Here is a 144,179-nt window from a genome sequence, read left to right on the forward strand (position 1 = left end):
ACTTCCGAAATGTTATTCAAGCAACCTTTTCTACTCATTATGTCGTAAGGTGAATGGTCCTAAAGGGGCAGATGACACCACTTAACTCACAATTCCATTAACCGAAGATTAAGCACTTCATTATAGAAAATGTAAGGACTTTCTTTCGTTAATCCCGATTTTATTTACCGTAGAATGTACCAACAATAACTGGTTCCAACCGGATATTGTGGAACCGGCCACATTAACAGATAACAATCTAATTTTGAATGCAGATTTGCGGGATTGCATTCTATTGACGGACGACTACTGGTTTTTGCTTGTTCTTCCATATTCAAGTGTCTAGCTCTAATGGCATGGAAATAAAGTTGAATTTGGAATGGAAATCATTTCGACGACTGTAATACAAAAGTTTGTAATACTACCCAGCTTTTGGTGTAACAAATGTATCTGTATCATTGTGAAGGTCTGTATGTTCTCTGCAATAAGGTTGATAATCCCATGTTTGGGCAGTAAAATAAATGAGTAAAAGTCCTCGTTCATTGGGAGGATTATCGATGTCCGATTTTCGTTAAAGATTCCCATAGGTTTTGTTTGTATCGGCAGCTTTGATGGTATACATGGTGTTGCGTATTGTTACGGAAATGTACAGCTGGTTCACTTTTGTTTGATTGTGTGTGAATATTCAGATTTACAAATTGTTGAAAACGGTTTTTTTTAAAAGCTGAGCAGTGTAAGTACCAGTTATAAGGCGTTTTTCTCAATGATAACTTTATGTTGGTATTTATTTCTAGATTAGGGCCACATCCAGCAGTATTTATTATTGTATGAAAAAATAAGACTGAAGAAAAATATATCAATTGTTAATATGTAAAATTGATATTTGATAAAACTGATCTTCTGAAAACCATAGATATTAAAATAAACCATTAAAGAAATATTGATCAGCAGGAACCACTTAACAGAATAAAAAACACTTGCATTTGGAACCATTTATTTGTGAAGGAAAGACTTCAAATCGAATCCTAACAAAACGACATCTTAATATAGCTAGTATTGACAAACTTAAAACTCAATATAAATACAATATAACAGATTAAACCACAGAAAAAAATCCTGAAAAAAAACGGAAATTATCACCTCACATTCTACACAAAATTCTACTTTATCTCAACTGCAGAAAACACAAATTCATTTGTTTTGTTATTGGTAACTGATCTACTTAAGCTGATATTGAAAATATTGAAAGTCAACTTTATTGCGTTAGCTATAAGGTTCAATTTTGTTGATGATCAGATCTCCAAGGAAGGCTTAAGGGCAGTAACGAGAAAGTCATTGTACATGATTAGTATAACGCTGCGAACGGAAGTGGGTGAGTAGATACACATAATATTATAAATAGATATTTAGTATACTTGTATACAATAGTGGTAGGAATGTCGGATGTCAGGTTTCGTAGCTTTGAAGTAGCATCAGTGGTTCCGACTGTTCGTGGTGCGGTTCCGGTGTAAATTGAAAGGATTGGGTTGGGAGCTATTTCTTGGAAGCGTTGTGAACATATCCTTATGGCTTCTGGGCGCCTGGTACTTGATCCTTTTAAACTAAATACTAATATTATAAAATGCGAAAGTAACTATTTCTGTCTGTCGAGCTTTTTACGTTAAAACTGAACAGATAGTCTAGTTTGAGCCTGAGAAAAGTCGTCAGCTACTTTTTGTCCAGGAGCGGGAAGTAGTTCTTTGAGGAAGCGGGTGAAGCCGTATTGAACAGCTGTACCTGTTAAAATAAATATGTAGGTATTTCATCAGAGTCCTTGATTGGGTAAAAATCGAGTTTCGGCTGATATGAAATTTGCCTTCTGAAAATTATACCCAATATTTTATTATAATAATCGCTAATTTAGTCCCAATTTTATATTAAGAAAGCTCTCTTTTGTAAACTGTAATAAAAATAGATCCATATTTTGAACTTTTACCCCTTCACATGCGGATTAAAAAAATCTATAAGCTTAAAAAACCATAACACAATTCGCAGAACTAGACTCACGTTGCAGCGATCTTAACTAACAAGTTAACAATAACTGAAACTTCAGCTGAACCCAGTCACGGCCGGCCACTGACTATCGTCCGGTCAAATGATCGTAACCCACGGGTTAGCGAGTTCAATCACTGTGAGTTGGGTAGTTATGTAAATAAATAGTCCATGTGATATTGGCTATTGTTTTGTTGGTTTAGTATTTAAGGGTATTAATAGTTGATTGAAGTAGAGGAGCTCGTGGCTAAGTTATAGCCGTACGGGTCGATAGGTCAAAGGTTGAGCAACGTTTGGTGTGACCGGTCTATGGATGGTTGACCAAATAGTAATAAAGAAGGAGGAAGTGTTTTGTTAGACATGTCCTTGCCGTACGCCTTTGGCTCTCGTTAGGAACGGATAATCAGCAAGAAAGTCTGATAACCACCCTTATGATGGGTTATCAAGTTACTGAGTTGAGGAGATAATGTATGAATGTATGAATGGCAGTCACTCGTAAGAATGGTAGCTTGCCTCAAAATTAAACTTTTTTAGGACTTAACAACATCGTCGAAGAGATTTTGACAATGAAATTAATTGATAACAAGATATGAGTACCTACCCACTTGACTTTTTGAAAATTAGATAGGTAGGTATCTATCGTCACCAAAAGGGGCCATGGAAACAAATATCCCATTTATTATATTAATCCTTCTTGACTACAGTCAGCAACTCTATTTTTCTTCCATTACTCAATCCAGCTACTATATATTTGCTTAAATCTCAAAGAATAATCGAAAGCCATTTAATAAATAAACAAAATTACATTTAAAATTCGAACAATGCGGATCATTCTCTGGCTGTCATCGGTTCGATTCGGGTGTCTCCGTCTCAGCTGCGCGCGCGCATTCTCACGCGCTGTCGTGTATGTGACCTGTCGAAGGATAGCTGTACTTGCGAATTGCGATGCGATTGTTACGTGTTAGGGTTGCCAAAGAAAAAAGAGTAGGTACCTATATTTTTATTGTAAATTAGCTGTCTCTAACGGTAGTAACGTATTAAGTATTTTACAACACTCTTAAACAAAGTGGGTACCTCTTTGTTTAAGAGTGGTCTCTTGACTAGGCAAATTTAAAATCCTCAATGCAAAACATGACTATTTTTTAGTTTTTTTTTTTTATATTTTTTAACCGATTCAATACTAAAAATATTAGAACGAATCGTTAAATCGTGTAAAATGAAATATTCAATAAAGAGTCAAGTTTATTAATACCACAATGGTACCTAATAATCAGGTTTCACAATAGTAAAACACATCTCAATTAATTTCTTATTTATATTTAAATTCGTTTTAATATTAAAAGTGAATGTTTCTCATTCGTAAGATAATAAATAGTTGACACAATGATTTATGCCGTCCGCAGTCTGAAGTGACAAACCAGTTTTTGTTAATTTTTATTAATAAACATAAAATTATTGATGATATCTATGAAATTAGATTATTTTCTACCACAATGACGTTATTATAAGTAAAGCAAACTAAATCTGAAGTTTAGGTTATTAGTATTTTGTTGCAATAAATTAAAATTATTGCGTACAATGGAATAAATAGATTGTCAGCTTAATCTTCAAATCAATATGGCTGTAAACCATTGTATATTTTTAGATTAAGACCACAAATATAATTTTGATATCAAAAACTAATTTAAATAAAAATACGAGGAAGCATTCAAAAGTTAAATTATCATTTTGTAAGAACATACTCTTTATACATAGTTTTAAATCTAAAAATAATATCTATCTAAATATTTAAGGTCAAAATATTAGAACTTCTTGGAGAGCGAGTTGCAGTGACAACCCTATTTCTCAACACAGGAAGTATAGGGGTGTGAGCAAGTATGACCTCAAGTTACCCATAACGCACCCTTACGACTTTTTTGTCTCCAATTGTCAATATCTGGAGCATTACACGGTGAAATCGAATCGATTCGATAAAAAAAAACGCAATAAATATCATTCGATTGTATTTAAAAAGGGTTTTAAATTTAATATAACTCCAATTGGGGGAACACAATGACAAGAACTGCGAATTCTTTGCGATTGTGCGATTTTTTTGTCTGGACTTGTATTGTCGCAGTCTTACGTACAATCGCATCTGTCCTCAATTCCTTATTTGTCCCTTTGTATTTGGGAAAAAAATCTAAGAATTGGTGAAGATAATTTTTAGTGATTTTCACCCCTTTTTGTAAGGCGTGTATAGAAAATACGTAATCATCCTTGATTCATGGATGTACAGAAACATTTATCTGTCGTTTTTTAGTGAATTCTCAAGAGCTTTTTTATTTTTGCAACTATTCCCCCATACATACTTAGATACTTAGATAGCCAATCAGAAACCAAGGCAGATCACAAACGATGTTTATTAACGTATTAATAAAACTCATAAAGATCTAAGGATTACTATCATTATTAACTCATAGCCTACGTCTAAAGATAACTACCTACCGTACAGTTACGCAAATAAAATGCAAAATACCGGAAAAATATCCCATCGTAAAATAACCATCACTCGATTACAAGCTTCCAATATAAAATGAAACATTCGACCAACATTAAAGTCGTTACCTCATTAAACTCCGTTGAATCCTCCGTTATATAAACGCTGATCTTCTGTTAATCTTTAGTTATGTTTACTCGTTAACTACTTACTTAAGATTATGCGGTCAAGCTTGTAGCGGTATCATCTGGCGTCTACTCTTATTTAACGAAAGTAAGATAAGAAACAATTGACAAAAGTAGCTTCGATAGTGAGTCTATTCTTATTAATTTTCAGATAATTTTAAAAAGTTTCCAGAATTTTAAAGTCATGTATTTTTCTTCCACCTGAAACGTTCTACTTATGGCTGGTTTCTGAACACCCTTATCATTGGTTTATCTGGTGGAAAATACATGGATAAACAGCCGCTAAGGATGCCCAGAAACGGGTCTCTAGTTGTGGCAGAAACTGGCGGAAACTCGAAGGAGTCGTCGTTTTTCGTTGGATTAGAGTAGACCCCAGATCGAAACGAAAGTGTTAAGACAGTTTAAGGAATAAATATGTGATCTGTAGTTTAATTTGCTATTGGTAATTTGTGTCGTAGTTTAGTTTCTGTGGAACCTAGTTTGGTTATGTGGATGAGAATTTCAATTTGATTAAAATAGAACGCGAACTCAAGTTGAATTCTAAGATGCAACAATGTAAAAATATAGATGACAACCGGGCTATATAGCAAGAATCATTGTATAATTGATTGTAACATTACCATTCTTCTGTAATGATTATACTGAAGATGAAAGGTGTACTAAGTAGAATATCTAGTCCAAGTTATTGTATACTTGCGACCCGCTCTGGCTTCGCACGGGATAACAGTATTTCCCCACTATTTAATGTATGTTATTATACATATAAACCTTCCCCTTAAATCACTCTATCTATTAAAAAAACTCGCATGAAAATCGGTTGCGTAGTTTTGAATATTTAAGAGTACAAAGGGACATAGAGACAGAAAAATCGACTCTGTTGTATGTAGTGACGTTTAAATCTTTATTGAATTTTATATTTTTCTTTTAAACTTTTCATTTATCAAAAGATGTTGACTATGAATGAATTTTGTGTCAGGTCGTTAACAGGTGAAACCGCGGGAAAACAGCTAGTGTTAGTAACATTAAATTGAGGATACGACTTTAATTAAAACAGATTCATAGTAAATGCAAAGAATTCCATTCTCTCGGTCCCATATATCACACAAAGCTATTAAAACGATAGCCATATTAACTTTTCAATGAATATTAAAAACTTTGCTACCTATTTAACCCAATTTAAAACTGATAGATATAGTTTTATTAATATAAATTAGACTTAACACAATTTTTGTATAGAAATCAGTTAATTCTGTTGTTTTAAAATCGTGTTCATTTGAATAACTTAATTAATATTAAGATTTGAATGTCGTTGATATTTTTGTAGAAAGTTTTATGATAAATGGATGTTAATTAGTTTGTATTTTATGATTGCACTCCTTGGTAGATTTTGAATCAGATTTTTACTGTCTTGTGATGAAATCGTTCTCTTAATGAAATAGAAATTGTGCCTATTTTTAGATTGTCAGATTTATCAGCACAATATGTATTAACTAATTTAATAATCTTACCTTTCTATACCTTATATAGGTAACTAGCTCCCGCCAGCGGCTTCGACCGCGTGGAGTTCGGTTATATCGCGTTTCCAAGAGAATTCTTTAAAAGCCCGGAATAAAAACTATCCTATGTTCTATCAACTCTATCTCTGTACCAAATTTTATTAAAATCGGTTCAGTGATTTAGACGTGAAAGCGTCACAGACAGACAGAGTTACTTTCGCATTTATAATATTAGTAGGGATTTGTAGGCAGAATAACATCTATATCTATACATATAGTAAATCTGTAGAAAAGTAATTTTTGTACATTGAAGAAATTGACAAAAAAAATAGACAGCATGTTAAAGGATAACTAACAGAACCCATTTCCATCATTTTTGTCATTTTTCTCTGTTTGTCTGTTTATCTGTTTGTTTGTTCGGGATTCACGTAAAATCTACGAATTAAATGCAGACAATGCTTATATACAAAAATTCTACGTAACTTGGGGTATTACTTAGTTTTTGTTTCATCGAAATCGATTCACTTTATCAAAAGATATGATTAATTTTGTGAATTCAAGATGTAAAATATTACGACACGCAATCTATTTGTCAAAACTGTACATTTGAATGTTGTACTTATATTAGTTGATCGGCCTATTATTAATCTTTACACAGAAAATCACACCTTTATAAGTAACTTCGGAAGAAAAAAAAAAAATGCAATTTTGTTTAGCCAAGGTTAAAGTAGCTCCATCTGTGGTAAATAAAATACATCAAATTTGTCAAAGGAGCGAGGTGGTAAATGACAATATTACCATACATTCTTTATAGAGGATTATTATTTCAACAGATGGAGTTGTGTATTTTCCGTAATTCACCATATTTTAACACGTAGTGTAATTTTTCGATAGACATTTCAATAGTGTTTGTCAGTTTGCCGTGCCACATCAAAATCCAACTATAATTATTACCTTGATGAAAAGAAAATTAATAGTTCTCAGCCAAATTTAAAACGGTGCCATCTAAATTATTTTTTGAACATTATGTCAAAAATGACGACTTTAGTGGAACAATTAATTATCATTTAAAGTTACAGATGGAGTTCATATCAGGATTTTTTCATAAACATAGTTTAGCTTATCTTCCACTAATGTGGTGGCCTTAAAACAAATTACTTTGAGTGAGTAGTATTAAGTAGACCTTAATTATTTTTTCTGATGCAAAATATGTAAACTTAATCCTAGAAGAAATGAGGATCTATCTCTCGCAAGCGCTGCTAAGCGTGAGGAAGGTAATGTAGGATTCTGTAGCTTTAAAAACAAGCCCAGATACAAAGTGCAGATAAGAAATGGGAGCTCTCTCTATTTAATACCATCCACACGTAAAATGCTTTATGCGTCTGAAAACGTACAAATTACGCGCCGCATACCAGAGACATGCTTACTTTCAACTTCTGATCGCAAATACACTGTTCACGATTACGAACAGTCTCAGTAAGACCCGAGCCAAGTCTAAAAACCCTAAAAAACACCTTTTATATAAAACTACGTTTGATGTCATTTAATCACAAAGACAGAATTGTTCTCTGTTGCAAATCCTATCCACCTATATCCTATCCTAATCCAGAATGCATTGCAGGTGTGCATTGCACAAAAACCAATGGTATCCTATTCGAGAAGTCAAAAGAGTTGACCTGCCAACGTCAGCTTCTGCGCTAAGCAAGTGTTCTTAATAGTACCATCAGAATTACATTCATCGTTGAATGAGGTGAATAAATTTTCAGAAACCACAATAACAGTAGGAGCCAAAGCATATTATCGCTTCATAGAGCTCTGATTGGCCCCAGGTGACCAAGTCAGGTCTGATTTGACGTTCATCAGATCTTTGAAAGTGTTTCGGTGGATTCTTACTGTCGTCCTGTTTACGTGTGACACAAAATATGGTATAAACGTCCTACGCAAGAGCGAAATTTTCCCGGTGTGCGGTAGTGACGCACAGTATACAACACTTATGTTTCTTTTGATTTGCTGGCTCCACCAAGAAATTACAAATTGCGAGCGTACATTCTGAAAATCTTGGCAAAACTGCAGGTTTCAAGTACGAACACATGAAGTGGACTCTCACAGATACGTACATTTTGCCTATTCGTGAACTAATGCAAACATTTCGGTGGAGTCCCGGCTTAGGCCTCCCCCACATTAGGCGTGCGCGATCCTCGGGCGTGTGAGTAGCGCGGGCGCCGCGCGTGCGTCGCGAGCGCGTTGCGTGAGCGTCGCGTTTTGCTGCCCTGCGGCATTTGCAGCGCGCTCGCGGCGCGCACGCGCCGCTCTCCTTGACGTTTAACTGCTAAGGCGTTTAGCGGGCGGCGGGGATAGCAGGCGAAGGGGTAAGAACGCAACTCGAGCGCCGCGTGCTCGCCGCGAGCGCGTCGCTTGCACTCTTCACACATGCCGCAGGGCAGCAAAACGCGACGTTCACGCAGCGCGCTCGCTACGCCCGCGCTACTCACACGCCCGAGGATCGCGCACGCCTAATGTGGGGTCAGCCTTACCATGAGTAAGTGAAACTATCCTACCCTATGCGCCTGCTGATGATGGTGACTCATTTTATCATCCATCCAGCTATTCCCCAACTATGCTGGTGTTGGCTTCCAGTCACCGAATCTGTTTGAGTACCAATATTTTGCTTGGAGCGACTACCTATCTACAATCCAGTCAACTACACAAGACGATATCCATATTATGGTAAGACTGACAGACTTTCTGGCTTCTGATTAGTCGCAGCAGCTGCAGAAATGTACAAATGACAGCTTTGTCAGACTCAAAGCATGTAGACATAGATTATAGCTGTTTCCTGTGAAAATTACTTACGCACCATACGTAATAATTTTCCAAATTGGCTGAACAACGACACAAACTTTACTTCTTTTGTTTAGATAAATGGTCACATCCACAACACAACCTTGATCAATGAATCTATGCGACTGCGAAGTGGTAATCCTAATTATACTGTCACGTGAAAGAATGCACCTACGGGATAAGTAGTATTTTGACGATTCTATATTTCCCACACAGACGAAGTTGCGGGCAACAGCTAGTTCAATAATAAAATGTTCGACAGAGAGTGAAAAGCTTATACTAATCCTCATTTCTGGATCATTCCTCAACGCGATTCAATAGAAACCGAAAGCTGGAATTTAAAAAATAAATTAGAAAACAAAAGCGAACGTGTCTACGAAGATTATAGGCCTAACTTATCAAACTTAAACAAATAATAAATAATCGAAATTATCACTTTCACTGTTTAACAAGTAAAAGTAATGTGACGTACCGTTGTATTAATCTCAGCTTAAGACTAACTTAACTGTTAAACTTAAGTTATACACATTTTATGTCATCGCGTCCTCAATTCCGTTGTTTGTTAGTTTATTCTGCTTTCTTTCGAATTGAATTGTTGGTTTTAAAATAGTTTTGTAATGTGTTCATTATTTTATATGGTTTAGGTGCCACGTGATCGCATTGAAAAGCTGTCGTAGGTAGGTATTAGTCTTAATTTTTTTTAATGTACAGTTGAAGCAGCATGTTAATTTATTTATCTGCTTTTTATTAAGGTTTCAGACATCATCTGTGATACTTTTTTCTTGTGGAGTTAAATTGTAACATTCAAAATTACAAAAAAAAAATATGATTATTTACCTATACTACGTCAATAAAAAACAAGTTTTGGTGATGCAGATGAACCGATCACACCGACACAATGGCTAGGTTAACCAAAGGCTAAGATTTAATCAGTGGTTTAGTACTAAAGATTTTTACTAGTATATTTTCAATACCTTTGTTTAGTACTATAGACCCCTTAGCTAAAATAACCACACTCAATGCAAAACATACGAAAGTCCTCGTAACAATAAATCAACAAAAACTAATAGGAAGTGTTCCTGCATAATTCTGCAATAAACGTCAAATTTGTGACTAGTCGCTGACAACTTTATTACTCTATGGGACATATTCCCCTCTTTATCTAACCCTATATTAACGAGAAGGATAGAGACAAAGTCGCAGAAAAGGATTAAGTACTATAACTTTATGTGCAGCATGTTAGGGTTAAGTGGGCGTAACTTAATGACAGTTTTAATAAATCGTGTGGAAGATATAGTTCTGTGATATTTTTCAATGTGAACTATTTTGTTAAGTACAATTAGGATAAAATATTGTAATGTATTATTGTATTCAGTTGTAAATCCTGTCGATAGTTCGATTAATGATCTATTTTAAAGTATCGTTAATCACGGATTAGTTAAATTGTTATGTTCTACATTTTACCATATGTTACACTAAAAATATATTAGTTATTATTTCTAAGCAAGAGTTTTTTAAAACCTTTTAATCGTTCTTAGTATTTACATTCAACAAGCACAACTAAATATTGAAATCTCTTGAATTCAATTAATTTCATGGAAAGCCTACAATACATCTAAATAACTTTAGTATACCTACATAAATATATATTTTCTATAAAATATTCGGCCTGTGAGCATACTTATCGCATACTTATCTCCACTGTAACTACCAAGGCACAAAAATAACAAAAAGGACTATCAATACATATTACGGTGACCCACCACATGTAAATCAGAGTGGAAAAGGCTCATTTTTTCTAGTTAGAAATCAGAACCAACGAGTGTCTGATAAGATAATTAGAATACCAAAATTAGAAATCCAAATAAGGATTAGGAGAAGTTTTAAGTATAAAGTAATTGCATACTACGTGATGTAGTAGTAGCAATAACTTTAAAGAAATTGCCTTAACTCGGAACTCACGTCCTGTAACTTTTTGAACGTGTGGAAAAGTGTCAGTAACAGTATATTTGGAATAGCAATTAGTTCCTAAAAAAACGCTACGAAACAGTTCCGAGCATCGTTTTCCTTAACACGTAAAAATTCAGACGATAACCGAACGACTTCAAACTACACCTAATTCTAACCTCGCAGTGACCTAGCAAAAAGTCCCCTAACAATTAACCTAGGCGAACCGGATAAAACCGGACACTAGACGTCCCCTAACCTCCAAAGCTGCCGTTAAGCTCTCCAACCACATTTCCCATAAAATAAGATTTAAAACACGGCCCATAAATAATGTTTACCTACCTCACTATTCATTGTTGCACTGTCCTGCAATTTAATTTGGTACGGTTACCGCCCTTTTGTCACAAAGGTGTAACAACCCTAGGTCTGATTTCTTTGGTTATATTGTCGCGTGATTTTATAGGTTCTGGTGATTATTGTGTGTTATAATTTAGAATTAGTTAACATATTTTATTAGTTAATGATTTTTGAGGATGTTGTTGTAAAAGGAGGCGTATGAATAAGTATCGTTTATTTTCCGAATACCACTTCCTAGCGGATACAATAAGTATGATCTGGAGTATACTGCTTGAGATTCTAGAATCTCATATTCGACTAGTCGTGGGAATTAACGCCCTACAGACAATTGGTAGAGAGGCACATGGAGTTTTCGCGTGTATTCTTTAGTGCGTTAGCATTTTGATATTCTAGAATCTCAAGAGAAAGGTTATTTGTCATGCAATCCCTCATTATGAGTACAATTTCTTTCCTCCACGTGTACTCAAATGATAAAAAGGATTATAGAGTTTCATCCTCCACGTGATAGTACTTATACTAAAATACGCAGACAGAAAAAGATACCCGATAAAAACTCTATGAGCGTTAATTTCTAAGACCAGTGGAATTAAGCCGATAGCTCCATTCTTTGAACAAGGGATACCTATTTCATATATGGCTTTTATATACTATTTTTGAAGCTAAGCCAATTTTTTTGCGTACGGCTAAGGATTTATGTTGAGTTGCTTGCTGAAGTACTGTTGCAAAACAATTAAGATTTGGGCACTTTCCATAAACGAGTGAATAGGCTACAGCAGGTGACATTGTAACCAAATGCTTGGCTATTTACGCATAAAAAGTAAAGAAGAAAAGGGATGTACCACAGTTTCGGGACCCAAAGGCGGCAGAAACCACAGCCTACAAACATCCAGCAACCTTTTTAAAAAATATGCGACATAATATTATCTATATATGACATAAAAAAATGTAAAGTCACCGCTTTGAGTTTCCCACGTCACGCTGGCTCGTTCGGGAGCAAGGTAAGGTTATAAAAATGCCTCCGACGATCCTTGTGCATTAATAAAACCTTTAATAAAATGGAGTTCGATCACTTTGCCATGCGCGGGCGCTGGTGGCCGCAGTATATGGTGGATGGGAAGATAAAATGAGAAAATTAATTTTGTTCACTACGAATCCCCATTAAGGGACCTGGAGAGTGAGACATTTTGCGCGATGACTTGTTGTGTGTAAATACATATTATTTTCTGATATAAATCTGTATGGACTCCGCACGTTACATTTCGTCGTAATTAAATAACAACATTAAGATTTTCGGTGAAGATCAAGAGTTACATACACATAGACATTTCTTTCCCTATTGTTCAGAAGACTTCTTCCACTAACAAAACCCCTTTGAATGATCTCAAAACCCCACATATACCGTGCTTCATACTCAATATGTTCAGAAATATCATTCCTCACACATTCAAAAAAGAAAAAAAGCCAGCATTAAAAATATATTCATCTGAGATAACACTTTATAATGACGTGGGTCAGCTCTGGCGGTTAGAACAAACAAAATTGTACTCGCGCCATGTTTTTTTCACCTTTTCATTCAAATGAAAGGAATGATGTATCGTTGTTTCGCTTACTCGTTTGGTAAAGGTGCGTGTGTGACAGAGATGGAAGAGGGATTGGATGTCAGGTAGGTGCCGTAACGTCTGGCACGGCAGACAGAACGGCACCAGCGTTCGGATTTTGAATTCTGGAATATTTTTTTGGGTTATCTATGTATGATATTATTAATTGGATTGTTAGTGTTTGGGGTGACATGTGCTTTGGAAATATGCTTTAAAAGTTTTCTAAAACAAATGATTCTGCTTCTTATTTAGTTTGAAGGACATCACAATATTTTTCCTTGTGTTCTTGACGGAAGAGAATAGGTACAACTTTCAGAGAACAACTGTATTTTTAACAGTTTCAAATCGCTTATTTGCCTTAATGTGCACTTCAAATGTAAACCACTGCATACTACCTATTAATTGCATCATCCAACCGTGACTGCAACTGTCATACCTTCAAATGTCCAAACAGTGACATCCTAATGTAATTAAAGCGTGATCAAATCAAATTACAAATTAAATGGCGGCCGTGACGTCACACGCCATATGCCACTGTTTGCTTGTGATACGATCATACAAACGTCTATATTCGTACCGACAATGTTATTATCCAATACTCAATGCTCTTAAGGATATATTAAAAATATACGACATTAATATGTTTTATATAAAAGGAAATGTGGGAAAGGATTACTAGGCTTTGAGGGCAATGAAGGGTTTATATTTAGATTTGTATGTCGTGATATTGACGATAAAGGAGTGATATACCAATAACGCATGTTTTATATCTGTAACATCTTTCTGAGGTTCACCTTATACATAGGCACATGTATAGTTGGTGAAAGGGTATTATTTATAGTGTGCTTATTTTCGCCAGAAGGATAGGCAGAGTAGGAATACTAAAATTATGAGGGTGAAAGTATTTTGGGGAGTTTATTTTTCTTGAGATTTAACTGCAAGGAACGGGAGGTATTTTGAAGGTTATCCAACCTTCTTAGTCAATCCGATAATAGCCGAATACCTAATCGTTTTACTATTCATCTTGAAACTGATTTTGGATCCAGACCAATTTATTAGCCGACAAAAAGTTTGCAATGTGCGGAGTCTAAAACCATCCTTAAACCTCTATGTTTTCCATCTCTAAATATGTAGATCCTTTTTACTTCCAAGATTCAACGATCAAACTGGCACAACAGACGAACAACGTCGCTCATAACTGGCTCTATTCAGCAAATCAAAGCTGTATGAGTGGCGTTTAAAGCCAAGTGGCTTTCCATACAAGCTTTGATCTGTATGGAAAATCTATGGGGTATTTGGAACTCCCCTCCGTCCATAAGAGCTCTTCTGGATTGGTGTCCAGTGCCTTTGGAATCGCTGGACCGATTGTAAAGGTGTAAACTTCAAAGGCTAGTTGTTTTTCTGTGGGCAATTAAGGTTGGGTTCGGTCGTTTATGTTATGTTTGATACGATTGAGTTGAAATTCGGATTGATTTGAGTTAATTTTGTAACCACAGCGTTAGTTTATATCTTGATCAATAAAAATAAGAGAATTTGTGAGTACCTGTACATATGTTCACAGAGTAAAAGCCTTGACACAATTAGTTGGCCTAACAATAACTCTGTATAGTGATTCCTAGTCAATATTAATATCGAGTCTTACTATGAAAGCATCTAATTTATTTACCCATCCAATCTGAAAGTAGTTTCGAGACCAACACGGAACATAACATTCCGACACGAGAAACTTCTCTATAATAACAATTTAGATGCTTACGAAGGTCACAAAGTCATCCATGTACACAATTTTCTGTAACATTCACATGATGCTTCCTAATGTCCTTCACCATTGAGCTCGACCCTCAATTCCGTAAGTCCATAACAATCGGTTACTAAATGCACAATGGCACCCACGTTCCTTGTTATAACCTGTCGAACAAGTAACATTGGATTTTTTCCAAACCTGCTTGTACCCTGTCGCATGATCTACCTCGCTCTTTCTAAGTGAAGTGTTTAGTAAAGGACGGCAATCATAACTCGTTTCCTAATCTTTGCCGCGGGCAGTTTGGTTAGGATCTGCCACGGTCCGACGCCTGTCTCTAAGGGGGTGACCAGACATTGATAAATATGATAAGCACCCTTTTACGTATAACGTTGTTTTCCTAGTAAACTTGATTCCGTTGTTTGGAGGTATTATTAGAAGTCAAAGTTTGCTTAGTGATGGCAACAATGGATTTATTGTTATGCCAAAATGTGAGCTATTGTGTGCATCTTCAAGGACTGATTTATACCGGATAAAAATATGAAGGAAACGTTCCCACCAAGCCGTAACCGATGTACCGGACATAGCAACTGAACTAAAAAACTAAATTTCAGTAGCTTTAGACAATGATTGCCTTAAAACTTATAAGAAAGATAACTTAACACAGGTAATTGATTCCAATTCTTAACACTTCCAACACCTTACGTTTAAACACCGACACGAAAGCAAAAAAGCAGATTACAATATCGTTTTACATCAACAAAAAACTGAAGGTGCAACACATTGTGAGCAATGTACGGTAACATTACTTATGCGACGAGTGGGCGGTGCCGGATGTGTATGATAATATAGATATGAACCGGGGAGGGTTCACACCCCGCGATTGAATTTAATAACGATTTTGAGACAGTTTTTTTTTACGGTATCTGTTGCTGGTGGAATTTTTGTATTGTGCAACAGAATTCTTTAAAAACGGAACCTCAAGATCATACGATTCTAAGTGAAGAAATGAGGGTGCTTATAAAGAATTGTGAAATTATGAATAACCAGTAGCACATAGAACGGTATATTCAAGGAAGGATGATCCGTCCAATGCACTAAGCTCGTCCACTCGACTGAAATTTCCAAAAACACTCACAATACACATGGACGAAATAAATAGCTACAAAGGACCATTGTGGTACATAATATGACGAATATATTCTACGGTGATGATGAATGAACGGCGAGATGGCGGCCAGGCCAGACTCGCTGGAACCGACCATTCAGTAACAAATGACCAAAAAAACTAAACATTATTTATCCGTAGCGATTTTGTCGTGTGTATTAAAATACAAATGTAACAATGGGGAGCCATTGTTGGAAACAGCGGGTATGGTTCAAGATGGTTGGAGGTTCCGTATCTTATTATATTTTGGAGTTAAGAAACGGTTGTAGAACTAACTTCTAGATCATTCAATAATAAAAAAATAATTTAATAAAATTAATTATCATTCTCGAAATCTAGACGGTCTAGAAAATTTCTTAGACTTTCATAGTACCTAGTTAAACAGCTTCATGTCTTTACAATCAAGACTTTAAAGTTAAACTTATGAGCTCCATAGATATCTGAACAGTTAGAAATACCCACCTTCGTTTATTTACTACGCTTACTTTACTTTACTTTACGCTTACTACTACTTTACTTTATCAACGCTATCTATCTCACACAAAAATATGTAAGAAAATCAAAATGTATTAATAAGGCTACACTCTCCATACAGAACCCCAAAGATGTGAGGGAATTTGTATCCACCGCCGACACTGCCCACAATAGCCAGTTGGGCGGAGCGGGTAAAAAATCATCAATGAACGAACAACAATAAGTTCACAAGAATTCTGGATTTACACCATACATGGGTCTGCGTGAAATTCTCTCTTTCTCAGTACCCACTCTCTCATTACATTGAAGACAAAAATTGTAGGTGCAACAGTAGCAGTCGTTCTGAGTCCATTGTCAAATTCTCCATTGTGAGCCAAGATGAGACTCGAAATTGAAATTTAATGGAAATATCAAATGAAACTGACACAAGAGCGGGTTCTTTGGTCGATGTTTAGCCAATAATAGCGTTTGTTACTTGAAAATGTATTGTGTATTAAATTAAACTTTGTGTTGCCATAATGGCGTCCCGATATTAATGCGTTTGATATCATTTGAATTGCTATCGAAAATTATATTAGATTTTGTTGCTTTGTTAACTTTGGTTATAGAGATACAATTCAGAAGAAATGCGAGAAATGGAATGGATTCTATTTTCTTCGTGGTTTTGTGTAGAATTGTAAATATAATGTATAAGATGACAGTCGCTGCTAATGTATAGAGTAAAATAGGAAAAAAAATGTGTTCTGTTAAATTAGGAAAAAAATAATAAAGCAGATAGCAAAATTTTCATACAAAAAAACCAGAATCGACAGCAATGAAAACCAATGGGTTCATTATGATTGACCTATGATGGTCCCAATAAGACCAGCCTGAAATCCATGGAGCTATATCATGTTATCACAAAAATAGGTAATGTGGAATTTATGTTGATTTTTAAGATTATTTACATCAAGGAACATAAAAAAACGAGATACGCTAACTTTGTACAAGCCAACAGATATCCCCATAGTTACAGAGAGCTGACCTAGTGATTTAAAAAGGTTTTGAGTTTGATCACTTCTCATTGCACATAATTATAATAAAACGTTATTAATACATAAGTAATTTTTATTGACACTCCAAAAAAGAATAATGAAAGATTTACCAATTGAGAAATTCTTTAGTTTACATACAATAGGGTACTAATAAAGTTTCAGTAAAGAATATTAAATGGAATATAGAAGGATTTTAATTAATCAGCGACAACTGAACTGGTCATATCCGGATTCATCATACCACAGGCAAATCCGCCTTCACGTCGTTCCATTCTGAAGTAGCCTTTTTCTCCGTAACCGTCTCCCCAAGAATTTTTAACAATCCAATAATCGGATCCATTCTCTGAAAAGAACACGTTATCTAAATGATTAAAATGTACGGTAAGGTCTAATCCTTCTGCCTTCAGACCAACATATTTTTCCTTAAATCAAGTGTATTACACTTCTTCTTCTTCCGCAGTTACTCACCTAACAAGATCTAGTGTTTTTTAAGTAAAATCCACCTTACGGCCTATAACGTGGAATTGTAATAACGACTGCCACGAGGTAGCAATTGGGGACACCGGCTTTACGTGCCAACACCAACATCCAGACGGCTGCTTTGTGAAAGTTTATAAACTCCATATAGTGATTTCGTCCCGTCCCGAGAATCGTACCCGAGACCGCGACAACTCGACCAATAAGGCATTACGCAGAAAAGGTGGAGATAAATTTTAATTGCAATGCCACTTATTCATTCAGTGGCAAGTAATGAAAAAAAAGACATTCCATCAATCATACACTTATAAAGAGAAGTAATGATCGTTCGGACCTGATCCATATCCCACGAGCAGCACTCCGTGACTCAGTTGACCCACGTTACAATGCTCATCAGAAATTATACCACCGTGGTAATGTTGAACGCCCTCTCCATTGATGCCTAATTTTAGAAAAATATACATTTAATATGTTAGTAAACAATCACCAAACACTTTTATAATCTCTGGAGGAACTTTACAGCGGTTCTTAACATCTTTCTATGTCACATTAATCTACACTCATCTTGTATAAAAAACCGAGTAGGGCCACACTCAGTGTAGGTAAGGCTCCGTGGTTTTCCGATTATACCTCATGCCTATCCCGCCCCCATCAATTTTATTCAGAAAAAATCTTACTAGCGAAAAGTAGTCCAAAGTATAGCGATATCTCTCGGGAATTTGGGTCACTGTAAAAACTAGATGCTTCACGTATTCTGGGTTTTCTGAGCTTATTTTAGATTGCATGAACCGATTTTAATCATTCTTTTTTACTTGAAAGAAGATACATAAAGATATACCGATCACAATGGGTCCGTTGTGGTACAGCAATTGTTTCACCTTCTCTTGAGATGACAGATTGTAGACGTGACAGTTTGATAATTTGATCTTCACTTTTTCTTGTTCGAATTGGCAATCTCCTTGTTGTCCTATGTACGGATAGTCTTCAAATGGTTCGCTGCCTCCAACGTCCATTAGATACCTGTTAACATTAATATAATTCTTGCTTTCTAATTAAGACCTGAGTTAATGTAACGTTAACATTTCAGTGGGAAATCCTTAGCATGATAAGCATTTCATTATAACGCAAGGTGTTTCTTTCTATGATGAGGGATCTTTGCTAATAAAAATAATTCTGAGCTTATATGAGGTAACTTCTGGACGTGTTTATTAATTTTCTGTTCTTTACTAACAGAAATTCAAATTATTTTTGAATTTGAACTGCTATGTTAATAATTAATAATGAAAAAAAAACCGGTGAGAAAAAATACATAGAATTACCCGAAAACTTTACTCATTTTTCCACCTAAACAGCCATGATTTTCCTTACTGCAATCCACAACTTGTTGTACAGACAAGTCTATCAGTTCTTTGCGTTTGATTGCATGCATACTTTCGACGTTAGCTGAAAAACAAAAATTAAGAATAATGTTATTGTTTGTCTCTACAAACACAGTAATAATTTAAAAAATACTGTAACCATGTTGATACCTTTTCCTACGAAAAGAAGTCTATCGCGATGGACTTACCAATAGAACTGAAGGCATAACAACTTCCACAACCGCCTTGGTCCTTCACTGGTGTGACAGCGTTTTGGTCGCGCCAGTCGAACGACTCCGGCGCATCGTTATAGTCTATATCATTATCAGTAATTACGTCACAATTATGACCACTTCGGAGCTCAGGATTGAAGCAGGTATGCCTGGCATGAAAATCCTCCGATGTCAAATCTGAGAACTGTGTAATACCTGAAAAAAGGAAAAATTTACAAATGTAACCTCATGACGGCATAAACTTAAGCTATGTCCTGATTTTTATTCAGAGGAGGATGAATTTATAACTTCTCCTAAACTTTTTAGGTCCCATGACGTGATAAAATAATACGAACTATGTATTTAAAAATCTATTTAAGTGTGTCCCGAAAATCATGGATTGACAAATGATGAAGGGTAAAACCGTGAGGAAACATGGACGTTAAAGTTCTTCTTTCTTTTGTTTCAAGTTTAAAATCCTATTAACGCTTATTCCTTCTCTAACATGATGGTATAGGCGCCCAATGGGACAGTGCAAAATGGTCGATGATGAACAAGAGTATAAATAGTTACCAAAAACTGCATGGTTGCTTTCCGCATTCATTTTGTTATACTTATGCAAATTGTCTTTGAACACTTGGAATCTGTATTGTTTTTCTTCCTCGTTTGGATAAACCTTGCCGTGTGTCTCTATGAAGGTATCGAAGTGATGCTCAGCGTCTGCCAAGTTGTATGGTGGAGCTGTGCCAGCGGCTGCGAGGGCAAACCAGCTCACACATAGCAGTACTACCGTAGATGTCATGACCACTGCTACTATTGTTGTATACTTTGCAAAAATACTTTGATATACCTTGCATAGGACAGTGTTATTATATACTCGTACTTATCGAAGAAAGAATGCAAAACATTACTTTTGTAATTTTTGAAGATCCTAACCAATTTTATGGTTGCTGCTAATCTTTCGAATTCCTAGATTTAACAATTCATATCGGACATGATTGATTGCATGGAATGTTGCAGAATTTTAGGAATCCTTCAAGTGATATCGACCATTAGGTACTAAAAACCTGCTTAGCACGTGTCTGTTTCAGGCACGTAAGGTTTGTAACATTAACAAAACACGTTTGTTGTATGGAAGCCCCGTAAAATTGATTCTAGTTTTTAGTATATTATGTTGCCAAAATTTTACACTACTACTAACTTAGTTGGAGTTTTCATGACATAATTTTTTTGTTATTTGTATATTTTGCAAAAACTGCCAATGACATTTTGATTGTTGCTATAGATCAGTGGACCATTGGTGTAGTGAAATCACCTTGTGGGTATCCAAAAACTATCATGAAGGTGGACATTAACATTGGCGCTCGGAAAAGCTGAAGTGAGTGAAAGCGCTGCTAGGCTCTAAATTCAATAATTTCCTCTAAACATTCTTAGTTATAGGTGGTACGTAGGATATACATATACTTATATATAAAGAGGAAAGATTTGATTGTTCTTTTGTTGATTTGATTTTAGGAATAAAAAACCGGCCAAGTGCGAGTCGGACTCGCGCAAGGGGGTTTTTGACGATGCAGTACTTAGTCGGTGCCATTCTCTGTATTTAAAACTTTGTTTTTAATGGGCAACTGCAATCAAACTTATTTATATTTTTGACATTCATAAGTGCTTGTAAATTTTATGTAATAAATGATTTGACTTTAAGGCATCGTTCACACCAAACGTATTGTCCGCCGCTGACTGTGAGCGCGCGTTACGCAGTTTATTGCTTTTCCATATATATTGAAATTGTCGTTCACACCGAACCGACTATACGCTGTTACGTCGTCTGTTGTAGCTGACTCTCAGTAGCCGATTATTTTACTACGCGACTATGCACGGCGGACGCGGATTGGCTACGCGGACGCAGTTGCCGAATAGCGCCGCTCCGCCGCGTACGCACCGCCGCTCCGCCGCGTCCGCACCGCCGCGCAGTGATGCCAGATTGGGGGGATTCCCCCCAAATTTGGGGGTATTTTCTGCCCACGGGTGATTTTTTGGGGGGAACAATCCTTTGGGGGGATCAGCGGGAAACTACACAAGAAACTGTAAGAATTTTCACTGTACATGAAATATTTTTATTGAGCCTAAGTTACTATGGACGTCTGACATTGTTCTTTTCGCAATTGTTTAAACGTGATTGATTTGATTATAATAAATAAGTGTTGATTACAGTACAAGTTGTTTTCCTCTTACCTTAAAGTAATTGTCAATCTTTCTTCTGGCTGAATAGCACGTCGATAATTAGTGTCCCTTTTATATAAACTTATACGTATTAAAGATAGTAACTCATCGAATGTTTTTACTGTCATACGAAAATATTTCTTGAACTTATTTGGATAAAGTCTATATTCGAAATATAAAGTATGAAATTGACCAAGAAAACATCTCTTCAAATTTAAGGGATGTACCCACAATCTCTTCTTTTTATTATTTTCATCTTCCTCTAGAGCTTCGCAAATGGCAACTATCTGAATGCGCATCATTTAATTGAAATATCAGTAAACGTCCGATTTTTTTTAAAAATACACTAGTTTTATCGTATGGGAACCACGAGTGATCTCAGAGATCGTTTATAAAATACTACGAGCAACTTCAAATACTGAGCTCTTTTATGTGTAGAATAGTCGGCCGCTCAGCGTACGCATCTAGTGTGAACCTACATGAGCGTATTCTTTTGTTCACACATGTAGCGCATCGTACGCTATAGCCTATTGTCGGCTTGGTGAGTACACGTACTGCAGATTGAGTCGACGTTCACACTGAGGCCGACTGTGAGTATACTCACAGTCAGCGGCGGACAATACGTTTGGTGTGAACAATCCCTTATTTTGTTTTATGAAGTAATATGACAAATGCCTAATGAATATGCACCAACTGAGCAGGCGTAGTTAGATAGACCTAGATTTTGGATTGAGACATGGAACACATCCTATCGTCGCACCTAAGCCAGATCTGTCGTCCATTATTATTCCTTCAACGTATTGGAAAAGGGGGTCTGCTTGGATACCTGAATATTACAATATTTATGTTATAAACTTACAATACAAGGACGACTAATTATTTAAAACCTCTATTTTTCGGCATCATTGGATATAGTAGCTAAAGGCCGTTTTCACTCGCTGGTTGGCCGTTGGTTATTTCTGCCTGTCGGTGGTCATTCATTCCTATCTACTAGTTAGTTCCTACTTTTTATCAAAAATATGATCACAAAATATAACGATTTACCCAATTCTATAGTTAATAATTATACTTAATAAGTTTATAAATTAGTAATTACTTACTTCAGTTCTGTTAGCAATAGAATACCTATTGTATTGTTATCTTTAAATTAGGTATTGATATGTGTATTTATGTAAGTATTATCTTGAAACCCGAGTGGTTTTTCAATGCTTTCTTAACTGAATATTGTACACATTTGTTTATTAACGCTCAATACTTAAAGGAAAAAAAAGAAAAAGTTATATTTACATGCTGTATTCATCCTTCAGTCTTCTTATCTTATTTACTAGCTTCTGCCAGCGGTTTCACCCGCATCCCGTGGAAACTACTTCCCGTACCGGGATTAAAAGTAGCCTATAGCCTTCCTCGATAAATGGGCTATCTAACACTGAAATAAATTTTCAAATCGGACCAGTAGTTCCTGAGATTAGCGCGTTCAAACAAACAAACAAACAAACTCTTCAGCTTTATAATATTAGTATAGATTAGATAAAACCGGCCTATTTGAGTTATCAAAAATTCGAAAGAATGTCGAACACCACCTGACCCTTAACGTTCTTCAGTTATTTTACTTACTAGCTGGGGTAGCTCGCGCACTTATGTGTTTGTATAATCAAAAAAGCTCATAGTTTCATGGAGGCACTGAACAAGATTCTTTCATTTGTTAATATGACGTGCTCAAGTTCCCAAAATACTTTCTAGGTCTAGGGCTCTCCTACAATATCCATTGTCAGGTTACCATGCAAAATGTGCTGCGAGTTATAGGAATGTAGAGGTAGATTGTAATAAATAAAAAGAGATAAAAACAACAGTTACATAATAATTGAAAACATTTATTTCTCTAAACATGAGTGTACATGCTATTGTAATACAATCAGCATGCAAGATAATATTAGGTTTTAAACAGTCCAACCATGTTTAGCCTCAAACAGAAGCGAATTTTGAAATATATAAAGAATCCAAAAAATATTATAGGCAAGCTAGAATAAATTCACATAAGTAAATCATAAAATTCATCGCTTAGAAATTCAGCAACGTTGCAATATGCTTTACCCATAGAAGATAGATCTGATACAGTGATAAAAAATACAGAAAGATATAAAGAATACAATTTAGGCGACGATTGACGACGCCATGAACTCATTCTTCATCATGCTACAGGAAAGATGACCTTCGCCTCGTTGCATCCTGAAGTAGCCTCCTTCTCCATATCCTTCACCCCAAGAATTTTTGACAATCCAGTAATCCGATCCATTTTCTGTCAAAGTCAAAAAAAAGTCAAATCATTTATTTCATTTAGGCCTTTACAAGCACTTATGAACGTCAAAATTATAACTAAGTATAACTAAGATTCTAGTTGCCCATTCCAAAAGTAGCTTCTTATGGAGAAGAACGGGCAAGAAACTCCATGGTTACTCTTTTTAAAACGAAATAATGGCTTATTGTGAATTTGCTTTTTAGTGCATCAGAAGCTGTCAAACCTATTGCAAGATGGAGTCGCAATGTCTACTGCATACATATTACATTTTATATGTGGAGTGGAGAAGGAAAGAAAGATTACAAATAAACATGAAGTCAAAGATTAATTACAACTTATGAAGAAAAATCGAGCGTTGTTGTTGAAAATTCTGATTATCACTACATAGTCTAAAACAAAGTCGATTTTTCTGTCTCTATATAAGTAAGATATTCATACCTGATCCATATCCCACGAGCAGGACTCCATGGTCAATCGGCCCACGGTTGCATCTTTTATCAGAAATTATTCCCCCATCATAATGTTGAACGCCACCTCCTTGGATAGCTAAACACAGAAAAGCAAACAAGTAATAATGTAGTACCTAAGTGACCATCTTAGGGTTGGTGGATTCCGGTTTTTTTGTAGGAGAAAAATAGAAACTAAAAGCAGTAGTGCAACACAAACGTCCTACAAAAAGTAGTTCAGAAAATCTTTGTCAGAATGTCCTTCAAAAAATCGGCCCGATTATCTGTCATACAAAAAGTCTGACGTGGGTTGGAAGCCTTAACATTAGATGTATTAGATCGATCAAATATTAAGACATGGCTACCACAGTTGCTCCGTGTGTAGGTGACCATCGGTATCGTAACGGATTTTTTTCACCGGTTAAGGCAATACTATTAACAACCGTTTGGTTAATAAACTTTATTCAAGACAAGAAGATATAGTTACCAATGGAAATAGGTCCGGTGTGGTACAACAACTGTTTCACCTTCTCTTGAGACTTAAGTTGGTAACTGCGGCAATCTGATAACTTGACCTTCACTTTGCTTACGTCGAATTCGCAGTCTGCTTCGTATCCTACGTATGGGTAATCCCCCTCGAGTTCAGAACCACCTACGTCGATCAGGGACCTGATCAAATTCAAATACTTCTAAGTTTTATTGCTTCAAGTTTATTCAGATAACTTAAACGAACTTGATGTTACGCTGGGTTTTACAGACAGACAAGTGATCCTCTAAGGGTTTCTGGTTGTTTTTGAAATCGACAAAATGGTACTTGGAGAAAAACTTAAAATAATAATTACCGAAAAGCAACAGCCATTGCTCCACCCCCACATCCACTATTTTTATCATCGCAGTCCACAATTTGCTGTTCAGATAAGCTTAACAATTGTTTGTATTTGATTGCGTACTGACCCTCGATGTTACCTATAATTTAATTTAAAGTCAAGTTTAATAGGTTACCAAAATGTTTTTCACTATAACAGCCTTTTCGCATTATAATATATCATATACCCCAGTGGAAAAACCGGACGATATCATCCGTACGAACCAATTGGTGTCGCTAGGAACCAACGTGAAAAGGCTGCAATAATTTCAGCGGCTAAACCAGAAAATAAGTACCTACATACAGAAGCCAAGCTGCTTACAAAGTGCACTCGAAGCACGCACACATAGATACCGCTCACAGATACGTAATCATGTGATTGTCTCAAACAAATTATAGCTTCTATTTCTTTAGGACAAGTTCGTCAGGTAGGTACTAAATCATCATCCTCCGAGCCTTTTCCCAATCATGTTGGGGTCGGCTTCCAGTCTAACCGGATTCAGCTGATTACCAGTGCTTTACAAGAAGCGACTGCCTATCTGACCTCCTCAACCCAGTTGCCCGGGCAACCCGATACCCATTGGTTGGACTGGTGTCAGACTTACTGGCTTCTGACTACCCGTAACGACTGCCAAGGATGTTCAATGACAGCCGGGACCTACAGTTTAACGTGCCATCCGAAACATAGCCAATGGTGTCTAAGATATACTTAGAAAGTACATACAAACTTAGAAAAGTTGCATTGGTACTTGCCTGACCTGGGATCGAACCCTCGCCCTCATACTTGAGAGGTTGGTCCTTTACCCACTAGGCCACCACGACTCAGGTAGGTACTAAATGTGAGCGAAAATATTGGACTAAAGGATGAATTTCTGAATGACCTTACCAGTAGTACTAAAGGCATAACAACTTCCACAACCGCGTTGGTTCTTCGCTGGTGTGACAACGTTTTGGTCGCGCCAGTCGAACGACTCCGGCGCATCGTTATAGTCTATATCTTCATCAGTGATTATCTTGCATGGTTCATCGTCATATTGCTCTGACGATGCCAGACAACCGTGCCTAATATGAAATTCTTCATCGGTCAGATCCGCGAACTGTGTTATACCTGAAAACGAAATATACCTTCAACAAACATACTTTCCCATACTATAGGGGTAGTATTGCATTTTTTATTAAAAATGACACACAAATGGCTAAGAACGCCCGCTATACATAGCTTAAATCAATTTAATTTGATTTAGAATTGATTGAATAGGAGCTTATATCCTAGTCTATAGAAAAAAAGTACATACCGAAGACGGCGTGATCGCTTTCTGCATTCATTTTATTAATTTTATGCAAGTTTTGTTTGAACACTTGGAAACTGGCTTGTTTCTCGTGTTCGCTTGCATAGGTCTTGCCGTGTTTCTGTATGAAGTTCTCGAAGTGATGCTCAGCGTCTGCCAAGTTGTATGGTGGGGCTGTGCCAGCGGCTGCGAGGGCAAACCAGCTCACACATAGCAGTACTACTGAAGATGCCATGATTACTGCTACTGCTGTTGTATGCCTTTCACTAACATCAATGCTATTTATACATGGATGTAAAGTAATTAAATGAAGAATTTAAAGTGTTCAAAATTACCTTAAATATTTTTCGCATAATTTGTTTTATGGAAAAAATATCGCATCAAGAACATTGTATGTGCGTACTTACGTAAATAGTTTTAATTTTATGGTAGCTGAAGTATTTTGGTATGAAGTGCACAGTTTGCGATAAACTGGAAACTTTTAAACCAAATGCACATATTTCGTTGATAATGCTACTGTCGACACTTGTAATATGACGAACTCAAAGACGTCGGGCTACTCTTCGAACGGTTTATGAAACAAACAAACGATATAACAGTGACATCGAGGAATAGATGAGATTGAAAAACTTATATGAACGAGAATAGTGATCATGCTGTTTATTTATACTAATGTATACATACGAAACTAATGACTGACAGCCAGTTTCTTCATCAAAAGTAAAAGCCAAAGTAATGTCATAAAGTAAAAGTAACGGTCAAATCGAATAGTTTTGCTGTCACTTTAGCCTTGAAAGAACGATTTTGACCGTTACTTTCACTTTATGACATTACTTTGGTTTTTACTTGGGACCTACGTCCTACAGGTTATCTATACTATCTATACTAATATTATAAAGAGGAAAACTTTGTTTGTTTGTTTGTAATGAATAGGCTCAAAAACTACTGGACCGTTTTTAAAAATTCTTTCACCATTCGAAAGCTACATTATCCACGAGTAACATAGGCTATATTTTATCCCGGTACGGGCAGTAGTTACCACGGGACGCGGATAAAACCGCGGGAAAACGGCTAGTACAATATACAGTCGTGGTGGCCTAGTGGGTAGCTAACCTCTCGAGTATGAGGGTGTGGGTTCAATTCTAGGTCAGGCAAGTACCAATGCAACTTTTCAAGGTCTTGTATGTACTTTCTAAGTATATCTTGGGCACCAATGACTGCGTTTCTCATGGCACGTCAAACTGTAGGACCCGGCTGTCATTAAACGTCATTGGCAGTCGTTCCGGGTAGTCAGAAACGAATAAGTCTGACACCAGTGGTCACATAGGCAGTTGCTCCTTGTAAAACAACTGGTACTCAGTCGCGTCCGGGGAGACTCCCGGGGATGACCCCAACATAGTTAGGAAAAGGCTCGGGAGTTGATGAATTTGTTTGATATCCATACATATATCTAGTCTTCATTTATGTACATAGTATTTCAGATAGTGTAGACTTTACACGATAACTTATAAAGTATCCCTATGTGCTTCTTTACTGTCCTTTCTTAACATTATAAATGCGAAAGGCGAAAGTAACTCTGTTGCGCTTTAACGCCAAAACTAATGAATCAATTTATATGTGTCGGAAGGATAAACTAGAGCCTGAGGTGCTACCTTCAAGCTATTACATATTGGCAGGACGATGACACTTTCTCATTGCGTGAGCTGCAGGTTTAATCACCCAATAGGCTCAGATGTCATTCTCAAACCACCTGACAGCATCTGACGTAGAATAGGACAATAATGAAGATACAATTTTCCCACACTACAACAGATGAATATGGAGGAGAGGGTTTCCATCCTCGACGTAAACGGTGAGCAAAGTGATGACCATTAAAAGCTTTGTCGTAACTCTGGCATACCATAGATTGGCAAAAAAAAAGTTACTCGAAGTGGATCTTAAAGTAATTTGAAGTGTCTGTCTAGGAGCCCACATTATTGTTGTCAAATTAGTAGCCATCATAACTTCGACAATACAAGAGAAAATTTTAGAGAATAGCAAAGTGCAGATGATCAAGTTATGAAAGCAAACCAAAAATAAAAACATTTTTAAATTGCTCAAGTTATTTAATAAGATTATTACAGAAAAACATAAAATTGAATAAATCGTGGTATTTACGTCGTGTGTCGTACCTCATCACGCAACTATGGAAGAGGACAAATGTGCATTAAAGATACCGCAGGAGTCCAAGCCCTCCCCGCGTTCGAATCTAAAGTAGCCGTTTTCGGTGTGTATTCCCGTCCCCCATGAATTCTTGGCAATCCAGTATTTCATACCTTTTTCGTCTGTAACATGATAATTATTCATTATGACCAAAGTCTGGCCCATTTACGACAAAACGACTGAGTCGATTTGGACCAATATAGTCCTTTTATTTTGTATTTATTTAATACGTTGCGCAAATTTTGTATTACACAGTCTACCTCTGGGTGACGGAGAAGTAGCAGTGGTAGGTGCTTTTATCCTGAGGTTACTATATTAAAATATAGAATTTCCAAGAAGCATATAAGTACCTTCCATAATATTGAATTATATAAACTTGCCTGTTCCGTAACCCACTAATAATACGGCATGATTTACATCTCCACTATTGCAAAGGCTATCTGGAATCACTCCACCGTCATATTTTTGTAAGGCGTCGGACTTGACAGCTATAGTAATAAAAATATATGTTTATATAGTCTCTGCTAAGTTAAAACAGTTTTTTCATGTTGTACAGGAAAAATATCTGAAGAATTTACCAATAGATAGAGGCCCATTTGTGTAGAGTATTTCTTTCAATCTCTCTTGCGATGTAGTGGTATATTTGGTGCAGCCACTTAGCTTGACTTGGACCTTCTGAGCGTCGAACTGGCACTCTGTCTGCTGATTCATATAAGGATAGCTTGCTTCTGACTCAATGCCACCTTGTGCTATAACAGTACTAGGAACAAGAAAAGTGTAGTTAAGATTACAATATAAATTCCCATATTTCTGTCTGACAGAAATCTCCTTTCGTTGTTTCTGCTGTACTCGTATTATGGCTATTCCATTTCTAATGGTCTTGACAATCCATGTCGTTGGTGGCTGCGTGAAAGTCTATCGTCACTAGATTAGTAAAAATAAAAATGCCATAATTTTTCACACTAAAACAGTTATTGAGATATAGTAAATAGTAAAGTTAATTGTAAAACTAATAGGATCTTAATATTGTCAGTCAGTTGATAAAAAATTACCTAAAGGCTGATGTCGCGTATCCGCCGTTACAACCAATGGATCCGGTATCACAGTCAATAATTTGTTGTTCAGATAAATCCATGATTGTCTGATACTTAATTGCATATTGACTCTCGATGTTTCCTGTAACATATGAAACATGAATAACAGCAGTTAACCGTACAGCGTTTAGGTGGTTTAAAAATGGCACGCATTCTATGAAATCGACTCGAATTTGGACGCGCGTTCGAGTTTCTTTCCGCCTACGCCTGCGCACGCCATTCGTTAGTCTTTGTATCATTTTTATTGAAAAATTCCTTTCTCACCCGTAGCGCTAAAAGCATAACATGATCCGCAAGTATTTTGATTCTTAACCGGTGAGACGACGTTCTGGTCGCGCCAGTCAAAAGCCTCCGGAGCTTGGACCCTCGCCAGCTGACCATCACCAACCACATTGCACGAGTCGCCTACATCAGTAACGTTTACTGGCACACATCTTACGACGTCATCAAACTCTTCCAGAGTTAAATCCGTGAATTGTGTTATTCCTGCAATAAAATATGTAATTTTTTTGATAAAATTTTTATAATGGCGTCCACGGCCGATTTCGGCCACGGCGGCTGTTCTCATATAACGAGATCAGCCAGCTGCGCAGGACATATTATAGTGCACAAGCATTTTCGCAGACATAGGTGCACTCACTATTCCTTTTACTCTCATAGCCCGATGGGACGGCAATCCGACACGACCGGAGAGAAATCAGGCGCAGGACCGACATTAACGTGCTCCGATGCACGGGTAAATCAATCACCAACTTCCAGGCTCCGGGCTGCTTTGTGAAAGTTTTCTTAAGCCCACAAAGCGATTCGGCCCGACCCAGGAATCGAACCCGAGACCTCGTGCTCAGCAGCCGCGCTTGCGACAGCTAGACCAACGAGGCAAATTTTTATAGACCACCATGACAGCCCAAGTACAGCAAAAAAAAACCGGCCAAGTGCGAGTCGGACTCGTGCACGAAGGGTTCCGTAAATTACAGTTAAATCAACCTATCTCAAAAACTATAAGAGATACTTTGATCAAACCAAAAATCGTTGAAAGAGTTAATTAGCATGCATCACCTCTATTTTTTTTAGAATTTTATACCCCGTAGTTATAAAAATAGAGGGGGGGGGACATACTTTTTACGACTTTGAGAGCTGATATCTCAAAAACCGTTCACTTTAAGAAAAATGTTTTTTAGAAAACTTTATATCATTTTAAAAGACCTTTCCATTGATACCCCACACGGGTATGTACATCGAAAAAAAAAATTTCATCCCTCAGTTACATGTATGGGGGGCCCCACCCCCAATTCTTTTTTTTACTATTTAGTGTCATATTTTTGTAGCGGTTCATACAACACATATTCCCATCAAATTTCATCACTGTAGTACTTATAGTTTCCGAGTAAATCGGCTGTGACAGACGGACAGACGGACAGACGGACATGACGAAACTATAAGGGTTCCGTTTTTGCCATTTTGGCTACGGAACCCTAAAAAGAGGTCTTACCGAATTTAGCGTGCTCAGTCTCTTGATTCATTTTGTTGATCTCTTTCAAGTTTTCTTTAAATATTTCGAATCTTTTTGCCTTCTCCTCGTTACTGGAATATACCTTTTCATTTTCTTTTATGAATTTCTCAAAATGTTGTGCAGCATCTTCTAGATGGTAGTAAATAGAAGACTTGGAAGCTGCCAGTGTCACTAAACACGCGAGTAGTAAAAGTAACTTCGACATGATTGTTTGCTAGAACCTACGATTCTGGTCTAAGGAACAGGCTGTGGGCTTTTTATACTAAGCAAAAAAATGCTGTGCCTATGTGAAATGGCATAAATGCTGGGTATGTTGAGGATTTACATGACTGTAAATAATGTAACTTGTGGGTTATCGCTAATGTTATGAATGCGAAGGTGACTCTGAAGGTACATTATACCCTATTTAATTTGTCTGTTCGTTTGTGGTTGAATGAGAATAATTATATATTCTGGAGACAGTCTAGTAGGTATAGTGTGACCGGCAGTCGGATATGGGAATATCATGCAGAGGAATGAGGATCACGTTCTTAGCACAGTGTGGCAGCACCAAATCAGTTTTTTTTTTCATATGCTGCCCAAAAATACTACTGTTCTGTTAAAAAAATGCCATATAAAATTGACCCGTACCTGTAAGTTACTGATCTTCTCAATACAGTAACCCTGGCAGCTGAAATGAGACTGATTACCCGGAAATGGGATTTAACGTGCTTTCCGAAACATTTAAACTAGTAGAAGCAACGATGGTTAGTCTAAAATCGATAAATATATTTGCTTTTTTACTTACTAGTTAAAGTCGTGGTGGCCTAGTGGGTAAAGGACCAACCTCTCAAGTATGAGGGCGCGGGTTCGATCCCAGGTCAGGCAAGTACCAATGCTACTTTTCTAAGTTTGTATGTACTTTCTAAGTATATCTTAGACACCAATGACTGAGTTTCGGATGACACGTTAAACTGTAGGTCCCGGCTGTCATTGAACATCCTTGGCAGTCGTTACGGGTAGTCAGAAGCCAGTAAGTCAGACACCAGTCTAACCAAGGGGTATCGGGTTGCCCGGGTAAATGGGTTAAGGAGGTCAGATAGGCAGTCGCTTCTTGTAAAGCACTGGTACTCAGCTGAATCCGGTTAGACTGGAAGCCGACCCCAACATGATTGGGAAAAGGCTCGGAGGATGATGACTTACTAGTTAACCCTTTTAACAATTAAATCTAGATTTTCATAGTGAGTGAAATTTTAAAGATTAATACGAGTCCCTAATAATAAGAACTAAAAATTACTCTTTAAAATCAATTATTGGTTTAGGTTAAAGCACTACAGTGGTTTGAACTAATTTGGTAAAATTACCGCTATCCAAAAACTGTGAACTTAGGCGTCGTAATATTAAAGACATAAAACTAGATGACAATAAGTACCTATTAAAAATAATAAATGAGACAATGCGACCACATCGATTTTTAAACTGCATTCTTTGATAATAAAATTTAATGTTTTCAAATATTTCAATGCATGGGCTATTTGCAAATAAAACATGCTATGTATGATAAAGTAGTTGCGAGAATTGTTCACATTTCAGCAGTTTTTTTTATTTTTTCAAAACTTAAGGTTGAACTAAAAGATGCTGCTTCCTGATTTCGAAAATGTATTCAAAGGTTTTTTTTTTGTACTAAAAAAGTATTTGCAAAAAGGTTCTAGCAAGAAATATCTTGAAAATGTTTGCTAGTTGCATTTTATATTTTCGCTTCTAAACTTAGGAATCAACCACAAAGTCATAAAAAATCTGTATCCTTGAGAATACTATTAATATATTTTTTTTTAATCCATTAATTAAAATTCTTTTAGCTGTCATTGAACGTTTTTGACAGTGATTAAGTTTAGTCAGAAGCTAGTAGGTCTGAACCAGTCTTACCTAGGAGTATTGTCTTGCCTAGAGTTGAAGAGGTCAGATATGCAGAAGTTTCTTGTAAAACCCTGGTACTCAGCTGCATGTGGTTAGACTGGAAGCTGACTCCAACATATATAGTTGGGAAAAGGCTAGGCAGATGTAGATGTAATGAAAAATCTATAGAAAAGGTATATATTACTGCTCGTCTAAATATTAGAGGCGTTCAGACCGATTTATTGTTATCGATTACATGCGCAGGACATATTATAGTGCACAAGCGTTTGCGCAGACCTAGTTGCAATTCTCTATACAGACGACGTTACAACAGGTACCGGTTCAGCAGCTTAAATTATAAATGATGTTTATTTTGCCAATAGGTGGAAGTCAACACATAGAATCTTTAAAAGCAAGATAAAGTCAGTATTCCCAAACTGACTATATTGTGAAGAAACATTGACAAAAATCCAGGGTTTTAGGTTCTTCAAAAGTCTAAATAAATATGTCTATATAATCGATAGATAAAGATGATACAGCTATGCGAACAAACAGAAATACAGAAAGGATAGTACATAGATTTTTTTGTGCAAGATTGATAATTTACAAGGGACACGTGTAATCGTTTTAATCCTCTACATACTTAAAAGATAAAGATGTTAAACATGTTTTGTTTAACAACCTAAAACTACAATTGTGAAATCAGAATTGTAGGTTTGTACTAAGCGATCACCGACTACCCACTAGACTGTCTTCAGAAAATATAATTTTCTCAATCAATGACAAACATCATCATCATCTTCCGAATCTTTTCCCAACTATGTTGGGGTCGGCTTCCAGTCTAACCGGATGTAGTAGTACCAGTGTTTTAGAAGGAGCGACTACCCCATCCAACCTCCTCAACCCAGTTGTCCGGGCAACTCAATACCCCTTGGTTAAATCTGGTGGCAGACTTACTGGCTTTTGACAACCCGTAACGAGTGCCAAGGATGTTCAATGACAGCCGGGACTTACAGTTTAACGTGCCATCCGAAACATAGTCATTGGTGTCCAAGGTATGCTTAGAAAGTACATACAAGCTTGGAAAAGTTCTACTGGTACTTGCTTGACCTGGAATCGAATTCACACCCTCATACTGGAGAGGTTGGTTCTTTACCCACTAGGCCACCACGACTTTGTAATCATCAAAGACAAACGAACAGACACATAGAATGGATACATGTACCTACACAGTCACCTTCACATTCCCATTTGCGATAATCCACAAGTCACATTATTTATAATTATTTAAATCCTCAACATACCCAGCATTTATACCATTTCACATGGGCACTGCATTTTTCTGCTCAGTATAAAAAGCCTACAAACTGTTCCTAAGACCAGAATCGTAGGTTCTACTAAACAATCATGTCGAAATTACTTTTACTACTCGCGTGTTTAGTGACACTGGCAGCTTCCAAGTCTTCTATTTTCTTTAATATAGAAGATGCTACGGAACATTTCGAGAACTTTATAAAAGAACATGGCAAAGAATATTCAAGTGATGAGGAGAAGGCAAAAAGATTCGAAATATTTAAAGAAAACTTGCGCAGAGCTAACGAACTCAATCAACAGAGTGAGCACACTGAATTCGGTAAGACCCTTTTCTTTTTTGTTTATTTACAGTCTCTTGAGGTTCGAAAAACCCTTATATGTTTACACTGTATCCAAATTCTACCACGCATGTTACCTAGATCCTTAGTATATTTTCATCAGTCTATCTCTAGTAAATGCATTTTAAAAGCTGAAAAAATATCCTGTGCTCGATTCCGGTAAAATTTATTTAGTAAGTTTTGGTATTACAGACTAATCATAAACTTTTAATCTCACCATAGTCCAGGCCTTGTCACAATTTTGACAGTCATCTTGTTATACGCTATATCATGTAGGACGCGATTCTTTCCAGCCTTCATACTCTATCCACCCGTCTCTAATTTCTTTTTTTAGTAGTTCCATTTATCTTGGATCTGAATGAATAAATATGCTTTCAATAAAAAATAAATGTCCTGTAGATGGCAAATACTAACCAAGAATTAAATTTTGTTACAGGAATAACACAATTCTCGGATTTAACTCATGATGAATTTATTGATTCCCTAACTGGTTTGCGTTCAAACATGACTGTTGGGACAAACTTGTGCACGATGATCACCGATGAGGACGTGCCAAACGTCCCAATTCCTGAACCTTATTATAACTGGCAACGGTTTAACATCGTCTCAAGGGTTAAGAATCAGAGACAATGTGGATCTTGTTATTCTTTTAGTGCTACTGGTGAGGAAAGCAAAATTTTTGCTTTAGATTTACTCTTACAGCTTCTCAATCCTACTTATTCTTCTTATAATGTTTCCAATATTATTTGGTCTAAGCGCAATTTTCTGTACACTTCCATTCGTCTCTATCAGCCATTATACTCAAATTCCCCCTTAGCTTAAAAATGATTTTTTTCAGGAAATATCGAGAGTCAATACGCAAAGAAGTATGGGTCAATGGTGGAATTGTCTGAACAACAAATTGTTGACTGTGATATCGGGTCCCATGGTTGTAGTGGTGGATTAATGACATCAGCTTTTAGGTAATTATTTATTTAAATTAGATGCTTGCAACTATATTTATGTATTTAAATGTTGCGTACAGCGCCGTTTCATTGTGCGGTCGAGATTTTATTTCGATCATAAGCTCAAAGACTTACAGCCAGTTTCTTCATCAAAAGTGAAAGCCAAAGTAATGTCATTAAGTAAAAGTAACGGTCAAATTCGTTTTTTCAAGGCTAAAGTAACAGCAAAACTAATAATAGATAAAACGAATTTGACCGTTACTTTTACTTTGTGACATTACATTGGCTTTTACTTCGGCTTTTACTGTTGATGAAGAAATTGGCTGTTAGTATTAATTTTAAGGTATGTTACGTCGGAGGTTAATTGTCTTCTTTGTTGCCAGTTCCATTATCCAGATGGGTGGTATTGAAATGGAATCTAGCTATCCATATGTGGCAGTGCAACAACACTGCCTTTTCAAACCTCAACCGGCTGTTGTTAAGCTAACTGGTTGCTATCAGTTTAACCTTAAATCGCAACTGAAATTGCGGCAAGCACTCCTCTCATTTGGGCCTATATCTATTGGTAAGTTCTTCAGACTTTTACCTGAAGGCAGGTCTGTCACCGACGGAAATAGAACAAACTACACATCTTCATACTAAAATATGTACTTCCAAATCGATTTTGGCGTATTATCACCAAAGTCTTATAAGCAAATTTTATTTGCTAATTATTCATTTATTTATTCTTGAACATATTAATTACATTTTTAAATATTAAATATATATGTCGGAGGCGAACATCAGGATGGCACTATCGTCCGACATCAGCTAGGGTAATCAAGCAAAGAGATAACTCAAAGAAACTCAAAACTCAAACGTTTATTCAAATTCGTCAGAACAAAAGACATCCCCCAAAACGCCCGCCCTTCGCCACTTCCTATGTGTTTTGGCTGGGGAGAAGAAGTGGCGGAACAAACTCCCCAGCAACACATGTCTGTCTGTTAGGTTAGAAGAACCATTACAAAACAAAAATCATAAGACTTTACAATAAGTTTAGGTACTACAACGCTAGGCAATAACAGGTTAATTAGGTACACTACACGTAACGAAAGGCAGTAACGCGACAACTCCACGAAGACTCGACGAAGCTTCGACCAAGACTGAGCTCCGCGGACGCCACGCTGACCACCACGACTGCCAAGCGCGCCAAAATGTTGTTTCATCGGTAACGCCGCCAGAGGGCGCGCTTGCGTGACGTTTAGTGTCCGTGCTAATGACAGTCTCCGACATATAAATAAAAAAAAAATATGTAAAATTATTTATTTGCTAATTATTATTAATGCTCTGCCATTGAAACTAAGATTTGAGGTCCAATTGCTGGACAACCGGCTCCTTTCATACGACGAAGGATGCGTGCCTTAGTCGTATGCATATCATTATTCTATCAGGTGTATTTACTTTGGTTTGGTTCTTCATGGTTCCACCCGTTCGTCAGCCGTTATTGGACTTCCTTTTATGACATACGTATTCCTTCTTTTCATTTTAGGTGTCAAGTCTTCGAACTTCCATGTGTACAGAGGCGGTGTGTTGAAAGATAAATTGTGCAATGTTGGAAACATTAATCATGGCATCTTATTAGTGGGATATGGAGTCGGTAAGACGTTTTGCTCATTTTATTTTACATCTTCATAAAAAATGACTTGATGCAAATGCTGCTATAACCAACAAACAAACATAAGAAAAATCTAGTTAAATGTTGAAAATGAAAAACGAAGAACTCTCCATTCGGCTCAATTTTATTAGTATTGATAGGATTTTTAATTGTTGTCATGGTGGCCTGGTGGGTAAAGAACCAACCTCTTACATTTTTTCATGTAATTAATTTCATTGGACTTCTAGCTTCAGGTAATTGTAGCTATAATTTCGATCAGCTTCAGAAAAGGTAACAATGTCATCAACATAAAAAAACTCTGTTTCAGAAAATGGTGTGCCATACTGGCTGGCCAAGAATTCATGGGGCGAAACGTTTGGTGAACAAGGCTATATCAAGTTCGAGCGTGGAGATGACCGCGACTCTTGTGGAGTTATGAATGACTTAATGGCTTCAGCCATAGTCCAATAAATATCTATCTGTGAAGATTTATGCTCAAACGGCATATCGTTTCTTGCGTCACCATAGAATAAAATAATAATAATTTTCTCATGTAAGTTCCTAGTTCGACTTGCATTGTATAATTTTCTCGGAGTCAACCTACAGTGAAGACAAATATTGTTTACACTTCTTTTTGAAAAGAGTGTCTATTGAGTGTATTGCCAGTTCTTCTCCCTAAGACCCACTCCTTAGAATCGTGCTCCTAGCTATAGGTCTTTATGAAATACATACCTTGATTATATGTTACTTTATATGAAATAAAAATTGATTTGAGCAATAGAAGAAAGTCTTTTTTCTTTTTAATAAACATACTAGCTGTTTCTGGTGCCTGTGGCCGCATGTGGAAGAAAGTACCTACTTCCTTATATAATATAGGTAACTGACATAATGACACTCAAAAGTGTTTTCCAATTGGATATAAAAATATAATGAATGAATGAAAATGAAAAAGTGTTTATTCGAGAAGAAAATCATTACACACACATAATACTTCTGCCAAACTACACAGCAGTTTGTTGGCAGATGCAGCTCCCGTTTACAATATTCAAATTATAAATATAAAGTACTTTTTCATCCGAAAACTTACAATAAATAATAACCAAGAACGACACCACTAATTAGTTTAACCTACGCATTGCCATCAATGAGTTCTTGCCAATAACATTTAAAAAGAAACCTCGTCATTTTATTTTTTAAAGACATCTTTGAAGTACAGCTACTTTCTAAATCGGATGGCATATTATTAAAAATCATTGGAACCAGAAATTTTCTACATCTTCGCCCATAATACTTATTGCAGGTAGGTACTACAAATCTTGCAGCTGTTTTATTTCTTTGGGGTCTGTTGCATACCGTCTTCATTTTAAATTGATCACTACTATACTATTCTACAGCCAACAACAACACTACCCTCCTGTGAACTGGCAATATTTTACACTCTAAAAATAATTCCTCATAGTCACTGCTTTTACAACGTATTTTTGTGTGTTTATCAACTAATAGCTTCATGAACCTGTGTTCCCCACAAAATTAAATAATTAGATTCTTCGATAGTACGCTGGTGTGGTCATTTGGAACATAAAAGAAAAAGGCTTTCCAGTGGTGTAAATATGTAAAAATAACTTTTATTAATTTAGAAGAATATATAAACAGTGCTCACAGTGAAAAAATTGTATCCATTACATTCATTTGTTTGTTCTTGACAATTTGGAAAAAAATAAAAATAAAACATCATACATCCTGCCAATGAGTACCAATGAGGTTTTATATGTCATGAACAACCTGATTTGTAATAACTTTATTTTATCTAAATATGTTTTAAATGTATTTCCATAGCATGCCAATCCATAGGAAAACAATGAGTCCACCAACGCATAATTTTTTAGTACGACTTACAAACTATGTATGTTAGTATTGCTTACAAGAAAAAACAAATAGACCTTAAATTGTGAATCACTGCTGTACCAATCCCTGCGAGATGGCGACGCAATGATTCACGTATCAGCAGTCCAGCCGACTTGTAATCATTTTTAACCGACTTCCCAAAAAGGAGGAGGTTCTCAATTCGACGGGATCTTTGTAGGCATCCGTAGGGTAAAAATTTGACACTAAGGCGTATGTCTGATAACATTATGACATGATGAAGGTTTGGAGCTGACCTGATGATGGAGACCAGAGAAGGTCGAAAGTCGGTGGCGTATAAACTCAGGTACATCCATTAGACACTGACTTCTAGGCCGATGCACCTAAGAATAGCTTTTTTTGTTTTTGGGAGTCGGTTTTATTTTTTTGTAAAAAGTTTTAAGAAACGTCATTACAAATCCAATATGGTGGGCTTCCCAAGATGGCGGACGAGCTGTTTGAAATTTACCACCTACAATGGATATCAAATGAAAGGGTTTATTGAATGAGTTGCGAAAAAAGTAATCACGTGACCTAAATCCAACATGGCGGCCGCACCAAGGTGGCGCATTGGTTATTCGAAATGCAGCCTAATGATATACATAGGTGTAAAAAAAATATATAATACTTTTAAAAACTAAAAAAAAAAACACTTTTAGCAGGCAATAATTAAAAAAAATAAAATAATTCGGACATTTAGTTTGATGAAATACAATTTTACAACCATACATGGTGCGTTTTGTCCAAAGTGATATGTTATTTCAAATTCAATTTATTTAACGTAGACTCATACACAAAAATCCATTTTCACAATCACATTTACAACATTCACAAACTATATCTACACACATACTACATAATTCAACATTATAACACAAAATATTTTTTTTTGTACACACGCATAATAAAGAACACAGGAAAGAAAGAATTTACAAAGGTAGTACTTATTTCTTAAGTCATCATCCTCCGAGCCTTCTTCCCTACTATGTTGGGGTCGGCTTCCAGTCTAACCGGATGTAGCTGTGTACCGGTGTTTTAGAAGGAGCGACTACCCCATCTAACCTCCTCATCCCAGTTACCCGGGCAACTCAATACCCCTTGGTTAGACTGGTGTCAGACTTACTGGCTTTTGACTACCTGTAATGACTGCCAAGGATGTTCAATGACAGCCGGGACTTACAGTTTAACGACAACCATCCGAAACACAGTCATTGGTGTCCAAGGTACACTTAGAAAGTACATACAAACTTGGAAAAGTTCTATTGAACTCACGCCCTCATACTGGAGAGGTTGGTTCTTTACCCACTAGGGCACCACGACTTTTTAATCAATTAAAGACAAACTAACAGACATATAAAATGGATACATGTACCTACACAGTCACCTTCACATTCCCATTTGCGATAATCCACAAGTAACATTATTTATAATTATTTAAATCCTCAACATACCCAGCATTTATACCATTTCACATAGGCACTGCATTTTTCTGCTTAGTATAAAAAGCCCGCAGACTGTTCGTAAGACCAGAATAGTAGGTTCTACTAAACAATCATGTCGAAGTTACTATTAATACTCGCGTGTTTAGTGACACTGGCAGCTTCCAAGTCTTCTATTTTCTTTGATATAGAAGATGCTATGGAACATTTCGAAAACTTTATAAGAGAACATGGTAAAGAATATTCAAGTGATAAGGAGAAGGCAAAAAGATTCGAAATATTTATAGAAAACTTGCACAGAGCTAACGAACTCAATCAACAGAGTGAGCACACTGAATTTGGTAAGACAATTAACTTTTTTGGTTATTTACAGTTTCTTGAGGTTGGACAAACCTTTATATGTTTATACTGTATTCAAATACTACCACGCATGCTACCTAGATCCTTGGTATATTCTCTTAACTAACGTAACGTAACTGCCTCGTTGGTCTAGCTGTCGCAAGTGTCAGCAGCCGCTGAGCACGAGGTCTCGGGTTCGATTCCCGAGTCGGGCCGAAATCGCTTTGTGGGTTTTAGAAGACTTTCACAAAGCAGCCCGGAGCCTGGAAGCTGGTGATTGTTACACCCGTGCATCGGAGAGCACGTAAATGTCGGTCCTGCGCCTGATCTCTCTCCGGTCGTGTCGGATTGCCGTCCCATCGGGCTATGAGAGTGAAGGAATAGGGAGTGCACCTGTGTCTGCGCAAATGCTCGTGCACTATAATATGTCCTGCGCAGCTGGCTGATCTCCTTACATGAGAGCAGCCGCCGTAGCCGATAATCGGCTAGGAGGACATCATCATCATCATATTCTCTTAAGTGTCATGAATCTCTAATAACTGCATTTTAAAAGCTGAAAAAATATCCTGTGCTCGAATCCGGTAAAATTCATGTTGTAAGTTTGGTATTACAGACTAATCATAAACTTTTAATCTCACCATAGTCCAGGCCTTGTCACAATTTTGACAGGCATCTCGTTATAAGCTATATGTAGAACACGATTCTTTCCAGCCTTCATACACTATCCACCCGTCTCTAATTTCATCTAAAGGAGATGGCCAAATTTTCATAGTAAAAAAACCCAGAATCGACAGCAATGAAATGCTTACCAATAGGTTCATTATGATAGACCTTTGATGGTGCCAAAAACTCCAGCCTGAAATCCATGGGGTATAGGAGCTATATCATATTTTCACAAAAATAGGTCGTTGAATTTATATTGATTTTAAAGATCATTTACATCAAGGAACATAAAAAAAAATCTATGTACACTAAGATTATACTAGCCAACAGTAATATCCCCATAGTTACTGAGATTGCCTGGTGATTAAAAGGTCTTATATTTAACCACTCCAAACACGAAAGCACCGACCTTACTTACTTGGAGAGGTTTCGCAGTTATATGCAACCTTCACAACTGGCTATGAAACATCTTTTTAAAAATTGTCTTTGAAAATCGTGCCATGTGACATTGTCAAATGTAACAAATGACTTAACGATGCAAAACGGTCCAATCACGAGTCTGCATTCAACTTCTAATGAACATGAAACAGTAAAAGTAAACTTTTCTGTGAACTAAAATCATGATCGAAAAAACGTTATAAAAAGAGAACCCCATGGTTTTTAGATGATATGAAATACTTTTTGTAATCCTTACATTATACTGAATCCAATCGTACATATGAAGTTTCTGTCGACTCTGGGTGTTTTTTTGGCCATCTCCTTTTTTTAGTAGTTCCATTTATCTTGAATCTGAATAAATTGTTATTTTACATTCGAGTTATCGAGGTTAATATTTATTTACACAGATATTTACAATACATATTTACAATAAAAATCAAAAACTATCCTAGTAAAACAAACAACTAAAAAGCGTCAAAAAATTCGTCCCCATCGCTGTCAACTGGGAGCGTGCCCAAGAGGCTGGCAGCATTACCTCGTTGGATCGCCATGCTGATTCTTTGTCCGAGGTAATAGCCAGCCTTCTGGTCACGAGAAGCGTCAACCAGCCGCCTTGAGAGATCTTTAAATAGAATGTGGGCATTCGGACCCCACGACCCGAGGGTTTCAACCCCAAACGGTTCGAAAATATAGTTTCCGACAAGGCCACTATATTTCCGCCGCTTGAGGTTCTCCGCAGCCGCAGCGGCAGCAGCAGCACAGCACGCAGAACTTGGAAGGTGTGATGGCGCAAGAGTATCGACACAGGTTGCGTCCCATACTAAAAGCCTACCCATCTTCCAAGGGAATAACGACATGCCGTCTGGTCTCTTACCGTCGTCGCGTGCCAAACCGTTTGGTTCTAATACAGCTGGTACCCCGACGGCAACAAGATCCCGACGTATAATGTCATTGGTGTTTGCATGCCGGGCAATACGGCCCGCACTGCGGCTGCACGACAGGCCGTGGTGTCTGAGGCTGGTGACAGCCTCACCACAGTGGCAGCGATGAGGGGAGCAGCACGGTGCTCCTATACGTAAGCAAGTAGCGAGGCGGAAAGTTGTATCGTCAAACATGGTGCCAATATTTGACGACGGTAGTGCCTGAAGCCAAAGCCCCGACTCCCATCTACCCACAGCCAGTAGGCGCTCTCGCTCAGCAGGAGTAATTGCCGTTTCTATCAAACTATTCCGGGTTACTCTGCAGAGCGGCTCATCCCACTGTCTTTGGGAAGACGGGTTGCTGGGTAAATTTTCATTCGGGCAAGTAATTTTCCATGCATCCATAGCCTCGGCTAAATACGGTACCTCGAAATCAGCCAGTGTTGGAGTAAGAATATTCCTGGTTAATTTCTCAGTGCCGTGAACCGAGGATATGAATGCCGGTAAACTAATACTGGTAATTTTGCGGACGCCGAGACCTCCCATCCGGATGGGCAATGTGGCTTGTTGCCAGGCTCGGTCGTCCAGGGCCACATTGAGAATGGAGCTGAGGGTATGGCGGATAATTTTATCAATTGGGTCTAAAAGGTGGCTATGTTTAAAGAGATGAGAAGAACGGAGGTAATATGTAAATTTAGGACCAAAACAGCAGTGTCGAATAATTGTGATGGCCGAATGCATTGTAATTTTTTGTAGGCGTTCCGAAATATCGTTGAAATTATCAATTTTTTCCGAAATAAATGTAGAAAAAGATTGGTCTAGGATGGGAGCCCCAAGGAGGCGGAGAGACTGTTTATCTATAATTTTAATCTGTGGTGCTAATGATTGAAATTTGGATATTGTCATTTGTCTGTCAGTCGTGTCAGTAATAAATAATTCACATTTTGTACAATTTAGTTCTAAACCAATGGAATGAAATTTATGTTTTAAATGAATGAAATCCTGAAATACGGTCTCTACATCGCCTCCCAGGGTCCCATCATCTAGATACCAAACGTTGAATTTGGAATTTAGCTCTCGAATGATCGGGTGAATGGCTAGGCTAGTAATTTTCAATTACTGGCCCGAGGGGATCACCTTGTTGGCATCCGACTGCAGATTCCAATAGGTTGTCCTTAAACAGTAATTTTGATGGGTGCCTGTAACACTGATAGAGCAAACTATAAATTTTCGGTACTTCTTTTTGTGCTTCAGCCAACAGGGTGTCCCGGTTTACGGAATTAAAAGCATTTTTGATGTCAACCTTCAGGATGACCTCTCCTTTGCCACAATTTAGGTAGGCCGACAAAGCGTGTACGGCAGCCTCGCAGCCCCCTTTGGAACCGTATCCCAACTGTAGGGGCTGGAATTTGTCCGAACTAGACCTCGGGACTACAGAGTCCCGGATTTTTGGGAGGCGAACGTGGGGCCGAAGCCAACACGCTGAAGCTTTTTTGAGACAACTTTAATGAAATGGTGACACAAAACTGACGATTATCCCTGTATACACTACAGAAATGTACCCAAGGACAATCCCCGGTTCTGTGCTAGACTATTGCTATGGATGAAAACTATTGTGATGGGATGCTAATGAACTAGGTATGGGAAAACTACGGGAACTATGGCACCTGCCGATAACAATGTATTAAATACATGTAAAAATGGCAGGTGGAGACTCGCCACCTCACTTACTGGGCCCTCGGGAATCAGTCCCTAAATCGCAACAAGAGGGCAACAGGTACATGAGCGGCTGAAGGGTGAGGATACCTCGGCGGACTTTAAACGCAGATCACGCGCTCCTTGTGGGTCCAGCATCACCGGTCCACTTGCCACTTACCACGAGGCACCTACCCTCCGAGCAGAGCTACTAACCCTGCTCTAGCGACTCCACTCTGGTCGGCCAATAAAGGCAAGCCAGGAGGCGGTAGCCCAATCCCCCGTCATGCTTCACTCCGGCAGGCCGAAGATGGGGGACAGTATGCTCTCCCTGGAGCACTCGGAAATATAGCCCCGCGGGGTCGCTACTCCCCGTCATCCGCCTCAGATGCCCTGCGGGGCTTATTATTATTGCCTATAATGTCCCACTGCTGGGTAAAGGCCTCCCCATCTCGCTTCCACACTTCCACCAGTCTTGACAGTAGGCGTCTAATTCGTCACGCCATCTCTTTCGGGGCGTACCCCGCCTGCGGTGTCCATCCTGGGGTGCCTTTTAGGCATTAAATGGACGGATCGCATCCGGAATACCGTAATACGTTCCAGAACAGGAGTTGCTGATGTAGGCCGAAAGGCGTATCCGGAAAGATGGGTCACTATTATCACCCAGTGGACACCCCAGGATTATTATTATCTGAATAAATAAACAAATAAATATGATTTCAATAAAAAATAAAGGAATTTTGTTACAGGAATAACACAGTTCTCGGATTTGACTCATGATGAATTTATTGATTCGCTAACTGGTTTGCGTTCAAACATGACTGTTGGGACAAGCTTGTGCACGAAGATCACCGATGAGGACGTGCCAAACGTCTTAATTCCTGAACCTTTTGACTGGCGACTGTATAACATCGTCACAGGGTTAAAGAATCAGGCACAATGTGGATCTTGTTTTGCTTTTAGTGCTGCTGGTGAGGAAAGAAAAATCTTGCTTTAGATTTAGTCTTACAGCGTCTCAATCCTACTTATTCTTCTTATAATGTTTCCAATTTTATTTGGTCTAAGCGCAATTTGCTGTACGCTTCCATTCGTCTCTATCAGCCATTATACTTAAATTCCCCCTTAGCTTGAAAATGCTTTTTTTTTCAGGAAATATCGAGAGTCAATACGCAAAGAAGCATGGGTCAAAGGTGGCATTGTCTGAACAACAAATTCTTGACTGTGATAAAGGGTCCTATGGTTGTGAGGGTGGAATCGTGACATCAGCTTTTAGGTAATTATTTAACCAGGAGTCACGTGCCTGATCTGTTTAGTCTATGAATCTAAATAATTACAGATGATTATTTGAATGTTGCGTACAACGCCGTTTCGTTGTACTGTCCAGATTTGATTTCAATCAAAGCTCAAAGACTTAGTATTAATTTTAATGCATATTATGTGGGAGGTTAATCTTCTTCTTTGTTGCCAGTTCTATTATCCAGATGGGTGGTATTGAAATGGATTCCAGCTATCCGTATGAGGCGCGGCAACAATCCTGCCGTTTCAATCCTCAACGGCCTGTAGTTAAGCTTACTGGTTGCTATCAGTATAGCCTTAGATCGCAAAAGAAATTGCAGCAAGCACTCTACACATTTGGGCCTATATCTATTGGTAACTTCTTCAGATTATGTTTTTATTTTGATCTGAGGGAAGGTCTGTCACCGACGGGAACAGAAGCGATCCTAAGATACCTACTTACTAGTTTTCAAACTACATAATGTTCATCTATAATATAAAAATGAATCGCAAAATGTGTTGGTAAGCGCATAACTCAACAACGCCTGGACCAATTGCTAATTCTTTTTTTGTTGTGTTTGTTATTGTCAGGAGAAGTTCTTATGAAAAAAAATAAGTAAAGTAGAGAAGTCAGTTGACGGGAGTGAAGCCGCGGGCAAAAGCTAGTACTAAAATACATATGTTCTTTCTTATCGATTTTGATAATACTATCACCAAAGCAATGGCAGAGCATTATTAATTTAATAAAAGTCGCTAATGAGCGACTTTTATTAAATTAATAATGCTCTGCCATTGACACTATGATTTGAGGTTCAATTACTGGACTATCGGCTCCTTTCATACGATAAAGGCACGCACCCAGATCATTATTCCTTCAGGTGTACTTACTTTGGTTTGGTTCTTCATAGTTTCACCCATTCGTCAGCCGTTATTGGACTTCCCTTTAAGACATCAGATACGTATTCCTTTTTTTTATTTTAAGTATTTTTTTATTTATTTTAGGTGTTAAGTCTGAGAACTTCCATTGGTATAAAGGCGGTGTGATGAGAGATGAGTTGTGCGATGCTGGACAAATTAATCATGGTATCTTATTAGTGGGATACGGAGTAGGTAAGATGTTTTTCTCATTTTATTTTTTACATCTTCATAACAGATTCACTTGATTCACTTCCTCTAAGGCTCAATTTTATTAGTATTGATAGGATTTTTAATTGTTGTCATGGTGGCCTGGTGGGTGAAGAACCAGTCTCTTATATTTTTTCATGTAATTAATTTCATTGGACTTCTAGCTTCAGGTAATTCTCGCTATAATTTCGATCAGCTACAGAAAAGGTAACAATGTCATCAACATAAAAAAAACTCTGTTTCAGAAAATGGTGTGCCATACTGGCTGGCCAAGAATTCATGGGGCGAAACTTTTGGTGAACAAGGCTACATCAAGTTCGAGCGTGGAGATGGCCGCGACTCCTGTGGACTTATGAATGACTTAATGGCTTCAGCCATAGTCCAATAAATATCTATGTGCGAGAATTTATGCTCAATCCGCGTATCGTTTCTTGTGTCACCATAAAATGAAATAATAATAATTTCTTAATGTAACTTCCTAGTTCGACTTGCATTGTATAATTTTGTCGGAATCAACCTACAGTGAAGTCAAATATTGTATTCACTTCTTTTTGAAAAGAGTGTCTATTGAGTGTATTGCCAGTTCTTCTCCATAAGACCCACTCCTTGGAATCGTGCACATAGCTATAGATCTTTATAAAATACAAACCTTGATTATATGTTAGTTTATATGAAATAAAAATTGATTTGAGCAATAGAAGAATGTCTTTTTTTTGTTTTTAATAATCATACTAGCTGTTTCTGGTGCCTGTGGCCGCATGTGGAAGAAAGTACCTACTTCCTTATATAATATAGGTAACTGACATAATGACACTCAAAAGTGTTTTCCAATTGGATATAAAAATATAATGAATGAATGAAAATGAAAAAGTGTTTATTCGAGAAGAAAATCATTACACACACATAATACTTCTGCCAAACTGCACAGCAGTTTGTTGGCAGATGCAGCTCCCGTTTACAATATTCAAATTATAAATATAAAGTACTTTTTCATCCGAAAACTTACAATAAATAATAACCAAGAACGACACCACTAATTTAGTTTAACCTACGCATTGCCATCAATGAGTTCTTGCCAATAACATTTAAAAAGAAACCTCGTCATTTTATTTTTTAAAGACATCTTTGAAGTACAGCTACTTTCTAAATCGGATGGCATATTATTAAAAATCATTGGAACCAGAAATTTTCTACATCTTCGCCCATAATACTTATTGCAGGTAGGTACTACAAATCTTGCAGCTGTTTTATTTCTTTGGGGTCTGTTGCATACCGTCTTCATTTTAAATTGATCACTACTATACTATTCTACAGCCAACAACAACACTACCCTCCTGTGAACTGGCAATATTTTACACTCTAAAAATAATTCCTCATAGTCACTGCTTTTACAACGTATTTTTGTGTGTTTATCAACTAATAGCTTCATGAACCTGTGTTCCCCACAAAATTAAATAATTAGATTCTTCGATAGTACGCTGGTGTGGTCATTTGGAACATAAAAGAAAAAGGCTTTCCAGTGGTGTAAATATGTAAAAATAACTTTTATTAATTTAGAAGAATATATAAACAGTGCTCACAGTGAAAAAATTGTATCCATTACATTCATTTGTTTGTTCTTGACAATTTGGAAAAAATTAAAAATAAAACATCATACATCCTGCCAATGAGTACCAATGAGGTTTTATATGTCATGAACAACCTGATTTGTAATAACTTTATTTTATCTAAATATGTTTTAAATGTATTTCCATAGCATGCCAATCCATAGGAAAACAATGAGTCCACCAACGCATAATTTTTTAGTACGACTTACAAACTATGTATGTTAGTATTGCTTACAAGAAAAAACAAATAGACCTTAAATTGTGAATCACTGCTGTACCAATCCCTGCGAGATGGCGACGCAATGATTCACGTATCAGCAGTCCAGCCGACTTGTAATCATTTTTAACCGACTTCCCAAAAAGGAGGAGGTTCTCAATTCGACGGGATCTTTGTAGGCATCCGTAGGGTAAAAATTTGACACTAAGGCGTATGTCTGAAGACATTATGACATGATGAAGGTTTGGAGCTGACCTGATGATGGAGACCAGAGAAGGTCGAAAGTCGGTGGCGTATAAACTCAGGTACATCCATTAGACACTGACTTCTAGGCCGATGCACCTAAGAATAGCTTTTTTTGTTTTTGGGAGTCGGTTTTATTTTTTTGTAAAAAGTTTTAAGAAACGTCATTACAAATCCAATATGGTGGGCTTCCCAAGATGGCGGACGAGCTGTTTGAAATTTACCACCTACAATGGATATCAAATGAAAGGGTTTGTTGAATGAGTTGCGAAAAAAGTAATCACGTGACCTAAATCCAACATGGCGGCCGCACCAAGGTGGCGCATTGGTTATTCGAAATGCAGCCTAATGATATACATAGGTGTAAAAAAAATATATAATACTTTTAAAAACTAAAAAAAAAAACACTTTTAGCAGGCAATAATTAAAAAAAATAAAATAATTCGGACATTTAGTTTGATGAAATACAATTTTACAACCATACATGGTGCGTTTTGTCCAAAGTGATATGTTATTTCAAATTCAATTTATTTAACGTAGACTCATACACAAAAATCCATTTTCACAATCACATTTACAACATTCACAAACTATATCTACACACATACTACATAATTCAACATTATAACACAAAATATTTTTTTTTGTACACACGCATAATAAAGAACACAGGAAAGAAAGAATTTACAAAGGTAGTACTTATTTCTTAAGTCATCATCCTCCGAGCCTTCTTCCCTACTATGTTGGGGTCGGCTTCCAGTCTAACCGGATGTAGCTGTGTACCGGTGTTTTAGAAGGAGCGACTACACCATCTAACCTCCTCAACCCAGTTACCCGGGCAACTCAATACCCCTTGGTTAGACTGGTGTCAGACTTACTGGCTTTTGACTAAGTGTAATTACTGCCAAGGATGTTCAATGACAGCCGGGACTTACAGTTTAACGACAACCATCCGAAACACAGTCATTGGTGTCCAAGGTATACTTAGAAAGTACATACAAACTTGGAAAAGTTCTATTGAACTCACGCCCTCATACTGGAGAGGTTGGTTCTTCACCCACTAGGCCACAACGACTTTTAAATCAATTAAAGACAAACTAACAGACATATAAAATGGATACATGTACCTACACAGTCACCTTCACATTCACATTTGCGATAATTCACAAGTAACATTATTTACAGTTATTTAAATCCTCAACATACCCAGCATTTATACCATTTCACATGGGCATTTTTCTGCTTAATATAAAAAGCCCGCAGACTGTTCCTAAGACCAGAATCGTAGGTTCTACTAAGCAATCATGTCGAAGTTACTTTTACTACTCGCGTGTTTAGTGACACTGGCAGCTTCCAAGTCTTCTATTTACTTTGATATAGAAGATGCTGTTGAACATTTCGAGAACTTTATAAAAGAACATGGCAAAGAATATTCAAGTGATGAGGAAAAGGCAAAAAGATTCGAAATATTTAAAGAAAACTTGCACAGAGCTAACGAACTCAATCAACAGAGTGAGCACACTGAATTTGGTAAGACAATTTACTTTTTTAGTTATTTTACAGTTTCTTGAGGTTGAACAAACTCTTATATGTTTATACTGTATTCAAATACTACCACGCATGCTACCTAGATCCTTGGTATATTCTCTTAAGTGTCATGAATCTCTAATAACTGAATTTTAAAAGCTGCAAAAATATCCTGTGCTCGAATCCGGTAAAATTCATTTAGTAAGTTGTGGTATTACAGACTAATCATAAACTTTTAATCTCACCATAGTCCAGGCCTTGTCACAATTTTGACAGTCATCTCCTTATACGCTATATGTAGAACACGATTCTTTCCAGCCTTTCTTACTCTATCCACCCGTCTCTAATTTCATCTAAATTTTAGTAGTTCCATTTATCTTGAATCTGAATGAATAAATATGCTTTCAATAAAAAATAAATGCTCATGTAGATGACAAATACTAACCAAGAATTAAATTTTGTTACAGGAATAACACAATTCTCGGATTTAACTCATGATGAATTTATTGATTCGCTAACTGGTTTGCGTTCAAACATGACTGTTGGGACAAACTTGTGCACGATGATCACCGATGAGGACGTGCCAAACGTCCCAATTCCTGAACCTTATTATAACTGGCAACAGAATGACATCGTCTCAAGGGTTAAGAATCAGAGACAATGTGGATCTTGTTATTCTTTTAGTGCTACTGGTGAGGAAAGAAAATGTTTGCTTTAGATTTACTCTTACAGCTTCTCAATCCTACTTATTCTACTTATAATGTTTCCAATTTTATTTGGTCTAAGCGCAATTTGCTGTACGCTTCCATTCGTCTCTATCAGCCATTATACTCAAATTCCCCCTTAGCTTGAAAATGCTTTTTTTTCAGGAAATATCGAGAGTCAATACGCAATGAAGTATGGGTCAATGGTGGAATTGTCTGAACAACAAATTGTTGACTGTGATATCGGGTCCCATGGTTGTAGTGGTGGATTAATGACATCAGCTTTTAGGTAATTATTTATCTAAATTAGATGCTTGCAACTATATTTATGTATTTAAATGTTGCGTACAGCGCCGTTTCATTGTGCGGTCGAGATTTTATTTCGATCATAAGGCCAAAGACTTACAGCCAGTTTCTTCATCAAAAGTGAAAGCCAAAGTAATGTCATTAAGTAAAAGTAACGGTCAAATTCTTTTTTTCAAGGCTAAAGTAACAGCAAAACTAATAATAGATAAAACGAATTTGACCGCTACTTTTACTTTATGACATTACATTGGCTTTTACTTCGGCTTTTACTGTTGATGAAGAAATTGGCTGTTAGTATTAATTTTAAGGTATGTTACGTCGGAGGTTAATTGTCTTCTTTGTTGCCAGTTCCATTATCCAGATGGGTGGTATTGAAATGGAATCTAGCTATCCGTATGTGGCGGTGCAACAACTCTGCCTTTTCAAACCTCAACCGGCTGTTGTTAAGCTAACTGGTTGCTATCAGTTTAACCTTAAATCGCAATTGAAATTGCGGCAAGCACTCCTCTCATTTGGGCCTATATCTATTGGTAAGTTCTTCTGATTATGCTTCTATTTTTACCTGAAGGAAGGTCTGTCACCGACGGAAACAGAACAAACTACATATCTTCATACTAAAATATGTACTTCCAAATCGATTGATTTTGGCGTATTATCACCATATCTTACAAGCAAATTTTATTTGCTAATTATTATTAATGCTCTGCCATGGTTACTAAGATTTGAGGTCCAATTGCTGGAAAACCGGCTCCTTTCATACGACGAAGGCTGCGTACCTTAGTCGTATGCATATCATTATTCTATCAGGTGTATTTACTTTGGTTTGGTTCTTCATGGTTCCACCCGTTCGTCAGCCTTTATTGGACTTCCTTTTATGACATACGTATTCCTTTTTTTCATTTCAGGTGTCAAGTCTTCGAGCTTCCATGTGTATAGAGGCGGTGTGTTGAGAGATAAATTGTGCAATGTTGGAAATATTAATCATGGCATCTTATTAGTGGGATACGGAGTCGGTAAGATGTTTTGCTCATTTTATTTTACATCGTTATAAAAAATTCACTTGATGCAAATGCTGCTATAACCACAAACAAACATAAGAAAAAATCTTGTTAAATGTAGAAAATTAAAAACGAAGAACTCTCCATTCGGCTCAATTTTATTAGTATTGATAGGATTTTTAATTGTTGCCATGGTGGCCTGGTGGGTAAAGAACCAACCTCTTATATTTTTTCATGTATGTAATTAATTTCATTGGACTTCTAGCTTCAGGTAATTCTCGCTATAATTTCGATCAGCTTCAGAAAAGGTAAAAATGTCATCAACATAAAAAAAACTCTGTTTCAGAAAATGGTGTGCCATACTGGCTGGCCAAGAATTCATGGGGCGAAACATTTGGTGAACAAGGCTACATCAAGTTCGAGCGTGGAGATGGCCGCGACTCTTGCGGAGTTATGAATGACTTAATGGCTTCAGCCATAGTCCAATAAATATATATGTGTGAAGATAGCTCAAACCGCGTATCGTTTCTTGTGTCACCATAAAATGAAATAATAATAATTTCTTAATGTAACTTCCTAGTTCGACTTGCATTGTATAATTTTGTCGGAATCAACCTACAGTGAAGTCAAATATTTTATACACTTATTTTTGAAAAGAATGTCGTTTGAGTGTATTGCCAGTTCTTCTCCCTAATACCCACTCCTTGGAATCGTGCACCTAGCTATAGATCTTTATGAAATACAAACCTTGAATATATGTTACTTTATCTATAATATAAAAATGAATCGCAAAATGTGTTGGTAAGTGCATAACTCAACATCGCCTGTACTGATTTGGCTAATTCTTTTTTTGTTGTGTTTGTTATTGTCAGGAGAAGGTTCTTATGAAAAAAAAATAGGGTAAAGTAGAGAAGTCAGTTGACGGAAGCGAAGCCGCGGGCAAAAGCTAGTATGAAATAAAAATTGATTTGAGTAATAGAAGAATGTTTTTTTTTTCTTTTTAATAAACATACTAGCTGTTTCTGATGCCTCTGGCCGCATGTGGAAGAAACTACCTACTTCCTTATAAAATATAGATAACTGAAATAATGACACTAAAAAGTGTTTTCCAATTGGATATAATAATATAATTTGTTAGTACGACTTACAAACTATGTATTGCATTGCTTACAAAAAAAACAAATAGACCTTAAATTGTGAATCACTGCTGTACCAATCCCTGCGAGATGGCGACGCAAGGATTCACGTATCAGCAGTCCAGCCGACTTGTAATCGTTTTTAAACGACTTTTCAAAAAGGAGGAGGTTCTCAATTCGACGGGATCTTTGTAGGCATCCGTAGGGTAAAAATTAGGCGTAACACTATGACATGATGAAGGTTTGGAGCTGACCTGATGATGGAGACCAGAGAAGGTCGAAAGTCGGTGGCGTATAAACTCAGGTACATCCATTAGGATTGTACTGACTTCTAGGCCGATGCACCTAAGAATAGTCTTTTTTTGTTTTTTTGAGTCGGTTTTATTTTTTTTGTAAAAAGTTTTAAGAAACGTCATTACAAATCCAATATGGTGGGCTTCCCAAGATGGCGGACGAGCTGTTTGAAATTTACCTCCTACCATGGATATCAAATGGAAGGGTTTGTTGGATGAGTTGCGAAAAAAATAATCACTTGACCTAAATCCAACATGGCGGTCGCACCAAGGTGGCGCATTGGTTATTCGAAATGTAGACTAAAATAGACATAGGTGTAAAAAAAATAATATGATATAATACTTTTAAAAACTAAAAAAAAAACACTTTTAGCAGGCATTAATTAAAAAAAATATATATTTAATTCGGACATTTTTTATATATGTTTTATATTTTGTATATAGTATTTTATTTTTAGATTTGTATAAAGATAAGTAGTTTAAGTTTGTATATATAGTGTGTACATTACATAAAATAAATATGTATACATATAAGAAAAAAAAATCGGACATTTAGTTTGATGAAATACAACAATACATGGTGCGTTTTATCAAAATGATATGTTTTTTCAAATTCAATTTATTTAACGTAGACTCATACAAAAAAATCCATTTTCACAATCACATTTACAACATTCACAAATTACACATAGGTACTACATAATTCAACATTATAACACAAAATATATTTTTTTGTACACACGCATAGTAAAGAACACAGGAAAGAAAGAATTTACAAAAGTAGTACTTATTTCTTAAGTCATCATCCTCCGAGCATTTTTCCCAACTATGTTGGGGTCGGCTTTCAGTCTAACCGGATGTAGCTGTGTACCGGTGTTTTAGAAGGAGCGACTACCCCATCTAACCTCCTCAACCCAGTTACCCGGGCAACTCAATACCCCTTGGTTAGACTGGTGTCAGACTTACTGGCTTTTGACTACCTGTAATGACTGCCAAGGATGTTCAATGACAGCCGGGACTTACAGTTTAACGACAACCATCCGAAACACAGTCATTGGTGTCCAAGGTACACTTAGAAAGTACATACAAACTTGGAAAAGTTCTATTGAACTCACGCCCTCATACTGGAGAGGTTGGTTCTTTACCCACTAGGCTACAACGACTTTTTAATCAATTAAAGACAAACTAACAGACATATAAAATGGATACATGTACCTACACAGTCACCTTCACATTCCCATTTGCGATAATCCACAAGTAACATTATTTATAATTATTTAAATCCTCAACATACCCAGCATTTATACCATTTCACATAGGCACTGCATTTTTCTGCTTAGTATAAAAAGCCCGCAGACTGTTCGTAAGACCAGAATAGTAGGTTCTACTAAACAATCATGTCGAAGTTACTATTAATACTCGCGTGTTTAGTGACACTGGCAGCTTCCAAGTCTTCTATTTTCTTTGATATAGAAGATGCTATGGAACATTTCGAAAACTTTATAAGAGAACATGGTAAAGAATATTCAAGTGATAAGGAGAAGGCAAAAAGATTCGAAATATTTATAGAAAACTTGCACAGAGCTAACGAACTCAATCAACAGAGTGAGCACACTGAATTTGGTAAGACAATTAACTTTTTTGGTTATTTACAGTTTCTTGAGGTTGGACAAACCTTTATATGTTTATACTGTATTCAAATACTACCACGCATGCTACCTAGATCCTTGGTATATTCTCTTAACTAACGTAACGTAACTGCCTCGTTGGTCTAGCTGTCGCAAGTGTCAGCAGCCGCTGAGCACGAGGTCTCGGGTTCGATTCCCGAGTCGGGCCGAAATCGCTTTGTGGGTTTTAGAAGACTTTCACAAAGCAGCCCGGAGCCTGGAAGCTGGTGATTGTTACACCCGTGCATCGGAGAGCACGTAAATGTCGGTCCTGCGCCTGATCTCTCTCCGGTCGTGTCGGATTGCCGTCCCATCGGGCTATGAGAGTGAAGGAATAGGGAGTGCACCTGTGTCTGCGCAAATGCTCGTGCACTATAATATGTCCTGCGCAGCTGGCTGATCTCCTTACATGAGAGCAGCCGCCGTAGCCGATAATCGGCTAGGAGGACATCATCATCATCATATTCTCTTAAGTGTCATGAATCTCTAATAACTGCATTTTAAAAGCTGAAAAAATATCCTGTGCTCGAATCCGGTAAAATTCATGTTGTAAGTTTGGTATTACAGACTAATCATAAACTTTTAATCTCACCATAGTCCAGGCCTTGTCACAATTTTGACAGGCATCTCGTTATAAGCTATATGTAGAACACGATTCTTTCCAGCCTTCATACACTATCCACCCGTCTCTAATTTCATCTAAATTTTTTTAGTAGTTCCATTTATCTTGAATCTGAATAAATTGTTATTTTACATTCGAGTTATCGAGGTTAATATTTATTTACACAGATATTTACAATACATATTTACAATAAAAATCAAAAACTATCCTAGTAAAACAAACAACTAAAAAGCGTCAAAAAATTCGTCCCCATCGCTGTCAACTGGGAGCGTGCCCAAGAGGCTGGCAGCATTACCTCGTTGGATCGCCATGCTGATTCTTTGTCCGAGGTAATAGCCAGCCTTCTGGTCACGAGAAGCGTCAACCAGCCGCCTTGAGAGATCTTTAAATAGAATGTGGGCATTCGGACCCCACGACCCGAGGGTTTCAACCCCAAACGGTTCGAAAATATAGTTTCCGACAAGGCCACTATATTTCCGCCGCTTGAGGTTCTCCGCAGCCGCAGCGGCAGCAGCAGCACAGCACGCAGAACTTGGAAGGTGTGATGGCGCAAGAGTATCGACACAGGTTGCGTCCCATACTAAAAGCCTACCCATCTTCCAAGGGAATAACGACATGCCGTCTGGTCTCTTACCGTCGTCGCGTGCCAAACCGTTTGGTTCTAATACAGCTGGTACCCCGACGGCAACAAGAGCCCGACGTATAATGTCATTGATGTTTGCATGCCGGGCAATACGGCCCGCACTGCGGCTGCACGACAGGCCGTGGTGTCCGAGGCTGGTGACAGCCTCACCACAGTGGCAGCGATGAGGGGAGCAGCACGGTGCTCCTATACGTAAGCAAGTAGCGAGGCGGAAAGTTGTATCGTCAAACATGGTGCCAATATTTGACGACGGTAGTGCCTGAAGCCAAAGCCCCGACTCCCATCTACCCACAGCCAGTAGGCGCTCTCGCTCAGCAGGAGTAATTGCCGTTTCTATCAAACTATTCCGGGTTACTCTGCAGAGCGGCTCATCCCACTGTCTTTGGGAAGACGGGTTGCTGGGTAAATTTTCATTCGGGCAAGTAATTTTCCATGCATCCATAGCCTCGGCTAAATACGGCACCTCGAAATCAGCCAGTGTTGGAGTAAGAATATTCCTGGTTAATTTCTCAGTGCCGTGAACCGAGGATATGAATGCCGGTAAACTAATACTGGTAATTTTGCGGACGCCGAGACCTCCCATCCGGATGGGCAATGTGGCTTGTTGCCAGGCTCGGTCGTCCAGGGCCACATTGAGAATGGAGCTGAGGGTATGGCGGATAATTTTATCAATTGGGTCTAAAAGGTGGCTATGTTTAAAGAGATGAGAAGAACGGAGGTAATATGTAAATTTAGGACCAAAACAGCAGTGTCGAATAATTGTGATGGCCGAATGCATTGTAATTTTTTGTAGGCGTTCCGAAATATCGTTGAAATTATCAATTTTTTCCGAAATAAATGTAGAAAAAGATTGGTCTAGGATGGGAGCCCCAAGGAGGCGGAGAGACTGTTTATCTATAATTTTAATCTGTGGTGCTAATGATTGAAATTTGGATATTGTCATTTGTCTGTCAGTCGTGTCAGTAATAAATAATTCACATTTTGTACAATTTAGTTCTAAACCAATGGAATGAAATTTATGTTTTAAATGAATGAAATCCTGAAATACGGTCTCTACATCGCCTCCCAGGGTCCCATCATCTAGATACCAAACGTTGAATTTGGAATTTAGCTCTCGAATGATCGGGTGAATGGCTAGGCTAGTAATTTTCAATTACTGGCCCGAGGGGATCACCTTGTTGGCATCCGACTGCAGATTCCAATAGGTTGTCCTTAAACAGTAATTTTGATGGGTGCCTGTAACACTGATAGAGAAAACTATAAATTTTCGGTACTTCTTTTTGTGCTTCAGCCAACAGGGTGTCCCGGTTTACGGAATTAAAAGCATTTTTGATGTCAACCTTCAGGATGACCTCTCCTTTGCCACAATTTAGGTAGGCCGACAAAGCGTGTACGGCAGCCTCGCAGCCCCCTTTGGAACCGTATCCCAACTGTAGGGGCTGGAATTTGTCCGAACTAGACCTCGGGACTACAGAGTCCCGGATTTTTGGGAGGCGAACGTGGGGCCGAAGCCAACACGCTGAAGCTTTTTTGAGACAACTTTAATGAAATGGTGACACAAAACTGACGATTATCCCTGTATACACTACAGAAATGTACCCAAGGACAATCCCCGGTTCTGTGCTAGACTATTGCTATGGATGAAAACTATTGTGATGGGATGCTAATGAACTAGGTATGGGAAAACTACGGGAACTATGGCACCTGCCGATAACAATGTATTAAATACATGTAAAAATGGCAGGTGGAGACTCGCCACCTCACTTACTGGGCCCTCGGGAATCAGTCCCTAAATCGCAACAAGAGGGCAACAGGTACATGAGCGGCTGAAGGGTGAGGATACCTCGGCGGACTTTAAACGCAGATCACGCGCTCCTTGTGGGTCCAGCATCACCGGTCCACTTGCCACTTACCACGAGGCACCTACCCTCCGAGCAGAGCTACTAACCCTGCTCTAGCGACTCCACTCTGGTCGGCCAATAAAGGCAAGCCAGGAGGCGGTAGCCCAATCCCCCGTCATGCTTCACTCCGGCAGGCCGAAGATGGGGGACAGTATGCTCTCCCTGGAGCACTCGGAAATATAGCCCCGCGGGGTCGCTACTCCCCGTCATCCGCCTCAGATGCCCTGCGGGGCTTATTATTATTGCCTATAATGTCCCACTGCTGGGTAAAGGCCTCCCCATCTCGCTTCCACACTTCCACCAGTCTTGACAGTAGGCGTCTAATTCGTCACGCCATCTCTTTCGGGGCGTACCCCGCCTGCGGTGTCCATCCTGGGGTGCCTTTTAGGCATTAAATGGACGGATCGCATCCGGAATACCGTAATACGTTCCAGAACAGGAGTTGCTGATGTAGGCCGAAAGGCGTATCCGGAAAGATGGGTCACTATTATCACCCAGTGGACACCCCAGGATTATTATTATCTGAATAAATAAACAAATAAATATGATTTCAATAAAAAATAAAGGAATTTTGTTACAGGAATAACACAGTTCTCGGATTTGACTCATGATGAATTTATTGATTCGCTAACTGGTTTGCGTTCAAACATGACTGTTGGGACAAGCTTGTGCACGAAGATCACCGATGAGGACGTGCCAAACGTCTTAATTCCTGAACCTTTTGACTGGCGACTGTATAACATCGTCACAGGGTTAAAGAATCAGGCACAATGTGGATCTTGTTTTGCTTTTAGTGCTGCTGGTGAGGAAAGAAAAATCTTGCTTTAGATTTAGTCTTACAGCGTCTCAATCCTACTTATTCTTCTTATAATGTTTCCAATTTTATTTGGTCTAAGCGCAATTTGCTGTACGCTTCCATTCGTCTCTATCAGCCATTATACTTAAATTCCCCCTTAGCTTGAAAATGCTTTTTTTTCAGGAAATATCGAGAGTCAATACGCAAAGAAGCATGGGTCAAAGGTGGCATTGTCTGAACAACAAATTCTTGACTGTGATAAAGGGTCCTATGGTTGTGAGGGTGGAATCGTGACATCAGCTTTTAGGTAATTATTTAACCAGGAGTCACGTGCCTGATCTGTTTAGTCTATGAATCTAAATAATTACAGATGATTATTTGAATGTTGCGTACAACGCCGTTTCGTTGTACTGTCCAGATTTGATTTCAATCAAAGCTCAAAGACTTAGTATTAATTTTAATGCATATTATGTGGGAGGTTAATCTTCTTCTTTGTTGCCAGTTCTATTATCCAGATGGGTGGTATTGAAATGGATTCCAGCTATCCGTATGAGGCGCGGCAACAATCCTGCCGTTTCAATCCTCAACGGCCTGTAGTTAAGCTTACTGGTTGCTATCAGTATAGCCTTAGATCGCAAAAGAAATTGCAGCAAGCACTCTACACATTTGGGCCTATATCTATTGGTAACTTCTTCAGATTATGTTTTTATTTTGATCTGAGGGAAGGTCTGTCACCGACGGGAACAGAAGCGATCCTAAGATACCTACTTACTAGTTTTCAAACTACATAATGTTCATCTATAATATAAAAATGAATCGCAAAATGTGTTGGTAAGCGCATAACTCAACAACGCCTGGACCAATTGCTAATTCTTTTTTTGTTGTGTTTGTTATTGTCAGGAGAAGTTCTTATGAAAAAAAATAAGTAAAGTAGAGAAGTCAGTTGACGGGAGTGAAGCCGCGGGCAAAAGCTAGTACTAAAATACATATGTTCTTTCTTATCGATTTTGATAATACTATCACCAAAGCCATTAGCGACTTTTATTAAATTAATAATGCTCTGCCATTGACACTATGATTTGAGGTTCAATTACTGGACTATCGGCTCCTTTCATACGATAAAGGCACGCACCCAGATCATTATTCCTTCAGGTGTACTTACTTTGGTTTGGTTCTTCATAGTTTCACCCATTCGTCAGCCGTTATTGGACTTCCCTTTAAGACATCAGATACGTATTCCTTTTTTTTATTTTAAGTATTTTTTTATTTATTTTAGGTGTTAAGTCTGAGAACTTCCATTGGTATAAAGGCGGTGTGATGAGAGATGAGTTGTGCGATGCTGGACAAATTAATCATGGTATCTTATTAGTGGGATACGGAGTAGGTAAGATGTTTTTCTCATTTTATTTTTTACATCTTCATAACAGATTCACTTGATTCACTTCCTCTAAGGCTCAATTTTATTAGTATTGATAGGATTTTTAATTGTTGTCATGGTGGCCTGGTGGGTAAAGAACCAACCTCTTACATTTTTTCATGTAATTAATTTCATTGGACTTCTAGCTTCAGGTAATTGTAGCTATAATTTCGATCAGCTTCAGAAAAGGTAACAATGTCATCAACATAAAAAAACTCTGTTTCAGAAAATGGTGTGCCATACTGGCTGGCCAAGAATTCATGGGGCGAAACGTTTGGTGAACAAGGCTACATCAAGTTCGAGCGTGGAGATGACCGCGACTCTTGTGGAGTTATGAATGACTTAATGGCTTCAGCCATAGTCCAATAAATATCTATCTGTGAAGATTTATGCACGACGGCATATCGTTTCTTGCGTCACCATAGAATAAAATAATAATAATTTTCTCATGTAAGTTCCTAGTTCGACTTGCATTGTATAATTTTCTCGGAGTCAACCTACAGTGAAGACAAATATTGTTTACACTTCTTTTTGAAAAGAGTGTCTATTGAGTGTATTGCCAGTTCTTCTCCCTAAGACCCACTCCTTAGAATCGTGCTCCTAGCTATAGGTCTTTATGAAATACAAACCTTGATTATATGTTACTTTATATGAAATAAAAATTGATTTGAGCAATAGAAGAAAGTCTTTTTTCTTTTTAATAAACATACTAGCTGTTTCTGGTGCCTGTGGCCGCATGTGGAAGAAAGTACCTACTTCCTTATATAATATAGGTAACTGACATAATGACACTCAAAAGTGTTTTCCAATTTGATATAAAAATATAATGAATGAATGAAAATGAAAAAGTGTTTATTCGAGAAGAAAATCATTACACGCACATAATACTTCTGCCAAACTGCACAGCAGTTTGTTGGCAGATGCAGCTCCTGTTTACAATATTCAAATTATAAATATAAAGTACTTTTTCATCCGAAAACTTAAAATAAACAATAACCAAGAACGACACCACTAATTAGTTTAACCTACGCATTGCCATCAATGAGTTCTTGCCAATAACATTTAAAAAGAAACCTCGTCATTTTATTTTTTAAAGACATCTTTGAAGTACAGCTACTTTCTAAATCGGATGGCATATTATTAAAAATCATTGGAACCAGAAATTTTCTACATCTTCGCCCATAATACTTATTGCAGGTAGGTACTACAAATCTTGCAGCTGTTTTATTTCTTTGGGGTCTGTTGCATACCGTCTTCATTTTAAATTGATCACTACTATACTATTCTACAGCCAACAACAACACTACCCTCCTGTGAACTGGCAATATTTTACGCTCTAAAAATAATTCCTCATAGTCACTGCTTTTACAACGTTTTTTTGTGTGTTTATCAACTAATAGCTTCATGAACCTATGTTCCCCACAAAATTAAATAATTAGATTCTTCGATAGTACGCTGGTGTGGTCATTGGGAACATAAAAGAAAAAGGCTTTCCAGTGGTGTAAATATGTAAAAATAACTTTTATTAATTTAGAAGAATATATAAACAGTGCTCACAGGGAAAAAATTGTATCCATTACATTCATTTGTTTGTTCTTGACAATTTGGAAAAAATTAAAAATAAAACATCATACATCCTGCCAATGAGTACCAATGAGGTTTTATATGTCATGAACAACCTGATTTGTAATAACTTTATTTTATCTAAATATGTTTTAAATGTATTTCCATAGCATGCCAATCCATAGGAAAACAATGAGTCCACCAACGCATAATTTTTTAGTACGACTTACAAACTATGTATGTTAGTATTGCTTACAAGAAAAAACAAATAGACCTTAAATTGTGAATCACTGCTGTACCAATCCCTGCGAGATGGCGACGCAATGATTCACGTATCAGCAGTCCAGCCGACTTGTAATCATTTTTAACCGACTTCCCAAAAAGGAGGAGGTTCTCAATTCGACGGGATCTTTGTAGGCATCCGTAGGGTAAAAATTTGACACTAAGGCGTATGTCTGATAACATTATGACATGATGAAGGTTTGGAGCTGACCTGATGATGGAGACCAGAGAAGGTCGAAAGTCGGTGGCGTATAAACTCAGGTACATCCATTAGACACTGACTTCTAGGCCGATGCACCTAAGAATAGCTTTTTTTGTTTTTGGGAGTCGGTTTTATTTTTTTGTAAAAAGTTTTAAGAAACGTCATTATAAATCCAATATGGTGGGCTTCCCAAGATGGCGGACGAGCTGTTTGAAATTTACCACCTACAATGGATATCAAATGAAAGGGTTTGTTGAATGAGTTGCGAAAAAAGTAATCACGTGACCTAAATCCAACATGGCGGCCGCACCAAGGTGGCGCATTGGTTATTCGAAATGCAGCCTAATGATATACATAGGTGTAAAAAAAATATATAATACTTTTAAAAACTAAAAAAAAAAAACACTTTTAGCAGGCAATAATTAAAAAAAATTAAATAATTCGGACATTTAGTTTGATGAAATACAATTTTACAACCATACATGGTGCGTTTTGTCCAAAGTGATATGTTATTTCAAATTCAATTTATTTAATTGGAAACATGAACTCACTGCTGTTGACTCTTCTGTTTCATCAGCGTGCTATGCACTCAGGAGCCTTAGAGATTTTTTGGATCTTAAGCAGCTTAAGGCTATTTACTATGCACTAGTAGAATCTCGTTTGAGATACAGCATCATGCTTTGGGGAAACAGCTACAATTATAACAGCCAGAGAGCGTTTGTCTTGCAAAAACGTGCCATAAGGACTATTGTTAGGATCGCACAGACAGAGTCATGCAAAGAACACTTTAAAGTATTAAAAATACTAACAGTTCCAAGTTTATATATATTAACTACCTTAAGTCACTTTGCTAAGTATATTCATCAGTTTGAATCACAAGAGGAAAGAAAGATACGAGAAAGTACAAGAAGGAAAACCTTCAAGCACAAGATAGCTCCGAATTTTAATATAGCTAAGCATTGCTCCGGGTACCAAGCAGTGGAATTGTTTAATAGGCTACCAACTAATCTCAAACTATTAATTTATAGCCCTAATTCATTTAAGAAGGAATTAAAGGCATTTTTGTTAGAAAAATGTTTGTACTCTGTGTCAGATTTCTTACAATTATAACTGTGTCAGGGAATTAAATTGTAACATCATTTTAACTATTAGTTGTAAGTTGTATGTTCTACACAATGTAATGTTGTTCTGAATAAATGAAATGAAACGTAGACTCATACACAAAAATCCATTTTCACAATCACATTTACAACATTCACAAACTATATCTACACACATACTACATAATTCAACATTATAACACAAAATATTTTTTTTTGTACACACGCATAATAAAGAACACAGGAAAGAAAGAATTTACAAAGGTAGTACTTATTTCTTAAGTCATCATCCTCCGAGCCTTCTTCCCAACTATGTTGGGGTCGGCTTCCAGTCTAACCGGATGTAGCTGTGTACCGGTGTTTTAGAAGGAGCGACTACCCCATCTAACCTCCTCATCCCAGTTACCCGGGCAACTCAATACCCCTTGGTTAGACTGGTGTCAGACTTACTGGCTTTTGACTACCTGTAATGACTGCCAAGAATGTTCAATGACAGCCGAGACTTACAGTTTAACGACAACCATCCGAAACACAGTCATTGGTGTCCAAGGTATACTTAGAAAGTACATACAAACTTGGAAAAGTTCTATTGAACTCACGCCCCCATACTGGAGAGGTTGGTTCTTTACCCACTAGGCCACCACGACTCTGTAATCAATTAAAGACAAACTAACAGACATATAAAATGGATACATGTACCTACACAGTCACCTTCACATTCACATTTGCGATAATTCACAAGTAACATTATTTACAGTTATTTAAATCCTCAACATACCCAGCATTTATACCATTTCACATGGGCATTTTTCTGCTTAATATAAAAAGCCCGCAGACTGTTCCTAAGACCAGAATCGTAGGTTCTACTAAACAATCATGTCGAAGTTACTTTTACTACTCGCGTGTTTAGTGACACTGGCAGCTTCCAAGTCTTCTATTTACTTTGATATAGAAGACGCTGTGGAACATTTCGAAAACTTTATAAGAGAACATGGTAAAGAATATTCAAGTGATAAGGAGAAGGCAAAAAGATTCGAAATATTTGTAGAAAACTTGCACAGAGCTAACGAACTCAATCAACAGAGTGAGCACACTGAATTTGGTAGGACAATTTACTTTTTTGGTTATTTACAGTTTCTTGAGATTGGACAAACCCTTATATGTTTATACTGTATTCAAATACTACCACGCATGCTACCTAGATCCTTGGTATATTCTCTCTGGTATATAAGTGTCATGAATCTCTAATAACTGCATTTTAAAAGCTGAAAAAATATCCTGTGCTCGATTCCGGTAAAATCCATTTAGTAAGTTTTGGTATTACAGACTAATCATAAACTTTTAATCTCACCATAGTCCAGGCCTTGTCACAATTTTGACAGTCATCTCGTTATAAGCTATATGTAGAACACGATTCTTTCCAGCCTTTCATACTCTATCCACCCGTCTCTAATTTCATCAAAATTTTTTTAGTAGTTCCATTTATTTTGAATCTGAATGAATAAATATGCTTTCAATAAAAAATAAATGCTCCTGTAGATGGCAAATACTAACCAAGAATTAAATTTTGTTACAGGAATAACACAGTTCTCGGATTTGACTCATGATGAATTTATTGATTTCCTAACTGGTTTGCCTTCAAACATGACTGTTGGGACAAGCTTGTGCACGAAGATCACCGATGAGGACATGGCAAACGTCCTAATACCTGAACCTTTTGACTGGCGACTGTATAACATCGTCACAGGGGTAAAGAATCAGGCACAATGTGGATCTTGTTTTGCTTTTAGTGCTACTGGTGAGGAAAGAAAAATCTTGCTTTAGATTTAGTCTTACAGCGTCTCAATCCTACTTATTCTTCTTAAAATGTTTCCAATTTTATTTGGTATAAGCGCAATTTTCTGTACGCTTCCATTCGTCTCTATCAGCCATTATACTTAAATTCCCTCTTAGCTTAAAAATGCTTTTTTTTTCAGGAAATATCGAGAGTCAATACGCAAAGAAGCATGGATCAAAGGTGGTATTGTCTGAACAACAAATTCTTGACTGTGATAAAGGGTCCTATGGTTGTGAGGGTGGAATCGTGACATCAGCTTTTAGGTAATTATTTAACCAGGAGTCACGTGCCTGATCTGTTTAGTCTATGAATCTAAATAAGATGCTTGCAACGATGATTATTTGAATGTTGCGTACAACGCCGTTTCGTTGTACTGTCCAGATTTGATTTCAATCAAAGCTCAAAGACTTAGTATTAATTTTAATGCATATTATGTGGGAGGTTAATCTTCTTCTTTGTTGCCAGTTCTATTATTCAGATGGGTGGTATTGAAATGGATTCCAACTATCCGTATGAGGCGCGGCAACAATCCTGCCGATTCAATCCTCAACGGGCTGTAGTTAAGCTTACTGGTTGCTATCAGTATAGCCTTAGATCGCAAAAGAAATTGCAGCAAGCACTCTACACATTTGGGCCTATATCTATTGGTAACTTCTTCAGATTATGTTTTTATTTTGATCTGAGGGAAGGTCTGTCACCGACGGGAACAGAAGCGATCCTAAGATACCTACTTACCAGTTTTCAAACTACATAATGTTCATACTAAAATACATATGTTCTTTCTTATCGATTTTGGCGTATTATCACCAAAGCCTTATTAGCGACTTTTATTAAATTAATAATGCTCTGCCATTGACACTATGATTTGAGGTCCAATTACTGGACTATCGGCTCCTTTCATGCGATAAAGGCACGCACCCAGATCATTATTCCTTCAGGTATACTTACTTTGGTTTGGTTCTTCATAGTTTCACCCATTCGTCAGCCGTTATTGGACTTCCCTTTAAGACATCAGATACGTGTTCCTTTTTTTTATTTTAAGTATTTTTTTATTTTATTTTAGGTGTCAAGTCTGAGAACTTCCATTGGTATAAAGGCGGTGTGATGAGAGATGAGTTGTGCGATGCTGGACAAATTAATCATGGTATCTTATTAGTGGGATACGGAGTAGGTAAGATGTTTTTCTCATTTTATTTTTTACATCTTCATAACAGATTCACTTGATTCACTTCCCCTAAGGCTCAATTTTATTAGTATTGACAGGATTTTTAATTGTTGTCATGGTGGCCTGGTGGGTGAAGAACCAATCTCTTATATTTTTTCATGTAATTATATAATTTCATTGGACTTCTAGCTTCAGATAATTCTCGCTATAATTTCGATCAGCTTCAGAAAAGGTAACAATGTCATCAACATAAAAAAAAAACTCTGTTTCAGAAAATGGTGTGCCATACTGGCTGGCCAAGAATTCATGGGGCGAAACTTTTGGTGAACAAGGCTACATCAAGTTCGAGCGTGGAGATGACCGCGACTCTTGTGGAGTTATGAATGACTTAATGGCTTCAGCCATAGTCCAATAAATATCTATCTGTGAAGATTTATGCTCAAACGGCATATCGTTTCTTGCGTCACCATGGAATAACATAATAATAATTTTCTCATGTAACTTCCTAGTTCGACTTGCATTGTATAATTTTCTCGGAGTCAACCTACAGTGAAGTCAAATATTGTATTCACTTCTTTTTGAAAAGAGTGTCTATTGAGTGTATTGCCAGTTCTTCTCCATAGGACCCACTCCTTAGAATCGTGCTCCTAGCTATAGATCTTTATAAAATACAAACCTTGATTATATGTTAGTTTATATGAAATAAAAATTGATTTGAGCAATAGAAGAATGTCTTTTTTTTTGTTTTTAATAATCATACTAGCTGTTTCTGGTGCCTGTGGCCGCATGTGGAAGAAACTACCTACTTCCTTATAAAATATAGATAACTGACATAATGACACTAAAAAGTGTTTTCCAATTGGATATAATAATATGGCTAGTAATAAAAGCTCCGACAAAAAAATAAGAATTGCCCATACTCAAAATACTAAAGCTACTGACTAAAATACTGACTTTCCGACTACTTTTCTCCGAATAAAAATTACGAAACGACCGAATGAGATACTAAAGTCTTCGAAAAATAAACATCACTGTTTGTTGCTATAATACTTTTCTACCAGTATAAATTACGTTCTACTGAAAACTATGCTTTGTATTTTTTAATCTTCACTTGCCTACTATTAATTCATAAATTACCTTTCATATTTCATAGACTTGGTGCCATTTTAACTATAACATTATACTAAAAATATTATTCTCAATGGTTAAACAATACTTTTAAAAAATATAAAAATGTACTTGTAATAATAACTTTTACTTGAAAAAGGAGGAGGTTCTCAATTCGGCCGGTATGTTTTTTTTTCTATGTGTGTACATCGATTACGCCGAGGTTTATAAACCGATTTACGTGATTCTTTTTTTGTTCGACGCGGAATAGCTGCCAGTTGGTCCCATAGTCATCAGGTCAAGATCTGATGATGGAAACCCTGAGAAATCAAGGGCAACCTTCGAAAGTTGTAGGCATTTGATCAACACCCAACTTTTGAACCAGTACCTCATCCATATTTCGTAACAATACTAAGTCTCCTTAATAGATAGTAAGTTAGTAGTTTCATAAGTACATTTAATAGTTATATTAGTCAAAATACGAAAGCAAAAGCAACAAAAAACTATTTATTTTCTTAACATAAATAGACGTTACATGCAAGCATCGGTCGTTGCAAACGCACTGCGCTCGGATCTTTCGAACTTGCACACGAAAACAGCTGAACGCGACCCGAACCCGATCGCGTGTGCCAAACTGTTGAGGTATTTTAATTATTATTGAGAGTTAAAAAATAAATTTAATAACCAACAATAGAAATTATAACAGTTCATGCAAGTTGTAAAAATATGATTATTTTGTCAAAACCTCTGTTGTCGGTAACTTAGTAATTTTGTCGGAAGTTCAGTATTTTAGTCGGAACTTTAGTTTTATTACTCGAAGATCGAATTTTCTTTAGGAGAAAAAGTTATTTGAACCTGCTCATATTTGTAGTTAAAATTGATATTTTTTGTCGTTTATGTTTTCGATTTTTTGTCGGTAATTCATTATAACGCTGGTTATTTAGAATAATAGTCGGCCACAGATCGCTGGAGATTAATTTGTTATTCGGAACCATTATTATTATCCTAATAATATTATTGTAATACATTTATATACAAACTTACTATTCTACTTCTAGCACTATATTTACAAACTAGATTATTGCGTAAAATCAAGAATAAAAATAAAAAAGGGAATAAAATACCAAAACAAAACCTTTATTAATATAACGTATGTTCGATAATAAAGTCATAATATAATTTATTTTTACGTAACTACATAATAGTTTGTAAGTCTTACTAACAAATATGGGTCTAACAAATATGTAAGTATTGCTTAAAAGAAAAAACAAATAAATAGACCTTAAACTGAGAATGACTGCTGTACTGTGCGAAATGGCATCGCATTGATTCACGTATAAGCAGTGCAGCCAACATGCAATCATTCTTAGAATGCGGTTGGAGCTGCCCCGCAACCTGGACACTGACTAACCTACAACATGGCGCCGCCCCAATGTGGCGGATTGGCCATTTGAAATGCAGCTCAATGATTTGGAAGGTGAATAAATATAAAATAAAAATACCTAATAGTTTTAAAAACTAAAAAAAAACGCTTTTAATTTTTTTTAAGCTGTCAAATTCGGACATTTAGTTTGATGAAATACAGCGTGGTGCGTTTTGTCCCAAATGATTAAAGATTACATAAACGTTCCACGTTTTCTTATTATTTTAGCTTTACTATTTTATGATTCATTTTATTTTAAATTCAATTTATTTAACATAGACTTATACACATACTGCCTAATTCAACATTATAATAAAAAAAATATTTTATTTATTAAAAAAAAAAATTGTACACACACATAATAAAGAAAGAAGACAGGAAAGAAAGAATTTACAAAAGTAATGCTTATTTCTAAAGTAATCTCTAATATTAAATTAGATTAAATTAAATTATACGTTTAAAAATAAATGTCAAATATTAAACTTAACAGTTACTAGGTGGTTGCTTTGCTTCAAACCTCCACCGCAAGCTACACGCGGTGGTCAGAACAAGGCCAAACTCGCCACGTGCCGCTCACACACACAGTATAATTTTAATATAAAAAAATATATATCTACAAAGAATCTAGTAAGAAATATCTTGAAAATGTTTGAAAAGTATATAAAAAAATCAGTATAAAGAATCCTTATTAAAACCAATAATTAAAATTCTTTTAGCTGTGATTGAACATTTTTGGCAGTCGTTACGGGTTACGGGTAGTCAGAAGCCAGTAAGAGAACCAGTCCTACCTAGGGGTATTGGCTTGCCCAGGTAACTGGGTTGAAGAGGTCAGATATGCAGTCGATTCTTGTAAAACCCTGGTACTCAGCTGAATCCGGTAAGACTGGAAGCTGACTCCAACATGGTTGGGAAAAGGCTAGGCAGATGTAGATGGAATGAAAATTTGATATAAAAGGTTTATTACTGTTCGTCTCAATGTTAGTGGCGTTCAGACCGATTAATTATTATCCATTACATGCGCACATATTATAGTGCACAAGCGTTTGCGCAGACATAGATGCAATCCTCTATTTAGACGACGTAACAACAGGTTACGGTCCAGCAGCTTAAATCCTAACTGATTTTTAATTAAAAAGAAGCACACGTCAATTTTCTTTAAAAGCAAGATGAAGTGAGAAGAAACACTGAAACAAACTGAAGGGTAGTTTCTTTAGAGTAAACTCTCGATACATTTATTACTAAGTATACCGTGCTGTTAAGATTAAGACCATAAAGTTATGCGAATGAACAGAAATACACAATGGATAAAGATTGATCATTTACAAGGGACACGTGCAATCGTTTGAATCCTTTGCATATTTAACAGATAACATTTAACATGCTTAAATAACCAACCAAAATTCCACCTTTTAATCAGTATAAAAAGAGTAAAGTCCACTCGTGAAATCAGAATCGTAGGTTCTACTAAACAATCATGTCGAAGTTACTTTTACTACTCGCGTGTTTAGTGACACTGGCAGCTTCCAAGTCTTCTATTTTCTTTGATATAGAAGATGCTATGGAACATTTCGAGAACTTCATAATAGAACATGGCAAAGAATATTCTAGCGAAGAGGAGAAGGCAAAAAGATTCGAAATATTTGTAGAAAACTTGCACAGAGCTAACGAACTCAATCAACAGAGTGAGCACACTGAATTCGGTAAGACTCTTTTCCTTTTTGTTTATTTACGGTTTCTTGAGGTTGGATAAATATGTACTCTATCCAAATTCTTCCATTTCTGTCACCCAGATCTTTGGTATATGGTCTTCAGTTTCGCGAATCTGTAGTAACTGCATTTTAACAGCTGAAAATATATGCTGTGCTCACGATGGTCCAGGCCTTGTCACGATTATGTCAGTCATCTCGTTGTAAGCTATATGTAGGAAAGCGATCCTTTCAAATTCTAACCAAAAATATTTATTTTTTTTACAGGAATAACACAATTCTCGGATTTAACTCAAGAAGAATTTATTGATTTCGTAACTGGTTTGCCTTCAAACATGACACTTAGGACAAATTCATGCCGCATGATCACCGATGCACAAGTGCCAAACGCCCAAGTTCCTGAATCTCATGACTGGCGAGAGCACAACATCGTCTCACGGGTTAAGTTTCAGGGAGAATGTGGATCTTGCTTTACTTTTAGTTCTACTGGTGAGGAAAGACATATTTGCTTTAGAGCCTACACTTAACGCTTTTTAAACCCACTTATTATTTTTTTAATGTTATTTGGTCTAAGTGCAATTTGCTGTACGCTTCCATTCCATCACGCTACGTCAGCCATTATACAAAGATTTACCCCCTTCTTATTCGAATCTTCCTCCAGGTTTACTAACCTTAAAAAATGTTTTCTTTGTTCAGGAAATATCGAGAGTCAATATGCAAAGAAGTATGGGTCATTGGTAGAATTGTCTGAACAACAAATTCTTGACTGTGATAGGGGGTCCAATGGTTGTGAGGGTGGATTTATGACATCAGCTTTTAGGTAATTATTTAACCAGGAGACACGTGCCTGATCTGTTAAGTATTTGAATCCAAATAAGATGCTTGCAAAGATATTTATTTGATTGTTGCTTTCAGCGCCGTTTCGTAGTGCTGGCAAGATTTGGTTTAGATCAAAGCTCAAAAGACTTTTCGAATTCAGGCCATGATAGACAAAGCTTTGTGAAAAAATAATTTCAAAGCATGTCGGACATTAATAATGTTATTTTTTTTGCCAGTTCTATTATCGAGATGGGTGGTATTGAAACGGAATTCAGCTATCCATATGTGGGTCGGCAACAATACTGCCGTTTCAATCCTCGACGGGCTGTAGTTAAGCTAGCTGGTTGTTATCATTATAACCTTAGATCACAAGAGAAATTGAAGCAAATACTCTACTCGCAAGGGCCTATATCTATTGGTAACTTCTTCAGATTATGTTTCTATTTTGGTCTGAAGAAAGAGCTATGATTTGAGGACCACGGCTAGACTACGGGCTCCTTTCATACTATGAAAGCACGAACCTTGGTCATTTCCTTGCTTTGGTTTGATTCTTCATAGTTCCTACCGATCACAGCCGTTAATAGATTCTTTTTATGAAATGAGATATGTATTCCTTTTTTAAAATACAAGTTTTTTTTTATTTTAGGTGTCAAGTCTAACAACTTCCATTTGTATACACGCGGTGTGATGAGAGATGATTTGTGCAATGCTGGAGACGTTAATCATGCTATCTTATTAGTGGGGTACGGAGTAGGTGAGTTTTCTCATTTTATTTGATAACTTTGTAACATATCACACCGCTTGAATTCGGATTGCATAACCAACAAACAAACGAACCAACATCTGAAAAGGCTAGTCGGATGTCGTGGACGAAAATCGAAAAGGTCTCCATTTGCTTACATTTTATTATAAATAATAGCAATAGTTACTTTTATTACAGTTGGTATTTTATTTAATGTAATTAATTTGATTGTACTGACGCAGACAATCCTTGCTAGTATTTCTGTTAGCTCCAGAAAGAAGATATGTCATCAACCTAAAAAAATACTATTTCAGAGAATGGTAAGCCATACTGGCTGGCCAAGAATTCATGGGGTGAAAAATTTGGTGAAAAAGGCTACATCAAGTTCCCGCGTGGGGATAGCTACGACTCTTGTGGAGTTATGAGGGGCTTAATGGCTTCAGCCATAGTCCAATAAATATCTAAGTGATGATTTATGCTCAAACTGCGTATCGTTTGTGTGTCACAACTCGCATTGTATAATTTTCTCCGAGTCAACCTCAAACTAGTGTCACTCAACATAGCGTCAGAAAAAATATTATAAAGAATTTTTTGAAAATAATGTCTATGGAGTTTCTTGCCGGTTCTTCTCCATAAGACCCTCTTCTTGGAACCGTACACCTAGCTATAGGTCTATATGAAATAAAAACCTTGATTATATTGTATTTTATTTGAAATTAAAATTGATTTGAGCAATAGAAGAAAGTTTTTTTTCTTTTTAATAACCGTACTAGCTGTGTCTGGTCTCTTCTGACCTCTCCTGAGAGAAACTACCTATTTTCGAATAAAGTATAACTGACATAATGACCCAAAAAAGTGCTTTCGAATTGGCTAAACAATAACAATAATATGCTTCTTCAGGGCTCTTCTTGGCCACGATAACCTCGTGAAAGATGAGAAAGAGAAACAAATAACGTATCTCGACTTAGCGCACGAGGTTGTCGCCATGTGGGATGTCGACACGGCTGTTATTGTGCCAATAAATTGTCGTTACGGCCAATGGTCTAATAACCAAGAGCCTCGATCAACACCTCATGAGGCTCTCGTTAGGCGGCTGGATCAAGGGACTGATTCAGAAGGCAGTACTCCTTGATACGGCGCGTATTGTGAGGTACACCTCTGTCTCTGGGACCCTAACCACCGTACCTTGGACCCTGTGCCCAAAATCGGTGGTCACCTATTTTTTATTATTTTCATATTTAATGTTTAAAAAGTTTAATTAAATGTATAAAATGAAAAAAACGAATAAAAATATAATATAATTTATTTTCACATAACAGAGACGCATATTTGTTAGTACGACTTACAAACTATGTTATTATTGTCGTAGTAACTATTTAGTAATCTGTGGTATTGCTTACAAGAAAAAACAAAAAGACCTCAACCTGTGAATCACTGCTGTACCATTCTGTTCGTAATTGCACCGCAACGATTCACGTAAAAGCAGTCCAGCCGACTTGCAATAATTCTTAGAATGCTGTTGGAGCTGCCAGTGCACACCAGAGAATCACATCTCCTCCGCGTAATGGTATACAAACAATTTACTTGTGCATCCGCTAACATCCCGGATGCACTACAGAAACGAGGCAACCCCACCAGCATCCGAGATACGTTGTTGTATGGAACACGGAGGGCATTATAAGATTTCTGCGTATATCTGGCACACTGGTTGCACGCGAAGAAAAGTGTGCATGTTAGTGCAGTAAGCTCGAAAACGAGTTATTATTTAATATTATTATAGTTATCGGCACGAATCTTGAGCTCTGACCTTAGTAAGTAATTTATTGGGTCCCTTTTGTGGTATGAAGTGAGGCGCGGGGGCGGGCTAAAGCGGTGATTGGCCCGCAGTGCATCGCGTCATAGCCGTCACTCGGGATTATAAGTTTTTGTACTTGTTCGAAAATTAATTTGACCCACTTCCCGGTTTTCGATATTAATGAAATTTTGCTCACGCTTTGATTTCTGATTACATGACTAGGTAAGAAAAGTCATTACAAATCCAATGTGGCGGCCTCCACAAGATGGTGGACTGGCTGTTTGAAATCCACCTCCTAACCGGGGTATCAAATTAAAGGGTTTGCTGAATGAGTTGCGAAAAAATAATCACGTGACCTAAATCCAACATGGCGGCCGCACCAAAGTGGTGGATTGGCTATTCGAAATGCAGCCAAATGATTTAGGTGAAATAAATATAAAATAAAAATAATAGTTTAAAAAACTAACAAAAACACACTTTTACCACGCATTTATTTTTTTGATGTAATTGACATATAGTTTGATGAAATACAGCGTATGTGTTTTGTCCAAAATGATTAAAGATTACATAAGCGTTCTACGCTTCCTTTTTATTTTAACTTCAATAATTTATATTTTCACAGTCACTTGTAAACATTCACAAATTACACATACCACCGAATTCAACATTTTAACAAAAAAAATATTATTTTATTTATTTAAATTTTTTGTCATCATCATCCTCCGAGCCTTTTCCCACACTATGTTGGGGTCGGCTTCCAGTCTAACCGGATTCAGCTGAGTACCAGTGCTTTACAAGAAGCGACTGCCTATCTGACCTCCTCAACCCAGTTACCCGGGCAACCCGATACCCCTTGGTTAGACTGGTGTCAGACTTACTGGCTTCTGACTACCCGTAACGACTGCCAAGGATGTTCAATAACAGCCGGGACCTACAGTTTAACGTGCCATCCGAAACACAGTCATTGGTGTCTAAGATATACTTAGAAAGTACATACAAACTTAGAAAAGTTGCATTGGTACTTGCCAATGCAACTTCGTGACTTTCTTCATTAATAATAAATGCACTTTGTTCATTCATATTCAAAACACTTTATACACAAATTTTACAAGTACAGCCGTTCACTGTTGTAGATAAATACTTATACACCTATATACTTTCTCACAAACAGCTGATTATGTATTCGTCCGATTTCGGAGCAGCTCGTCTCGATTCGGGCGAGTTCCGTAAAGTCGTACAATACGTCTAATCGCACGACACACAGCGCCGTGTCGAAGACTGCCGAACTGACACGACGTTAGACGATGCACGGCCTTCAAGCCACACCTCCGTGCCCGTCGGAGTGGGGAGCGTGAGGTTTTTTCGTTACGGAATTTCTGGATTTGGTCCCCGCTCTCAAGGCCTGCGATAGAAGGTATGCAATAGCTTAAAAACACAGTATCCTTGAGAATACTTATTAAAACCAATAATTAAAATTCTTTTAGCTGTGATTGAACATTTGTTGCATTCGTTACGGGTAGTCAGCCAGTAAGTCTGATAACCAGTCTTATAGTTATCGGCACGAATCTTGAGCTCTGACCTACATCTGCGCAGAAGTGATTTATTATCAAAGAACCAATCCCGAGTGACGGCTATGACGCGATGCACTGCGGGCCAATCACCACTTTAGCCCGCCCCCACGCCTCACTTCATACCACAAAAGGGACCCAATAAATTACTTCTGCACAGGTGAAGGTCAGAGCTCAAGATTAGTGCCGATAACTATACCAAGGGGTATTGGCTTACCCAAATTACTGGGTTGAAGAGGTCAGATATGCAGTAGCTTCTTGTAAAACCCTGGTACTCAGCTGAATCTGGTTGGACTGATTATTATTATACATTAAATGCGCAGCAAATATTATAGTGCACAAGCGTTTGCGCAGACACATGTGCAATCCTCTATACAGACGACGTTACAACAGGTAATGTTCAGCGGCTTAAATCCTAAAACATATTTATTTTTAAAAAAGTCCACACTTTTACACGTCAATTTTGAAGTGCGAAGAAACACTGTAACAAACTGAAGGGTCAAAGTTTCTTTAACAGTCTAAACTCTCGAAAAATTTATATGATAATTTACAAGGGGCACGTGTAATCGTTTGAATCCTTTGCATATTTAACAGATAACATTTAACATGCTTAAATAACCAACCAAAATTCCACCTTTTAATCAGTATAAAAAGACTAAAGTCCACTCGTGAAATCAGAATCGTAGGTTCTACTAAACAATCATGTCGAAGTTACTTTTACTACTCGCGTGTTTAGTGACACTGGCAGCTTCCAAGTCTTCTATTTACTTTGATATAGAAGACGCTGTGGAACATTTCGAGAACTTCATAAGAGAACACGGTAAAGAATATTCTAGCGAAGAGGAGAAGGCAAAAAGATTCGAAATATTTGTAGAAAACTTGCACAGAGCTAACGAACTCAATCAACAGAGTGAGCACACTGAATTCGGTAAGACCCTTTTCTTTTTTGTTTATTTACAGTCTCTTGAGTTTGGATAAATATGTACTCTATCCAAATTCTACCACTTCTGGTCTTCAGTTTCATGAATATTTAGTAACTGCATTTTAACAGCTGAAAATATATGCTGTGCTCACGATGGTCTAGGCCTTGTCACGATTATGTCAGTCATCTCGTTGTAAGCTATATGTAGGAAAGCGATCCTTTCCAGTCATTTATCTTCCACATTATCCACCAGTCTTTAATTTAGTAGTTCCATTCATCTTGAAATCTAAATAAATAAACAAATAAATATACTTTCTATAAAAAATAAATCTATCTGTACATGGCAAATTCTAATCAAAAATAAATTTTATTACAGGAATAACACAATTCTCGGATTTGACTCAAGATGAATTTATAGATTTCGCAACTGGTTTGCCTTCAAACTTGAATGTTACCGCAAACTCATGCCGAAGGATCACCGATGCGCAAGTGCCAAACGTCCAGGTTCCTGAATCTCATGACTGGCGAGAGCACAACATCGTCTCACGGGTTAAGTTTCAGGGAAAATGTGGAGCTTGTTATACTTTTAGTTCTACTGGTGAGGAGAGACAAATTTTGCTTCAGTGCCTCCACTTAACGCTTCTTATTCCTACTTATTCTTCTTACAATGTTTCCAATTTTATTTGCTGTACACTTCGATTCCATTCTGTCAGCCATTATACTTAAATTCACCCCCTTCTTATTCAAATGTGATCTCTTCCTCTAGGATTACTAAGATTAAAAATGTTTTCTTTGTTCAGGAAATATCGAGAGTCAATACGCAAAGAAGCATGGGTCAATGGTGGAATTGTCTGAACAACAAATTCTTGACTGTGATAGGGGGTCTCATGGTTGTAGGGGTGGATTCATGACATCAGCTTTTAGGTATTTATTTAACCAGTAGACACGTGCCTGATCTGTTAAGTCTTTGAATCCAAATTAAATGCTTGCAAAGATATTTATTTGAATGTTGCTTTCAGCGCCGTTTCGTAGTGCTGTAGGATGTTTAGATTAAAGCTCAAAAGACTTTTCGAATTCAGGCGATGATAGACAAAACTATGAGAAAAAATAATTTCAAAGCATGTCGGAGATAAATAATGTTATTTTTGTTGCCAGTTCTATTATCCAGATGGGTGGTATTGAATCGGAATCCAGCTATCCATATGTGGGTCGGCAACAATACTGCCGTTTCAATCCTCGACGGGCTGTAGTTAGACTAGCTGGTTGCTATCAGTATAACCTTAGATCACAAGAGAAATTGAAGCAAATACTCTACTCACAAGGGCCTATATCTGTTGGTAACTTCATCAGATTATATTTCTATTTTGTCTTGAAGAAAGAGCGGTGACCGACGGGCACAGAAACGTTCCTGAGATATTTACCAGTACCAGAGTCTTTTATGCGGATTATCTTTTTTTGCCAATAATTAATAAGGCTCTCCTGTTGACACGATGATATGAGGACCAATTGTTGGACTACGGGCTCTTTTCATACGACGAAAGCACGAACCTAGGTCTTTCCTTCCATTAGGGATTCCTTCAGGTGTACTTATTTAGGTTTGGTTCTTCATAGTTCCTACCGATCACAGGCGTTCTTGGATTCCTGCTGTGTCATGTGATACGTATTTTTTTTTTATTTTAGGTGTCAAGGCTTCGAACTTCAATGCGTATAAAGGCGGTGTGATGAGAGATGAGATGTGCAATGCTGGAGACGTTAATCATGCTATCTTATTAGTGGGGTATGGAGTCGGTAAGTTTTCTCATTCTATTTTATATCTTTGTAAAATTAATTTCATTGGACAGTCGCAAACATTCCTTGCTATTATTTCTATTAGCTCCAGAGGCTATGTCATTAACATAAAAAACTGTTCATTTCAGAGAATGGTATGCCATATTGGTTGGCCAAGAATTCATGGGGAGAAAGGTTTGGTGAGCAAGGCTACATCAAGTTCCAGCGTGGAGATGGCCACGACTCTTGTGGACTAATGAATGGCTTAATGGCTTCAGCCGTGGTCCAATAAATATCTATGAGTGAAGATTTATGCTCAAACCGCGTATTGTTTTCTGTGTCATCATGTAATAAAATTATTTCCTTATGTAACTTCCTAGTGTAACTGGCTATGTATAATTTTCTCGGAGTCAATCTATGGTGTCAGTCAAATATTGGAAAGATTTTTTTTAAATAGAGTCTACAGAGTTTCTTGCCGGTTCTTCTCCATAAGAAGCACCTATCTATTGACGTTCCATAAGGACCTATGGTACATATGAAATAAAAACCTTTGAATTTGATTTGAGCAAGTGATTTTTTTTTCTTTATCCCTGCTGTATCTAGTGGTTTAAACCGCATCTTGGGAAAACTACCTCTTTTCGAATATACCTATTTTTTTTTTATTTTTTTTTTATTATTATAAAAAATACTGCCTAATACACTAGAAAGTGTTCTTTAATTTGAAAAAATAATTATTAAAATTGTTCTAGAAGATCAAGATTTTCTTAGTGGGATCTCTCACAAACTTTAAGTACTTATATAAAATTATCTAAAGAAACAAAACAACGTTAAAATTTTTACCAACAACTTTTTTGGTATTCGAATCCAAAACTAATAAGAATTCTGAAAAAACAGACGAACCGCGTTCTAATAAGAGTGTAATTGCTACTGTTCAAAAGCCGTGTTCTCACAAGCGAAAAATTGGTCGCAGCGGGAACCAACTAATCCGGGTTTCAATAGCGACATTGTCCGTGTGTAACGCACTTTATTGTGGCTTTAACCAATTAATTTTGTCACTCCACTAGATGATCACACGTGAGTAATTTTGAATGACGTCACACAAAATGGTAGTGTATGTTGGATACGGATAAGCCTGTTGTCAATGTGGGTTTGTTGATTTTTATTGTAAACCACTTCATTGGAAATTCATTTAATTTTGTCGGGATGTGATCCGTGAAATTTGGTTGTTGGTGTATAGTAAGTCTGTTCTGAGTAACTCGGCTCTTCTCCTTCTTATGTATTGAAATCATAAATTAGTTTTACTTGGGTCTCGCTTAAATAGCCTAAATGTATAGTCTCTGATGCATAAATTAACGTGTCTGGGCAGTAAATAATTCACTAACAAGTAATAAAATGTTAATCAAACTAATCACAAAGAAAGAAACGTTTTCATTTTCTCATGTAAACGTATCGGTAGCTCAAAGTGAATCTCGAAAAAAAAAACAACCAGCACGGACTTCCTTAATCCGACTTTACACACAATACCAAGTTTACACTTCAACGTACACAAATAGATAAAGGTTTTCAATAAAAAATATATCCCATAGGATGTTAATGAAACTTCAGATAACAATGGGGATAAGCCTGGTGCCGCTCTGTCTGATGCACCAGACAAACGAATGGAAGCCCATACTTCGAGAGAAATGGCAACTGAATTGCTTCTTCAGAATGACGTTCTCCGAAAGGTGTGGCTTAAAAAGAGATTTAGAATTACTCAAGGTGTGTTTAATGAATCAATTGTAAACTTTAACGGTACTTATTCTTACCGACTTATTCTTAAGTTTTCATCAATAAAATGAAATGAAATTACTTTAACAAGAAGTTAGTGTCCGGTAGCATCTTTTAGGAATTTTAAATTGGACTCAACTGAAGGATTACTGATAAAGAATACTACTTAAGGAGTATTGACAAGCATTTTTCTCATACGTATCTTAAACGGTAACAAATATATTGTTGTTAAATACAAACAGACATAAAAAATAGCAAATACAGTAAACCCAGGAACAGATCCCACAGATTAGATCTCAAACGTAGATACTGGACCTAATACGAGTTTCAATGAATGAATCTACAAACTAATGGACAATACAGGGATTACAGGGACGCAATACTCAGACCCAGGACAAACATGAATGAATGTAAGTTTTATGAATGAACCGCGGAACCGTTTGCATTGTCACAAATTAAAGCCGCATTTGTAAATATTTGTGAATGAATTTCAGATAAGGGACCGTCTGGTCTGATCTCCAGTGCTTCAAATGAGCCGCTTACAAAGGAGAGGAAGGCTTAAATAAGTCCAAGTATGAGAATAGGAAGCTAAGTAGCGTTTCTTTGTTATTTTCGGCAAGCTTTGCTGGTAGTTCCGTGGTTATCTAGTCATCAATGAAAGAACTGTTTGCAAAAGTAGCGGCCGATTCATGAAATTATAAAAGAATGTCATCGACAAAAGGCAGCTGGCCGGCTGATTAGCTATTATTAATATAACATTAGCTATTACATGTGCGGAAATTATAAGGTGTCTACAAAAGAAGTATGTACTTTCTAAGTATATCTTAGACACCATTGACTGTGTTTCGGATGGCACGTTAAACTGTAGGTCCCGGCTGTCATTGAACATCCTTGGCAGTCGTTACGGGTAGTCAGAAGCCAGTAAGTCTGACACCAGTCTAACCAAGGGGTATCGGGTTGCCCGGGTAACTGGGTTGAGGAGGTCAGATAGGCAGTCGCTTCTTGTAAAGCACTGGTACTCAGCTGAATCCGGTTAGACTGGAAGCCGACCCCAACATGATTGGGAAAATGGCTCGGAGGATGATGTCTACGAAAGAAAAACGCCAGTAAATTGCCATTAACAAGTAAGGAGGTGTAATTAGGAGGTTTAGCTGCGCAATATAAAAGTAACGTACCTTTCTCAAAGGTTTCCGAGAAACATCAGTATCAAGAAAATGTTTATTTAAAATTATAAACAAAGAACATGCTTCCGCAGTAATGTTTAGATACGAAACTTAAGGTTTTTCCTCGCTTGTTTGAAGTGAAACCTAATAAATCGAAGCAAGGGTAAACAAAACTTGATGTGAGGAAAAAAAGTTGAATTTGCGAAACAATTCTCACATTTTGAAGAAAGCTAAGCGTAGCTAGAAATATAACTTTCATGAAAAGAAATGTGACGGAAATTTTGTTTTTATTTTACTTGGATTGAAACTTTTTAAAGTTCAGCATTAGTAATTGTAAATGTAGCTTTACTTAATTGGTTGGCTTATAAATGTGAAAATATTGAGTAAAAAATTATGTAGTGAGTAGATAAGGTCTGATTTGATTCAAAAAGGAATTCTTGGACTTAGCAGATGCATTGGACACCTTACAACACGATGCTAAATTAAACCATCTGTCTGGCAATATAACTAATTTCAAAGAATTTGTTATTTGCCATTCTAATTCAACCGCTTAACTTCCGGCACAAGACGACTCAATTGTGCAATTACCAAATATATTGACCGGATGATGATGATAATGAGAAAGATGGAAAGGAAAAAGACCTTTATGGGAATAGGATTAAGGATGATAATAGAGTCAAAATAGAAAATGAGGATAGCAATGAAGTGTGTAACAAAGTGATGGGATAGAATAAAGGTGATGCGAAGACATTGTATGGTGTCGAACGGATGTGTCGTGCAGGGCTAGTGTTTGTATGAACCGTTGATGTATGAATGCATGTGGGGACAGTGTCGTATTGCAATAAATTGTTTGCGTGGGCGGATACGGGTGTACATCATCATCCTCCGAGCCTTTTCCCAACTATGTTGGGGTCGGCTTCCAGTCTAACCGGATTCAGCTGAGTACCAGTGCTTTACAAGAAGCGACTGCCTATCTGACCTCCTCAACCCAGTTACCCGGGCAACCCGATACCCCTTGGTTAGACTGGTGTCAGACTTACTGGCTTCTGACTACCCGTAACGACTGCCAAGGATGTTCAATGACAGCCGGGACCTACAGTTTAACGTGCCATCCGAAACACAGTCATTGGTGTCTAAGATATACTTAGAAAGTACATACAAACTTAGAAAAGTTGCATTGGTACTTGCCTGACCTGGAATCGAAACCGCGCCCTCATACTCGAGAGGTTGGTTCTTTGCCCACTAGGCCACCACGACTTCGGGCGGATACGGGTGTACATGGAGTAGAAATTCGATTAAAAATTTTGGTTGGTGTATGTTTTGGCAATCATAGAAGAGAATGTACTAAATATTTTTAAATATATTTGCATAAATCAAATTATTATTAACGATGTTGTCGATTTAATCAATAGAGTTTATGCAGAGGGTGTAATACTCCAATTAAAAAATCTTGCTTTTGTAAAATGTCTGAATACCAACTCGTGTTTAGCTTTTTTTAGTTAGGTAAGCAAGATTAATGAACATATTGAGAAACCAAATGTAGTTCGAAGAAATGTTTGCATAGCGGGCGACTCCACGCAATCCCTGCTCAGACTGACGGAAGACGTTTATAATTTAGTAATATTAAAATGTTTCTCATTGATCTCATTCAATAGAGCTCGAACAATGCCACAATAGGTGTAGGTAACAATGACAACTATAGCAAACACGCGATGGACGGCAAACGATTCACCAAACGCAACAAGAGTCCCCGATCCAAACCTCGAAATCAATATTTAAGATCGAACACAAAAGTCGATATTTGCACGAATTTTGGAAATGACACGGGGCTGTGTGGTACTGAATGGGTTTTTATTGTTAGTAAAAGTGGCATTGTTGCAAATAAAGAGTGGCTAAGGATGGCTTTTGTGTCCCATTGTGGCGGGTGTGCGCTCACAATGACTTGATCACGTTTAGAATTTTTGGACAATTTCTGTCTGTTTTTGCAACGGGTTGCACCTTGGTGGGCAGGGGCGAACTCTGGTTAAAGTCACGAGAAATTATAGTAGTATTTTTGATACTATATTATTTTAGCGTAGTCAAAAACATAGTTTGGGAATATTGTTCATAATATCCTACTTTCCTACTTATATTATAAATGTGAAAGTTTGTGAGAATGTATGGATGTATGTTTGTTATTCAATCACGCAAAAACGGCTGGACCGATTTGATTGAAATTTGGTATGTAGATAGGTGGATTAACACATAGGCTACTTTTTAACAACATATCACGCGGGCGAAGCCGCTGGCGGAAGCTAGTTGTTCATAAAGTTAATAAAAAATTCAGAGGCACCAAAAAGTTATTCTTTATAGAAAAACTTCTGGGGGAACCTCATAATATTTAAAAAACTTAAACATAATAACAAACACTCCTAAATAATCACCACTAATAAACAACCAAAAAGACCCCTAACTTCAGAAACTCACCACATAATTTCTAACATAACCACTAAAAACCACGAAAACCACCCACACAAACACTCCCAAATTCGTCCCTGTACAAATTAGTGCCAGTTACGGGGTGGTATATTTTTCTGAAACTACTTGTCGTATTACAATGGTCCTTTCATGCGAATCGACGATGCACCCGCGGTCCCAATCGGGGGCAGAGATGCGCAAAATATGGGCTCAGCGTAGCTCGAAGGACCAATTTTCGGACATTAGGACACAAAGGACCAACATTTTTGGATCCCAACCGCTACTATACTTGCGAGAATTTCTTTTTGTTTGATTTGTGAAAGAGATTTTCGATTTATCAATGAAAGTTGCTTTTTCGTTTGCATCATGCGGAAAGTGACTTATTTCCTTCTTAACTTTTAGTAGTTGAAAATTATCTTTGTTTACCTAAAGCGGGTTGTGAATTGATGCAATTTCATACAGTTCAGTTAAAAATATAAGAGCTCAGAGAAAATCATCAATATCTCTATCTGAAATAAAACCACCATATTTAAAAAATAAAGAATTACACCATAAAAACAGGCAACACATAACAAAACCTTACATTTAGTCATCTCAATAATTATTCCCACAGAACATTGCAAAGTTTTCGCTCCACAAACAAAATCGAGTGACGGACCAAAAAACTACATAATTACAATTATATTATATCAGCTAGCTTCCCACAATTACTAGAAAAACACTCCTGTTGTGTGTTTGTTCGTATTGTTTGTGAAAAAGGCATTATCTGCTTAAAGTTGGCATGTGTAGTGCTTCAGGGCATCTTGAAATGAGTGGTGTAAGAATTGAAATGGTAGCGATTAAAACGCAATTTTAATGAGCTCTACAGTTGTGGTTATGTAATCAGTAATCAAGCAATTTATATCGCCAAACTTTTGATTAAGACTTCACAATGATCTTTGCTAGGTTAATAATTTTCAGCTTAATCATGTTACACCAAACATGTCAATTCGCTATTAAATAACTGCTACAAGCGGAGTTATCAGAGAAGCCTAAATAAATAAATAAATCATTGCTATATCAATCAAGTTTAATATTCGGGTCATGATACCTACTCATAATTTGCCATGTGAAACGCTCGATGAGCACAGAAGTTTAGACTTGACAAAGTCATAGCTCGCTAATCGCTCTGACTTAGACCACACTCATGATCACCGGACAATAGTTTGTAAAGCAATTTGAGCATACAATAAACAATTGAAGTGTTTCTGTATTTTATTGACGCCATATGCTATTCTGTCTCGCTAATACTCGCTTAGGGCTTCCTCTTGTAAATGTGCCTATTTTCTTAATACAACTGTTACAAAAACTCTATTGAATAAGGTCGTAGAATAGTTTTTTGTAACTTTTTGGTTATGCACTTGAAAAGGGACAGTGTTTTTAAATACGACAGAATCAATTAACTATTAATTTAAATAAATAAGTGGCCAAAACCAAACAAGTTTTGGAAATAGAAATCTTTTTTCATCACACCATTATGTTGTTATTTATTTTTCTACGCAGTGACCTTGTAATGAAGTGACACTGTTTTAATTTATTGCCTACCATCTCGCAACGCATACTAATTTGGTTGCTTATTAAAACTCCACATCCACACTTCCCAGTAAAAACATAATTCAAGTGGCTAAATAAAACGATTTCGAAGGCAATAAAACGTTTAGAATCCAAAAACAAAACCACATTGAGAAAAGACATCGTAAAAATGCCGAGTTATTCATTTTTCCGCACGAAGTGACCTCGTAGCGTGGTGCCGCGGATTTACTTTATAAATAACGCACAAATGAGACTGCTTGGACGCGCGCTAATCCTGATTTACGGAGCCACAGTCAGATAGCCCATGATATTCCTCGGTAGTGTCCATATGGACGTGAGAAATAAAAATCTTAAAGAAATATAAATATGTAAGTCCGTGTAAAAAATAGTTTCGGAGTTTATGTTGGCTCGGAGTCTATTGGGTGGCTATTTTTTATGTTGTACGGTGATGTATGATTTTAAGCATGTTAAATAAATATAATCCTTTTGGGTTTTCGTTTCATTTGATTTGAGAGGTATTATAGAAATGTCTGGTCTACGATTTTTTACTTTGGAAGACGGTCGCAATTTCATCAACCAATACATTAGTTCTCTGATGAGCACTTATTTCTCTCTTACAGAATATTATTTTTAGTTAAATTTTTTTTCTGTACTAACAATGTCTAACTTTCTCCCAAATGCATTCTCCTTTACTCTTAGTATCATAGCTCATATAGCAGAATTAAATTTCAATTCCTAAAGCCGCGAGCACACTGGCGGTTTTGTCGCAATCGCAGCGTCAAGTGCGTTGACTGGTCCCGTCTGATATATGCGTTGACAATTAATGGCTGGACATAAATAATATTGACTGTAAAGTAAATATCTATAGGCTTAAGCATTGTGAGGATTCTGCCTTTGGTATATGGCTTGAAAGAGGTTTGGGATTGAATTCAATTCGTTATCTGTGAGAAGTTCTTTTTCGTCCATGGTTTGAGCATGTTTATGGTTTATGGTCGTGAGTGTAACGATTATTTTACCCAATTTTATGATGACGAAGTACTCTCTAAGAAAGAGAATGGTTTGACAAGTTTAATAGTGATTTAAGAGACCGCAGAATTTTCAAAAATGACTTTATGAGGTAATAGTCATCAATATTAAGCTGCAATGGCAGACAAACAGATACCATAGACCAGCTCTGCCAATTTCTGTTTTGACTGATTCGAGCTCTTACCAGATTTGCCATCCAGCATAATGCTTGCCTTAACCCTCCAGCCTGCACTGAACCTAACATTTGAGTACACCAACAAATCACTTCCCGTCTTCGTCTTCAAATTGTTATTGATCATCCATTGTCCAGCCAGGTCTTGCTCCATAACTCAGGATCCAGCGTCGTGTTTGGACTCAAAAGGAAGAGGCGTGAAACCGTGACGTATTACATTAAACGATTATGTCTGTGTGTCTGTGCGTTTGTGAGTTTTCTTGTTTTTAGTGTTGTGTTGTTTATTGGTGTTGCTGTTTGTAAGGTTGAATTTAGTGGTGTATTGTTTTAAGTTTGTATTTTTTTGGTTGCTTGCTTTTTTGAGTTCTATAACTTAAAGCTTCTTCTGGATGATTTCTTCGAAGAATTCACTTGAACTTTGGATATGCTTTTCTTTTACAGTCTACTTTTATTCAATGTGTTGATCTTCTTAAAAACATCTACATCACATTTCTCATTTTCTAGCGTTTTTATTAACAATTGAGTCATGCTCTAAAACTATAATACTTTGGTTAACACTATTCTATCTCCATCTATTTGTCCGGTAGCTCGCACGTGTGTCTTCCCAACTTCCACAAAAGGGCGTGTACACACACTTATCTTAATGTAATCTGCTCTCTCCACATTTTCTCATGACCGCACTAATATATCACTATTAATTATACATTCATACACTAGGTAAACATAAAGTATTGTGTCCCATTTTGTCTATTTTTGAATTAGAATAACTGCCCACCGTACTAACTAGGTTATAATGCAACTAATTATGCTCTATGGTAATTTTATACATGGGGTGTATAATTTTTGTATAGAAGTGAGTTTTGTATGGGAATTTCAATGGGTTGGATGTGTCATAGTGATTGCATTAGCAGGATTATTTGATTTAGATTGTCGTTTTATGACAGTTTTTTTTTGTCATTTTTTTGTAATAGTTAAGCCATTTTATTTATGTGTTCTACAATAGGATTTGGTGTACGAACTAAGGGGTTATGTGTAATCAAGAAAATATTACAGCAATGGACAGTTATTTCTTCTTTTTATCAACGGCTTAATTTAACTAAGCTTCATGATTAGTTAATTATAATTTAATCTCAATAATTTAAACACCATTTGCAGCCGGAGATTTTTCAAACACCCCTTTACAAAACGCAACTTAAAAATTACTTAAACATTACAAATATCTCACGCCCTCCTCAAAAATTAATCGTGTGAACGTAATACCTTTAGCCCAGCGATGGGCGGGCGCCCAGCATGAGCCGTTCCGCCCAATCTTCTCGCTCCCATGCGCTCCTGGTAACATTCCACCAGTGTTTCCGAACTTATGGGACTTTTGGGTGGGTTAACACCAGTCCCATGGTGTCCTGCCGTGATGGGTGTGTCTCCATGGTGAGTGAGAAAATATTGTGATGGGGAGTGATCTAGAACGATGTTTGATGGAATTTTGGTGGCAATCCAAGTTATGGGAATGATATAACGTATACAGTTGCATAAATATGCATCCGCTTGCTATTCTGTAAGACCTGTAATAATTGATAAATAAAACATGTAGTCTTGTTGTACATTTTAAATAAAGCTCGTCAGTAGTCAGATTTAAGTAGGTAAAGTACACGTTCGATATACTAAAAATAAAATCGTGATCAAAAATAGGTACAGCTGCGACAAAGAATCCAAAATTCACATTTAAATTTCCATAAAAAATCTCAAATCCTTCCTAACTAACCTGTCCCATAACACACATAATCATAACTATAATTTTATTAATATATTCGTCACTTAAAACGATAAATTAAACTTTAATAATGTACTACAATTCCCATTGAGAATTTGACTGCGGGGAGTCTTGCATTCTCGGAGACTTGGCTTCACCTACGGTAGGCGTATCATCACGCTGAGAAGATTGAGGAGTAAGCAGTATAAGTTATTGTTAATACTAGTTCACAACCCAAGCTAGAAGTTAAGTAGAAAACAATAACACTTCATGAGAAAAATGGGCGGGCTGATAGAAGTAATGAATTTGTTGTTAAAGATTAAAGAAATGTTAAAGTTGAAGTGTGAAGGGCCTGTGTTGAGTGTTCCCAGGTTTTTAGTATTTTTATTGTGAAACGTTTAATTAAAGAATGGTTGTTGAAAGTGTTACAAGCATCTGTACGAATAAATTCACCGCAGTAAGGGAAATTATCTTGCCTCTAATAATGTTTCAACTTCAACAATGAATCTTAGTAAATTATGTTTTTTGTTGAAGATGTAAGTAATTGCATTTATTTAAGTAACTTTCAATGCTGTTATGGTGACACCAACACCCATTAGGAAATACAGTAATAACCCCACACCTACTTTTGACAATCAAAGCCTTGCATCCGGACTATCATTCAACAAAAGAAATAAAATTGATCAGCAGTTTACTTAAAAGGGATGCCAAGATTCAGGTGTCAAAAGCTAGAAAAAAAAAGCCTAAAAACCCATTCATAGAAATCCGACGACGTATCAAATCTCTTTGTGACTAAAAAAATAAAAGAATGAAATGACACAAAAGGCTTGTGCACGCAATCTAAGAATCCAATATGGCTGCACAATGTCGTATGTTATTTTTGTAGAAAAGCTACTGTGAGAATGAGAATTAGGCATTCATCTGTTTTTGCAGTTTGAAATCGATTTTGGGGTTTACACTTGTAATAATATGGGGTTGTAATACTGTTGCATCAGTTTGTGTAACTATGAAATATTTTGCCTTTTCATTATTAGGTGGTTGTTCACAACTTTCTCTTTCTTTAGTATTTTGATCTTTTTTAAGCCTATTTTAAATTCTTCTTAGTTTTACCGAGTTGATCAACTACTCTCGTGGATCATTCTTTATCAACATTCAATTGATGAATGATTAAGTTGCTAAAAAACATATTTACGTAACTTTATTCTTGCAATAATGAATTACTCTTTGAGACAGAATCTGGTACCCAATTTTATTGTCAGTCAGGTTACAGTTCAAACTTATTTGATGATCTGTACAACCATGGAATGCACCAGTATTCAAACTTTAGCCTGCTTTATACATAGATACTGCAAAGGTTATCATTTAGCCTCGTGAAAAGAACACAAGAATCGTGTCCAACCAACATTAGTTTTCGCGAAATTGCCTAACGAAGTGGAAATTTAAAAGTAAATCGTTAAATTCGTGTGGCACGTTCGTTGATTTGGCTGTTCGAGCGAAACTGATTTTAAAGAGAATGCTGCGTTTTGATTCTTCGCAAAAAAAGCAAATATATCTCATCGTGTTGGTCCAAAAATGAAAGAAGTTCTTGAAAAACTATCGGTGCACGATTTATATTAGCATTTCATAAATTCTGGAATCCACGTGAAATAAACAGCAATGAAATTATATAATTTCACCAGCTCAGTCAGCATAAAATACGCCATGTGATAGTAAATACTTCAAAAGCAACGAAAATTAAAAAAAAAATGATACAGTTCCATCATAAACATACTTTTCGCAGCAACGGACCTTCAACTCTAAATTAAACAAAACACCGTAATGACAACTCCATTTAATTAAAACAAAGCAATACAAAAAACAAGTAACTTAACAAAAATAAAAACAAAACAATAAGTGTTACAATTACGTCGTCTATATTTAGAATGCGATCCCGTTTGTCAGACTCACGCGCGTCAAATCCAATATGGCTGCCTCTGACAACCGTCATTGTTCAAACAGAAACGACACAATCTTTTTTTTACCTTTTTCTTTTATCTTTTATTCTATTCTGTGGACAATGGCTGCGCGCTGTGCCCGTGGTATTTTACTTACCTATGTTTTACACTTTGTTTTTTGGAGGGCGTCGAGTTTTATTACCCGGCTGGCTAAAAAATATGTTATGTTTTTACACCTGTGAATGTGAAATTCTAAATCCACTATTTCATTTCACACCTCCAAAATGTTTGGGAAATTAAACAAGGTACAGAAAAAATTTATCTACGGCGAATTTTTTAAGCATTCGGGGTAAGATATGGTGGTTTAGATTAAATGAGCCTTAAGTATTTAATGACGATTGTAATGCGTCTAAAGCAGCCAGCATTTGAAGCATGAGATGTTAGCAATAAATTCAGTTTATGTTCATCAGCAATCTAAAATCAAACGTTGCGTTAAACAACTCGTTTAACCTTTTGGACGTCATCATCCTCCGAGCCTTTTCCCAAACTATGTTGGGGTCGGCTTCCAGTCTAACCTAGACATGAACTTGCATTAAAAGGAAAGCTCGTTATACATTCAGCTTATTTCCGAAACTTCCAGGTACTCCCGTTTGACTCGTGAGAAGCATTTCCAGTTGACTCTAGCTCTGACCTTGGCTTCGGTGGCTCGTTACACGTGTTCCTCCAACCTGATATTCTTACAAGTAATAATCTAAACGGTGAAATCATGTTTAGTGCGAACATTCGTTTGGCACATTGTGATCATAGCACACAAAGGGGTCAATTCTTAAAACATCTGGTGTCAAATCAGCATCCTTGCTCCTCGAGTGTCTAATCTCATAATTGTACAAACTCAAGGCCTCGATTTGCCACCATTGTCGGGCGACAATAACACAATGGCGTCGCGCATATTATCCATTCATATCATAACGTTTATAAATACGTTTCACGGTGGTATTATGGACGTTGTCTCGCGTCTCCCCGAGGATATCCAGTAACAAAGAATCCATCATAATAGCCGAAAGTTCGGTACGCATAAAGCCGTTCGCAACCCGTCATTTTCGTACCTATTGGCTATTTTATGACAATAACTCTATTGTTGTCGAAAAGGAATTGTTGGAGTCTTATTGTGTCCATCGGAATTCGCGAAACTGGAATTGTCTCTGTACGCTAACGAAGTCGCTTGGGGCGCACAATTTTCTCGTCTTATGCAGATGTTCGAAATCGTGACCTTAAAAATGATTGGCCAATTTTACAGAATCTTTGTTTCAATGACAATGCTTGATAATGTACCCTTTGTGATCAGTTGAGTAAAGCTGTTCACCACATTGTTTGCGACAACCTCGAGTCAAGCTGTGCGTGATAATATTTAGTTTTTTCACGAGCTGGCCACCATTGTGGTATCTGGTCGGCCTGGCCACTTGAACCATTCTTTGTACAGACGGCCATGTAAAGAAATTCTAAGGTGTGTTTGTTTAAAATCTCCTTTCGGCTTCTGTAGGTTTGTGAATGGCTTCTGTTATATAAACATGAGCAATTATAACGCTGTTGGTTTTGTGTGCTTCTACCTATGCCACCATTTTCTGATGATCGTTGTATGTACTCGTACTGGCTGCATTAGTTATGCCTATAGTTGTATCATCGCCTGATAGATCATGATCATTTACATTGTAGATTAAACTGTGTGCCGCATTTAAAATGTACTGATAATTGGAATTATAGTCATCAAAATGGGTCGTGAGATAATTCATTTCTGATTTTATTTTTAAAACGATCGCTAACAGGCTTATTTGGATGACGTATTCCGTATGCATATTATTTATTGGTTTGGTAGCAAAAAAATATATTTGCCGTGAGAATTTCTGTCGAATTAGACACCCCTAGTGTGAAACTATAACATTCAATTCAGAAAAGGCATTAGACTAGAAAAATTAACTGATCCTATATCTCAAAACATACGGAATTATTTTTGCTGCAGAAGCCTGATTCCATCATCAAAATTCCATTTGTCTCTTATACCGTCTACTTAAGGATCAGTTTTGCTTAAATCTCCGTTTCATCATTACAAGTATGTTTTGCTTTACCCTTATCGTTTATCTTTTGTATGACACCCTTTGCTTTTATAGAATTAGCTCCTCTTGTCTTATAACGATCGTGGTCAGATAACAAAGGGGTCTCAATGGGATTTTAATTTGGACTTTAACTTTGATTTTGAGGTTTCGATAGGGGACTAAAGTGTTGGGATCTATGGGAGTTCCATTTTTGTTATTTTGTAAGTTGGTGTCAGTTTAGACACCTTAAAATCTGACGTTGTTGATTGAAGCAAAATTTTAATTACGTAATCGTTTTTCTATTTCTCTAGCAGTTCTTTGTCCCCAGAATCCAACGAGGCATGGTGAACTTTAAACAACTTATCGATACAAAGAATAAAACGCCATACAAAAGCTTTGATAAAAATGCCTTTACAATTACGTCTTGACTCAAAGTTATTATAATTGAAACTTAAATTAATATTTCATTATGAAAAAAGGTTTTGACTTCCAATTACATACACGGGACTGTCTCAAGGGCCATTAACAACTCTACCCGCTTACAAGACGTTAATTGTACAATTATTTTTAACTATTGTATTAAAACGGTAGTTGGTTTCTTTGGTACATTGTGAGTGGCACGTGGTACGCAAAGTACCACTTCATAGCCCACTCATTACTGTTTAATGGTCTCCGGTAGAAAAAGTCTTCACTTTTAAAGTAGCTGACAATAATACCAATACTGTCAACGATGTAGATTTTAAGCCTTATGATAATGGCACAAGGGTGAGGGGAGATGTATTTGAAAGGGTTGTAGAAGCTGTGATGAAAGATGCGTTATTTAAATTTGACGTTTAGTATGTCAGATAAATTGTCGACCTAAAAATCAGTTGTTTGGATTCACCACCAGTAATTACTTTTGTACTGTTCAGTATTTTAAAACGGTGACGTTGTTATTTCTGTGTGTTTGGGAGATGATTAGTTTTATTCTCAGTATAAAGTAAGTGATAGATTCATTAGTGGGAGATAATGATTGTGTGGTGAAAACGTTTATGCATGTTCATTACTTTAGAGCTGTTTACGAAATATTTAATAAGTGATTGTAATAATTTGTGTCATAGTAAGTGGTCGATGACTTATAATATTATGTTGTCAGCTAAAATACAGCTGTAGCTTCAAACATGCATGGGTGAAATTGATGAGGAGTTTTCCATCATGTCACAAGTACTTAAGTGAAATATAATATTAATGTCGATGAACTTAAATCTAGTCGTGCACTTTTCACAAAAAATATCCACAAACGACCTACTCAACTTAATTATAATTAGGCCAAACATAACAATGCACACATAATCACAGTCAATCGCACACTAGACGATTGTCTAGCTCCTTTAGCTACAAAAAAGGATCAATAGCCCACAAGTGGTACGAGAGATAAACTTATTGTAACAAACAGGTTTGGGACTGGACCAGACTGATCGTCGCCACAAACGACGTATGTTTATGAACATTCAGATTTTAAATGATAACTCAGATTTGTATGAGATTGATTTTTCGTATTGTTTGTCATTTGTTCTGTTTTAGCTGGAGTGTGGGATACGTTGATTTTGTGATTTGCTTGATTGTCTTTTGTTACTGTTTCTTCAGTGATAATGTCATCAATTGAATGAATTATGTTCTTGTGAGTCTCATTTCGCTTTGACGATAGCTATAATAGTCCAATGATATTTTTTTATGATTTGTATTACTGGCAGGTGTCTATTGATTGAAGTCATGATCCTGTTTGTACTAAAATCCTAAACTCATCGTCATCAATTAAATCACAGTCACAAGAATGTCTTAACTCAATATTTGAGTGAGTAGATTCATTACTAGTATTATTCTCTTACAAATAAACAGGTACCATATCATCAAAAAGAAGAAATTTAATAAGAATGAAATAATCAAACTCATTGTAAACAGTTTCGGAAGCCGAGGATCCAGTATTGTGGCTCCGCCAAACTGCTGCGTCATTTTTAATCAAACATCATACGTTATTTATCATCCTACCCTCTTTTAAAAAATCATTTTTAAAATAAACACAAAGAATGCGCTCTAAAGAATGCGTTATAAAAATATGTAAAGGATTTAAAGGTTTTTAACAGGTGTACGAGTCAGTTGCCGCTTTGAACCTCGTTTCATTATCTAGCTTGGGATTTTGTACTTTAATGTCTATAGCTAAAGTTGGTTTTTGTTTGTTGGTTTGTGTGTTAGTGATGTCCACGTCGCTTGCTCAATGAAGGTTTTTTTCTTCGTCTACTTAATGTTATTTTGTTTTTATTAGTTACATAATGTTTTTTCCTATGTGTGAGCGGCATTCCTTTTGATTGCCTATATACTCGTCTTCTCCATATTAGTTCGATCGTATCTCAATAAAATAAGTGTTATGGAACTTAATAGAGGGATTATTCGAAGTTTTTATTTTGTTCGACATCTTTCGGCAATTAAAATTGTTCGGTGCATAGCTTAGATTTTAGATACCTGAATACTTTTGTTTAATTTTTAATAATAGATTTTAACAAGACCGGTAAGCTGTTTGAAATTTAAAAAGCACCTTTTTTGGAGTAATAGAAAAATAGGATTATCCTGTGTTACAATGGGCATTTGTAGCCTCTTACAAATTCATAATTCTAATAGATTTTAATATTTCAAAAGAGGAAATAAATAATTATAGTTCTTAAGGCACCGCCACTTATGAAACGGAAATACCCTATCATATCCTGAAACTATTATAATCTATAACTTCAAAATACCCCACTAGAATGCGCATGAGTGGATTTGCGCAAAGAAACCGACTCCAACCATGCGATATAATATAACGATCAATAACGCCGATATTTACAAAAAAAAACTCGGTTTGTACATTTTTTGTTTACTTACACAAAAGTTATGATTTCATTTTTATAATAATTTCAAATCAGCAAATAAAAATACTTATTCAAAATTCTATCTTAGAAGTTCAGCTTAAAGTACAAAGTTGGTCGCAATAAAAAAGTATTACTTCTAAATCATTAAGCACGGTTCACATGCGCTGGTAAATGACGTCACATTTACAACGCCCCATTTAACCGTATCGAATAAGTTTGCACAACAATCGCTATTTACTCGATTCGACAGTTTTTTCCGCGATTTTTAACGCGTCCATTCATGCCATTGTTAGATAGACAATATTGCTTGTACTATAACCTTTTATATCAGTTTGCCAGCGTGCAAATTCAATTATTTTTACTACACAGATGTCCGCTAATGGGAGCGTTTACCCAATTTCAATAAATCACGCTATGTATGCCAAGCATTTATTAAATGTTGCAATTTTGTTTTCTACTGTTTGATTTATTTTCAGTTATTTTTGTACTATCTATCATTCATGTTTGAGTGAAGCTTTAATTGCTTTGTTAAGATATCTTAGGATAAGAATATTCAATGAAAAACTATGTTCACTGAAGGTGAAAAGCAATATAAACTACTTACCTTATTATTATTTAACGTGTAAAGAGACGCAGAAAAAACGTACGTCAACAATAATTAATTCACTTTCCAAAATTAATTACTTCAACAAAAACAATAAATTATAATAAATCTAAAACATATTAAAAAAATCTGCTACCTCAACGGACCTTTTTAAAAGTCTTTTTCCACGGCAAACGACAAAAGGCGATCTTTTTTTTAATAAAAAAAAAAACACAAAAATATTCATAATATCATTTCGAGATTACCGGATACGGGGGTGACATGTTAAAAAACCCTTTTTCGAGTGTTAATGCCGTGACAAATGTTGAATTTATGCGGTTATAGTGGTTTCCAGCCACCCCGCTGCGCGCGCGCTCCTCGCCTTAGGACGGCCATTATGAGACAAATAAAATAAGTATACACGTAAAGGAGGCCGCAGACCAGTGCGAAATGTTCAAGAAAAAAGTGTGTGTTTTCCAAATAGTTCCATTTTTAAAAACAATGTTGTCTTTGGTAACTATTTTGACGTTTATGACGCATAGCTTTGAGGAAAGGTTCGGTGCTGGTCAATGATTTACAAGGTCCGTTTATGCCGCTAGAGACATTAAAATTATAATTAGGGTTTGTTGGTATTGTCTCAAATACAATGTTCATAATAATGACTAACTTTCTTAAGTGTTATATTACAATAATGACGTCATATTTTTAACCATCCTAAAATCTAAAAAATATTTATGATACTAACAAAAATGACAAAAATTTCACGCAGGTTTTGCCAATGTGCCGTCTTCTTTATCTATAGCAGCAAAAATACATATATTTTCGGCTGGCCCCTTAATGATGCGGTTTGGCATCATTCGTAGAGGTGGACAGGGACATATTAGCGGGTGGTTTTTGATGCAAACTTCTGGAATCTGTGACGTCATGCTAAACAGTAGCTTTGTAGGAATATGAGAGGATGTTTATCTTAATTTTGGATGAAAATGTTTTTTTGAGAAGTAGGTAACTAGTATCGCTCGTGTATCTTCAAGATTGCACTATAGGTAGTCAGTTGATCTCAAAATAGATAGACAAAGGCTTGTCTTAATCTATTTATTTCAAAAGCGTAACTAAAAACGAGAACACACATCATAATGAAATCATCATACTTTGGCCTTTATTGCCTGAAACTCAAGACTACCATTAACACTGCTTCAGAGTACTGAGACTCTGGGTGCTTCGAGTTTTATAATCCTAACAACTGATATACAACAATTACCTTATAGCTATATAATTTTTACATGAAATTATACCTAAGTAGTAGGACTGAAAACGAAACCACCTTTACGCTACACTTATTATAAAGAGTACTTAATTTTGTCATTTAATAAGCTTTTTTAAAAAACAAACAGACAAACATGACATTGCAATCAAAAACCCTGTGTAAGGCACACCTTTGCGTGACATAAATCTCTTTACTTAGGTCCTGAAAAAAGTTCACACCTAAACCACTAGCCTTCATTACCATCAGCAAGATTGAAAATGAACCTTACTCCACCGACATAAGGTATAAAAAAAATTTTGTAGCCGCAAAACTAAGTTGGTATCTAAACCTAATTTAATTTGCACGCCTTTGTGTAGATTAATCACGAAATGGATTCGAGGCGACATTTTTAGAATACTTGTTCTGACTTCTGACCAATGTTCTGTCACCTTTTAATTTATTGAGTTATGTGTTATTCATATTTTTAGGTTATTTTTAATTTGTTGTTATAGGCTGGTTTTAAGAAAGGCTGAATGACGGGTCTGGTTTATGAGATCTTTATTTAAAATTCTTGAAAAGCTAATAGGTATTTTTAATAATATCCGTGCTTTAGAGGGTCAAATGATTAATCTTGCCTAATATTTTATAATTGAAATGACGAATCGTTGTAACAGCATGCCTAACGCTTGGTTTCGAATTGCTTACGAAAAAGAAGTTCAACATTTAAAAATCTCAAAACATAAACTCGGCAGGAAACCGTGCTTCTTGACACATCCCAAACTCTCATTTCCATAATTACATTTGAAAAGGCATAAAAATAAAGGCTTATTATCAAGCTCAATCTGCCACACCGCCTCTCACGCTCTGAGCTGGCACAAAAATGGCATTTTGACATTTACGTCACTTTGACAGATCCGGAAGCCATCTTGGAATGTTAATCGAAAGCGATGGTATCTGTTAATAAGACATTGTGTCAAGCTTCGTGGTTGTGCTAAGAGTTAAATTATCTTTATCATATGGTCCACGTAGGACAAAGTATTTCATTTTGGGTATTACAATGACGTAATTGTGACAGTTTTGTTTCGTGGTCACAGAATGGAGTGGAAATGAGGTGGGATTTAAGTGAAAGATTGCTGATAGCTTATTTATTATTTTACACGGCTTGTTACAGCCCGAGTAGCTGGGTTGAGGAGGTATGATAAGCAGTCACTGCATGTCAAACACTAGTATTGAGTTGCATCCGGACTGCAAGCAAACTCTTCCATAGTTCAGGGAAAGCCTAGGTAACTGATGACACTTAATAGCAGTGACCATGTAAAATCGACACAGCTCTGTCAAAAAACATCTATTTGCCGATGAAGTCACAATTGGTCCAAAAAATAAGCTAATTCCTAACTTAACAATCGGTTAACAAATTCCCTTGTTAACCCACATCCAGCTTCAGTTACATTAAACGTACCTTCAACAGTCGTTTACGACGTACATGAATAACAATCGGTTCACATGTTTATTGTGGCTACTGTGCCGTACAATAAAACGGACGGACGGACGGACGGACGAACAGACGGACGGCATGATATATAGGCACCAATTTAATTGGTGTCGTAAGTTCGCGGCTAAGGTAATGACGGCTACTGGCGGTCGCTCGTAGACTTAGGAAGATTTAGACTTGACATTGACTTAAACTTATCTAAGGTATTCCGAATCATCATACTTAAGAAAAAATATGACACCCACAAACTTACTCGTGATAACAATTATTTGCGGATAAGTTAACTATGTACATAAGTATGTATGCCTATCTAGCAATACAGGGTCACATTTTGTTCATCTATTTACAACTCCTTCCATCTTTGAAACCTACACTTTCTTTATAACAAAATACCAGAAGAATTTGCTACAGCCTAAGAAAACTTACAAGCGACAGTGATTTAGATCTTCCAGAAACCACAGCAGTATCCTTCATAAATAAACTCCACAACTAACAGAAATAATATCTACCTCACAAACCTTTTACTGAGGCAATAATAACTATCTCAAAGTGTCCATTCTAACACCAGTTCGTTCAAAAACTTTATATCATTCAGACATATTTATTGAGAGTAGTAAACCGTTTTTAATTAAGGTTTTGAAAGCAATGATCGCTCGCCTGTTTACGAGTTTCGACCAATTAGGGAATATGATCGAAACATTTGAGATTCTTTCTAGATCTGTAGTTTATGCGTCCAATTTGTTACATGATGAATAAAATAATTGTAAATTGTGTTGTAGTGATGCTACTGTTTTAAAAAAGGTATCTTTATATCGTGTTTTGGATAGGCAGTAGGTATAGTATGTTACGAAAGATAACTTCTTCTTGCTTAGATTGATATAGGTTTTCAGGATGATACGTTTAATAAGTGTCTCAGTAGTAAAATAGAGTTTGAATTAAAATTCGTATAGTATTAAAACGGCATAGACAGTTTGTTATAATTAAAATTTTCCCATCCAATATTGTTTTTAGTGTGGTTTCTCACAATTATGGTAAATTATCATGTTATGGTAATTTATCATGTTTTATTGGCAATCATATTGTATAATGAATATTATACTTCAAAATATAGACTTTTTATATTACACAACACCTACGCCCAGTTACTAGGAGGTCTACCAAACATATTTAGAAACGAGAAGCCATCAAATAGCCATAGAATAAATAAACATAAATAAATACCATAAAAAGTATCTAAAATTTTACAAATACGCCAACATTTTTAATCGAAAATTTTACATATACGTTTCTTTGACAAAACCGCGTTTGACCTCAACGATAAAGTTTTGATATTAAAATTAATTGTTACAAGTCTGTCGGACATTCCAAACATAACCTCTTACTAGGGGCCTTTTCCAATATTCTATCTTTCGCTGGTTTCGCTTACTGAAGATAGGAATTAGACATGACTTGTATTTATGGTTTGTATGTACTTTCTATGTATATCTTAGACACCAATCACTGTGTTTCAGATGGCACGTTAAACTGTAGGTCCCGGCTGTCATTGAACATCCTTGGCAGACGTTACGGGTAGTCAGAAGCCAGTAAGTCTGACACCAGTCTAACCAAGGGGTATTGGGTTACCCGGGTAACTGGGTTGAGAGGGTCAGATAGGGCAGTCGCTCCTTGTAAAGCACTGGTAATCAGCTACATCCGGTTAGACTGGAAGCCGACCCCAACATAGTTGGGAAAAAGGCTCGGAGTATGACGATGATGTGTATGTACGGGGCTAATGTCAATATTATATCTCTAGTATGAAAATCAACAGATGGATTGAATATTGGAAGGGACTTCAATAGGTCGCTTCGATATATTCTGTTAACGATACCATATGAAGGGTGTAACGAATGGATAAAAATGTAGAACATCTTTGGAATGTAGATGAAGAAAGATGTTATGATTCGGTGTAAATGCTTTGATTTAGAAATTATATTGTTTTTAATTAACTTCTTGTAATATTCGGAGCATCTGGTGTTACTCAGTGAAATCAAGTTGTTTTGGTCTGAGAATGTATCGAGAAGAGAAACAATATTTTTTAACAAATACAGTGATGTGTAAAGTCATAAGAATCAAAGAAAATCAAACATTTTTTATTTTATTATTGATATAATCAGCTTATCACGATGAATGCAAATTAATTGATTTACATTCGATATTATTTTTTATATAATAAGGCTGCGTGAAATCTTGTCGTAAAGTTAATACGGACACATCGTAAATTTTATTATGCAGCTCTGTCATTTCTTAAAACTAATAATGATTTGAGACTGTATGTTTATAAGAAATATAATATTTTGATAAGGAAATCAGTGAAAGTATTTATAACTAGCTGCTGTTTGCAGTTTCACCCGCGTCTTGGAGAATCAACTTCCTTTTCCCAAAAATATAGGACCCACATATAACGTGGCTGTTTGTTTATTGCAAAAAGATTTTCAAAATAGTTTCAGTAGGTCCAGGTTGACGGGTTTGAGGTGTAGTCTACACCTCAATATAGTTAATGACTATAGGCTAGCTAAACCCCTGTTACATTTTATCACCTCAATTTCTAAGAGGAAGGACGCAGAATACATTGAATCCCATTTTCCTAAAGACGGAATGTGCCAAACCGATTTGAACTTCTAATTCAGAGGATTCGAATATTCCAAATTCAAAAGAATCCGGTACAAATCGCTAGTTTATCATAACCGGCCATTCATACCAAGGACAAAATGCGGTTTGTTTTTGGTGTTCAAATAAAAAGTCCAAATGAAAAGGGTTGTCATTTTAAACACAGCTAGTGAACGATTTATGATTTTTGGTCAAGCCGCTTGAATTTTAATAATTCGCTCATTAGCTATGGTTAATACTGAATTTGGAAGGAATGTCGGCGAATCATCTTCCTGGCTAGAAATAACTTTGTTTGTGGACTGAGTTAAAATGGTAAAAAATAGATAGCAATTTGGGAGCTGTTTAGATGATTTTTTAGAAGCCGTTTGGTGTAAAACAAGAAGCTGTTTTGAGATGGAAAGGGAAAGTAGTTTAGGAGATGAGATGCCGAGATCTATAGCTATTTTAATAGAAGAACGCTGAGATCTTTTTTAGTACCTGATACGTTTTTATTATAATCAAAGTTTCTGTAAATTGCCTTGACCGGTAGCTGTATCACCTCTCCCAGTTAGGATTTATAAATTTGACAAATGCCCAATAATTAGCAATAGTGGAATTTTCTTGAAGATAGATAAGTAAGTTAACCCCGTGCAACGTACGGTAATCATACTATCCCTGATTAATACTGATTCAAATGTCTGCCTTCCCCAAATTTTACTTACTCTTAACCAACGAAAAACAAAAGCCGCTCAATCAAAAGAACAAAGTTCTAGAATCAAAAATATCCCCATGACATATCACCTGCATTACGAATGTACCGTGACGATGTTCCAACAAATGACAAACAGACATACAGAATACACGTATAAATCAGATGACAAACATTCGTACTGTGAGATGAAATATTGGTCTGTCGCTGGCTTTTGATGGTTGAAGATGTTTTTGTACTAATTTGAGTTGTTTTGAGGTAATGGAAATATATGCTTGTCGCTACGTTACAAAGGCATCATAATATCTAGCAATTGTTATAGTTTATATAGATTGATTATCAAGTTGTTCTATGGAAAATATTCAGCTATAAAAGCGAGAACTGCAAATAGTCTCTTGGAATCTGTTTAAACTCATCAAAAATATAATATACTCTGACATCTTGAACTTATTGAGTTACCCTTATACACTTCACCAATGTTACATACAGGAACAGTTAAGGCTGTAGTCTACTACACCACAATCAAAAACTTTGCCCTATCTGGGCCCAACGAGAACTAAGACCGACAACTAAGCAGCCTCTATGACTCATAGACCAACATCACTCAATTGTTTTAATAACGCCATCCTCTTAACCTCAAACATCAAAATCTGTCTCACATCCAGACTCCTTTTTAGTACAAAAAGCGTAACAAATCAGAAACAGGTACAGTAACAAAGACAAATACGTATAAATCAGCCGATCATACGGTGACCGGTGAATTATTAGTCCGCTGTGAGATAATGCACGCGGTAACACAAAGATTTTTGTGCGTGAAACGTGTGTTTTGGGTCGGGTTCTGTAAATTATAGAAATGTGAAGAAGTTTTCAGGACGAAGAAGATTATTCAAGTTTTTCTTATAAATGACATAATTATGTATGTATAAAGCCGAAAGTTTAAGCTCCTCGATTACCATAAAAAGAAAACCTAGATAGTAATTTAATAATGAATTCGTTGTTTATTTAGGTAGCAACAAAAAGAAAACACAAATGATTTTGAGTGACATTAATTTCAACAATCATTTTATAAATAGAAATAATTGCGAAGAATTCTGTGAAAGGACCTATTTCAGAAACATTTATGAAATACGTATTACAAATCTATTCACTGATATAATTGTTGGCGTAATTGAAATTTACAAAGTAGCTGCGAATTATATTTCATATGAAATAAATAACAAAATGAAATTGTAAGAAACTTCAAACTATTGTTCACTAATTTACCTATGTTCATTTAACTAAAAATATAACTTATATGTCATTTAGTATTATCAAAATAAGTTCATATAATCACATTTTCTTACAAAATTCTCAATTCGAAGAAAGAAAATAAATAGAAGCTAAAAAAACAGTTAATCGATTGGACCTTTATCTGAAAATTCTATATTTCTTTTTTAATATTTAGGGCAAGTAATTTTATGGATACGAAACTTGTAAATAATTTGACGGAACCCCAAATTATGACAAAGCGGCGGTCGGCCGGTCTTTTGTCAACATCGGCCGTTTTATCAGGGGCATCTTAAAAGCGATCGAACAATAAGTGAATCTTAAGCGTCCGTGTTATCAATGCTATCACGGATACTGCTTAGGTGTGGTTCTGACACTTAAGCTTAGGTAATATATTTAGAAGTTTGTTATTATTTATATTGGAGTAAATAATGCATCAGGAGCTTCATCATATAGCCTTGCGTCTCTGAAGTAAGCCATTTGACGAATCATCCCGAGAAGTGGCCAACTACAGCGTCAGCTAAAATAAGGAGTAAAATTATTTAATTCCATATTTTAAAAAATAAAACGCAAAGAATGATTACGCTTTGGTATATTTCTGACTCTTTTAGACTTTGAATTAGTTATTTGCTGGAGTGTAAAACAACTACTCAGTCCATACTGTTAGATATTTTTTGGTAAACATCCTCAGTGAAACACCACTCTAACAAGATCAAAAGTGTTCCCGCAGCATCGCACCGTCCTGCCTTACCTTTATGATATTTTCGTAAATATTTTGCGTCGATCGCAACACCAAGATTATGACAGTCGTGAGATCACCGATACAATCCAATGACAATCGATTTTATATCCAAAACAATTGTGAATCGATACATTGACTCGGTTTAGTGTCATATTGTTTGATACAAAAATCTGTTTTATCGATACTCTTTATTATGCATCTTTCGGTTGAACGTAAAAGGGGCTTATCGCGTTTTTAAACATCTCTATTTATTACGGGGTTATTTGTCGTAATGAATTGAAAGTTGCCTTTGGCCCGTAAGCTTAACATTCACTGAAGTTAAGTACTTTTTAAGTAAACGTGGGAAAATTTGTAAGTGAGACATCGTAAAAGGTTTTGTCAAAAATAACGAGAGTAATAAGATTTCAAGTAAGAATGTTGGTACGACCAAAAGCCAAAGCATGCCGTTCAAAAACAGATTCCCAATCGCATAAGCATCGGATAAAAACCTTATTCTTTATGAATAAGGCCATGATAAACACGCTTATTGTGGTTAAATAAGTTTGAAACTAACATTTCTGATTCGAGATTTTTCTTTTATTTCTTTTCACTGCATCGGGTTTTATAAGGTGAACTGTTACCAAAAAGGTTGAATGCGTCCATAGTACGTACTGTAGCACTTCGGGCTGCGATCAAACGACAAAGACTCTTAAAAATGCTACTAATACACCAAGATACATATACACTTCGTTTCAAAGTCTTTAAACTTTATGTTCGTAGGCATAAGGTTGGTTTTTGCTTGGATTTTTGTTTCAGAGGTCGGGTTAAAAGGAAAAAGTGGTGGTTCTCATGATAATGTTATTATTCGAGGTTTTGGAATGAGTGGGCTGGTGATCATAGCCTATTCTGTTGGAGGAGTAAGCGTAAAGTTCTTATTGTAATAAACCGGTCAAGTGTGAAAATTGTTGTCCAATGGGTTCCGTACACAAGTGACATTTTAAAACTGGAAGTAGCGTTTTGACATCAGATTAATTTGTTCTTTAATAAGACGTATTTTTTCATTAACTGAATACAATGCTTAAGTTGACAATCCCAACACTATAATAGGCCTGATTAACTCTACTTAAACACTTAGGTATATCTCTTTCTGCAATGCCAATATCGCTAGAAATAAGCCCACTAAAATTCTTAGCTTTCACCATCCTAAGGTTCACAATTCTAAGGAACTCTAACGATTATTAGTTAAGCTATACAAACATTTTGTGGTCCAAGCCGAGATTAAAGTTGTAACATTCACTAGTCGAATACCGTGGATGTCACCTAACAGTCTTCACAAAACAGATAATTTACTTACGAGAAAATTTCTGATTTCGTATAATCATTTTTTGAGTGTCCAAAGTTGGGCTGTTAAGTTATGATTTAATTTTGGGTAATTTCATAGTATTTATGGGAATACGAAAGATTCAATGTTGAAGATTTGTCTGGTGTCAAGTATTTTACTTAAAATTGTTGGTGGTATGTTTTCGATGGAATTTGGTAAGTCATCTAAGTGAGTACTAAGAAATATGAATGAAGTTGAGAAATTATTTATAGCTATAATATTAAATGCAAAATATTGTTCTAAAGAAACTAGCGAATCAATCCGATGATGTAGTCAACATAAAATCTATAAATCCTTTTTTTACACTATTATTTACCTCAAAACACCTGTTCAAAAGAAATATCGATTCTTAAATGTCGATCTCTATTCGATAAAGATGTCGAACCTTAAATCGGACCATCGGAATCGAAACAAAAAACCATTTAAGAAATCGTTGACATTACTCAAACCGTGACTCGATCCCTCCCTGCGGCCGCATTCCTGTGCCTGCGCAGACGCACCGTCGCCGCACTCACACATGCACACAGCCAGGAGGCAGTTCGGTATTTGAATTTGAATTTGGAACAGCGATGCCATTGGTTCCTTGTTGTGAGTCATAAAGATAAGGTTTATGTGTTTCAAGATTGGGATAATCAACGACCATACAATATGGTCGATGGGGATAATATGGGTGACAATTGGAGTTGATTGGATGACAATTAATGTAAAAAGGTTGTTTTATCAGTTAGAAAAAGTATAATGGTATGTATGAGAGTTATAGATGTAGAAGTAACTTACGTAACGAAACTCTACATAAAATATAAATATTGGCAAGAAAATCCAGCTTATTTACTTATTTAAACAAAGACAATGGTAATAATTACTGTAAGAAGTACTTACATTATTTATTTTAAATAGAGCATACCTTCTGTGCATACAGAAAGAATAAACCAAACAAAAACACCCTCAATACCGTCACAAAAGCCAATCCAAAAACTTACGACGACAAAAATAATTTCACACCACACTACAAAGAATTTACGTCGCAAAAATGTTATATCACCAATAACTTACTAATTCAAACATTAATCCTTATAAGTTTCACATGTATTGTGTACCAACACAACCGCCCACGCGAAAATCGCATAAATATGCATTCACACACATAATTCCAATCTTGACATGTCGACATAAATATGGAATGCGCTCTCGGTTTTTAGCAGATGCGAATAGCAAGAGTACGTCTACTTAGATGATTTGTTGTATGTTGATGACGTTTCGTGGGTCATCGGTAAGTGTTGAAACGGATTTTGGTTAGAATAGGTATCTAAAACATCCAGGCAGATTCTCCTTTCTTTAGTTTTTTGTCTGTTATTAAAAAAAAACTTAAAGAGGTAGAGTCTATTGTAATTTAAATTAGAGGATGTCTTGATGCTCTATGTATTTTTATTACCTAATATGTTCCAAATTATACATGAAGTTTGTCAAATTCGTGGTCATAATTTGAATACTGCAATGAATATGTGTACCGATACCATAAATTTCAATCAAACCATAGGTAACTGCACTACCAATTAATCTGTAAACGAGAAACATAAACGGCCCTTTATCACCATTAAAATAGTTGCTCTATTTTCGCTCACATTTCCAGGATGACTCCATTCACCTTTGTGAGTTTCACAGTAACCAAATGCCACTGTTATTTAACAAAAATGGTGGACAATGCTAACTTTCATACAAACCTTTATAATGAAATTCCCGCTAAATTCGCGCCAAACGCCCGCAGTGTCGCCCAAACGCGTGAAATTATCCAACAATGGCCGATAATGATCCTTTACAAGTGAAGAAATAAAAATAAATACACAAAACATTATTCCTGATATATTTTGCAGCAGGTTCAGGATTTTCAACCCTATTGTAAGTGATATTGAACTCATATTCGATTTTGTGCATAGGCAAAACTGCATTGACAATTTTGAACTTTGACAAAGTTGGTAATGCAGCTAGCAAAATGCTTCGAAGGTTTTATTGCAACGGAATAAGTCCCAAAATGCATCAGCATTCACAATCTCGGCGGTGCATATCGAAATTTTTCCACACCTTCTCTAGTCATTACGGGTAGATCCGCGGGGTGCTTCAACAATTGTTTTGCGTACATTTTCTGGATACGCCGATTTGTATCGTTTGTAATACAAAAACAACTTATTGTATTGTACAAAAGGGTGGCTTCCGCTAACCAACGGTGTTTAGTTTTGTGGCCTACACCATCAGATGCGGGTGTCACAGCGGGTTGATTTTTGTCACAAATTGTACCCATTGTGTAAATTTTTACCGATTTTCTTAAGCTATTGTTGGTGAAATTTTTACGACACGACTGCATGAGTCGTTTGTGTTAAGATGAAAGTATAACTGTTTGGTTTTGTCCAACAATCTGTGTTGAAATCGTCTGGAAATTCTGCCTTTGTATTTACTTCGTCATGGTCGTCTATCTTGGTAGGGAGTCTTAGTGGTCAGAACATAAAACAGGCAATATTAAATACACTATTATTAGAGTCTTGAAGATATACGATATTGTTTGTGTCAATAGTTCAGAAACTGATCTTGCGGTTAGAGAGCTCTGAAGTCTTATCTTAATAGTCTTGTCTACATCTACAAAGATGTGTTATATTATAAGTCATGTAGCACTCACCTGCAAGCACGCACCTCAGATTCAATTAAAGATCTTTGAAATTCCTTACATCTTTCGTTGTAACTTCATTACTATTAAAAATCAGTAGCTCTTTAGTCACATTATCTTAAAAATTCTCTATCAACAAATCTATCCGATACCGCAAATTCAATAAGCCATCTATCCAAGAAAGCAGGTGCACCATTAGCTGCACAATACAGATCTGCAACAATTAGCACAACAATAGTCGCGCGCGCAGATCCAAGGTGCGCATACGCAATGCATTGGACAGTTTCACTCTTGTTGATCGCTGTGTTGTGATTTATATGCGCTTTGTTCGAACGCTGGACTTCCGGGGCTTAGTTTAGATGGTGATCTATTGGGTAGATTGTTTGAGGTGAATTTGTAAGTTTAGAACTGATGAGAATACTGTGTAGGCATGTTGCGTGAGTTGTACTAGAGTAAGAGTAAGAGTAGAATCTGAAAAAGTCGAGTAGGATCTGGAAAAGATAATTCTTTATAAAGCAAATAGTCATGTTGTAGTTAGGTATGTAGTGGGGCACTGTTTTCTTTAAGAACTCTAAACACTTAAGACTAAAAAAGATTCCACTCCGATATATAGGTAGTTTACTAGCTAGATATGCTGTTGTAATCTTTCACAAGAAAGCCACACAATAGGGATGCATAACATAGAATTGCAGGTTTCACAGAAACACCTATAAATAAAGCAACACAACCTTAGAAATAGCACATAAAAATCTCGCAGGTACAATGAAATTTAACAAGCACGGATAAAATATCGACCACGGAGTACCCTGGACTCCAACCAGCATACTCTGACCTCATCGGCAGTATGTACTTCTGTGGCTGACGGGTCAACTTAAATTGGTCTACACAGTACCGTGAAAGGACCATTTTATACTGATCTCTAGTATAGTTCGTGATGGAGAGCCATTAATATCAATTTAAATTGGACGGTCCTCAGCCTAAGTTATTTACATCTGGCAAGGTTTTTCTTGCAATTATTGGGAATGGTCGATTCGTTGCAAAATATGGATTGTGTCTAAACAAATAGGATGTGGCTATAATCTAATACTTGATTTTGCAGTGTTGTTTTGTTAGAACAATTTAACGAGTTTTTTACAATCGTATAATCCAAAAAATACGTGTGTCAGCTGAAAAAAATATGAAACGGTCTATCTTCTTTCTTTTAGGTAAGTCGGTTGAAAAACCATTCATCTTACACAAACATTGTAATTGTGACGAAGAACACAATTATTTGTGATGAAAATATAATACTCTTTTCGATGATTGTGTGACGTCACTAAACAGAGATCCCACAGAGGTATTGTGCCGACAGCAACACAACATTTACATAAAAATATATTTCACATCAACCTGACCTTTTTCCGAATAGACCTATACTTCTGGGACCAGAAGACCCGCACTACCGGTAAGGCAATGGCTTTGGATGCCATTTTAATCCAATATTTAATCTTGAAATATTATTTAAAAAATGGTAACTGTTAAGCAAGTAGTCAATTCGCCTAATCCATGGATAGTTAAAAAATGCAAATCAAACGAAAATGTACAAAGTTTCAGATGAAAAAGTTGTCATTGTTAATAGTAATTGCCCTAATTCCACTAACCGCAATGCATCCATTAAGTATTAAAAACAATATTATCTAAACATACTCCTATTAACAACACATGTAACAAACTGAAACATCATACTAAGAAATAATTTTAAACTCAAACATCAGGTTTCCCCGTCTAATCTCTACACAGTACCAGGACCGCATGATTTTGAGGAGATTTCTGATAGAATCAACAGTGGGCCTCAACGGAGTGGTGTCGGTTCGATAATGTCTTCCCCTCTTAGGCCCATTTCAATACCAAGTAAAATTCGGTTTACCAAAGTTCCCGTTTTCAATTCAACGCCGGAAAAGTTATAGATTGTTATTTTCTGAAGGGTTCTGGGTTACGGATTTTTTTTTATTTAGTTTCTTTTTTGGTTCTGTAATACGTTTTGGTTTTAGTTTCATTTTGAGTCTGTGAGTTATTTGAATTAGTATGATTTTCATACAGTTGTTTGTACCTATTTCCTTTAATTAGAAATTCGCGTATATCGAATGGAAATTCGATTATACATTCGTTTTCTGGTTCACAGTTATTTAACTTAACGATATCATCATTACCGTTGTAATTAGCCTCATTAGACACAACTGTCTAAATAACAAGCTGCGTTTAACTATTCTTAAACAGGTTTGAACTTACATCTATGAATAGTCCTAAATTAAATTTACGACCGGATCATTGTCCAACTATCACATTCAGATGTCACTAAAAAGCATTCCCAGTGCACTAAATCATTCGTTTCATTAAAAAGAACAGGTTCTGATCCTTACAGCTCGTTGTCTCAACCTTTAGCGGGACATAAACTTAATAACAAAACACACTTGACATTATATCTATAAGCCACACGCGGAGTTTTAACGAAATCGACCAATGTAAAAACAACTTCTGGAACGAACAAAAAGTTGCCTATCACAGCTCTAGAAAAGCTGGTGGCTCACAACACCGTTTTAAAAGTGAATTATATTAAACATTGTTATCACGTAGGCCGCGACGTCGTTACAAACAATAAAAGTAATTTTTACGAGTGGCAACCCCTTCGTTAATAAATTAAAAAGTTAGCTGGGGCTAGGCCTGAGAAACAATGCCACTTCACCCTGTAACCCGGAGATCTAAGTTTTGTCGCCCTGAGGTAATAAGGGAGGGTAGGGTGACTATAAATTAAGAACTAATGAAAATCCTTTTGAAGGGTTTCATTCATTCCATTTTATAAATGAAACCAAACCAAATTGGAATACAGTTTGCCGTTGAAATGGATTGTTTTTAAGAGCAAAAGTGGCAAAATAAAAGTTCTTCACCCTTCTTTTATTGTTGGTTCATTAGTGGCTTTAGTTCTAACTCTAACCCCTTATACGAGTAGGCTTCCGTTGTGATGCTCGGCAATGTTTCAGTGAAACTTACCATGATCTTTTCACTCAATTTGTCTTTACTCGTTCTTAGTGAAATCCATCCAAATAATCCACAGGAAGCGTTCAATAGGCCATAATAGCTTAAAGTTGAACTGTTTGGTAACATTTTCACTATTTTCTTTCCAAGTTTTGAGGCATTCCCCAAGTTTTTTCAAGACTTTGTTGGAATTAAGTATGACTATTTAGATCGAATCGATATTTTTTATGTGCTTACTATAGTTCGGCCATTCAGAGAATGCGTTCCTGACACGTCGCGATTGAACTGACGACGTAATAACATTCATTGATTATTGATATAATAATGTTGTTTTAATGCTCCTCAATTGTTAAAACGGTAAACAACCAGCAAAAATATTTTATCGTAACTGCAACGCCATTGCAAAGTTACGTCGTCAGTTCAATCGCGACGTGTCAGGAACGCATTCTCTGAATGGCCGAACTATAGTGCATGTATATAATGCGTTAATATACTGGTTAATATATGTCGATTAACACAAAGATAGAAGAAAAATACGTAAAAATAAAAAAAAAGATTTTTTCAAACAAAGTAAATGGAATAAAAATGTGCAAAAATTAGAACACCATATAAAAGTCAGTCATTACAAACAACTGAAATTCTCCCTTGAAAACTGACAGCTGTCAACTGATCAAAACATACGATACTCCTAACTTTATCTCTGCTTTACACATGATGTTGTAAATTATAAAAACGAAAAATGACTCCTGTGGTTAAACCACTAAATGGATTAGGTTATTTTTTTTACAATTCGCCATAGAATATCATAAAGTATATGCGATATGATTTAATGTGATTGTGAACGCCACACCCGATATGTACTAGTGCATGTATGCCCAAAATAATTTATAAGCAGGTTCGTATTCTAGATTTAAAATCATCTTATGCTGATATTATTTAACATTTTCCAAAAATGTTAATCACAAAAATGTAGGATAACTGTTTGAAACATTTTTATAAAGGCTAAGCTTTGAACCTTATCCTTTAAACAGGAAAAACAAAACAAAAGTGATGCAATGGCTTCCACAAACAAACAAAAAACAATTTCTAGGGAAACTGTTACTTAACAAAAAACAAAAACAAAAAGTTGCGCAAGTTTACCTTTTCAACTCTTTTGTAAAAACAACAAAGGACCTAAGTATCAACCCTAAGTAATGGTGACATCTGATTGGGTGCATACAGTTTTGTCAAGTACCCCCAAATTAATTTTTGAGAACAAAATCCATTAGCGAATTGTGTTTTTTTCTTCGCATTGTTTGGGGTTGTCCCATAATTTACGCGAAACTCGATTGAAGTCGTTTTTAAACGCTAGGGCGGCGAATGCGCGTTGCATACATAGAATACACTTACAATCCCTGCTACATCTTTTCACCTTTATGCAGTCTTCATCAAGGTTGAAAATCGAATGATTTTCAGTTTCTGGAGTGAATTTCTAAGATTGTAAATCGGTGTTTTCTTGTCAAGTCTATGATTTATAGGGAACAATTGTCTATAGTTGAATGCGTGTAAAGAGAATATTTCTATTTGTATCGTTATCCATTAGTTTTTGTGTTCCTTCGTGCGGGTTTACATTTGATTCAGTATTGTTGGCAGTGGCATTTATTGCATTCGATTTATGACCACTAAAGGGTTTTTTAAAGTGACTAGATGTGTTAGGCTTTTAGATATTTTTATTGGATTGAGGTGTGATAGGTGTGGAAGATACTGATTGTTTTTTTTTTTTTAGTTCTGTGGCGTTTAAGTTCTTAGGGACCCAGCAAGGGTCCTGGGATACAATTTTATATTTGATGGGTGGCAAATGTTATTTCATCGAGACTTTATTAGTGTCTTTAGTTTAACAAGCCATTTACTGAACTGGCGATGCTTTTACATTTGTACTGGGCTATTTCAGACGCCGTGTTGAATCATAGGTAGGTATAGATTGAGAAAATTATATTAACACTTAGCCATACCGCACTAGTTTTGTAAGTGAAAAATAAGCTAAATATGTGTCAAGTAAAAAAAATATTTATTTCACGAATTCACATTTTCCATTATACCTACCAAACAAAGCAAATCCTATTAGTAACAACACTATTGACACAAAAGATATTAACAATTAAAAATGTAACATATTTACTAGTTATTAAAAAACAAAATGGTTACAAAAGATCGTACCGGCGATTCGCAAACAAGCCGAGCTATTGTTTCGAAAAACATCAGCTGTGTACATTCATGTACAATAAATGTAATACCCCATTCCGTATTCATATAGGATAATCCACACAAAAACCCTGTGTGCGACGATCAAAATAACTATAAAAATACAATAAGCAGCTTATACGTGTTCCCTTAGCGACGCATACGGCAAACTTTTAGTCGGCCGATAGTTTGTTTGGACTCTTAAATCAGTATGAAGATGAATGGTAGTAGGTACACAATTTACACAGATCCGGTATTAACCTCCCCACTCAGAGACATTTAATGGTTACTTAAGCCATTCCTTCATCAGACCGCCTAAAAAATATGATTGAAATCAAGATTTTATTTAAAAACAAAAACCTAAAATCATCGGCTCAACTGTCGGCCGACTGTTTAGTCTGCCGTATGCGGGTATTCTTAATGTGTACACGAGTGTACATGAAAAGGACGAACTCATACGAGTGAGGGATACCGAACAATTGTATTCAACTTTTGACTCAATAATTTGTTTGGTCACGGCTTTTCATGGGACGCGATAGAAAAGTGCTTTGAAAGGTACCTTAAGCGAAACTTAAATTATTTTATAATGGTACTTGATAGCTTTAGCGTTGTTAAGGCTTTTTCATTGAGTCTGACTGGGTTTGTTAAGATTCTACCTTTGTTGTGTATGATTTTAATGTGACTTGAAAAATAACGCACTGACTCTAGATTTTTATGCCTTTGGCTCTTTAGCAGCAGATTTTTCAGGTAGGTATAGGGCTTTTATAATTGAACCTTTTCATGCCTCCTTTTATCTTTCCTGTAGTAAATCATTGCTTAATTGATGAAATTAATTCGAATGATGAATAAAATAGCATAATCTTAAACACATCGTAATAAAGGAAACTATGAATAATTTTTGAAAATGTCCTTTACCCCTACTATATTATTATGACACACATTTCTAAATATTTCAAACAGTCCAGCTGTTATTTACCAAATTCCAAATTCAAAATATCGATTCCAAAATGGCGGTTCATTGTCAGCAATTAGGTGAAGTGTATCGAAAAGATTTAATCCTATTGGTTCATTGTGAGCTCAATTATAAAGAGTATTTATGCTTCATTGTAAAATATATAAAATGTTTGGCCCTTTGTGTACAAAATTGGGTCATGTTTGTAACGGCAACAAATGCTTTTGCGTCATATTTTACGTAGGTGTGTGTTTATTGAAGAAAATGGCGGGCGTAGTAAGTATACATCATGTGACTTAAATTTGGAGCTAATATAGTTGCAAAATAAAATCAGTGTTGTAGTGTATCATCTGAAATAAAATCGAACCTGAAATATGTCAAAGTTTTAAATATACAAGAAGTAGTAGGATAACTTGATGAAACGCGGCAAATAAACTACTGCAATCACATAATTATTTACTTCAACTAAATTTAACTTGCAACAAGAGCAACTTTGAGGCTACCCAGAAATTCTGCCGCCAAAAAATACATCCCCACTAACTTAAACTATCTGTATCATGCACCAAAAAACTGATATGTTTTTGTGACGTCACAATCCGGTACACATCTGCCCTTTATCGTCTTCGATCTAAAGCCGTGCTTAGCGAAAATACTCATTTATCTTAAATACGATCTGGAAGTTCTCTAATCTGTCTTTTGTGTTTGTAAGTCTGTTTGTTTGTTCGTTTGTTTGTTTGTTTGTTCGTTGGGGATGTTTTGTGCAATTAGTTTATAGGCTGGTGTGAATATTTTGTGGGGAGTTAAGGTGATGGTAATTGATATTGATAGTTTGTTGGTTTATGTAGATTTTTATTTATTTTGTGCGTTTAATGAGTTAAGTACTGAAGTTTAAAAAATGTGGTTTATTTTTGTGTCATTAAAGCAATATTTAATACGTACAAAAATGGAGCCAAAAGGTGGTGACTTCAATAAATAAATAAAGTAAATAAGAACCTTAATTTTGGAAAGTAAAACTATGAGTTGTGTTTACTAAATCCTCATAAACTTACGTAATTAATGTTGTTAAACTACTTACTAAACTATGAACTCGATTAAAATCGCTAACAATACACAAAGAAACTACAATCAAATCAATAATCAATGATATCGGCCCCTCTATAACGAAAATATTTCGAAACTTGGACTTTTATCATTTTCCCTTGCCCTGCCGATGACAGTTCACTTAATTGATTGTTTTTTTTTTTCTTTTTTCTCCTTTCCCTCCCTACGTCTTGGCGGGAAATTTAAAAATCGCTTTCAGTCCGTTCTCAAAGTTATGATTGGGAATTCAACTATTTAAATCGAGATTGGAAATATGCAAATGAGAACAGACCTTTTGTGCTGTGTCTGTGGGCTAATAAATAGTTGGAATTTAAATCTGTATTTGCTAGTTATAATGTGATTTGCTTTTAAGTTCGTTAAATATTTTTAAGTCTTAATAGAACTCCATGGGTAAACCTTCGTGCAGATTTTGACAAAATTCTAAAATAGAACACCAATTTAGAATGTTTTTTTTAATGCCATAATGGCTTGCAGTAACACAATAAATGTGTAATGTTATTTTCCGAAAATCAATAAGTATGCCACTAAAAATATTTTCAGTACAACAGAAATAACATTATGGTTACGGGTATCTATAAATTATTCTAAAATCAACACCGGGATGACAGTAAACAATTTTTTTATACAAAACTGCTAATTTGGGACTAACCGTAAAATTTTCGAGAACCAGCTATTCTATGGCGTCTAAACTCCATAACGTTTCCATTATCTTGTTAGTGAAATTATACAATGCTCATTACTGTGGTTTCGAAACAGCATGATATTTTCCAAAAGCAACCAAAAATAATCCATAAACAGTGATTAACAAAGTACATAATGGAGTAGCTGCAACTTTCAAAATTGCAGTCCACAGTGACCTCCAACAAATTTAAAAACCCAGAAAAAGAAGAAAGAATCATTAAATGTCCACAAACATCTTTGTTGAAGACAATGAAGGTATAATGCAGTCACTAAGATTTCAAAAGCATACAGTGGAAACGCCGAAGGACCTTAAAACAACAGTTAAGAATAGTTGACACGGCTATGGAATGTCTTTTCTTCCATAATGTTCCTCTATTGTGTATAATGTCATAAAAATTAACTTTAGAACCATCGGCGAAAGCTTTGATGGCTCAAGATATTACTGCACTCCTGACAACTCTTTATCATCCTAACGCCCTTTCATGTCCTCCACAATAACAAGCTTTGTGATCAACAGTTAAGGTTCAAATTCAATCAACAATAGTTCGTTAGTTATGCTCTTTGGATTCGAAGTTAATGCCTTTGTCTAAACAATTACGGTGTGTATTGTAACAGGCATTCATTTGTGTGTCTTGTTCTATTGATACCAAGTTTTTGTTCCTTGGGTGTCCGAACCACATCATAAATCAGCCGTTACAGGCGAATGTTATATTATTTGCATACTCGACAAGTATTATCTACATGATTTTCAACCCTAACATTGAAGTAATAGAGCCCATTCACAGTTTTAAGGAAGTAAGAAAGGTTGGTGTGTAAGGTTTGCGCGCGCGCTTCCAAATGATGCTCTTTACTATTGACGTTTCTATTCAAGCTATGTGCGATGTCTGATGTTTTTATAAACGATAAATTTTCAATTGTCAGCCTCCATTGTGAATTGGCGCGTTCTTACGTCGGTACCAACTTAAAAATACTGTTCCTCAAAGGTGTGTCTGCGAACATTTATCAGAGGTATAAGGAGATATTTTATTTTGTGAGCAACAAATTCATGTTTGTTATGAACGGAGTCATGCAACATTGTTTGGTCTTTAAATGCATTTTGAATACGTTGATTGGTGTGGTTTATTTAGTGGGATGAAGACGTCTGAAGGCAGCACAGAAGTAAATTGCCTATTCATGGCTCGTGACTGATCAAACGTATCCGGAACAGTGTGTAATCATATAGTTACCGTGTAATTATCGTTATTCATGTCGTTCTTAGAATGTACCGTTAAATTGTAAAATGCTTCTTAAGCTTGCTCGAATACATGACTGGAAAAATAAATAATATACAATCACGCTTTGTGCTGTCCTTCTTATATGTTTAGTTGCTCCTTTATGTACATGTACAGGTGTCAGTTTGAATGGTTCTTCACTAATAGTAGGTGTAGGTCCATCTGTTTTCTCAACCATGTGCCGTGTGTTTTTAAAACTAAATATTCCGAGAGTGAAATGCACTCCTCTTCATTCATCTGTACATAAACTTTCTTCATCGATATTTTAAATGATTCTTTCAGTTAAGCTGCTGTCTCCACTCACATAAGTATTAGGTAATGTTTTCGTCAACAATCGAATTATCGAATAAAACTCTGGGCTTTTTATTTACAAAAATATTCGTTGACCTTTAATTTCATGGAACAATAAAGCATTGAAAGATGGAAAAGGTTAGCTAACTTATTGTGAAAAATAAAGAAACAAAAGTTATGACTTAATCATGAAACTTGGAGCATTCAGAAAGTTGTTCATCATCAACAAAAGATGAGGTGAGGGTTTACCATATTTTCCAACGAAGCTGTATTACGCAGTCTGTGATAATAATCGAGTTTTTCAATTGTATAATAAATAAAAGTTACACTCAATTTCATAAAGGTTTCGCTGTTAAGGAGTTTTTTGTGGGAAATATGGAGTAACTTATGCAACTTAGAAACTGGTGATCGTAAAAACATTGCTGTCAATAGTTTTTTGTTTTATTGGCACGCAACTTGTTTTTATAGTTTGATACATCACTGATATCGCTTATTCGTCTATTAGATACATAGAGCAAAGTGAGCTACTAAACTAAACTACTATTTTTAAACTGTATTTGAGCTAGCATGGTCAGAGGTAGTTCAGCAGTGCTTAAATATTATATGTAAAATGGTAAACTAAATGGAAGAAGATGCCATACTAATACATAATTTTAACAAATACACAGTAATGTCAACAGTCAAAGAACATACAGGAAAATACATATTTTTATTCCCCCATTTTTGTTTCCAATTACACAACTGTTTAGGAATTAAGTTTTCGGATTGTTTTTGTCCAAGTTATGTTTTACTAAGTAATAATTTTGTTTTGTTTTGAAAAGAATGGGCTTGATACCTATAAGAAAACAAGGCTTTTTGTATTTGTTTGAATTTTGAAAACATTTTTTTTGGAGTTGTCGTTCTGTATGTTTTGGGGTTAAGATTAATTGTGTTATACAATCTCGTTTTGATATACAAGACATTTCTTTGCAAAATAAATGCTGTCACTATTACAAATCAAATCAAATCAAATCAAATCAAATCATTTATTCATTTATCGAAGTTCACATTAAACAACATTATTTCTTAAAATCTAAACATACGTCTGTCACTTATTCAATTCAATATAAAAAAATTACACTTTCTTTCTCACCTTTTTCTAATTATGTTATTTTATTCATGGTGTCTGATTGCACACTCGTAACACCCCTATTTTTACACCCTCGGCAAACTTCGTGAGCTAAAACGCTAATCGCTTCAACTTTGTGAAGACGCTCATTTGCCTTTTCAAGTCACTTTTGTTCGAAGCCGACGATGCAATGTCACTTAGCCGAAACTCTTAAAAGAGCTTTATCAATAACGCCACGGAACATTCAACCTTAGACAGTAAATCATAGAGTTGGTCTTCCCCTGTGTAGTTTTCGTGTCTACTTTGATGTAGATAACAGAACAAATTGAGAAGTGTCCTGTTTAATTAGAGTTGCTTCGAAAAGATGTCTGTCTCAACCGGTGTGGATAATACAAGCGGCCCACCAATTAGTTAATGGTTAGATTGTAGGATTTTAATGAGATTGTATCTTTTGGAAAAATACAGGAGCCTTTGGGATAGACAAGGAGTTCATAGGAAGTGTTTGGAAGGTGTTGCTAGCCATAATTTATTTAATTGTCGGTATTTTTGTTTCTCTTATCTGATTTTGAGGTTTGTAAACAGGAATTTTAATGTCTCGTAATTAAAATTTTACCGAATTTTTTTAATGAATCTGTTTTCTTATAATTACTGTAAGCTACTGTGTACAAAGTATAAAGCGTAGGCACCAAAAGTAAAATAAAGCACAATTTTAAGATTTTTGATGTGGTTTATTATTATGGCGACGATCTTTTCGTGTTTTCCCGGCTTAGAATTAACCTTTCTTCCTTCAAGTTTTCCTCAATCACTTCTCAGTATCAAATATTTCTCAGAAACTGACGTAAACAAAATCTGTAGTGTCCCCCGCTTGGCCGATCAAACTGAACCATTGCTAATTAATGTAATAAATTAGCACTAACCGAAACTCTGTGGTTAACTGAGTAAAAAATTAAACGAGTGAAAAGCTTAATTAACGCGTCGAGGTTTTAATATCAATAATTTTTTAGTTTAAGACACCCTCTTTGCTGTTTTGGAGTTGCGAAAATGTGTGTGCGTAGTTATTTTTGTTGGATGCGGTAATTTAGGGGTGTGGAAAGTGATAGAAGAGAAATTATGCTATTGGTAAATTACAGCCCCCATCGTATTTGTCTGTAGCATCGTTGATCCTGAATGGATCTCTTAAAGTTAGTTTATCTAACACACGTATAACGCAGAAGTGAACAAAATTTTAGGTACTATGTATTCTTTTAGATCGAGCAACCAAAGAAAACGAGGTAAATCTGGGAACGTACCTACCTGAGTAATCCAGGTGCAATAGTGTTTAGCTGCGTTGAAATTCCCCAAGGCAACCCTATGTTACAGTCTCCAAATCCCAATCGATGGCAATAGACTACTAGTTCACCATAAAAACGTGGGCGAATAATTAGGCCATAGTGAGGACCAGTCAAATACCAGCAGCTTTTACCACCTCTAACATCAGCCTACATCTATGACATCCCAACTACTCGACGCTATAATTGCACAAGGCTCGACTGGAAGCGTCGGCAGAAACGCTTACTAATTGCCATTGAAAAAAGGCGAAAGCCCGACTGAAAACATTCCCAACCAGCTTTGATGTTTTTTTTTACTAAAACCGAGCCTTTTGCCTTCAAAGCTTGATAAGCTACACTACCCTTAAAGTCGTAATAAGGTACTTTGAGCCAGGTGTGACGTGCTCGCACTCTGAAAGAAGAGTGCCAGTGACTTTGTGCTTCCATCTTGTGAAATGTGAACGTTTTTCTTTGGGGGTGTTATAAGTTGGGGATTTGCTTTTGAGGCCAATTAAAGCATTTTTTTTTATTGGTAACACCGTCGAGTTTTGTTGGGGAGTGATTAAAGTTCGGCCATTCAGAGAATGCGTTCCTGACACGTCGCGATTGAACTGACGACGTAACTTTGCAATGGCGTTGCAGTTACGATAAAAATATTTTTGCTGGTTGTTTACCGTTTTAACAATTGAGGAGCATTAAAACAACATTATTATATCAATAATCAATGAATGTAGTTACGTCGTCAGTTCAATCGCGACGTGTCAGGAACGCATTCTCTGAATGGCCGAACTATAGTGAGTGATTTTGTGTGGATTAGTTCCATTCTGATCCAGTGTCGCGAAAAGTGGAAAATGTGTACGTTATACTTGTCTCATAGATTCATCATAAAATAGCCTATTCGCCTAGAAATTAATCTTATTTATCGTTAAAGGTGTTCACTATTATTAAGTACCGTATTGTTAAGTCACATTACCATAATATATAATAGACTAAATTGATTTAAGTGTTACCATGTCGCAGCCTTTATTTCTACTCTGCTGAATTAAATGTTCATTGGTGAACTTGTAGATAAAAGCCTACTAAAGCTAATAGGAGACCATAAAACACAATATAGCAGACTATGTAATAAGTTCACATTACATAGCCTATAGTTGTTATAACATTAGAATAAATGAATAAGAGAAATGGCATAATACTCATTGAAGCGAACAACAAATTAAATTCACTATTATTTGCTTGCAATAGTAACTAGACTATTACGTCACTAATCCGAGCCTACCCCATTCTAAATTTTCTAACAGGTCATTTTCCATTAAAAGTCTTCACTGAATAACCAACTTTAGTCACAAAACTTAAAGTTCAAAATCCCTCGTAAATTTTCAGGACGTGATCTTAGCAAGGGCAGGTGATTAGCATTTGGTACATTGACATGGGAGGTCGTGTACCTTAGAAACCTTATAAGAAGTTGTATAATATAACAATTACATTTATACGAAGTTTTCATTCATTTTAGATGGCTGTGACTTTGGGTCGTTAGTTCAAAGGTTCGATAACTGGACAGTCGCGAGCCAATATATTTTGTGACCTGGTTATAGCCTGTCCTGGTACTTTTACTAAATGGCTAGTCTGAGTTCAGGTGAATAGTTGTAATCACATGAATCTGTCCTCATTTTGTCCCTTGTCACATGTTGTATTATGAAGGATTGATAAAGCAGAGAGGCATTTACCAACCATAAAAATTAAGCTATGTAAATAAGTCGATAGTTGATGTTAAAATATCGATGTCGTCTAATGTTTCTTTTTTATTTCACTTATGTCCCACTGCTGGGCAAAGGCCAGATCTGCCATACTCTTCCATCTCAAAGAAGATTTATAAAACCTTTGATATCCATGTATAAATAAGCTTTTAGTGATAAGACAGGATTTTCCATTCTAACTTTTTCAAACTCTCAAAAATCATTACACACACTTTTTCGAAAGCAGTCTTCCAGGATCCAGTTACCAGTTTACCCAAAATATTCTAATTAACGTGTCGGACTTGGTAAAAAGTGTCAGAACAATAGTTCTAACACCTCGGCGTGTCGGACGGATGTCGGTAGGCGACACTCCCCCAATTGTTTTCGACTGAACATAGTTACAACCAGTTCACTGTATCGTGTACACCCACGGTGGAATTATTAGAATATGTGATCCTACTTGGTTACGGTGGCTGTGATTTTGGAAGGATTTTTTGGACACTATGTTTGGACACTATGTTATAAACACTAATTATTAGTGTTTATAACATAGTGTTTATAACATATTTAGTAGTTGTATTAATATATGTACGTTGCTATTAGTAAGTTATTAGTCAGTCACATGATGATGCTGATGATGACCTCCTAGACGTTTCCGTCGACGGCGACACCCTGGCATATATCGGCAGTTTGGTTTCGGTCATGGGCTCGTACATGACTCGCGAAACCAAACTTTGCCTTGAACACGCGGTCACAAATAGCGCAGTAGATTTGCCCTTGCGCATTTAGTAAGTTATTAGTCAGTCACATAAGAGGCATATGGGTGCACTTGAGAAAACTCTGACATGGGCATGTCCAAACCTACAGCTCACTAGTGATATATAAGAAGATTGCATAAGAAGAAAAAGCCATTGCACGATGACTATTATTTCATTATTTACTCTAATTAAGAAGTACATATAAAAATATATTTTCAGAATTTGAAGTAAAATCATAAAGTTTTTCATTTTAGTATCCACTATTCAACTTTCTTCAGCTTAACGATACGCTATACCTACCTAATTATCCTGTCTAATAATGAACTGATGGTGTTCCTAACTAGAGACGCGTACCTAATACCTGTTCCACACAATGATGCATTGTCTACAACACTAAACTTCTGTTCAATAGTTGTATTCCGGCCGAGCCTGTTGAATAATTACTTTTCCGGCTACCGTTGCCATGGCAACAACCCTATTAATTAACAGGAAAATATTTAAAAAGTTACCGTTATAAAAGTATTTGAAGTGAGAAAAATATCTTAAAAATCAGGTCTGTGATACTTAATAAAAATAAAATAATAAATTATACATAATTTGTGCGATTTTTCTATGCTTTATGTAAGTAAATAAAAAATACACAAACTTAAATTTGCATTCAAATTAATTAATTATAAAATGTCCACGAACCGTAAAATAGCGGAATATATTACAGATGTCGACACTATGAATAGAAATACATAATTTTACATAATGATAGAGTTAAATAAATTGAGATTTATATTAGCACAAAAAGGTGGTACAAAAAATCGCCAACACAATTTATCATAATAAAAGCTATCATCGACAAAAACGAAGAAAAAAAGAATATCGTGGCATGAGTTGCGCTCGGAGGCTTTGAGCCGCCGACGGCGCGGGAGCATTGTTTTCAAATCGGTAAAAGATCCAGTTCCGCCACTGGAACACACCGCATTAATTACACGTAATTGAATTTCGAATTGGAACGATGACATTTAAATTTTGGCGGGATCCGTTCACTCGGTAGTGATGTGCAACAAAGACGCCGATTGCCACAATCGAGACCTCCCGCCGCTCGATATAATGGTATATTAGAAACATCGAATAGTGAAATGTGTGTAATGAGAATTATCTGGATTGCTTCTGTTGTAACGGCAGGCTTGAGACTGATACACGCTATTATTGTGCCATGAATAGCATTCTTCACTCCCCTCTACACTAAAAGATTATTTTATATTGTACTCCCTTTATTATGAGCAAAATAGTAATCAGTTAGTTTATTAGGTGCGTTACTTGCAGAAATGCTTGGGAACTCCTTTTATTCTTGCCCGTAAAACGCGGACACCTATTTCGGTAAAGCTATTAAGAGAGGCATAAAAAAAATAATGGCTATATTATTTCGTATAAAGTGTTTTGGTAAGTTATTCTAATTTATACAAATATTTTACACGAGTATAAGTAATCTTCATTAAATTAAAATTCAGCTCAGCAGGGGATACTCGAAGCGGGTATTAGCATGATAATTAGCGGAAAACTCTGTGCAGTGTGCATTCATCTTGGTAGCGATTATTCATGGCTCCAGACGACTATCGACTTTAGCGTCATGATTATAGGGTTGGTAATTGTGAAGATGGTTGGGTTCTTGACAATTGCTGGATTGTCTCGCGTGAATGCGCACATCCCTAGTAGTCGAGTCGAGGTAGCCACGTGGGATCCCCTGCGGGGACGCTGATTGTCGACGAGTGTCGCTTCACGCCGAACGCGCAACACTAGTGCCAAATTCGAATTTAGAGGTGTTATTAATGTGATAAATGATATCGATCGAGAATTTTTTTAAAAGCAGTATTTTCTAATTCGCTTTTTTATGGTCGTTCAAGTAGTTTTATGTCTTGAAGTACTTTAAAGTTTAAGTTGAATATGAAAATAATACGTAATAAAAATGTCTAATCAAAAAACTATGTATATCACTAAAATTGTAATAAAAACAGAAGTTTATAGTTCAGTAGGCAATGTTTTCCATTTTAATTGATTCTATAGCAATTCGTCCATTTTAATTGATTCTATACAAGTCGTGGTAGCCTTGTGGGCAAAGAACCAACCTCTCGAGTATGAGGGCGCGGGTTCGATTCCAGGTCAGGCAAGTACCAATGCAACTTTTCTAAGTTTGTATGTACTTTCTAAGTATATCTTAGACACCAATGACTGTGTTTCGGATGGCACGTTAAACTGTAGGTCCCGGCTGTCATTGAACATCCTTGGCAGTCGTTACGGGTAGTCAGAAGCCAGTAAGTCTGACACCAGTCTAACCAAGGGGTATCGGGTTGCCCGGGTAACTGGGTTGAGGAGGTCAGATAGGCAGTCGCTTCTTGTAAAGCACTGGTACTCAGCTGAATCCGGTTAGACTGGAAGCCGACCCCAACATAGTTTGGGAAAAAGGCTCGGAGGATGATGATGAGCAATTCTTTTACACCTAAGTCTTATAATATTTAAGAACATGTTCAAAGATTATGTACAGAAGACATGATGGAGCGAAATTCGTCAGTTTCTTACCTATTTTACCCTTGAATTTCTAGGTATAATTGATGCCTTTGTTTACAAGGTATAATAACGCGCAACAAAACTAATTAGTTCCCCATACCCTCCCCATGTTCTACCGTTAAATTAACTAAGCGAATCAACTGATTTGCTTCTATCATGACTTGTGTATTCTTACTGCAGTATATTCCCGATGTAAAATAGAAAACACTCACTGTGTATATCTTTGAGAAAATTGTGCTGAATACTACCTACGTACTTATAGAAAATTCTGGTTTTATAAATGGTTGAATAACACAAGCAATTATAGGTACATAAAAAACAAATGCTGAAAGCGACATCACAATCTGGATTTCAAAATTATTTAGGCATAGAAATACGTTTGAAAACCGCATAGCTGAAAACCAGTAAAGATTTTCAGTAAAAAACCTATTACAAAGTTTAAAACCAGTTGCAAATAAATTAACACATAACAACTAAAAATCATTAAGAGGCAAAGGTAGCTAAAATGCCGCCAACGGTCGCATGACACAGCAAAACTACTTCATTGTTCTGACATATTATTCCAAACCATAATTAGCAGGCGATATATAATTTCACGGGAATTATAACGTTATTAAAACTCGAAGCGCCATTTTAAGGCTTTCATAGATGTAGCGATTATTTTTTTCGGTAGTTCTTAATTGAAAATATGATTTAGTTTTAAGATGCTAATGTGTTAAAATGTGCGAACTAATTGTGCCGTTTATAATAGGCGGTGTAGCATTGATTTATATAAACTGATAATTTAAATATTTTTTGATATCCTGGTGTTTGATAATAATGACTAGATATGTTTTATTATATTATTTTGGGCGAAAACTTACCAATTATAATTTTGACTTAGGTATGTACTGCAGAGGGAAAATAGACGCCGACGACGGTACAATTTCATACAAAAGGGACATAGGTAAGAAGTGTTAAGTCACAAAACAATTCTGTAGTACGTCGAGGGTAGTAGATTCTTTGGTATCCTCATGATTTGGCTAATCTCCGAGTGTTTTTATGACCACAAGCTGAGGAAAATAACTCATGCAAGGAAAAATTACTTTTCAGCAGTAAATATGTCAAGATTTTCTCCTCTTATAATTGAAATTGACTTACCTATTTTGATATTTGAATTAACAACCGTTCAATAGCGACTACATACAAATCAATAGTATGTACGAGTATATACAAGAAACAACACATGTAGTCCGTCTGTAATCCGACGCGACTATCTCCGAAAACATTGTCCCGCTGAAAGACGACGAATGTCCAATAACGGGAGGAGTTCATACTGGAAGGAACCAACTGTTTAAAGAAGAAATATTTATCTTTCACGTTTAAAATTGTCCTGAAATATCAACGGTTTTTGACTGACGATCACATTATTTTCCATGAAATATACCTATTAAGGATTGGTAAACAGCAAAAAATTAATGATTGAGTGATTGATTGAGAGTGTAAAGCTACAGAAAACTTATAATTAAGTAACAGTTGTACCATACTGCTGCATGAATGTCCTTTCCAAGGGTCATTATAGAGAACCAACTACGAGACATATAGGCATAGTGACTTCCATCTACATAATATTATATTAGAATTTCCACAAGCCACTGACTTACCCCCAGCGCACAACAGGCCCAACAGTGCATACAGCACAACGCCATCCAGATACGTGCACATTCAAACATCGAAACCTAATTTCCTGTCTCAGATACACCATGCACGCCGGTCTAAGCCTAAAGACAAATACACCATCAAAACCACTGTCAAATGACCTGTCCCCCCCTTCTCCATCATCTAACTCCCAACACGTGAAGGGGACTTGTCATAGAAATGCGCGGGTCAACATACGATGGTCCGGTTGACCAAACAGTTCTAGAGTATTGTGCCGTAAAGGAGGTTTGAAAACTGAGTGTTTGATGTGTCTCGATTCGTCTGGCCTGCTCAAGTTGGCATGTATAGATAGAGAAGGCAATAGTGATTGTCGATGGGTATATTATGTTTCTGGTTAGGATTGGATAGGTTGCATGTTAGAATCGAAAGGAAATGGACTTAAATTGAAAAGACTGAAACATGAAGATGAAAGCAGCTTAAAAGCAGCTTAATCATAATATATTCAAAAGGAAGCAATTGCTCTATATTTTTAACAAAACAGAAAAGTCTAATTGCCTATAAGGTTCTATCAATTCATGAAAACGTTGAGCAAAATTTTGTGCAGATGCAGTTTCTTCCAAATTCATTTATGAACTTCTAAAAGTACAATTCGACAGTTACAAGCCTCTCGATTACTTGTTACAGTTGCAATTGTAATGCAATTGCCCTTGTCCATCAACTGTCTAGCATCAACAAATAACGGTCAAGCATTCAACTTGTCAAATATTCAAACAAAGCTTATCAAAATCTTATATCTCGGTCGATTCCTGCAATTTTTATTTCCCACAGAACAAACTTAATTCAAATGCTCCAGATGAGACTATCACATGGGTCCGAGACTCACACAATGTTACCCCACGACAATACCTTTAATTTTAAGTACGACGCTTTGTCCAAACTCGGACGAAGTATTTCGAGACCAAAGTCCGATATTTTGACCAGCAACAGCCGAGAAGCCTTAACGACAGAGTTTCAGAACTTTGCCCCGAGTTCAAACTTTTTTGTTCAAAACTTTTTTCTCCAGTAATTATTGTATAAACACTGGCCGGTGGAAAACTGTTGCCTGTGGCGATGCTGAACTTCGATCGAATCCCTTTTAGTTCGAAAAGTTTTTGAACAGGCATCGATTCTTTCGGATTGGTTCTTCAGAATATTCGTACTACTGATGTTGTTCGTATATTCTGGTAAAGAAAACTTTCGGATAAGCCTATCTTTGGTTAAGTATGCCTAGGAGTCTTTAGGCACATGACTTGTAATTTATTCAGCACGGTCAGAGTTCAGCTGGTCGAAGTTTTTTGATTAGCGGAAGCCTTAAAATGTGCTAATTTCTTGTAGACAGAAACTTTATTTACGGTAATCTCTACCATGCATGATTGTCTGGGAATCTAACCCGTCGCAAAGTTCTATTTACAACGGCCAAAATAAGCAGTCCAGTTTTTTATCTCAACATAATCTTTGAGAAACAGATAGACACACAACAAAACTAACAAACGTTACAATTGTTCCGTATCAACCCCACACAATTCATGAATACACCTTAATTCTTCCCCTACGCGAACTTCTCACAATCCCTTTTGCATCTCATATCAAAAACGCATTAGCAAAAAATTGACACAGAATTTGATTGACATGGACATGTGTGACTAAAGAAATGTTTGGAAGACAAACAATAGTAAAGTTCATAGGTTCATAGGACCTTCTTTTGTCGGATAAGACAGAGTCGCGCTTTACAACAAAGATAAAATAAAGGTAAGGAAAGAGAATTTTGTTATATATAATAGTAAAGAAAAAAATTGACAAGGACAATGTTTAGTTATAAGACTTGAATGTGACGATTATGATGTATGAGCAAAGCTGTCTTAATCTGAGAACAATTAAATTTTAATGTAGATATGAATAGCAACTAATGTTAATCTCGTCATTTGTTTATTGGTAAAGGGTAGGTTTTATATTAACGTGTTTTTAATTTTTGATAGACAATGGCGACCCCTGGAAATACGTGTTTTAAGCAGTTTTTTGATTGACCGTCCGTGGTTGAATTCCGGTCAGAACAATCACGATAATTTGTAATGTTCTCTATTCATTTAATCAATTGAGTCCGTAAGTAAAGAAGGCCTAGTGGATTTCATTGATAATAAATACATAATGGTAGTAATTTAGTAGTTACTTTTATATTATTACTAGCCGTTTTCCCGCGGTTTCACTCGCGTCCCGTGGTAGCTACTGCCCGTACCGGGATAAAATATAGCCTATGCTACTCGCAGATAATATAGCTTTCTAATGGTGAAAGAATGTTTAAAATCGGTCCAGTAGTTTTTGAGTTTATCCAAACAAACAAACAACGTTTTCCTCTTTATAATATTGGTATATATTTATACTTATTATATTTAGCCTCATATCTTTGACTATTCCCATTAACAGTGTTTTCAGTTAGATGATGCGATTCTTCCGCGGTGCAGATGATATTATTCAGACTTTTTTCATCTTTACCAGAAAATATTCAAATATAATTATTTGTGTAACTAAAATAACACATAAATCTTAGAAATAACTATTTTATAATGAGATGCTGACCCAACGGACGATCCTGGGAATAGTACACTTTAAGCCATAAATATTATCCGTTATCATACAGTTATTAAATCAGTACGGATCATAAATTTAGGACAACGGGAGTGACCGCTGCGTCCCGCAATATGGCGCACTCAAAATTACATTAAGCCGTGTTACCATAGCCTTTTATGAACTAATAATGTGTACCACAGAAAGACTTTGCATATAAATCCCCTAATTACTCGATTCATAGTCAACTAATCTCGACTAGGCCTTTATGGCGTTTGCATGGGTTTTTTTTTACAATTGAGAGTGATTTAGGGTGACCGGAATTCTTGGCAGGACCGCGGATAGGAAGAGATGGTCTAGCTTGGACAGTCGTGGACGTAAGTGTTAGTAACGGATGCTGTTTTGAAAAAAAAATGCTGCAAATGTCGTTAGTATTAAAACGTGCATATAATGCGAAGTAATTTCGCAATGCCAGAGCAATAAGGAATATACTTGTAATTTTTTTTAAATCAAGCACCAAAAAAATATTTACAAATCTAAAAGTGCTTTTTTATCATAACGTAGATATTATTCATATTTTTGCACTTTTAGCTGTTAATACATTATTGGACCCAACAATGTAAAAGCTATTGAACCCTTAACACCACTGTGTCCGATTTTAAATACCTTTCAAACCGCACCAATCTTTATGACTGTACATATTACTTAAAAAACCAACTGCTCGTGACACGCAATAAAATGGATTAACGCAATTGAATCGCCCTTACGTTTCTACCAGGCCCTTAGTCCTGGGCCCTTGGCGTGGCAGGCCCTTACGTCAGGCCCATTCACACAAGAACTTATTACATTACATATAAATTAACATATTATTACGAAGGTGACATGCATTTTGTTACAATTGTACTTTTCTAAGATTTATATATGTAAACATGAACGTGAGACAGTAAGTGGAAGGATGCGTTCTATCTCATTGTGTTCAGCCATTCATTTGCTTATAAAGGGTAAACTAACGAAGTATTGTTGTTTTGAATTATTTTTTCTATCTTTTTTTTTTATTTTTACTGTCGCTATTTGCACGTAATCTAGGCTGAATGATGACGCGTATTTTTTCACTTTTGTTCGCGATTGTACCGTAAATTAAAATAGATTGTAGACTATTTGATATTTTTAATTAGGCTCACTTCTTTTCTAGCCGGTCACTTATTCTTAGTGAGTTTCTATAGAACAGTTGAATAGACATCTTTTGTCAGTTAACCGTAAAATATAACTTACTGTAACTGTAATAAACGGTCAAAGTTAACAAAACAAACTATAGCATTAGGTACTAGAGGCCTGGTAAGTGCTTTTACGAAAATACATGAAGAACAGCTCGACCGACTTTATGCAAACTTCACATAGGTATACCATCTACTAAATAGTCCGACCAAAACCTAAACATTTGATTTGGATAGGTGAGCCCGTTCTTGATATCGTTATAAACTTACAAGGAAAAGTGGCATTAATTTTGAAATACCTATAGATAGATATCAATAAACAAAAAACTATCAATATTCTCCCACACTTCACTTCAGTCACTCAACCTAACATTGGCACAGTACTAAAACAAATTACACATGGTTGCAAAAAAAAGTACCTACAATCTAATCTCATTAGGGACAACAAACACTTGAACATTCACCGCCCTCGACTCAACGAGCCAGTTTATTTGGCACGCACTGCACAGCGGACAATTAAAATCGTAAATAAAATTAAACACAGTACGATGGATTATCGCGATTTATCGGGGGTGGGCTTTCGTTGCAGTTTTACAAATACGAGTGTGAAGTACCGTTTTGTTGGTTTTTATTATTTGGTGGTGATTATTTTTGGTGGGAAGTGTAATGTTAAATGGTGTGTTGTGTTTTTTTGTTTGGGAATATATGTTTTTACTTGTTGTCATCGATGGAGTGATCACCATGTAGGACTTTTAAATAAAACTAAGAAAACATCTCCCTTGCATTTAAAATAATACTAAGGCCCACCGACAACTTTAATGTTAATCTTGTAAAATACTGTTTACTTTGAAATTGAACGTGAAAAATCACAAGTAAACATTTATTTCAAGAAAACTGATTTATATGGTTTGTGAACTTAGACCCAATCCTGTCTACATACATACAGCAACTAATACCTTTTTACAAGTCCACTTAGTACTCAAAAACTAGCAAAAAGTGAAATCGCTACAAGCCAGTTTACACCACACTTACCCGTCGCATCCCACTCGTGTGCTAAACGAAGCTAAAACCGTATTGTTCTGATCATAGTTTAAGTTACCATCAATAATGGATGCACCCATTTTATTGAGGGTAGTGTTACGTAGACTGTTAATATAGTGCAACTTTTTCAGTTAATTTTAAGTACATTGCTGGCTGATACCTTGTGTAAAACTGAAGAGCTAGTTCTAAATCTAGCGTAAATTAAATATGTTATTTTAAGAGCAAAGTACTATAAGTCTGAAATCACCAACCCGCATTGAGCAAGCGTGGTGATTAATGCTCAATCCTTCTCCATGTGAGAGGAGGCCTGTGCCCTGCAGTGGGACGATAAAAAGGCTGTAACAGTAAGAGCAAAGTGAATATTTACCATATTATTTATTATTATTCTTATATTTAAAATGTTCATAAACTGACCATTAGTCATTAAAATTATACGAATACGAACCCGAAGCTATTTTTGATAACTTATATATCAAAATCATTTAGTCAGACTAGGCTGTAAATCACCACTTTTTGAACCTCAAAAAATATGCAAAGATCAGGTATGTGTTATTGCTTGCTGATCTCTGTGCCTTACATTGAATGAAATGTAGCTTTTATTCGGTTGTAAAGATACACTCATATGATTACCATTCTATGAAAAACACACGGTTCATTTTAATAAAACCAGCAATGTAACAAATCCAACAGCAAACTCTCACTAACCAGTCGCCCACAATATGTTCTATAAGGGAGTTGTACTAATCCCTTTTAAGGGGTGAAGATTCAATTGGAACTGATTTCGATGGTGCTCCACCGATATTTGTGTGATACGCCCCTTATGTTTGTTGGTAATCGATTAACATATCGAGAGGAGGAATCGATTTAAAAAAAAAGTTAAGTAACAATGATCGTTTGGATAGGTGTAAGGTGTAAGGGATGCGTGTAGCACTAATTATTTACATTTTAACCATTTTTTTTTCTTTTCATAATGAACGTCGGAGACTCGAAGCAGATCAAATATGCGTTCATACGACACTGATTTCATAACCAGAGTGTGCAAAAACTGAAATCAGAGTCTAGAGTTCAGAAAAAAGAAAAATGTTTTTGGATCTTCAAACTTAACGTTGTCCAACCAAATTATTTCCATCCTCAAAAACATTCTACAAATCGTTTGCTTAGAACCGTCGTACGCACCTGTCAAGTACCTCCCAAAACAATGCCTAAGACTAATGTCCCTATTCCACGTACTTGCAGTGTAAAGTACGTTCTACCGTTCAGATGACTGCCCACTACTGAAACAGAAGTTTGACACATATTGTGTCCATCTCTTTGTGTCTAAACGACTTTTTTAAAACCCTTCGTTCCACTTTGGTCAGCAATTTGTAGTAACCTTACAAATAATGGGAACATATTAGGAGATAATGTTGGTGAGGCCTTTGTGTTATTTGGAAATTAAGGTAATGATGTACTAGTAGAGATTGAAGGTAAAGATGGCTTGTCATTACAAAAGGGTTTGAAAATTGCACAATTTTGTGGACTAACTATGAAGACTCCATTGTTCGGTACATTTACTGTATTTCCTCAATCTAGATTTTATAAATCATGAGTATAACATAAGATAGGTCAGGTCAACAGATTGTTATCGAAGTCAACTGTCAGTCCTCTAAAAACATTCATTTTGACATCTAGCCAGTTGAGCAAACAAAGTATGGCCGAAGTACCTAATTAGCAGCCCAACAACCAAATCCTTCATATGACTCACAAAATTCATTTTCATCGGACCTCAAGCAACAATAGCGGTCACTTGGTTGATTGAACCAAGAAAAGGCTTTCACGCTGTTGTACGTGCTGCATTAGCATCTGTGGCGATAACATCTGAATGACAAAGCCTGTGTGAGCGTGTAACGCGGCTGAGCTCGGCTATCTTTTGTCATTACAATCACTCTGACACTCGTAGCGGGGAAACAGTAGGTTCATTAAAATTATCTCTTGTTATTAGCCCTAAAATCACATTTAGTATCCGCTGGTCTCCTAACCCATCGAGTATCAATGGTATGAATTTTGTACCTTCTCAGTTCGACTTGTTCCCCATAAAATCCAATAGTAAGACCGGTGTATTCATACCTAATAATATAGACTTTTGTAATAAATTATTATGAATAGTTTAGTTTCTGTTCTCTCTACTATAATTCAGTCAATAGTCTATCAAGTATTCACGAACTGTCAGTCTACTTCCACATAAGAATTACGAATCCTTGTTTCAACATCTTTCATCACTTGTACTACTGTATATTTTCCACAGCGACCTCCGGAATCTTGTCCCTTTGTTCTACCAGCTACCCGAGTTAGCGTCGCCATCCTCGTTACAGACTTTGAAAATTAATGAGTGACTTTGTCCACCGACGTCTCAATTCTCTTCTTATTGTTTGTTATATATAGTGGTATTGTTAGAACTACATGTTCTAGCTTGTGCTGTACTTCAATGGTGTTTGGTATTCATATCTGCTTGTCTGTTGTCTTGTTTGTATTATTGATATTAGTTTTGTTGGTTGTGATTGTTAGGTGATATTGTTGTGATGCTTGCATGTGATCTTCCTCTATTTCTGCTCTTACAATCATTGGTTTTTCTGGAATTTGATTTCAAATGTCAACATTTTAAGAAAAAATACAGATTTATGGATACTTACCTCATATTTTAATTCCTTCCTTGTCTCTAAAAGCAGCTGCCCTAACAAACTCTACTTCTCTTTCTTGCAGATTTTAAACAATACATTCAAATGAAAATTTCTTAAATAATTCACCGTTTAATTTGTGTGCTCATGATCGCTGGATCAAGCGCACAATAGCGCTGTTTAGCTGTCATTCACGGCGTGCACAATAGGGATGCGCTTAAAGTATCCGTTTTGCAACAATGCATCGAATAGTGTTGTTTGTGAAAAGGTCTGACGATAAGGGTGATTGCTATGGAGCGTTCGCAAAATATTAATTGTTTCGTTGATTTTGATGGCCTGATTACATGTTGATGTGTTTTTGTTTTTCACATGTAGGTACCTACGATGAGGTACCTTCACCACTTCTTGATTGTTAATATAGTTCACAACAAAATCTGGCTCACACTCACAAAGAGCAACTTCGTCAATATATGGATTTGGTACTTTGTACATTGAATTCAAGTCCAAAACCTTTCATTTTCGTTTTTATCAACATCATCATCTGCCTCAAAATGTGAATAATGTCCCATACCTTCGAATCTAACGCAATAAAAATTCAGACTTGAACTAAATTGTTTTGCTAGCAGTACGTACCTATGGGAAGAGGATTAGAGTATCCAATGTCGGTGTGACGTCATGAATGTAAAATTAATACCGCGAGACATAACGCGGCCTGACATACTCAATCGTCGGGAACTTATTAGTATAGGGAGACTGGAGAGACAATGGAATATGTTTTGTTACTATGGTAGAGGTAAAACAAATAAAGATACAAGAGGGACAATCGATAGAAGTTCAAGAAAGAAACAGAAAAAGGTAGAATAGGAGAAGGCTAGAAATGTATGATAGCTATGATTTGAATGTGGCAAATTACAATTTTTAAATTGCATTTTGATTAGAATAATAGAGGTATATTCCGTTGGACCTAAAAGGAAAGGAAAAAGCAAGCAACAACTCGCAAAGAGGCCACAATTTAAATAAGTAAAGCAGTTAACAATAAAAAATAATCAATCCAAGTAAATGAACCCATCACACAAGCCAGCAATTTTCGCTACTTTCCTACAATGCCTGCGCGTGACCCGAAGCGCGCAGCAGGCGGCTCCCCCGATAAGGAACATTCGAGAATTTACGAGAACTTCCCATGATGGCCGCCGGCAGGAATTATGCCGTGGATATAGTGATACCACGCACGCAGCCACGGAAGGTGTCCACTTGAAATTATTGTGCTAAATAGATTTATATTTTGCTAGGTGTTTGCTGAGGATTTACTTGCATTCCTGGATAAAATGGTGCTACTGTAGGTATTTTATGCTGTGGTAATCTAATGGGAAGCGGGTGTGTCTTTTCCTGTAAGTGAATTGACAATACCAACTTCTTTTTTGATTATTGTAGAATGATCTTCTTCTTCTTGCCCTGTTCCCAAGTCGTTTAGGGTCAGAGAAAAGCCAATTGAATGTCTTCTTATCTGAGAAAGCCATCTATTAATTAACGTTTCAGTGACTTACATAAACAAACAAACTTTTACATATTAATATTAGTAAGTATTCAGCCGAGAATGACTTTACAATTAAGTGACAGATGATAATGCGAGGATTTGTACTGTGCTAGTCGTTTGTAATGGTGATTCTGATTATTGTGGTGTTAATAAGTGGCGGCAGTTAAATTACTACCAGACTACTACTACAGTTTTTAAAATAAAAATTATTTTTTTATAAGAAAGAAGAAGGATAAAAGAAAAGTGAAATAATACACATAAGGGGATCAAAAACATAAAATGCTCAAAAATATACAGAGCAAAAGTATTCCAATTGAAAAGAAAGAATGCGGATATTTACTACTTCTATACTTCTACTGCATATTTCAAGCCATCGATTTTCAATAGTTTCACCTTTTATCACAAACGAAATATCGCCGTGATATTCAAGGAAAACAATAAGTTATCTAATTGAAAACCTAAAAGCTTAAACTACACTTGTTTCACAACAATGAACGAACAAAAATGCAATCCCGTGCCATGTCAGAATAAATCTAAGAGAAAAATACTAACTTGGGCTTTTATTACCCGAAACAGACCAATACCAAAAACATTCTAACATTACCACACTAACACAAAGAAAATTCTACTCTATTACAAAAGCTGTAAGATGCAGAATGTAGTGTTGAATGACTGTCGTGGCTTTTACGACAAAACTTTTAATAAATGCATAATTAATCACTTAAATGTGGTAACAACCCCAAAATGGGTTTGTCCATACAAGGCAATAAAGGAAATGCTACTTAAATGTCCTTTAGCAACGTTGTATACGGTTAAACTTTGCAATAACTGAAATATTGTTCAGAGTATCACGCTTTCCTTTATAAAGAAGTTTAGACTAAATGGCCCATCTGTCTCCTACATTTTTGGTCCTTAGACGATCAGGTCAGTATAAATTCGTCCTTGAGATCAGATAAATCTTTAAATTCACTTTTTCTCCAAATTCCAACAAAAACTAAGAGGTTCTACTACTCATTTCGGATGTTTATATTTTTTGCCTAGATTTTGTTAAACAATGGTGTAAACCTGCATCTAACAATTCTGCCTAACTACTCTAAGAGGAGCACGAAAGTGCCTTGAAATGAAAAAAATGCATACATTTTGTCTACAATTGCGATGATTTAAAAGACCGAGTTAAACTATCTCTTCGCGAAGATTAAAAAAAACAAAGGAATGCCAATAAAACCAAACCGCATAACAGAGCTATAGTCTTAAATATTACACCTAAACCTTTGTTTTGCAATCCACCAGAAAATATACAGCGAGCGAAACGCAAATCACTAAATCACGGGTACCCATCAGAAAGCATCTTTGTTTTCAAACGTTAAGAGAGATCCTATAACGTTGCGGTCAAAAAAGATGCTCTCGAAAACCTTCTTCTGCAAAACCATATAACCAAAAAGCAAAAAATCACAGGAAAATGATCTCTATCTCCCTAAACATAAGGTGTGTGTACAAAGTATAATCCTGCAAAATACAATTGGCATAAGTTTATCGAAGTCTGCCAAATGAAGTCATACGTCATACGCGTCAATCTCGAGTCGGTCGGTTAACCCGAACGAGCCGTGGAGACGCGACTTTTACGACACAATATTTCAATATGCTTACGAGGGGTTATCTTGTTGTCCGTTCGTATAATCCAATGTGTGGGTTTGTGGATGTGTAATTAGGTTTCGAAATCTCAACAAATATGTTTGGGGTGTGATGAATTTATATTTGGCTCGAGATCGTGTCAACGTGTTGACGTTTTGCAGATTGAAGAACATCTGGATTTAAAATACCTTAACTTTTAGTTTTAAGATGAGTTTAGGAGACAAAATAATGTAAGAAATTTGTCATTTTGCTTATAGAGGTAGTAGGATGAATATAGTTTAAATAAAATTATATGCATCTTGTACATTTTCTAACTGTGAATTTCTTTAAGTACTGTATGCCCAGAAGTTTAACATGGGCGAGCAAGTTTAAAATGTGAGGAACATCAATTAATACAACAAGCAATTACCAAAGACCAATCAGACCGCACAAAAACACACAGAAAACTTCAAAAACTGGAGCCCAATGTCCCAAGAATCAAAAGGACCATCCAATCAGCCGAAATCCCTTTACAGGCAAAGTTCTACCGATTCCCAAAAGCGTATTGAATCTGGGTTGTGCTATAAACAGCGAGAGGTCTAAGCTATGGCCCGTCAAAGCCGTCCAGGGCAAATGGGCACTAAATCAGTGCTAATCCGACCATGACATCCCCCGCCCCTCAACCGTCTTTGGTCCTCACAAAGGGAGGCAGGCGTTAAACAAAAATCCTGTGACGAAAGGATACAATCACAATTTTAAACATCGGTTATGGAAACTGTGGTTAGCAATCGATGTGTGCAGTAGTAAAACATATAGTTAAAATGGCCGGAACACGTTCTAAAGAGCTCACACCTAATTCAACAATATTTACATCCAAATAATGAGTGTATGTACAAAAATCTATCAGGCAAATCCCGTCATGCTGCATGAGAACTAAACTTACCTTGACGATCAACAAATCTTAACCGCTCACCATAGGTTGAAGCCACGGTGCGACTCGAAGATCGTACCAAGAAAAACACTCAATGCCAGCATAAATCTATAGTCGCATTGTACCCTGTTCGCGGACAACGGGCTTATAAACACGACCAAAGCTGCCCAGACACGTCAGGTGGCCGTAAATACCGATAAATGGCCGTAAATGGCTTTAAATAGCTTTAAACGGGGATAAGCTATTTATCCCCCAGTTGCCGTTAATAGAACGAGCTATCGGTGTCATTAATTTGTTCGGTAATGGCTTTTGATTCGCGGATGTGAAATTGTTGGGCTTTTTGGTCGTCTGTTGCGAATTGTGAATGGAACTGAGATGGTGTGGAGAAAATGACTGCATTGCTTTCTAGGGGTATACTAAAAGGTTTTAACGTTTTATTCTTACGGAAAATAGACAAGAAGAAAAAAGAAAAACCATCTCCACAGTAAACGTTTTTGTCTTAAAAAACAGTACTTTGCAAATATTTTTTTACTCCAAGTAATAGCTTTCTTACATGACAAGATATCATCAATTGCTTCATCCCAACACCAATATTGGGTCCAATGTTTGAAACCACAACAATCCACCATGTTTGTTAACCAACACGTTCGATAAGTTTCATTATTTATCTGCCATTGTTTGGAACACATAAACACAGTGCTTTATGGGCAAAGAGTCAGTTTCCTAACATCTCTTTAGAGGCTATAAACTGTTTAAGGTTGCGGGAGAATTAAGTTTTTAGAATTGGCACATTGGCACGTTGTGATTTAAAAGGCGTTTTAGTTGGATTAGATTGTAAAGTAACAGTTTTGGAAATAGCTACAGTAAAACTGCCTAAAGAAGCTTGTTAATTAAGATAAAATATTGTGTTCCTTAAATAGACCAGTTTTTAGGATGTCTTACAAACTACTGCCCGGTAGAAGTACATTAAACAAACATGCTTATATCACGCCATAAGCCATATATCGAGAACAGTAAAATAAATAGTTACCTACAGTTAAAAACATTTTTATCTTACCTACCTATACCGAATTGCTATTAAGTCTTACCTATTTTTCTCTCATAAATAAATTCACTTTTTCAACTTCACAGGACTTTCCGAATAGTTCCCAATACATCGAAATAGTGAGTAGCAACATGTTCTACAAACATCGTATTGTGCAGGGCGCGACGTGTCAAACGCAGCGGCCATCTTGGAAAATGTCGTGATTTCCTTTTTCGGGGCAGTTGTAGTGCCGAGTAGTATTGTCGCATTATAGACTGCATTATGAATCAACAATCATGGTTAGGGTTCGGTGTAGTGGGAGATATGCGGTGGAGAGTCGATGTTTTTAGTAGCGTGCAAGTAGCTTGACGTTTTGAAAGAGCTGTTTGAAAAAAAATATTTTGAGTGTAAGGCACTCTAAATACGTGTAAATAAATGTTAAAGTATGCCATGTAGTTATTGGTCCAGTAAAGTGTAGGTCATTAAATATGTACAGGAAGAGGTACTTAATTATACATAGTTCCAAAGTATGTGCAAAATATGTATGTAAGAGTACACAAATTGTTTAACCACAATGTACTTATTGCCTCATCGCATGCCTATAGCTATAGTGCCGCTTGTACTATACACCCAGCTGAAACCATTACTCCCAAAATGACAATGAACTAATGTCATAATATTTGAAGGAAACCTAAAGGCTCCGCTTTTTCTAGCCTCAGCAGTGTCAACACGGCACTTCCTGTCAAAAATACTGATTAAATAACATTTTTGTATGTACATATTCAACAGGCGCCGGTAAATATCGTCTTCTTTAGGAGAACATTTATATAGTACAGCTTTGAATAATATAGATCGTTGGAAATAGCTTTCTATGGACAACGACGTTTTGTGGTTTTGTGAAAGTCGTTTTATTTGGATTTGTTGTTGATACGTGGAAAGTTAGGGATATAATATGCTTGCTATATGGTATTATAGTATTGATAATATTCGTATTTAGTACGTTGTATTCGGAAAGACCTGAGTATGAATGTGGATGGATTATCTTCCATTATTAGGAGGACGATGAAAGAAAATGAAGGATGAATTGTCTGAAAGATGATAATGGAAGAAAATAAGGATAAAGGGCAAGAACACCACCGGAGCATACGCTTATATATGTTGACATTTGTAAGTATATGTAAAAAAAAAAACATAAAAAATCAGCATCAATGAGACAAAAGAACGTTGACGTTGCAAAATCTAAATAATAAAGTATAATAAAGACAATAATCAGTGATAGTGACTTCGCCTCAGTTTCGTATGTGAGGGCTGACAGACAAACACACCCACGTGGGTGTAAAGTGGCTACTACACACAATCCTTGGTTTGTTTAAGTAATGGACTATGGCGGGAGACGCGAAGAGACAGCGAAATGTGTGGAGAGGTCCTGTGTGTTTATGACATAAAACTTCTTGTAGTTTTAACTTCCTTCAAAAGATATTATAAATAAAGATTCCGCAGCAATGAAAGTCAAAGACCTTTAACGATAAAACTCAAACATAACTCTACATACATAATTAGTTTTTTTTTTTTGCTACCGGCTAGTAGGTCTCACGTTATCTTGCAGAAATCCTTCGCCAAACTGACACGCACGTTCAAAAAACAGTGATCATTTTGCCATATCCATTACGGGAAATAAACCGAAGCGATCATAGACTCAGGAGAAGAGCAGTATCTAGAATTCTATTACGGCCGCTAGAGGTAACTTGAAAATTGATCCCAAAAACTATACACAAAGTTCTCTCCATCCCTCTATTCTGATTTCGGTGGCGCGTACTACAGAAGTCGTCGTATATTTTGTAAACGTGTGTCCTTCTGAGAAGCGTCACACAGCCTCTAAGTAGGGTTATCATCATTATTTGGCCAAATTAACACTTTTAAGCAAAGCCAGTCTACCCCAGTTTCCTGTCTTTTAGGAGGTATTTGTTCTATTTCTTTGGTACTAATTTTCACGCTATTTTTGCCTTATAGGGTGAGCGGTCTCAGAAATGAACTCAACGCATCTTCAGTATTTTCAGTTTTAATGTCGATTGAAAACAAGTTATACCTACCTAATTTTTCCGAAAACATTAAAGAATTGCAGTTTAGATGCTAATTTTATTTACACAATACTTAGTATTTAGTAGAAGGTTTAATGCTTATTGAAAACAAATTATACCTAATTTTGCCGAAAACATAAAAGAACTGCTGTTTAGATGCTAATTTGATTTACACGATGACAGTAATTATAAGAAACACAAAGATGCCGACGAATTTTTTGGAGCATCTCCTAAAGCACCGAAAAGCAACTAAGCTCAATGGCTATTCTCTAATTGAATAAGAAACTTAATAAGTATCCCCAAGTACAGGAAAATCATATACTTTCTCTATAATAAAACGCAAACCCAGTTCTACAACCCAATTCTAACCCATACCTACCAATAAATACCATCGTCACATCATCCAAAAAATCACAAAACCTCAGAAACTGAGACTCTAACAGACAAACAAACAAGCGTTAACTCCGCCAGATCTAATTCCTCTCTTTATCCGATCAATTAGCGTAGTAAGAACAAGCCTAGCGGGGCACCCGTGTTTGCCCAGTAATTCTTTAACAACTGACGTTAATAAGCGAACAAACACCATGTGTAATATTGGGAGCCATAGCTTTTGTTTCTAGGAAGAATGGGTCTAAATTTTTTGTGATTTTGTAAGTATGTTTGGGCCATGTCTTTTTCCTTTTGAGATTTCGATCAAAAATATAAAATGATAAAGATATCATGCTGATGCGTTAGCACAAGATTACACTTTCTTCTTTTTTAACATCATTTGGTAGTTTCAAGACCAACAAAACCCTACTTCTGACTACTGTATAGTTTGAAAACCCTCACATCCGTCACCTGATGCTATGCTGCATCTCCACCAATGTTCAGCCATATTTATTAATAGTGAAACTAACAAGCCTTTCTTTTGAGTATGTAGGTACATATAGTATATATAGTATGTACATAGGTTTTCTTAAGTCTGAACGCTACTATCAAACAAATCCAAAATTAATCTGCCACCTACAAAAAATCTGACCAACAGATAACAAAACAAGCAAATTAAATTTCAACAATAGACTATAATAGCCAAATCACCCACTCATTCCCACGGCCATTTTCTAATATGGCCGACTGACAGATGTCATCAAATGTCAATACGGCTAAACAATGGCGGCTTTGTGATATGAAACATGTTGAGAAATACTTTGTATTGTCATCTGATAGCATTGATTGGTGATTATCCATTGCTGGCTATGTAGGGTGGGGATCAAGGTAATTAGGTAGATAAATGGATGAGTAAAAATTAACCAGGCAGAGATACATTTGTAACACCTATGACATTCGTTACCAAGAGGCATTGGGTTGCTCAGGTAACTGGGTTGAGTAGGTCGGATAGTCAGTCAATCCATGTAAAGTACTGGTACTCAACTGCCTCTGGCTAAGCCTAGAAGCCGACCCCAACATGGTATGAGAAAAGTCTAGGCAGATGATGACTTTTCTGCCTTCCCTTCCAAATACCAACACTCCAAAACAATTACAACCACATTCCAACTTGATCGATTGCATCACTAAATCTAAACTCGCCACGTATAACGCAAGAACTGAACGCAGAACGCTACAATGCGTTTATTGAAACGCAACAAAAGAATGCTTTACACGTTAACTAAACGTGACGTATTGTTAAGTACTACGATTAATTAAACGTATCTTGTTACGTAAAGTTTGTTGAAGCTGTGTAAATTTACTACGAATCGAAGTTGATTTTGCGTCTTACTAATATTGAAAACTTTCTGAATAGGTATGTTTATATGCTGAATGCCAGCGATCAGATATCGTTATTATTCGAAGTACCTGCTGTTCTAAATAATGAAATCTTCGTTCGATCTAGTTTTTTCTCGTGAGGGAGTGTCAGACACTTAGTGACTTAAACCCTCCATGCTTCTTCTAGAGCCCTTTGTACCAGGGTCGCGGTAACTCTTGCGAACCATCCCGCATCCCGATTCAATTTGATCTTGACTCCACTTTTGACCAAAACATTACCTTCACTATTAAATAAAACATATGATAGATAATATTTACATGATTATTTTGATCTACTATGAGATCTTCCCATGC

The 144,179-nt window shown here is 36.4% G+C and overlaps 9 protein-coding genes across 9 annotated transcripts; 7 read left to right on the forward strand and 2 right to left on the reverse strand.

Moving 5' to 3' along the window:
• Positions 1-17,382: 17,382 nt before the first annotated feature.
• Positions 17,383-26,749, reverse strand: LOC124645753. The gene is made up of 12 exons (XM_047185628.1): positions 26,497-26,749; positions 26,088-26,309; positions 25,179-25,302; positions 24,824-25,005; positions 24,329-24,436; positions 23,748-23,890; positions 19,948-20,224; positions 19,372-19,590; positions 19,124-19,247; positions 18,643-18,824; positions 18,139-18,246; positions 17,383-17,670 (listed from the first exon to the last, which is right to left on the reverse strand). Exons 1-12 carry the CDS (start codon positions 26,723-26,725, stop codon positions 17,525-17,527), a joined length of 2,064 nt encoding a protein of 687 aa, XP_047041584.1. The 5' UTR covers positions 26,726-26,749; the 3' UTR covers positions 17,383-17,524.
• Positions 26,750-28,574: 1,825 nt separating this feature from the next.
• On the reverse strand, positions 28,575-31,532 carry LOC124646319 (procathepsin L-like). The gene is made up of 6 exons (XM_047186446.1): positions 31,276-31,532; positions 30,051-30,272; positions 29,745-29,868; positions 29,271-29,452; positions 29,073-29,180; positions 28,575-28,814 (listed from the first exon to the last, which is right to left on the reverse strand). The coding sequence occupies exons 1-6, from the start codon at positions 31,499-31,501 to the stop codon at positions 28,666-28,668; spliced, it is 1,011 nt and encodes a 336-aa protein (XP_047042402.1). The 5' UTR covers positions 31,502-31,532; the 3' UTR covers positions 28,575-28,665.
• Positions 31,533-34,544: 3,012 nt separating this feature from the next.
• LOC124646110 (procathepsin L-like) lies at positions 34,545-38,183 on the forward strand. The gene is made up of 6 exons (XM_047186183.1): positions 34,545-34,804; positions 35,260-35,484; positions 35,662-35,785; positions 36,151-36,332; positions 37,296-37,403; positions 37,729-38,183. The coding sequence occupies exons 1-6, from the start codon at positions 34,579-34,581 to the stop codon at positions 37,869-37,871; spliced, it is 1,008 nt and encodes a 335-aa protein (XP_047042139.1). The 5' UTR covers positions 34,545-34,578; the 3' UTR covers positions 37,872-38,183.
• A 2,657-nt stretch (positions 38,184-40,840) lies between these two features.
• Positions 40,841-53,779, forward strand: LOC124646355 (procathepsin L-like). Its single transcript, XM_047186480.1, has 7 exons — positions 40,841-41,082; positions 45,546-45,767; positions 45,946-46,069; positions 46,265-46,446; positions 47,074-47,181; positions 47,442-47,584; positions 53,288-53,779. Exons 1-6 carry the CDS (start codon positions 40,857-40,859, stop codon positions 47,582-47,584), a joined length of 1,005 nt encoding a protein of 334 aa, XP_047042436.1. The 5' UTR covers positions 40,841-40,856; the 3' UTR covers positions 53,288-53,779.
• Positions 50,568-53,454, forward strand: LOC124646354 (procathepsin L-like). Its single transcript, XM_047186479.1, has 6 exons — positions 50,568-50,793; positions 51,258-51,482; positions 51,660-51,783; positions 52,149-52,330; positions 52,706-52,813; positions 53,145-53,454. The coding sequence occupies exons 1-6, from the start codon at positions 50,568-50,570 to the stop codon at positions 53,285-53,287; spliced, it is 1,008 nt and encodes a 335-aa protein (XP_047042435.1). The 3' UTR covers positions 53,288-53,454.
• A 1,829-nt stretch (positions 53,780-55,608) lies between the features above and the next one.
• On the forward strand, positions 55,609-61,953 carry LOC124646063 (procathepsin L-like). Its single transcript, XM_047186094.1, has 6 exons — positions 55,609-55,850; positions 59,641-59,862; positions 60,040-60,163; positions 60,359-60,540; positions 61,133-61,240; positions 61,500-61,953. Exons 1-6 carry the CDS (start codon positions 55,625-55,627, stop codon positions 61,640-61,642), a joined length of 1,005 nt encoding a protein of 334 aa, XP_047042050.1. The 5' UTR covers positions 55,609-55,624; the 3' UTR covers positions 61,643-61,953.
• A 3,329-nt stretch (positions 61,954-65,282) lies between these two features.
• Positions 65,283-68,149, forward strand: LOC124646363 (procathepsin L-like). Its single transcript, XM_047186493.1, has 6 exons — positions 65,283-65,522; positions 65,997-66,218; positions 66,397-66,520; positions 66,723-66,904; positions 67,321-67,428; positions 67,695-68,149. Exons 1-6 carry the CDS (start codon positions 65,297-65,299, stop codon positions 67,835-67,837), a joined length of 1,005 nt encoding a protein of 334 aa, XP_047042449.1. The 5' UTR covers positions 65,283-65,296; the 3' UTR covers positions 67,838-68,149.
• A 3,277-nt stretch (positions 68,150-71,426) lies between these two features.
• On the forward strand, positions 71,427-73,959 carry LOC124646361 (procathepsin L-like). Its single transcript, XM_047186492.1, has 6 exons — positions 71,427-71,652; positions 71,926-72,147; positions 72,355-72,478; positions 72,714-72,895; positions 73,124-73,231; positions 73,534-73,959. Exons 1-6 carry the CDS (start codon positions 71,427-71,429, stop codon positions 73,674-73,676), a joined length of 1,005 nt encoding a protein of 334 aa, XP_047042448.1. The 3' UTR covers positions 73,677-73,959.
• Positions 73,960-77,256: 3,297 nt separating this feature from the next.
• On the forward strand, positions 77,257-79,831 carry LOC124646360 (procathepsin L-like). Its single transcript, XM_047186491.1, has 6 exons — positions 77,257-77,510; positions 77,881-78,102; positions 78,305-78,428; positions 78,660-78,841; positions 79,185-79,292; positions 79,421-79,831. The coding sequence occupies exons 1-6, from the start codon at positions 77,285-77,287 to the stop codon at positions 79,561-79,563; spliced, it is 1,005 nt and encodes a 334-aa protein (XP_047042447.1). The 5' UTR covers positions 77,257-77,284; the 3' UTR covers positions 79,564-79,831.
• The last annotated feature ends 64,348 nt before the right edge of the window (positions 79,832-144,179 follow it).

This window comes from Helicoverpa zea, chromosome 3, assembly GCF_022581195.2.
Source record: "Helicoverpa zea isolate HzStark_Cry1AcR chromosome 3, ilHelZeax1.1, whole genome shotgun sequence".
NCBI classification, from domain to species: Eukaryota; Metazoa; Arthropoda; class Insecta; order Lepidoptera; family Noctuidae; genus Helicoverpa; species Helicoverpa zea.

Bases quoted from the DNA above. Each gene is read 5' to 3' on its own strand.
- LOC124645753 (XM_047185628.1), bottom strand. From the start codon at position 26,725: ATGGCATCTTCAGTAGTACTGCTATGTGTGAGCTGGTTTGCCCTCGCA. The intron at 20,225-23,747 runs TAAATTGTATTC...GTCCTATGCAAG, and splicing joins TGGCGTCGTCAATCGTCGCC to GTATATCAAAGTATTTTTGC. The intron at 18,247-18,642 runs GTATATCTTTAT...TTCTAAAATTAG, and splicing joins CAACGGACCCATTGTGATCG to GCATCAATGGAGAGGGCGTT.
- LOC124646319 (XM_047186446.1), bottom strand. From the start codon at position 31,501: ATGTCGAAGTTACTTTTACTACTCGCGTGTTTAGTGACACTGGCAGCT. The intron at 30,273-31,275 runs GTAAGACCTCTT...ATTTTATTGCAG, and splicing joins GACTGAGCACGCTAAATTCG to GAATAACACAATTCACGGAT. The intron at 28,815-29,072 runs GCAAGTTTATAT...ATCATGTTACAG, and splicing joins ATTAGTGGGTTACGGAACAG to ACGAAAAAGGTATGAAATAC.
- LOC124646110 (XM_047186183.1), top strand. From the start codon at position 34,579: ATGTCGAAATTACTTTTACTACTCGCGTGTTTAGTGACACTGGCAGCT. The intron at 36,333-37,295 runs GTAAGTTCTTCA...TTTTCATTTTAG, and splicing joins ATTTGGGCCTATATCTATTG to GTGTCAAGTCTTCGAACTTC. The intron at 37,404-37,728 runs GTAAGACGTTTT...ACTCTGTTTCAG, and splicing joins ATTAGTGGGATATGGAGTCG to AAAATGGTGTGCCATACTGG.
- LOC124646355 (XM_047186480.1), top strand. From the start codon at position 40,857: ATGTCGAAGTTACTATTAATACTCGCGTGTTTAGTGACACTGGCAGCT. The intron at 41,083-45,545 runs GTAAGACAATTA...ATTTTGTTACAG, and splicing joins GAGTGAGCACACTGAATTTG to GAATAACACAGTTCTCGGAT. The intron at 46,447-47,073 runs GTAACTTCTTCA...TATTTATTTTAG, and splicing joins ATTTGGGCCTATATCTATTG to GTGTTAAGTCTGAGAACTTC.
- LOC124646354 (XM_047186479.1), top strand. From the start codon at position 50,568: ATGTCGAAGTTACTTTTACTACTCGCGTGTTTAGTGACACTGGCAGCT. The intron at 51,784-52,148 runs GTAATTATTTAT...CTTTGTTGCCAG, and splicing joins TTAATGACATCAGCTTTTAG to TTCCATTATCCAGATGGGTG. The intron at 52,814-53,144 runs GTAAGATGTTTT...ACTCTGTTTCAG, and splicing joins ATTAGTGGGATACGGAGTCG to AAAATGGTGTGCCATACTGG.
- LOC124646063 (XM_047186094.1), top strand. From the start codon at position 55,625: ATGTCGAAGTTACTATTAATACTCGCGTGTTTAGTGACACTGGCAGCT. The intron at 59,863-60,039 runs GTGAGGAAAGAA...CTTTTTTTTCAG, and splicing joins TTTTGCTTTTAGTGCTGCTG to GAAATATCGAGAGTCAATAC. The intron at 61,241-61,499 runs GTAAGATGTTTT...ACTCTGTTTCAG, and splicing joins ATTAGTGGGATACGGAGTAG to AAAATGGTGTGCCATACTGG.
- LOC124646363 (XM_047186493.1), top strand. From the start codon at position 65,297: ATGTCGAAGTTACTTTTACTACTCGCGTGTTTAGTGACACTGGCAGCT. The intron at 66,219-66,396 runs GTGAGGAAAGAA...TTTTTTTTTCAG, and splicing joins TTTTGCTTTTAGTGCTACTG to GAAATATCGAGAGTCAATAC. The intron at 66,521-66,722 runs GTAATTATTTAA...CTTTGTTGCCAG, and splicing joins ATCGTGACATCAGCTTTTAG to TTCTATTATTCAGATGGGTG.
- LOC124646361 (XM_047186492.1), top strand. From the start codon at position 71,427: ATGTCGAAGTTACTTTTACTACTCGCGTGTTTAGTGACACTGGCAGCT. The intron at 71,653-71,925 runs GTAAGACTCTTT...TTTTTTTTACAG, and splicing joins GAGTGAGCACACTGAATTCG to GAATAACACAATTCTCGGAT. The intron at 72,896-73,123 runs GTAACTTCTTCA...TTTTTATTTTAG, and splicing joins GCAAGGGCCTATATCTATTG to GTGTCAAGTCTAACAACTTC.
- LOC124646360 (XM_047186491.1), top strand. From the start codon at position 77,285: ATGTCGAAGTTACTTTTACTACTCGCGTGTTTAGTGACACTGGCAGCT. The intron at 77,511-77,880 runs GTAAGACCCTTT...ATTTTATTACAG, and splicing joins GAGTGAGCACACTGAATTCG to GAATAACACAATTCTCGGAT. The intron at 78,429-78,659 runs GTATTTATTTAA...TTTTGTTGCCAG, and splicing joins TTCATGACATCAGCTTTTAG to TTCTATTATCCAGATGGGTG.